The sequence below is a fragment of the Pteronotus mesoamericanus genome, unplaced genomic scaffold, assembly GCF_021234165.1.
Source record: "Pteronotus mesoamericanus isolate MK-2021 breed Mesoamerican mustached bat unplaced genomic scaffold, CSHL_Meso_final contig_164, whole genome shotgun sequence".
Taxonomy (NCBI): domain Eukaryota; kingdom Metazoa; phylum Chordata; class Mammalia; order Chiroptera; family Mormoopidae; genus Pteronotus; species Pteronotus mesoamericanus.
In genome coordinates, this window is record NW_026555065.1 from 15925511 (window position 1) to 16048928 (window position 123418).

At 37.7% G+C, this 123418-nt stretch overlaps 2 protein-coding genes and 2 pseudogenes across 2 annotated transcripts; 3 read left to right on the plus strand and 1 right to left on the minus strand.

The window, feature by feature from the left end:
* Positions 1–849: 849 nt before the first annotated feature.
* USP50 (ubiquitin specific peptidase 50) lies at positions 850–34175 on the plus strand. Its single transcript, XM_054565437.1, has 7 exons — positions 850–902; positions 2625–2819; positions 3090–3285; positions 6197–6406; positions 7626–7768; positions 11674–11806; positions 33984–34175. The coding sequence occupies exons 1-7, from the start codon at positions 850–852 to the stop codon at positions 34173–34175; spliced, it is 1122 nt and encodes a 373-aa protein (XP_054421412.1).
* On the plus strand, positions 16635–16894 carry LOC129064254 (cytochrome c oxidase subunit 7C, mitochondrial-like; annotated as a pseudogene).
* Positions 33265–86550, minus strand: USP8 (ubiquitin specific peptidase 8). The gene is made up of 19 exons (XM_054565436.1): positions 86434–86550; positions 76220–76388; positions 74405–74549; positions 66688–66773; positions 63789–63951; positions 62167–62209; positions 60059–60203; positions 56759–56921; positions 54044–54188; positions 53520–53743; positions 47563–48144; positions 43797–43874; positions 43093–43355; positions 40649–40861; positions 40016–40226; positions 38690–38926; positions 37816–37958; positions 36248–36380; positions 33265–36088 (listed from the first exon to the last, which is right to left on the minus strand). The coding sequence occupies exons 2-19, from the start codon at positions 76321–76323 to the stop codon at positions 35903–35905; spliced, it is 3264 nt and encodes a 1087-aa protein (XP_054421411.1). The 5' UTR covers positions 76324–76388; positions 86434–86550; the 3' UTR covers positions 33265–35902.
* LOC129064419 (non-histone chromosomal protein HMG-14-like) lies at positions 64481–64954 on the plus strand (annotated as a pseudogene).
* Positions 86551–123418: the final 36868 nt, after the last annotated feature.

Here is a 123418-nt window from a genome sequence, read left to right on the forward strand (position 1 = left end):
TCTGGAGCTCCAGAGGCACCCCACGCCAGCAAGACCACTTCCTCGGCCGAGTTGCTTTCATGCTACGTGGTTGCATATATTCTCTGACCCCTTTTCATCTCGACAGAGTATGGCGTGGAGGAACCCTCTCTACTGAAGGGCTTTATTAAGCACAATACTCTATGAAGAACATGGGAGCTCGGGAGGTTATTGTGCGCTCTGCCACTTCTCAGCTTTTAAATTCTTTTATGTCAAACCCTTTCTATTTCCCATTCTTGGCACTAGCGGGGTTAGGTGTGCGCACCATAATTGATGATCCAGTCTATCCCAGTACTTGTTTTGGAAGGAGCAAAATCCAACTTCCTCCGTCCCCAGGATGAGAAACAGGCCTTGCGGGCCCCAAGAGTGGCAGTCACAGGGGAGCGTGAGCGCCCAGTGGGCGGAGCTACCACGGTGCCCACTCCCTCTGTGGCATTCAGTCTTCCGTGTGTGTGTGTGTGTGTGTGTGTGTGTGTGTTCAATAAATATACGCAAGAACAACTGAGTGATGGGGGAAGCCATGTTATATACTTAGTTCATTCTTTGAAAGCAAAACTGCTAAAAGTTTCCAAGCAACCAAGTAACAGTATCTCATGGCAATAATAGAATATTGAAGATGAATGGAAAGAATTATGATGCATAGGAAATCCAAGGTGGAATGTACCTAAAGTCCAGATAAAACTCAGTTTTCAGCTGAGGAGGGGAGAAGGAACATATAAATTGTTTATTGCAAACAAAAAGAGTCAAGGTAACAGGCTCAGAGAAATGAAGTTAAAAGGATAAAATGTTGCTCCTGAGTAGAAGTGCGAAGTCCAGCGTGGTTTCACTAAAATGACTTCGCAGCGGCCTTTCCCCGCAGATGACTTCAGTATCTACTACGTCCTGTGAGCCTCTCTCTACTACAGCCCTCCAGTTTATCCCAGTCTGGGGGAGGGTGGGATGGGGGAGGCCATGCTAAAGCAGTCAGGGGCACATGCCGCATTGGAAGGAGTCCCCCAGACTGGACCCACTGGAGGTTCCCCAAAAGCAAAGGGAGAGATTATTTAATATCTAGGCAATAGATATCCCTAGAGTGACATCGGTAGATGTAAGTGAAAATTACCCTCCATGGGAGAGTGAGTGAGCACTTTTCAAACTGACAGAATTGTGAGCAGAGGTGCTGAGGCGAGGTAGCCGTCTCATGCAGACCCTGTTTTAAATATCGTAGATGGAAAGACGAATCATAAAAGGACAAAGATGCGGGACTCCCTGGCTCAATAGCCAAATTACAAAAGGAACCGGTGGAGGCAGGAGTGCCCTTTGGGAGTCCACAGTGTTCCCTCCTCGGGGCAGGCCTGGCTGATTCAACGAACGTTCTAATTCTGTAGCTTTACCATTAAGGACACCCTAGATCAGTCACTTCTTTAAAGATGTCTTGGGTAACCACTTCTTAACAATGTAATTGGTCACATGCCTGCATCGTTTGACCTAATCCTCACAACAAAACTGCAAGGGGAGTAGCTTTATAGATGAGAAACCAGCATAAGTGTCCCAGATCATGTAACTAGTAAGTGAAAGAGTCAGGATTTAAACTAAGCTCTATTTATGACAAAGTCTAAACTCTTACTCTCTTTCCCCCTCTCTATGTATATATGTGTTTTATGTGTGTGTGTATATCCATATATAATGTGCACATATAGATGTGCTTTTAGTATATATATATAATATGCTCTCAATGTCATAGATATGTATGTGTATACACACACCCACTCTTAATATATGACATATAAGTCCAAATAACCCTTTTTAAAAAAATATTTTATTGATTATGCTCTTACAGTTGTCCTGATTTTTCCCCCTTTGCCCCACTCTGCACCCCCCACTCCCTCAGGCAGTCCCCCCACCATTGTCCGTGTTGATGGGTCACGCCTATATGTCCTTTGGCTGCTCCCTTCACTTTCTCACGGGTCCCCACGTCCCCCCTAAGTCCAAATAATTCTCAACAGATGTTATGTAGGCAGGTAGATAAATATTCCTTCTCTCTACATACCACTACACATACCTTAACGTATTGCCATGGACAAATGACTAAACCACTTAAACATGATATCTCTTCTATAACACAAAAATCATTGTACCTACTCCATAGAATTGTTGAAAGAATTAAATGGAAAATACATGTTAGGTGCTTAACATAGTGCCAGGCTCAATTCATGAGAGCTGTTGCTATTATTAACTATAATCTATTATTATTACTACTAATAATAATTAAATTACTTGCCCTGTGAAAAAGGAAATACTTTGGTATTTAGAGGGAAAGTTTGCATTTTTAGCCAAGCAATTCTAGGATTCTAAAAGCCTGATATTTTCTGTCTTCTTGCTTTGGTTTTAGGAAGAAACTTTATCTTGGCTTGTTTGGCTGCAAGCACTGTTCAAAGAGTTCTGGACTAAGTAGTGCAATTTTAGACTCCAGGTTTGAGTACTTCTGTCCTCGTTAGGGATTTCATTTGGCAGAAACCCTATTAGGGACTCTTCTTTGTGTCATGAGGTTGAGAGAGACTTACTGTCATCTGTACGTACTTTATTCTCTCAACATGGTTTCTTTTCTTTCCCCGTGGCACCAACAGCGCAGAGTGCGCCAATTGCTATGATACCATTCCAGTTAGCAAGGCTGGTGAGGACAAGCCCCATTTCCAGGGTGTGACTGGCCTGCGGAATCTGGGCAACACATGCTACATGAACGCCATCTTGCAGTGTCTTTGCAGCATCTCACCGCTAGTGGAATATTTTCTCTCCGGAAAGTACATCACTGCTCTTCAAAAGTAAGACCATAGCATTCCCCGCAGTCCAGCCCCTTCTTCCTGCTCCCCGAAGGCGAGGTGAGGGAAGGAGCCTTCTGGAATCCCTATTCAGGGCTAAACATGTCAGTAGAGGCTGCGGCACCCCAGGTACCATTTCCAGGGTGAGTAAAGTGGGAAGATCCACCACGAAATGAACGAAGCTCTGATTTCGGTCTCATGGCCGTACGTTCAAGTGGTTAGGTGCCTTCCTTCATTACGTCAGCCAGAAACATTCCCCTTCTGTCTTCCAAGGGACTGCAGTAAGGTTGCCGCTGCCTTTGCCTATATCATGACTGACATGTGGCTCGGAGACTCAGACTGTGTCTCACCAGAAATATTTCGCTCGGCCCTTGGCAACCTCTACCCAGCATTTATGAAAAAGACACAACAAGATGCTCAGGAATTCTTGATTTATGTCCTGAATGAACTTCATGAATCTCTGAAAAAGGTAAGTGGGATTAATGGCCTTGAAATAGGATAGACATTCAGCTCTATTGGCAACTTTTATTTTTCATCTCTTCCTTTGTTCAGTCAATATTGCCTACTCTATGCCAAACGCAGGTGCTGGGGGAACATTCAAGTTAGTATTTGAATAGGTCTGTATTTACCAAACTCAGCTGATCATCGGAATCACCGAGGTAGATTTTAAAGACATATTCTAAGGCCCTCGTTCCAATGCTACTGAGTTTGAATGTCTGGGGCTGTCTTCTGGGAAAGCGCGCTTGGTACAATACTTCCAGTGACCAGAAGGTATGGGAACCACTGATCTAGTGCCCTTTGCAAATTACATCTGAATGGACTATTTTTTAAAAGTGAAAATTGCAGCCCTGGTCGGCATGGCTCAGTTTGTTGGAGCATCGTCTTATAAATCAAAAGGTTGCAGATTCGATTCCTGGTCAGGTCACATGCCTAGGCTGTGGATTCAATCCTCAGTCAAGGTGCGTCCGAGTAGCAACTGATCAAGGCAACTTGATCAAGAATCGATGTTTCTTTCTCACAGGGATGTTTCTCTCTCCCCAACCCCCATCTCTCACTCTCTCTCTTTCTCTCTTCCCTTCCCCTCTCTAAATTGGTGGGCACTCCTTGGGTGAGGATAAAAAAACGTAAAAATCACATTTTTTATAAAAATATATTCCTCATGAGATATAACATACAGAACTTTACAACTTAAAATAAATGTTCTTGGTAACTACAAACCCAAGAAACTATTAAGCTCAGTATTAGATTACAGGGCACATCTATATACTGCAAAGTTTTATCTTCATACCAAACACACCTACCCTGAGTTCTTCATTCAGTTAGGACATACATTTAATAAAACATGAAATCCCAGTTTCTAAGGGGTTTTTTTATTTCTTTCTTTTGCTTTTATTTACTAGATTCTCTGACTTCAGCTTTTATGAGAGACCCACACTCTCCAAAGATATGCCCTTGACTTCAGGCAGTGCCCTTGTGATATCAGCTTACCTCATTGCTAACATCCAGGAAATACTTAGCATAAAAGATCACACTATAGCCATTAATCATTCTCATCTGCAACCCTCAGTTTCATGTTTTCTTTTTACTCCAAATAAGATATTCATGGCAACACTTTCTTAGCCAGAGGTGAGGTGGTGGTCAATACAATCACATAGGTCCTCTCGGCCAGCTAGTCTGAAATAGATAACATTCTGCTTCTCAAGACCAAACTTGGAATTAGGGTCATTAAATTACTGCCAGGGTAGAAGACCTAAGCAGCAGGGTGGGATGAAGAAGGAAGCCACAATGGAGTGGCGTGCACAGCTCTAAAGTAGAGCTGACTGAGGCTAATGCATCTTCCAAATGCATAAAGTCACCGGAAAGTCAGGGTGTGCTCCCAGCCACACTGTTCCTGAGCATGAGCTACCAGAGATTCAAGTCAGCCACGAGGCCAGTTACATCAGGCTGCCTTAAGGATTTAAGATTTGCTCTTTTTAAAAAGTGTTTTCTCTGAATAGACACTTCTCCAAAGAAGACATACAGATCGCCAATGGACAAGTGAAAAGATGCTCAAAGTCACTAATTAATGTAGAAATGCAAATTAAAACCAAAATGAGATATCAGCTCACACCTATCAGATGGCTATTATCAATAAAACAACAAACGAAGTCCTCGCAAGGATGTAGAGAAAGGGAAACTCTAGTGCGCTTTTGTGGGGATGCAGCCGCTATGGAAATTTTTTTTCCTCAAAAATTAAAAATAGAACTGCCTTATGACCCAGTAGTTCCACCTCTGGGTATGTATATATCCAAAGAAATCAGAAATAATAATTCAAAAGAATGCGTGCACCCAGATATTCATTGCAGCATTATTTACAATAGCCAAGCTATGGAAGCAACTCAAGTGCCCATCAGTTGATAAGTGGATAAAAAACTGTGGTACATTTACACAATGGAATATTACTCAGCCATGAAAAAGAATGAAATCTTACCTTTTGTGACAGCATAGATGGACCTAGAGGGTGTTATGCTAAGTGAAATAAGTCAGTCAGAGAAAGACAAAAACTGTATGATTTTACTTATATCTGGGATCTAAGGAACAATATAAACAAACAAAATAGAAACAGATTCAAAGATACAGAGAACTGACTAATGGTTGCCAGAGGGGAGGAGGGTTGGGAGACTGGGTGAAAAAGGTGAAAGGGTTGAGAAATACAAATTGGTAGTTATAAAATAGTCACAGGGACGTAAAGCACAGCCTAGGGAATATAGTCCATAATATTGTAATAACTATGTACGGTGCCAGGTGGGTGCTGGAAATATCAAGGGGGAGCACTTTGCAAATTATGTTATTGTGTAACCACTATGCCAGACACCTGAAACTAATACAAAATAGTATTAAATGTAAACTGTAATTGAAAAATATTCATTCAAAATTTTCAATTTTTAAATAAATATAAGTATTTTCTAACAAAACAAGCGTCTGGGAGACATAACCTGAAGGGACTGGCAGGGAGGTGAAATTCCTTGATTTTACTTCTAGATCAGCTTGCATGACAAAGTGTCCTTTAACAGCTTACCTGGCGACTCTTCCAGGAAAAACCGCCCCAGGACCCTATGTCACATTTTCATAGGCTGTCAGTTTATGGAGCCACGGTCATGTGTTTTACCAGGTTAGGGTAGCATCATTCCTCAGCTTCACCGAAGGAAGGAAGTAACTGAATTGCCAGAAGTCACACATAATATATGCTCGTAAGAAGACCTTACTGTATTTATTGTCTGAATCCACAACATGGTTTCTGGCAGCAATGTACCATTCTGATAGAAAAAATCAAGTCCTTCTATTGAATAATATTTTGATAACCAGTAGTTGATTTGGGGCCAATTTGTTCCCTGACTTAGTGCCAGCGAAGAAGATCATATGAGAAAAGGGCTATTCCAAGATGCTGCAGAAAGGCGGTCACCAGTGAGTCCTCCATCATCACCCGGCTCTTTGAAGGGCAGCTCAATTACAGCATCATGTGTTTAAAGTGTGAGAACTGCACCTACAAGAACGAAGTCTTCACGGCCCTCTCCCTCCCCATTCCATCGGAACACAAGTGCTCTCTTCAGGTAGGGACTCGTACTCCTGGGTGCCTTTCTGTCTGGCTTTATCCTGGCCCTGGATTTGCTTAGGGCTGTTTCCTCTGTTTTCTAGTATGAAAGGAGCTGTTTTATTACTTTAAAAAGAATTGGATGCCATAGTGACATGTTATAGAAAAGTGACATACAGCCAGAAGTTACTGTGAATTCAGTTGTGTATCTATGTACTCAATAAAACAGCCTTATTGTAAAGTTGAGAAGATAAATGGGGTGTATTTGATTTATTGTCATGGCTTGGTGCACCAAGGGAATTTATACTTTCTTGCAAAAATTTTATGACCCTTCCTTACCTAAGAAGTCTGTAGGTCCATTTTGGGAAGTAGATAAAAAAGATTCCGACTCAGTCCTGAGCTCTTATAATTGTGAAATGCGTTGGGAAAATAGAATGGAATCCAGCACCTTAGTTTACCACCTGAATTTTCTTCACCGTAATACCAAAAGGAAATCTGTAAACAGAGTGGGGGCGGTGTAGAAGGCAGGAAACAGTTAGGAGGCAGGGAGTAACACATTTCTTTGTAGAATAATACACATTTACCAGAACTGGACACTAGAACCCTACTACTTACTCAGAACTGGACTTGTTCTCATATCAAACCGCTAACGGTTGCTGGAAACAAATTCCAAAGACTCTAAATGAGGTGCTGGCATGTCTACTGGAAACAGAACCTGAGCGCCTCTTCTTCTTCAGGTTGATGGTCACCCCAGAGCTGGGGGTACGTGGCGGCACTGAGGGTGTCTCCTGTCTCCTGTGGGCACGGGGTCTAATTCTCTGTGCTCTGGTGGCTGGCTTCTTACGGGCCACCTCAGAACACTGAAATGTCATTGTTCAACCACCAGATCACTTCTGTGATGAGATGGATAATGTACAACAGCTGCCTCACTTGTAAGTGGAAAAACCACAGTCAGTACCATTCTGAAGTAAATTGGAAATATGAAATTGTTGACTAAGACAGTAGAAGGGAGATGGGCACTTGGATCCATTTCAGGAACTAAAGTGAGAAGCAAGCACTTCTCCTTTGCCGTCTAGATTTTACACATGTCCGGGCTGCAGCCTGTGACACTGGCGTCTCCCAGACCTGTCAACGCCAAGCAAAGCACCGAGGATTCCATTCACAGAGCTCTTCCGAAGTTCTACTAGAAACAGAGTTTAGGCTGCGGTTTGGTCACCAAAAACTTTTTATCTCAACAGGACTGTCTCCAGTGTTTTTTCCAACAAGACACACTGACCTTGAACAATCAAATTCATTGCTCCTTCTGTGACACTAAGCAAGAAACAGTTTTGAGGGCCAGTATTTCCAAAGCACCAAAAATAGTGATCTTTCACTTAAAAAGGTATGGATTTTGACATTTGTGAGCCAATTTTTTGAACAGCTTTATCAAGATGTAATTCAAATCCATGCAGTGTGCAATTCCCACTTACAGTGTGCAATTCAGTGGTATCCAATACATGACATTAATTTTTTTAAATTTATGATAAAATATATATAACATAAAATTTTCCATTTTAACCATTTTAAGTGTATACTTCATTGGTATTAATTACATTCACAGTGTTGTACAACAATCAATCACCACTATTTCCAAAACTTTTTCATCACTCCAAACAGAAACTCTGTACCCATTAAGCAAGAACTCCCCATTTCTCTTCCCCCATTTCTCTCCCAGGTAACCTCTAATCTACTTTCTGTGTCTATAAATTTGCCTCCTTTCATATAATATTTATCCTTTTTGCTGGCCTTTTTCACTTAGCTAATGTTTTCAAGGCCCATCCATGTGTACCAGAAGTTCATTCCTTTTTATGGTTGGCTAATATTCCACTGTATGGATCTCACGTTGTGTTTAACTATTCATCTGTGAGTGGACATCTGGCACGCACTCTGAGTGCTTTTAAAAAATAAATTCCCACCATTGCGGATTCTGATTCTACAGGTCTGAGACAGAATCTAAGCATTACTATTTAATTTTTATATCCCCACACCACTTTTTATTTTTAAAACCTTCAAATGTACCAAGAAGCTGAAAACTTCTTTGATGAATACCCACCTCCCTAAAATCTTCATGAGCTGATGACGCTTTGCCACGTCTTCTTTCTCCTCTCCTCCCCCTTCTTTCCCTCCATCCCTCCCTTCCATTTTATTAGCTGAACCATCTGAAGTAAGATGTGAACACCATGGTATTTCATGCTTAAATACTTCACCGTGTATCACCTGAACATAAGGACATTTTCCTACATAAGCACAACGCTATTATCACACCTAACAAATTTGACCATAATTTTATATCCCCTAGGATACAGTCCATATGTAAATTCCCCTACCCCCAAAATAGCTTTATAACTTTTCTTCTAATCTAGGATCCAAAGGTCATGCATTGCATGTGGCTGTCTCTTTAAATCTAGAACAGTCTTTCCCTCTTTTTATATACTTAAACATTTGTTCTCATATTGTGCCTTCGAGGAGTCCATTGTTTAGATTTGTCCCTGTTTTGGATTAATTTAATTGTTTCCCCATGATTGGATTCAGGCTACATTTTTAAGAAAGTTTTTAGCAAGAATCTGGCATAAGTAGTGTTGTATACCTGTCATCACATCACATCAGGAGGCATATTGTAAAAGTTTATCCCGCTATTGGTGATGTTAGGTTTGATCCCTTAGGTAACGTAGTGACCGCAAGGCTCACCATTTAAAGGTATAGTTTCCCCTCTGTCACTCTGGACCCATGGATACTTAAACCTAATGTGTTTATTATCCATTACTATAACTGTTCTTCTTGATGTTCAAATTGTTTAAAATTGGCTAGTGAGAGCTGCTTCGAGCCAGCCCATTACTTCATTAGTTCATTAGCTTAGTATAATTAATTACATGTACAAAATTCATCCTTTTTAGATGTACAGATCTATGAATTTTTTTAAATGCACGCTGACATGTAATCATCACAGCCAACATATAGACGATTTCCATCCCGCCAAAATGTTGGCGCATGCTCCTTGGTGATCAATATCTTCTCCCTCATCCAGCCCCTGGAAATTTCTCATCTGATTTCCATCCTTATAGTTTTGCCTTTTCCAGAATGTCCTGTGTTATACCATACGTAGCCTTTTGAATTTGGCTTCTTTTACTTAGCATAATCTTTCTGAGATTAATCCATGCTGTGGCATGTTACAATGGTCCCTTTCTTTTTTGTTGCTGAGGAGTATTTGCTCTTATGAATATACCACATTATTTATCCATTCACCAGTTAATGAACATTTGAGTTGTTTCTAGTTTGAGGCAGATGTGAATACAGCTGTATAAACATTAGCATATAGATTTTTAAAATATATGTTATTGATTATTATATTACAGTTGTCCCAATTTTTCCACTTTGCCCCCTCCACCTGGCACCCCCATTCCCTCCAGCAGTCCCCCTCTTCGCTGATGTCCACGGGTTGTGCATTTAAGTCCATTGGATTCTCCATTACTGATACTGTTCTTAACATCCCCTGTGTCTATTTTCTACCTACAAATTTGTGGTTCTTAATCCCTGCACCTTGCCCCCTATTTTCTCCCTTCCCTCTCCCAGCGGATAACCCTCCAAATGATCTCCATATGTATGATTTTGTTCCTGTTCTACTTGTTTGCTTAGTTTGTTAGTTGGATTCAACGATTGGTAGTTGTGAACATATTGTCATTTTAATGTTCATCTTTTTTTATCTTCTTTTCCTTATATAATTCCTTTTAGTATTTCATATAATAATGGCTTGGTGGTGATGAACTCCCTTAGCTTTACTTTGTCTGGGAAGCACTTTATCTGCCCTTCCATTCTAAGTGATAGTTTTGCTGGATACAGTAATCTAGGTTGTAGGTCCTTGCTTTCCATCATTTTGAATACTTCTTGCCAGTCCATTCTAGCCTGCAAAGTCTGTTTTGAGAAATCAGCTGATAGTCCTATGGGAACTCTTTTGTGGGTAACTCTCTGTTTCTCTCTTGCTGCTTTTAAGATTCTCTCTTTATCTTTAACCTTTGGCATTTTAATTATGTGTCTTGGTGTCTCAGTCTTTGGGTCCATAGCATATATATTTCTTTTTTTTATTATTTTAATTTGTTTATTTTTCATTCTAAAATATAATGATTATTCAAACAAATACAATTTTTTAAATATTTCATTATTTTTTTATTTTTATTTTTTATTTATTTTTTCAAATACATTTGTCTCTGCCTTCCCCCCACCACTTTCCCTTGCCCCCTCCCTCTTTCCCTCCCTCAGCTCTTCCCCTTTGGTTTTGTCCATGAGTCCTTGCTATATGTTCCTTGACTTTCCCCTTCCCTTCCTTTTCCCCGCCCCCACTCCCTCCTTCCCTCTTGTCTCTGTTGGTTTCTTTTCCTTTCAGTGTTGCTGGTCTTATTTTGCTTGCATCTTTGTATTGTTGGTTAGGTTCCACTTACAGGTGAGATCATACGGTATTTGTCTTTCGCTCCCTGGCTTATTTGGCTTAGCATAATGCTCTCCAGTTCCATCCACATTGCATATATATTTCTATGTGGATATAAGTTTTCATTTCTTTTCAGATGATACCTAGGCATAGGATTGCTGGGTCATATGGCAAAAAAGCGAAGTTTCTTGCTTTCTGACACAAGAATATCTCGGGCTCACCCAGGAATTTCCCTGCCCCTGATCTAAATCAGCCATTTTTCCAAAATGAACATAAGTTATTTTAAAAGAAGCTCGAGGGTGATTTTGATATAGGCTCAGCTTTGGGAATTGCTGATCTGTATAGCAGTAAAGAATATGACAAGAGTTTCACAAGACTTATTAAAGATACATTAAAACCTCAGAGCTGGGAAACAGAACACTGCCAAGACAACATGTGCTAAAATCAAGAAAAGGAGAGCTGAGTCAGCTTGGTTAGAGTGAACGGCATCAGCTGGAGTGAAGAACCCAGGAAGTTGTCTGTGATTTCTACCTCCCCGAGGCTGCGCCTGGCTTTACCCCTTCTTTCTCTCCCACTGGACTGACTCCACACTGTCTCACGCCCTGCCTCAAGCCCTTGGGCCTCTCCAGCCTCAGCTTTGGCAAGGCCTATGGATGTGGAGATTCTAAATATGTAGATAAGAAAAAAATTTGTATACAGGTCTGCACCAAATAACCTTTCCAAGAAATTACTTTAAATTGTACTTAGAATTTGTCAAGGTATGTCGACTTCATTCATGAGTTGTTCACAAACTTACTTTATATTTCACACATTTATTTTCTCTCCAGGTTTGACATTCTGGGTACAATGAAAAGGAAACTGAGAACAGATATTCATTACCCACTCACTAACTTGGACCTGACTCCTTACATTTGTCCAATATTTCGGAAACATCCTAAATATAATCTCTGTGCAGTGGTGGTGAGTAAAATACTACAACTATTTAAAATAACACAAATTTAAAGAAAACTGTAGAATTATCTGCTGAAACGCCTACTCCTTCTACCTTTCCCTGACTTCTCCTATATATTCCCTTTTAAAACAAAATATAGAGGCTGGAAACTCCCTGGAAAGAGTAGAACAGTGAAAGAATAGAATGTTCTGGTCACTGCCCCCTCACTTTCTCCCCACTCAGTGGCTATTTCAGATGTAGGAACATTTGTAGATGGTGCTCTGAGGCAGCAGAAGTTGGTTCCAGTAGCTTTATGTTAAAAAATCATGAGCCACTCTATGGCCAAAGCGCCCAAACACTACATATGTAGTAGTCACAGACTCATTGCCTGTGTACATCCAGTCCTATGTGGACAACGCCCAGAGTTCCCTTTGGTTCCATGTCCACTCTCACCCTTGAGGATTCCCAGAAGGAAAGAAAGCATGGGGCGTAATTCACACCAAATCATCTGCTATACAGATAGTAATTAATGATAGCAATAGCCATCACATATTCAGCCTGGCACTATGTTAAGTACTTAACATGTATTTTCCCTTTTAAGTCTTTCAACAGTTCTATGGAGTAGGTACGATTATTTTTAAATCCTGTGTTATAGATGAAATACCATGTAGCAATATATTAAGGGATGTGCGATGGTATGTAGAGGGAAGGAATATTTATCTACCTACCTACCTACCTACCTGCCATCTCTCTGTCAAGAATTATTTGGATTTACATATGATATATTAAGAGTGGGTGTGTGTATATACATACATATATATGGCAAATATACACGTTGACACCATAACATACATACATATTATATACACATATTAAGAGCACATGCATGTACATAGTATATATGTATATATACATATAAAACACACATGTACATAAAGGGAAAGAAAGAGAATAAGAGCACATAGACTTTGTAAAGAAATAGATCTTAGTTTAAATCCTGACTCTGTCCCTTACTAGTTACATGATCTGGGACTCTTAGGCCTGTTTCTTATATATCGCCTTATAGGTCTGTTGTGTGAATTAGATTAAATGACGCAGGCAAGTGGCACAAGTTATCATCCCCAAGATCATGAACACATTCACCCATATTATCATATAAAGCTTGGTTTTACCTTAACACAGTTTTCAAAATTATACTTAAAACTGTCCATATTTTACATTTTCAAATTTATTGGCAAATGTCAGTTTTTCTTTCCAATTATTACATCTCTTATTTCTTTTCCTTGTATTACTTCTCTGGCTAGGACCCCCAATATATGTAGAATATATCGTGTTACTCTCTTCCAGACTGAAAAGTTTCTGCTGAAAAATCTTAGGGGTGGGAGTAGGGTTCCCATAGAGTAATAAGTTGTTTTCCTCTTGCTACTTTTAAAATTCTCTCCTTGCCTTTAATTTTTGACTTTTTATTATAATATGTCTTGGCATGTATCTCTTGGATTCATCTTATCTGGAACTTTCTGGGCTTCCTATATCTGCATGTCTGTTTCCTTTTTCAAGTTAGGGAAGTTTTCAGCCATTATTTCTTCAAATAAGTTTTCTGCCTCTTTTTCTCTCTCCCTTCTGAAACCCCTCATGCAAATGTTAGTCCACTTGATAGTGTTCTGTAAGTCCGTTAAGATACTGTCATTCTTTTTACATTCTTTTTTTCATTTTGCTACTCTGAGGGGGTGAGCTCATTGCCATCCTTGAGTTCACTGACCCTTCTTTTGTCTCATCTGGTCTGCTGAAGGCGTCTAGTGTATTTTTTGGTTCTGTTGTACCCTTCAGCACTGTGACTTCTCTTTGGTACTATCTTATATTTTCTCTCTCCTTGTTGAAGTAGTTCTCACTGTGTTCATCTGTTCTTTTCCTGAGTTCAGTGACCAGCTTGTTCACCATTACTTTAAACTTTTTATCAGGAAAATTACTTATCTTTGTCTTATTAAGGTTTTTTCCCTGAGGTTTTATCTTGTTCTTTCATCTGGAACATATTCCTTTGTTTCTTCTTCTTCTTCTTTTTTTTTTTTTTTAGCTTGACTCTCCGTGATGGTCTCCATGCATTGAATAAAACAGCCACCTCTGGCGAGTGGCCTTGTGTAGGAGATGAACCTTATTGTTCAGCTCTGCCCTAGTCTTGGTTGTCTTTCAAACTTTTGTAGTTGTCTGCGCAGGCTATTGTTTTGAATGGCTCCAAGTAGCTGAGGGTGTGACAAGACATGGCTGCATGCCAAAGGGGAGCATCTCAGCACCTAGATTCAGGCTGATTGGAAGCCAGACCCTCAGGCAGCAGCTTTTAAAGTGTGCGAGTATATACATCCCTGTGAGACTGCAAGTGTAAGCCAGGCGATCTGACGGTGTTCCCTGGGTGTCAGTCACAAAAATTGCGAGTCCAGACTGGACTATAAGCCCCTTTCTGGGGGATACCAGTAAGGTGTATAAAGGAAAGGGAAAATGCAAAGCTGGGGTCCGCCAGCCCACGCTCCCTGACTTCTGCTGGCACTGCTGCTGGCTCCTACTGGTGTGACAAAGCAGAGCCTGCCCCTCAGGCTGAAGCTCCAAGGCAAGTAAATAGGTCTCCTTCACAGAAAAATGAGGTGTATTTCGCTCTGCAGTCTGTGCAGTGCCCTGGGGGTGGTCGCCAGCCAAGGACTCTCTCTGTGCCCTGACTGGTATGGCTGTGTTGGTGGGAGCACCGACCTTTCCACTAAAGAGCTGCACGTTTGATTCCCGATCAGGGCACATGCCTGGGTTGTAGGTTCCGTTCTGTTAGGGCATGTGTGGGAGGCAGCTGACTGATATTTTTCTAACATCGATGTTTCTCTCTGTCCCTCCCACCCTCCCTCCCTCCAAGCATGTCCTCAGATGAGGATAAAAATAATAATTCTCTCTCCAATCGCTACAATCCCTACAATCCCGTGAGACCCAGGAACACAAGCTCCTCTGGCCATCAGAACCCAGCAATCAAGGGGAATCCCCTGGGCAGCAGCCGCAAAATCAGACACATGCAAAAGCTCCCCTCGGGGCGATACTGGCGTTCTAGAGCCTGGTCAGCGGACAGCAGAAAGAGAGTGCCTACCTCTGGGGTCTCTGGAAAGGACACAGTCAGCCCATAGATGTGTCTTTAAGTAGAAGCTTGTCTCTTGGGCAGTTACGATGATAAGCTCATAGGGCACTTTCACAGAAAGAGCTCCTGCGTCTGTTGCCTCTTGCTGTGCCTTGTGGGTGGGAACAGCTTAAGCATTTTTTTCTCTGTTGGTTAAAGTGCTTTGGGACCCATAGGCATAGCCTCTTGGGCCACCAGAGCCAGGTAACGTGGTGATGTTCCCCGGGAGCAGCTGCAAAGACTGGATCACCAGAGGAAGGTGTAAGTTCCTTTCTGGGAGATACTGGTGAGCCGGAGAAAGGCAGAGGGGCGAGCGCGGAGACAGTTTCCGCCACTTCTGTTCCCCGAAGGTCCCTCCAGGGGCCCCTAGTTGTGTGCCAGACAGGAACCTGCCCTCAGGCTGAAGCTCCCCATAGCGAACTGGCCTCTTTCATTGAAAGACATTTACAACAAAGGAGCCAAGACCATCCAGTGCAGAGAGGACAGTCTCTTCAATAAACGCTGCTGCGAAAGCTGGACAGCCCCCTGCAAAAGAATGAGATAGACCTCTGTTTTATATCATACACAAAATTAACTCAAATTAAAGACTTGAACATAAGACCTGAACTCATAAAATGCAGAGAAGAAAACATAGGTAGCAAGCCACCTGACGTCAGTCTTAGTGTTGTTTTTGTGGATGTGACTTTAACAGCAAAGGGGAAAAAAAGCAAAAATAAACAAGTGGTACCACATCAAACTAAAAAGCTTCTGCCCAGCAAAGGAAACTATCAGCAAAGGGAAAAGGCAACCTACTGTGTGGGACAAGATATTGCAAATCATACATCTAATAGGGGTTAAGGCACTCAATATATTCAGAACTCATACAGCTCAACAACAACAAAAACGAAGCAACCTGATTCAAAAATGGGCAGGGGATCTAAATAAACCTTCTTCCAAAGAAGATATATGTATGGCCAATTGGCACATGAAAAAACCCTGAACATCACTAATTACTAGGGAAATGCAATTAAAACCACATTGAGACATAACCTCACATTTACTAAAATGGCTATCATCAAAAACACAAGAAATAACAAGCATGGTGTAGGATGCGGAGAAAAGAAACATTGTGCACTGTTGGTGGGAACCTAAATCAGCACAGCTGCTGTGGAAATCGGTGTGAATATTCCCTTAAAAATTAAGGATAGAGCTACCTGCCATATGATTGAGTAATTCCACTTCTGGCTATTTATCCAAAGAATACAAAGTACAAATTCAAAAAGATACATGCACTGTGTGTTCCCCTAAGCATTAGTTGCAATAGACAATATATGAAAACAACCTAAGTAACCAATGATGGATGAATGGATAAAATAGATGCAAACACACAGGCAGGCACAGGGACACTACTAACCCATAAAAAGATGAAAGCTTGCCGTTTGTGACAGCACGGATGGATCTTCAGGGTACAATCCTACGTGAAATAAGTCAGACAGAGAAAAACAATACTGTATAATCTCCTCTATACAATATAAAACAAAAACCAAAAACCAAATGAAACAAAAACAGAATCACAGAAGAAGACAACAGGCCGGTGGTTACTAGAGGGAAAGAGTTGGTGGAGGGGAGGGAACAGGGAGTAAGGGGGGAACCATGTGGAAACTGGACTTTTCCCTTTCTGTCCTTGCACAATGGGGAGCAGGGTCATGAAAAAAGGACTCCGTGTGATACAGCCATTCCTTCTGCCTTCAGCGTCTGTGCCTTTCGCAGCGCTTCCAATAGCAAAATGCTGGGACAGAGCATTTGGAGGTTCACAATCCTTGTGGTCTGTAGGAGCCACTTTGAGGAGGTCCAGGGAAGAATTTGACGCTTTCAGTGGAAAACAAGTGGCAGCCACTAGCTATGATGACTTTGTATTTTGCATCGGGATTTGCCGCACCTTTCTTTGTATTAAGACACCAACTGCTTAAAAAATAAAGACGCTTTAGTTAAACCATGAAACAGATAGGAGGAGCAGCACTTAAAGAGGTGCAGTCTATGAAAAATGGATCAAGCTGTTGAACTTAACATACTAGATGTGTCTGTAAATAAATGTATGGCATGAAAAAAAAAAAAAGAAAAAGAAAGAAACTAGACTTTTGGTGGTTAAGCATGATGTAGTACAGGGTCCAGCAGACGTAAGGCCTGCTTGAGTGTGGTTGGTAGGGCAATAACATGGGTGTAATAATTTATAGTTTTAATTTGAACATTTCACCTAAAATGTCATATGGTGTGCTTGAGTTTGATATTGTTATGTTACAGAATTACATGCTTATGATTTTGTAATAAAAGATTTTGTAATAAAAAGGGGCGTTATTTGTGCCAGTCCTTCTATACAGATGTCAAATGATAATATTGCACACCTGCAACTTAAATAATGTCATAAACCAGTGTTGCCTAGATAAAAACAAAAACTCTTTTCTTTCCCTCTGAGAGAGAGACACTGGCCCTCTGGTGTTCCTGCCTCTGGGACAACGGCACCCACTGGCTGGAGTGAAGCCCAGGGAGCATGCGCAGAAGGTGGGGCCCATATAGAGCGAGCCAGAGGGAGAGCACAAAGACAGGTGCCTGCCAGCCCGTACACCTGTGCTGAATTAGATGCTTGCCCCTCAGGCCAGTGCTTTAAAATTAGCAAATAAACCTCATTCACATAATGTCAGCTGCCACAGATGTGGAGCCGTGGGGCAGGCTAGTCACTAGAACTTTGCAGTAGTTTCTCAGATCCTTGTGGGTCTCACGAAAGTGAACTCGAGCCCTGTTGGTTTTTCTGTTTCCTGGGAGGAGGTGAGCTCAGGTGCTAAATCACCAGAGTGAGTATCCTTTTTTTTTTTTCTCTTGATTTTATAAGGGAATAATTGAGAGTGGTGCTTGCTGTAAGCTTTTAAGAGATACACTTTATCAGGTTATGAGTACTTCCTTCTATTTTGGTTTTGCTAACAGTTTTTGTGCATCTTGTAAAGGTGTTAAGGTCTATTAAATCTTATTTTCACTGCAATAATATAGATGCTATAGCTCTCTTGGACCCTTTTTAATCTGTTAATATGGTCATTTACATTTATAGAGTTTTCTAATGTTATTACCCTTGCATTGCTGGGATCAATACACTTAGCCATTATTTATTATCTTAGATACATTTTGCTGGATTTGGTTTACAACCTTTTAATATTTTTGCATCTCTCTTCTTGAATGGGAGTGATCTGTGCTTTTCTTCCTCGAATTGTCTTGGTCTGATTAGGGGTTCTACCGACCTCAGGAGTTCAAGGAGCTTTTTTCCCCTTTTCTACAGAACCTTGTGTAGTTTGCTAATGAAAAGTTTCTTGAAGGATCGGTAGAGCTCACCTGTAAGCCCACCTGGGCCTGCTGTTCCCTCTGAGGGAGGACTCTGAGCTGCAGGCCCGCCTCGTTTCCTCGTGCTTTGCTGTGCTCTGCTTCAGAGGGGTTGTGTTTTTACAAACTGAAGGCAAGACCCTCCTCCACCAGTGGAAAGAGTATGACTTGCTTTACTGCAGTGGTCTGGAACCAAACCCACAAGATCTCCGAGGCATCCCTGTGCTGATGTAATTACTTTAATATTTGTAGGCCTATTCAGGCATTTTTGTTTTCCTCTTGCAGCAGTTTGGGTAAATTATAATTTTCTGGATACTTCTCGGTTTCATCAAAATTTTCAATTTGCTGGCAAAACTTTTTCAGGCTACTAAAAGTGCTGTTAAATTTCTGCTGGATCTGTAGGTATAACACCTTATTTCATTTCTATTTTATTTACTTAACATTCATTGTTTGTCTCCTTTTTAAATCAGTCTTCCTATTGCTGTTTATATTCTTTAAGTCTCTTCAAAGGACTAACTTGTCTTTTTAATCCTCCTTATTACCTCTTTGTTTTCTGCTTTACTGGTTCTTATTATTTCTTTCCCTCTACTTTCTTTAGGTGTATCCTTTCTGTCATAAATACGATGCTTCATTCATTACATTTGGTCTGTCTTTTAGATATACGTATTCTCTAGATACCACTTTCACTGCCTACCACCTTTTAAATTACAGAACATTTCAAACATAGATAAAATAGAGAGGATAGTACAATGAACCCTCGTGCATCCCTCAACCCACTTTATAGATGAGCCGTCAGACTTACCTATAGTACTGAGCCTGGTCTCCTCCCTGCACTTCACTATTTTAAGGACAGTCACAGAGGTTACTGCATCCCGTGTGTTGATACAGTATTTGCATTGCTGTGTCTTTCTAAGTTTTTATAATTTACATTATGAGTTCTTATTTGCTATCAAAATTTACTGAGAAGTGCTTTTTTTAAATTTCCAAAAGTATAAGAATATGGAAGAGGGATATCTTTTTGTCTTGACCGCTAATTTTATTGCATTGTGTTCAAAGATTATGATCTGTATGAAAGTAATTCTTTTACATTTGTTGAGAATTGCATATTTCTATTTATTAGGATCCAAGCTGAAGTTAAGCTCCTGTTGTTCAAAGTTATCTCTGTACTGTTGTTTTCATCTGTTTGACTAACTGATAGTTGACAGAAATGTGTTGAAATATTTTCTTCTTGATTTGAAAGGGAATAATCAAGAATAATGCTTGCTGTAAATGTTTAGTAGCTATACCTTTTCAGATTATGGATACTTCCTTCGATTCTAGTTTGCAAACAGCTGTTGTGCATGTTCATAAAAGTGTTGAATTTTATTCAATCCCTTTGGAGTTGCTATGGTTCCCCTGAATCCTTGTTAATATGATAGTATGGTTAATTATATTTATAAATTTTCTAATTTTTCTACTCTTGCATTGCTATAATGAATATAACTTGGTCATTATTTATCATCTTAACATAAATATGTATCTAATAATATATATAATATATATAACAGTATAGAATAAGTGTATACCATTATGATGGTAGCTGTCAAAATTTCCCTAAAGTTCTCAATTTTTTTAAAAACAAAAGTTTAAACAAATGTATTTGTTTAAACTGCACAGCAGTTTAGAATGATAAACTTTTTGGTATATTAAGCTCCTTTTCATTATAAAGTGACCCTATCATTTTTAATGGCTTTTGTCTTTAAGTCCATTTTAATTGATGTTTATATAGCTTCTCCAACTTTCTTTTGCTTGTATCTACCTACTGTATCTTTTCTATCCCTTTCAGTTCAACCTCTCTGAGTTCTGAATGATAAACAGTATAGAATATTGAACTGCATTTTTAAAATTCTATCTGTCAATCTATCTAGTAAGTTTCCATATATTTCAACTCATAAGAAATTTGGGTTAGTTTCTGTTGTCATCTTGTGTGCTTTAAGTTTATCTCTAGTCATTTCCCTCTTTTTTTTCCTGGACTACTACTAAATTGATAGCTTTCTTTCTTTTCTTTTTAAATTTTATTTATTTTTTATTGTAGTTCAAGTACAGTTGGTGCCATTTGGGTATTTATTCATTTATTTCCTCCCTTCCCCCAGCAATCACCACACTGCTGTCCATGTCCATGAGTCCTTTTTCCTTTTTGTTCAATCCCTCCACCCCCTAACATCCCCCCCACTAGCTGTCAGCCTGCTCTCTATGAGTCTCTCCCCATTTTCCTTGTTAATTCAGTTTGTTTGTTAGATTCCACATATGAGTGAGATCATATGGTATTTGTCTTTCTCTGATTGGCTTATTTCACTTAGCATAATGTTTTCCAGATCTATCCATACTGTTGCAAAGGGTAAAATTTTTTTCTTTTTTATGGCTGAGTAGCATTCCATTATGTAAATGTCCCATAGTTGTTTTATTCACTCATCTATTGATGGACACTTAGGCTGCTTCCATATCTTGGTGATTATAAATAATGCTGCAATTAACAGAAGGTTGATTATGTTCTTTCAAATTAGTGTTGTGGGTTCCTTCCGATAATATTCCCAGAAAGTGGGATCAATGGGTGAAAAGGCAGGTTCATTTTTAATTTTTTTGAGGTGTCTCCATATTGCTTTTCACAGAGGCTCTACCAGTGTGTATTCCCACCAACAGGGCAAAAGGGTTTCCTTTTCTCCGCAGCCTCACCAGCACTTGTTGCTTATTGATTTATCGATGATAGCCATTCTGACAGGTGGGAGGTGATATCTCATTGTGGTTTTAATTTGCATTTCTTTGATGATTAGTGACATTGATCATCTTTTCATATGTCTATTGGCCATGTATATGTCCTCTTTGGAGAAGTGTCTATTCAGGTCCTTTGCCCATTTTCCAGTTGATTGTTTGTTTTTTTGGTGTTGAGTTTTGTACGTTCTTTATAAATTTTGGATAGTAAATGCTTACCAGTTGTATCGGCGAATATGTCGTCCCATTCTCTGGGTTGTTTTTTTTTTTAAAGATTTTATTCATTTTATTTTTAGAGAGAGGGGAAGGGAGGGAGAAAGAGAGGGCAAGAAAATCAATGTGTGGTTGCCTCCTGTGTGCCCTCTATTGGGGACCTGGCCCATGATCCAGGCATGTGCCCTGACTGGGAATTGAACCTATGACCCTTTGTTCACAGGAGGCACTCAATCCACTGAGCCACACCAGCTAGGGCTGTCTTTTTATTTTGTTGATGATTTCCTTATGCTGTGCAAAAACTTTTTAGTTTGATGTAATCCCACTTTTTAATTTTTTCTTTTGTTTCCCTTGCCTGGGGAGATATATCCAATAATATATTGCTATGAACAATGTCCGAAATTTTACTGCCTGTGTTTTCTTCTATGATTTTTATGATTTCAGGTCTAACATTTAGGTCTTTGATCCATTTTGAATATATTTTGTGTGTGGTGTAAGGAGTTGGTCTAGTTTCATTTTCTTGCATTTATCAGTCCAATTTTCCCAACACTATTATAGAATAAATTATCTTTAGCCCATTCTATGTGCTTACTTTCTCTGTCAAATATTGACTATAAAGGTGTGGATTTATTTTGGGGCTCTCTATACTGTCCCATTGATCTATGTATCTGTTTTTTGTGCCAGCTATGCTGCTTTGATTACTATGGCCTTATAGTATATCTTCATATTAGATAGCGTGATTCCTCCCACATTATTGTTCTTTCTCAAGGTTGTTGTTGCTATGTGAGGCTTTTTGTGGTTCCATATAAATTCTTGAACTATTGTTCTAGTTTTGTGAAATACATGATTGGAATCTTGCTAGGAATTGCATTGAATCTATAGATTTATTTATGTAGTCTAGACATTTTAATGATGATAATTCTTCCTGTCCATGAAAACGATATGTGCTTCCACTTATTTGCATCTTCTATTTCTTTCTCCAGTGTCTTAAAATTTTACAAGTACAGGTCTTTTACATCCTTGGTTAGGTTTATTCCTAGGTATTTTATTCTTTTTGTAGCAGTTGTGAATGAGATTGTTTTCTTAATTTCCTTTTCTGTTAGTTTGTTATTGGAGTATAAACATGCAACTGATTTCTGGATATTAATTATATATATCCTGCTACTTTGCTGAATTCGTTTATAAGTTCTAGTAGTTTCTTCGTGGAATTTTTTGGGTTTACTATGTACAGTATCATGTCATCTGCAAATAATGACAGTTTACCTCTTCCTTTCCAATTTGGGTGCCTTTTGTTTGTTCTTGTCTAAGTGCCATGGCTAGGATACCTAGTACTATGTCAAATAAGAGAAGTGAAAGCAGACATCCTGTCTTGTTCCTGATGTTAAGAGGAACACTTGCTGTTTTTCCCCATTGAATAAGACACTGGCAGTGGGTTTGTCACATATGGCCTTTATTATATTTAGGTATGTTCCCTCTATTCCCACTTTGCTGAGAGTTTTTATCATAAATGGTGCTGGATTTTATCAAATGATTTTTCTGCATCTATTGATATGATCATGTGGTTTTTATCCTTCATTTTATTTATGTGGTGAATCACATTTATTGATTTGTGAATGTTATACCAACCTTACATTCCTGGAATAAATCCTGCTTGATCATGGTGTATGATCTTTTTGATGCTTTGTTGTGTTCAGTTTACTAATATTTTGTTGAGGATTTTAGCATCTATGTTCATCAGAGATATTAACCTATAATTTTCTTTCTTTGTAGTTTCTTTACTGGTTTTAGAATTAGGATAATGCTGGCCTTGTAAAATCAGTTTGGGAGCCTTATTTCCTCTTGAATTTTATAAAATAGTTTGAGAAGGAGAGGTGTTAGTTCTTGGAATATTTGATAAAATTCACCTGTGAAGCCATCTGGTCCAGGGTTTTTGTTTGTTGGGAGAGTTTTTGTTTGTTGGGAGGGTTTTTGTTGGTTTGTTTGTTTTGCCTCATTTTCACTAGGTTTAATCTGTCTATTCAGATTCTCTGATTCTCCCTGATTTAATTTGGGAAGATTGTATGTTTCTAGGAATTTATCTATTTTGTCCAGGTTGTCCAGTTTGTTGGTATATAATTATTCATAATATTTTCTTACAGTCATTTGTATTTCTTTGGTGTCAGTTGTTATTCCTCCTCTTTCATTTCTGATTTTATTTATTTGGGTCCCCTCTCTTTTTTTCTTGATGAGTCTGGTTAAAAGTTTGTCAATCTTGTTTATCTTTTTAAAGAACCAGCTCTTGGATTCATTGATCTTTTATATCATTTTTAAGACTTTATTTCATTTATTTCTGCTCTGATCTTTATTATTTCCAAACAAAGCCGAATTCACTTTTGGCTTTGTTTGTTCTTTTTCAAGTTCCTTTAATTGTGAAGTAAGATTGTTTATTTGAGTTTTTTCTTGTTTTTTGAGATAGGCCTGTAATGCTGTGAATTTCCCTCTTAGGATTGCGTTCCTTGTATCTCACAGATTTTGGATACTTGTGTCCTCATTTTCTTTTGTTTCAAGGTATCTTTTGATTTCTTCCTTGATCTCGTTGACCCATTTATTGTTTAATAACCTCTTATTGAGCTTCCATGTATTTGTGTGTTTTTCAGTGTTTTTGTGATTGAGTTCTAGTTGTATAGCATTGGGGTCAGAGAAGATGCCTGATGTTTTCAGTCTTAGATTTATTGGGACTTGTTTTGTGTCCTAACATGTGGTCTGTCCTAGAAAGCATTCCATGTGCACATAAAAAGTATGTATATTCTGCTGCTTTGGGATGAAATGCTCTGAAGATATCAATTAAATCCATTTGACCTACTGTGTCGTTTAGGGCCACTGTCTCCATGTTGATTTTCTGTCTGGAAGATCTATCCATTGAAGTCAATGTGGAGTTAAAACCCCCAACTATGACAGTATTGCTGTCGATCTCTCCCTTTATGTCCACCAAGATTTGCTTCACATATTTAGGTGCTCCTATGTTGGGTTATACCCTCATGTTGGATTTTTCCCTTTATCATTATGTAGTGCCTTTCTGTGTCTCTTACTATAGCCTTGATTTTAAAGTATATTTTGCCTGATATAAGTACTGCAACCCCAACATTTTTTTTCTTTCCATTTGCATGAAATATCTTTTTCCATCCTTTACTTTAGTCTGTGTGTATCTTCGATCTGAGTTGGGTCTCTTAGAGGCAGCATATATAGGTCTTGTTTTCTTATCCATTCAGCTATCCTTTGTCTTTTGGTTGGAGCATTTAAGCCATTTACATTTACTGTGATTACTGACAGATATGTATTTAGTGCCATTTTATTGTTATACTATTTTCCTCTGGGTTTTTTTTTTCTTTCTCTTTTTCTACTTCTTCTGAAAGCAAGCCCTTAAACATTTTTTTGCAGTACTAATTTGGTGTTACAAACTCCTTTAGCTTTTTCTTGTTTGGGAAGCTCCTTATTTCTCCTTTGGTTTTAAATGATAGCCTTGCTGGATAAAGTAGCCTTAGTTGTAGGTCCTTGCTTTTGATCACTTTGAATATTTCATGCCATTCCCTTCTGGCCCAAACTGTTTCTGTTGAGAAATCAGAGAACAGCCTAAGGTTCTCCCTTGTAGGTAACTACCTGCTTTTCCCTTGTGGCTTTTAGGATTCCCTCTTTGCCTTTAAGCCTTGTCATTTTAAGTATGATGTGTCTCAGTGTAGGCCTCTTTAGGTCCAACTTATTTTGGATTCTCTGAGCTTCCTGGATTTGTGTGTCTTTTTCCTTCACCAAATTAGGGAAGGTTTTGGTCATTATTTCTTCAAATAGGTTCTTGATCTCTTGCTTGCTCTCTTTTCCTTCTGGTATTGCCATGATGCAGATGTTATGCTTCATGCTACTTGAAATGTTTCTTAAGCTCTCTTCATTTTTAATATTTTTTTTCTTTTTGCTGCTCTGCCTAGGTGTTTTCTTTTCCTATGCTGTCTTCCAAATCTCTGATTTGATCCTTTGCTTCATCTAACCTATTGTTTATTCCTTCCAGTGTATTATTTATTTCAGCTATTGCATTCTTTATTTCTGACTGGTCCTTTTTATGGTTTCTATATCTTTTTTCATGTTGTTGAGTATCCTTATAATCATTATTCTAAGCTCTCTATCTTAGAAATTGCTTGCCTCCATTTTATCTAGTTCTTCTTCTGGAGAATTCTCTTGTTCTCTGACTCATGGTCTGTTTCTTTGTCTTCCCATTTTGGATGCTTGTATTTTCCTTAGTTGTTAAACTGTTCAGTGACATAGACTTAAGCTGTTATCAGCAACGCAGCTTAAGCACCACAGAGTGGGGCAGAGTAATTCCTGTGGGCAGGGATACTGCTCCCCTCAGGCTGATGTGATTTAGAGGGAGGTGCTCTGCCTGAGAAAGATGGTTTCTGCAGTTTGGAGAATGACTTAGCACAGAAATCCTGGCAGCTCTTCCTTCAGTTCTCTCTCCAAAACTACCAACCCCAGACTCTCCTCAAGCATCTCCAGTCCACTCAGCCCCTCTTCTGCTGGAGCCCAGGATAAGTGGCTGCAAACAAAATTTTGTGTGCTGGCCTTTTAAGAGGCTCTCTGTATCTCCAGCCATCTCTCCCTGGCCCAGAGAAACCCTGCTGCTTTTCACAGCTGGATGTTATCTGGGTTCTTTTCTAGCTCTGGTGCTGTAGGCTACGGAGCCCAGCTTGGGGTTTAGTCTCCGTGTTTCTCAGGGGGAACCCCCAAGCCACTGAACTATCCCTCTGGAACTACAGCTGCCTCCCATGGGAGCCCAGCCAGACCCCTTGCACATCCTCCACATTCCTTACCAGTCTTATTGTGAAGTGGTTTCTTCTGTCTGTCCTTGGCTGTAAGGCTTCTGTCCAGCTAGTGTTCAGTTGGTTATTCAGAGTGATTTCTCTAAAATTTTGTTGTAATTCCAGATTGGTCCTGGGAGGAGGTTAGTGTAGCTTCCATTTAATCCTCCACCATCTTGGATCCCTCTCCTACATTTTATTTAGATTCTTTTGCAATTGCAATTAATGTTTCAGCTTCCATACTTGAATTAAAGCCTTAAGTTAATTAAGATCATATACTCTTCTCTCAAACAAATGGAAGGATCTTGGAACGCTACTATTCTGATGACCTAACTACTATTGTTGTCTTTTTTTTCCGTGTAATTTATTTTTTAATTAATTAAATTTATTGGAGTGACATTAATATGATTATAATGGTTTCAGATGTACAATTCCATAATACATCATCTATATCTTGCATTGTATGCCCACTACCCAAAGTCAAATCTCCTTTGTTAACATATATTTGACCCCCTTTATCCTTTATACATCCCCTCCCTCCTTCCCTGTGGTAACCACTTTGTCTGTGTCTGTGAGTTTTTGTTTCTAATTTGTTCATTTGTTGCTTTCAGTTTTATATCCCACATATGAGTGAAATCATATGGTTCTTAACTTTTTCTGCCACACTTATTTCGCTCAGCATACATGGTATTCTCAGGATCCATCCATGTTGTCTCAAATGGCAATGTTTCATCCTTTCTTATGGCTTAGTCCAGTGTATATACACAGTTGGGCAACAGTTTGTTTATGGCTGTGAGTACACAAAACAGAGTTTATTCTTGTTGTCATTTATTAATTATTGTATTATTTATTTGTATTTGTCTTTTTAATTATTTCATACCCTTACTTATTATTTATCTTTTCGGTAATGATGTTAGCAATTGCTCACCTTTGTATTCTCACACCTTTACCCAATCCTCTGTTGAAGGACACATCAGTTTCCATGTCTTGGCTACCATGGATAATGCTGCAATGAACACAGGCGTGCATATATCTTTTAGAATAAATGTTCTAATTTTTTTCAGGTAAATACACAGAAGAGGGGTGGCTGGGTCATATGATAATATATCCTTAATTCTTTGAGGAGCCTCCATATTGTTTTCCATAGTGGCTGTATCAGCTTTCATTCCCACCAGCAGTGAATGAGGGTTCCTTTTTCTCCACAACCTCTCAGCACTTGTTATTACTTGTCTTGTTAGGTACAGCCATCTCACAGTGTGAGGTGGTATCATTGTAGATTTGCATTTCCCTAATAGCTAGTGAATCAGCATCTTTTCATGTATCTCTTGGCCATTTGTGCGTCTTCTTGGGAGAAGTGTTTGTTCAGGTCCTCTGCCCATTTGTTTGTTTGGTGTTGAGTTGTTTGAGCTCTTTATATATTTTAGATATTAACCCCTTGTTGGAGCTGTTGTTTACAAATATCTTCTCCCATTCAGTTGGTTGCCTTTTTGTTTGTTGGTGGTTTCTTTTGCTGGGCAGAAGCTTTTTGGTTTGATATAGTCCCATTCATTTATATTTGCCTTTACTTCTCTTGACATTGGGGTCAAATTTTAAAAATCCTAACAAGGTCCGTAAGTTTAGTACCTATGTTTTCTTCTATGTAACTTTTCATTTCAGGTAGTATATTTAGGTCTTTGATCCCTTTAAATTTTGTATATGGGAACAAACAGTAGTCTAGTTTTATACTTTTGCATGTGGATTTCCAATTTTGCCAGCACCATTTATTGAAGAGGCTTTCTTTTCTCCATTGTATGTTTTTAGCTCCTTTGTCAAAAATTAGTTGCCCATATATATCTGGGTTTTTTTCTGGGCTCTCAATTCTGTTCCATTGATCTGTGTGTCTGTTTTTCTGCCAAAATTATGCAGTTTTGATTAGTGTCACTTTGTAGTATAATTTGAAGTCAGGGAGTGTGATACGTCTAGCTACATTCTTTTTTCTCAGGATTGTTTTCATTATTCAGAGTCTTTTGTGTTCCATACAAATCTGATGATTTTTTGTTCTATATAAAAAATGTCATCGGGATTTTGATGGGGGTTGCATTAAATCTATATATTGCTTCGGGTAATATGGACATTTTAACGGTTGATCCTTTCAGCCTAGGAACACAGAATATCTTTCCATTTCATTGTGTCTTTTTGAACCTCTTTAATAATATTTTGTAGTTTTCAGTATATAGGTCCTTCACATCTTTTGTTAAGTTTATTGCTACATATTTTATTTTTGTTGCAATTGCAAAAGGAATTGTTTTCATTTCTTTTTCTGAAATTTTGTTGTTAGCATATAGTAAAGCTGTGGTATTTCGTATATTGATTTTGTATCCTGCAACTTTACTGTATTTGCTTATTGTTTCTAATAGTTTTCTGCCGAGTCTTTAGGGTTTTCTATATAAAGAATCATGTCATCTGCAAAAAGTGGCAGTTCTAGTGCCTTCCCAATTTGGATACCTTTTATTTCTTTTTCCTGATTGCTCTGGTTGGGATTTCTACCACTATACTGAATTACAGTAGTGAGAGTGGACATCCTTGTCTTGTTCCTCATCTTAGAAGGAAACCTTTTAGTTTTTTCACAATTGAGTGTGATATTAGCTGAGAGTTCGTCATATATGGTCTTTATTATGTTGAGGTACTTTCCTTTTATAACCATTTTATTGAATGTTTTAAACATAAATGGATTTTGTATCTTATCAAATTCTTTCTCTGGCCCTGGCTGGTGTGGCTCAGTGGATTGAGTGCCGGCCTGCAAACCAAAGTGTCGCTGGTTCAATTACCAGTCTAGGGCACATGCCTGGGTTACATTGCCAGGTCCCCAGTCAGGGGCAAGTGAGATGCAACCACACATTGATGTTTCTTTCCCTCTCTTCTTCCTTTCCCCTCTCTAAAAATAAATAAATAAAATCTTTTAAAAAATTATTTTTCTGCATCTATTGATATGATCATGGCCTTTATCCTTTATTATGTTAATGTGGTGTATTACATTGATCAATTTGCATATGTTGGACCATTCTTGTGTCCCTGGCATGAATACTGCTTGATTATGGTGTATTATTTTTTTTTAGTGTATTGTTTTATTCAATTTGTTAGAGTTTTGTTGTTGTTGTTGTTGTTTTTTTTTAGGATTTCCGCATACATATTCATCAGAGATACTGGTCTATAGTTTTATTTTCTAGTGTTATCATGACAGGCTTTGGTATCAGGGCTATGCTGGCCTCATAAAATGTGTTAGGAAGTATTGCCTCTTCAATTTTTTAGAGTTTGTGAAGGATAGGTATCAAATCTTTTTAAAATGTTTCATAGAATTCACTAGTGAAGCCATCTGGTTCTGGACTTTTGTTTTTTCCGTAGGTTTTGATGCTTGTTTCATTTCCTCACTGTTTATTGGTAACCTCATAGTTAGATTTTTCCATTTCTTTTTAATTCAGTCTAGGAAGGTTATATGTTTTTAGGAACTTATCCATTTCTTCTAGGTTATTGGCATAGTCTTTCACAGTATTCTTCTATGACCCTTTGTATATCCGTGATGTTTCTTTAATTTCTGATTTTGTTTATGTTAGTCTTTTCTCTTATTTTCTTAGTGAGTCTAGCTAGGGGTTTGTCAATTTTACTAATCCTTTCAAAGAACCACCTCTTTGTTGTATTAATTTTTATATAGTCATTTTGTTATTTCATTCAATTGTGCTCTAATATTTTTAATTCTCACATAAGGATATGTTTATTGATTTTGCTGCTTTTCTCTGTTAACTTTCAAAACTTCTTTTTGTCTGTTTTTTAAGTGGTTGATTCACTGTGTTCATTATATATTTGCCTTAATGGTGAGATCTTTCTTTCCTTTCTTAAATTATCTCGTTTATGGTTATGACCTTTTTTTGGCAGAAAGAAGATACTTTAACATTTCTTATAAAGCTAGTTGAGTTGTGGTGGGTGGACTCCTTTAGTTTTTGCTTGTTGGGGAAACTCTGGATCTCTCCTTCAATTCTGAACAATAACCTTGCTGGTATAGGTTGTATGTTCCTTTCTTTCAGCACCTTAAGTATTTCTGCCACTTCTTTTTGGCCTGTGAATTTGCTGCTCAAAAGTCAGCCTTAAGGGGTTTCCCTTGTATGTGACTTGATTCCATTTTGTTGCCTTCAAGATGTATCTTTATTTTTAACCTTTGCCATTCTAATGATAGGGTGTCTTGTGGGCCTCTTTGGGTTCATCTTGTTTGGAGCTTTCTGTGCTTCCTGGACCTCAATGTCTGTTTCTTTCCCCAAATTTGTAAAGTTTTCAGCCCTTATTTCTTCAAATACACTTTCTGTCCCCTTTGTCTCTTCTCTTTCTGAAATCCCTAAAATGCAAATATTCTTTGAATTCTTTTTCAGGCACATTATTTATCTCCATTTCATTAAGTTCTTTACTAAGGCTTTTATTCTTGTTTCTTCGTTTCGGGCAAATTCTTCTGTCTCCCTATTTTGTTTGCCTTTCTGTGTTTCTTCTGAGTTAGAAGTAACTGTCTCTCTCAGTCTTGAAAAAGTGGCATGTTGGCTGTGTGCCGGGTGACTCTGGTAGTCCAGTTGGAATGAGGGTGGGTATGCGCGGTGCCTGGCATGCCTCCTAACCAGAAGGAACGGCCTCCAGGCCCTGCAACATGCACTAGCTCCCGTTGTTCTGGCTGTCCATAGCCAGAATGGAGTCAAGGCAGGGCAGCCTTACGTGTGCGTCCCTCCTTGCCCTTCTGACCCCGGAGGGGCTGCCTTCAGTGCACAGTCGGCCCTGTTGTTTTGTCTGTTGCCCAAGCCAGGCCTGAGGGGCTTCCCTGAGTGTGACGTGGCAGTGCCCGACTACTTTCACTTCCTTTGGACAAGCAGCTGTGTGCGCGCACCACACTTTGCTACTTTTGCACTTTCTCTGGGCATGTCAGTCCTGCGTATGCTCGCAGTGGCACCCCACTGGTTCTGCACCTTCTCCAGATGGGGCATCTCTTTGTGGTCGTGTAACAGTACCACCCTGTCTTAGCAGTTTCTCATGAGGAGGCAGCTCTGCATGCAGGTACTGCAGCACTTTGCTAGTTCTGCATTTTCCGGTGGGGGAGCCCTGTGTGTGCACCCTGCCATACCCAGGGGGATCGATCCCCAGGTGGAGGAGTCCTGTACACGCATTACGGCACCTTTTCCTGTTGGAGTGGCTGGGGAAGCACTATAGCAGCCTTGCAGGTCGACCAGAGCACCCGGCCAGAACTCCCACCCTCTGTCCAAGCATAGGGTAAAAGTAAACAATGCAGTCACTGGTTTCTCTGGTTCTGTAGAGTTCTCTCAGCTCTGAAGAGCTCTTGCAGTTCCCCTTCCTTCTTTCTGCATCTTCTCTCTCTTTCTCGTGTCCTGCAGAAGCTCTTCAATTGGCCCTCAGCTGTCTCTCGGGGGAATGGCTCTAAATATTGGTGTACATTGTGTGTTCTTGGGAGGTGGCAAGCTCAGCACCCTTATGCCACTGTCTGGGACTCGCCTCTCTATACTAAATTTTCAATTTGAAAGTACATTTTTCATTTCTGGATGTTCTATTTAGTTTTTTTAAAGTTAGCTTCCTTCTGCCATTTGTCTCTAATAAATTTTAAATGTACTTTGTAGCCTGTATTTGATAATTCCATTCTCTAAAGTCCTTGGGGGTTTAATCCTGGCATTTATTGCCTTCTGACTCTTACTCAAGGTGAATGATTTCCTTGTGTTCTGTAATTTTGAGTAGCGAGCACAACGTCGCTGGGGTTTTTTTCCATGGGTATCCTATGCAGCCTGAATTATTGTGCATCAGTCCAGAAAGTAATTCTCTTTTCTTCTGCTTGGCACCCACAAAATACTTCTCACATTAGAGTCACAGGATTCTCAATCAGAGTCATTTCTACAAATGACTTTTACACTCTGTACCCACAGCCTAAACTAAGACAAGCCCTAAGGATGGGATTTCCTCCCTCCCTAGTTTATCCTTGTATTGAGGGTGAATCTCTTTGAGTCCTGGCTGTGTGTGGACCTCAATCCAGTTCCTCACCTTGCTTAGGTAAAGACCTAAGCCTTTACCTCCTGCTCTTGTGTGCCCTTTAAAACTGAAGCACCTTGGTTACGGCGACTAGGAATTATCTTTACTCTGACGCAGTCACAGCATCAACCATACATCACGCTACTTATTTCCTCGGCTCCTGGTCCCCAGTGTTTACTCTTACTGAAAAATCCTTCAAGTCAGAAATACAGGTCAAAGGGTGTTTACCATGTTTTATCCAGGATTCCTTACAGTGTTATAACTAAGGCTCTCAGGTTAGCTAATTATCTACCATAATTCCTGAAAATGGAAGTCTAGTAAAATACTTGACCATCTTCCGTCATTTTTCTTATATTAAATCATCAAAACTGAATACTGTATTCCAGTTCTCTTCTGTATAATCACTTCAGAACATTACTTCATTGTCGGGGTACTACTTATCCACCAGTTGTTTTTTTTTTTCCTCAGATTAATCACGCTATTATGGGCACCATTTTATAAATAAGGAAACGGACACATATCAACTTAAGGTCACATGGCAAAGACCAGGACCAGGACTTTTAATAGTTTTAGAATATTTCTCTAACAGGGGTGTCCAACCTTTTGGCAACCCTGGGCCACGCTGGAAGAACAGTTGTCTTGGGCCACACATTAAATATATTACAACACATAATTACAAAAAAACCCTCATGTTTTAAGTAGATTTACGATTTTGTGGTGGGCCGCATTCACAGCCAACCTGAGCTGCATTGCGGCCCGCGGGCTGCAGTATGGACACCCTCCCAGGGCTCAGGAGAAGATGAAGGTCTAAGGAACGTTTAGTAAGTCCCTTCTATGCGTTAGCTCTGTAATATGAGATACCTGACAATGGCTATGTAAAACCAATCTTATTACCCCATTTTAGTAGATGGGGGAATTAAAACTCAGGTTAAATAATTTCCTTAAGGTCCTTAGTATTAGACCTGCAGTCAGTCAAAACTGACTACAAAAAACCATTTTCTTTAACACCAGGGATCAGCAACTTACTCTGTAGAAGGTGAAGCAGTAAATGTTTTAGGCTTTGCAGGCCACATGGGGTCTCCTGCAAATATAATACTGTTGTAGTATAGAAGCAGCCAGTGAAAAACATGAAAGAATGAGCATGGCTGTGTTCTCATAAAACTTTATTTGACACTGAAATCTGAATTTCATAGGCTTTTCATGTCACAAAATAGTACTTTTGATTTTTTTTTTCAACCATACAAAAATATAGAATGCATTCCTAATTCACCGGCCATACAAAAACAGGCAGCAGGCTGGATGATGCCTGTGGACAAGTGGCTGGTCAACCCCTGCTGTGCACTATACCACCTTCTGAGGAGTGAGGCTCTCCGACGTCTCTGGGTTAGTGAAGACAAAGGGAAAAGGATGAACAGGCTCTTGAGGGGGCTGTCGCTGCATGCCCCACCCTGGACGGTAGCCGGCTGCAGCTGCAGAAATGCCTTGTTCCAATGCTAAATGTGTTTTTTCATGTCTATTTTAGCCTATCTTTGAAATTATACTATAAGCTCATTTAGGAAAGATGACTATCTTATTTTTAAACTTTACTTGATGTTTAATTGTTTATGTGTAGTTAAGTGCTCAGTATTAACTGATAAATATTAAGTCAAGTACTGTCCTATTTCATTCACAGATTCTGTTTAGTTGTCAATGGGTACAGTATATAAGTACTTCCATAAAATGAGAAACAATATAGTTCAGGCTGTATGCATGACTCAATTTAACACAATTATCATTTCCTTTAAATTTAGTATAAGGGATAATTATGAAAAGTATTTCTTGACTCTACCCCCCTGCCCAAGCATTAGATTATCTGCATGTGAATACTAAGTCTGACATTCCTTCCTTCCTTAGAACCACTTTGGTGATCTGGATGGTGGCCACTACACTGCTTTCTGCAAGAACTCAGTGACCCAAGCCTGGTTTAGCTTTGATGATACACGAGTCAGTGAGATTCCAGATACTTCAGTTCAAACTGCTACAGCCTATCTCCTGTTCTATAGCTGCCAGCCCTTTTCTATACCTATAGAAATATGCATGAGCTAGGAAAACGGTGTTTCCTGAAAGGTGCAAAACAAGCCATCAGAAACTAGTACTTAAGTTTTGCTTTGTTATTAAATTCTTGCAACTTACTTGCATCACTGACATTTTTCTTTCTGGCATATGGTGCAACCTTATATAAGGAAGTCTCTGGCCAAGAAGATGGGCCCTGGCACATTGGAAAAGGCAGCATGAGAGTAATACAGTGCTAATGGCCGAGGGCTGAGAAAAACACTGCAGGCTACGCAGTTAACTTCAGGCTTCAAAATTCAATGCTTATTAGGGTGGATTTTTATCATAAAATGTCTCAATTCTACATATGTACATACATATATCCAACAAATTATTTTCCAAAGATACTTAATGGAACAAAAATAATTTGTCCAAGTGGCTCTGTGAGCTTAAGAATGAGACTGGAAAATATTTAATTGATCGGCTAATTCAGCCAAGAAACTCCGTCTCTTAGACTAACTGCTGAACATGAAAAACTATCAACTTCACTGTTCAAAAATCATCCTTTAATCTTCTATGTGGGAGTCCACCAATGGTGACATCTTTCAGAAGCACCTTTAGAATCTTTTTATACGGAGTGTTTTGTCTTCATGTGTAGCTACTGAGTCCCTGAGGTAAATGATGAATCCTAAGCTCCTCTATTTCTTATAATACATCACTTTGTGAAGTTGTGGTTCATAACGCAGTTCACTTTGTAGTCATGCCTGACTCCTAGTCCTTTTTACCTTAACCCTAAGAATTCTACTACTCTTGATAGAATGAATCTCAGTAGTATATCTTACTATGACTCCCAGCTCTGAGGATCATAAATGCTATATGGAGTCTCAGTCAAGTTGAAGGAAAAGTAGAATTGAGTCCTGATGCTAACAGGGTAAGTGAACTAAATTTTAAGTCACTGTATTGGAATAATGTGTGTGTGTGTGTGTGTGTGTATAAAACCTATAGTTCTATTGTCCTATATTTGATAATATAAATTAAAGACAGAACACATACAGTATTTTAAATTATTTTTCTCATTAAGATTTTAATGTAGGTGTAAATGAAAATTCTCATTTTAAAAAAATTAAAGAAAAGTTTCCATTTATTTCTTTTTAGAATAAAGATTCAGTGCACAAATACAGCCCAAAGCCAAAAGAAAAATAGCTTTGCCCTGTTATTTCCCTAAGAAAGCACTGCAGTTACTCAGAATAGGCCCAAAGAAAAAAATAAAAGGAATCCTTTGAGTTCTAGGTTTCACAAAAGGACCACATATTATACTATGTAAATCGATTTGATGTGCAAGTGTGCAATAAATATATACACATACATTCCTATCTGCTTTATATCATTCTAGAGTATTCATAGATCAAGCTGAGAATTAGAAATGTGAAAAGGCCATAGCAGTGGGAATGAAAATAAAGGATACATGTTTCTTAGACCAGTAGAATAATAATGCTTAGCTAGTTAATTATTTTAACCTTGGAGTAAACTCAAAAAGTTGTTTTGAAATAATTGGTACCTCTAAGGACTGCCTACTGCAATACTTGTTAAATGTTATTAGTCAGTGTTTTGATGATAGCACTGACCTGAAATAATGGTGATAGTAACACAGCTCTCACCTAGTAACACAGTCTAGAGTGCCTCAAAATGGCCAGCTATAGCTATCCAATATCTTTATAAGCATTTCAAGAGTTGTGTACCTCAGCCTTTTAGAAGATAACTAGCTCATAACCTACTTCTTCTTATGTGGCTACATCAGTTGCTCGTGGTCCCAAGGAAGTATAAAAGAGGATATAAGCTGCTGAAGATTTCACAGAAGAAACGGAGATATCAGAAACTTCATGATCGTCAAATTTAAACCACCGCTGTCTTGCTGCATTTTTACAATAGGCAGTGTAGTGGCCTCCATCCAGCCCGCCGTAGTGATTCTGTGCCAAACAAAACAGAAAATCAATTCACACTGAATGTAAAATATGTCAATAGTAATTTCAAAGCATTATGTTGTTCTTTCTTTCCTATAAGGTAAGGACCCACCTGAAACTTATTTTTAGTTTGCTTTGAAAGAAAAAGTTCAATGACATACTTACTGAAACAGAAAACAAGTTGTATTTCTTCAAACTGTTCTTTGGACCAATAACATACTGAGACAAATCAAGATTTTCTAAGGGAAAGTCCACAGATGTCTGCAATTTTTGTTTCCATCTACCATCATAGGAAAAACTGCAAAGCCAAGCATTACAATTACATGACAGATCAAAGACATCAGAATGAACCTCAATTCATTTATTAACGATCTAGATTTTTAGCCAAGACCATAAAATCCATTTCAGTCACATACTTAGCATTTTAATAGTGGAGAGACCTGTTAAAAACACTTGGTTTCATTTCCATTTTACAAGTGAGGAAACTGAGGCGCATAGGTATTGCATGGCTTGCCCAAAGTCAAACAGCTGGGGTGGCAGAGGGAGGACCACACCTTGGTCCTTTAATCCCTAGACTAGCTAGATTTGTTAGATGCAATAAAAAGTTCTGAAAACCAACATTCATAGGCTAATCACTACAAAAGTACAGAGGAAAGACTGAGGAGAAATGCTGAGGTTTAAGCGTGCACTTTGGGGGAACCCGGAGCCTGGACCTGAAAGCACGCAGGCCTGCAACTGAGCCAGTGCCGCTCTGTTGCCCTGGCTGACACTGCTCTTCACATCCCAAAATAATGGTGTTTTGGTTGCTGTGATAGGGTTATTTCATATTTATTTTTAAAAATCTGAATTCTGGACCATTTATATTTTTAGATACTACGCAAGAGTAATATTCAGCATTAAAAATGTTAACACAACAAATGTGTAATTATTTCTGTAGTATTTACCTCCACAGTCCTCAAGAAAAGAACTGATAAAATAAATTTTTTCAGAAAATTTACACAACAGGAATTTGAACTAGTCAATGTTAAAATTAACATAACTGCCTAAGAATCTCCAATAATGCAAGATGAAACAAAAACTATAGCTCTCAATAATTTTCTGAGTCATTTTTTAAAAAACTTTTTAGAAGTTACCACTCCACAGATGGCAAGATTATATAAAGACTAAAGAATCAAAGCAAAAGACCTGACATATTTTATTCCTTCTATAATAGGCCAGGCCTTTTTCACTGGCTGAAAAAATCTGGACAAAATGACGTCTGCACTCAACAATGTCATCCTTAAAATTTTACTTTTAAAATAACACTTAAAAAAATCGTGTATTTCATTTTCATCACAGGTTTAATCTTTCTTATGTTTACTCTCTGAACAAATTTTATCTGCTAATATGTTAGAGGTATACTATATAATGTTTTAATATGTTTTCTTGATGTTTTGTAATGACTTACAATTTTTATATTTGAAATGGAATAATTTTGTTTCATTGATTTTTTTTTTTTTAAAGACAGAATTATATGAAAGACTGGTGCTGTCATTTTGCTCTACCACTGCAAACACTAAGGTGAACTGGAGTCTCATCATTTCTGCCCTATTTCCCTGGAGATACCCTAACCAGTTAATCTTCCTTGATTATGCATCCTTGGTAGGCAGTGCAACAAAATGATATGGAATAGAGGATTTAGAGTCTCTTCATCTAAACTGTACTAAACAAGTAGAAAAAGTTTTGCCCTTTACCGTTTCAGATGCACTAAAAGCACAGGTGGCAACTTCCAGATTTCTATCTTTTTTAGAGAATCCCTTCGGGCTCTGCAATGACTGCAGTAAAACCTGTTATTATCTGTGAGCTTTTCTTCTTTGGAAAATAACCTAAGGCAATCCTGGAGGGCAAAAAGAAGTAGTACATACTCAGTAATTCATTTCTTCAACACAGTGTCATTGAGCATCTATTCAGTAAGTTACTCTGCCTGGTATGAAGGATATGACAGTAACTAGAACAAAACAGTTCTTACCCTCACAAAGTACATGATCTAGTGAGGAATGCAGAGCGGGCCTAAAGCGACCCCAGAGCGGGGTGTGCGTGCCTGTGGGGATAGGAAGAAGTACTGCACCTCCTGAGAGCACACGCCTCACCTGGGGGCTCAGGGAAGTCTTGGTGGAAGAAATGACATCCTCAAAGAAGCCAGCACTAAAGGGACCAATAAGCGATCTAAACCTCACTGCTGTGACGTGGGAAGCAAAATATCTGATACTTGTGTGTAAAGCAAATTCTTATAAAAAGCATACCTAAAGTCAACATATAATTTTCCAAACGAAACTTCTTCAGAATACAAACAGTAAAAAAAAAACAACCCCACAAAAAACTCTATTATTTATCAACTCTGAAAGCATACCTAATAAGAAATTATTATATCTTTAAAAAAATTCTTTTTGGGAGAAATTTTTTTCTAATCTACATAGGTCTAATTAAAACAATTTATGTGTGGTTTTTACCTATAAAATGTTTATAGGGGTAAAGAACAGAAATAAATTGCTGGAAAAAGTATATCTCTATCTGTATATAAACAGCATTTGTATCCAACAAATCATTTTCTCTCAATTACAAACTTACCTGTAATGTACATTTACTTGTGGATGCTAATGGTAGAGACAAGTACATGAAGGCCTCAAATGTCCTGGACTTTTTGTGACAGGTGAGGCACTGTACTGTGGATTTGAATTGACCCTGAAAAAGTGCAACAATGATAGATTCATTGAGCTGCTTGTGTTTCTGCCAAGCGTATTCTGCTGCTTTAAAGTCGTCAAGATGATCATTATTTTCTTCTTTATGTCTCTTCCGATTATCAGCCTGGAAAAGATTATTTAACCTCTATGTTAATATCTCAAAGTCAGCATTTAAATAAAAAATTGAAAAAATATATTAAATACAAACACTTTGCAGATTTAGAAGCACTTCGGATTCTTTTCATAGAGGCATTCTAATCTCATTAAGTACTGTAAAAAAATTCTAGCCAAGCCTCCTGAGAAACCAAAAACCCACTTTATCAAAAGGATGTGACTTGGGGGAACTGCTTAATAAATTTTTATTTAAAAAGAAGACATGCCACACGCAGCTACAACTACACAGATGTTACTTTGTTGTCCTAGTCTCAGGGATGGACACACACACACTAAACATATATTCATATTCTCACACATATACAATATACATATATACACGCTATATATATGTTCACATATATATGCATGTACATGTTTGCATACATATATGTTCAGTGGGAGATCTCAAGATATCTGAAGGAGAGGGACAGCTTGGTGCTAAAAAGACTCCATGGTATTAAAACAGATTGGTTATTTATGTAGAGATACATGCCTCAATGTGGTTACATGGAGAGATTCTTATTTTAGAAAAAAATATAAGAATATAGTAATATATACAGAATATAATACATACATATAATATATATGTAATAGGATGTTCAGGCTGTCTATAGCTAATCTTTTATAAAATACTATGTTTCCTTTCACATACATGTAGATCACAAACACAGTATCTCCAACAACTATTTTAACATTGATAAATTATAGTAACACCTGATAACATTTTAGTGAGTAAACACAAATTGCATATGCTTCTTTTCAAATACTAGACCTAATGGATATATGTGTTTTATAGTTCCCTAACTTAGTACAAAGTCACTAGATAACCACCAACTATAATTTTAAATTGCTATAAAAATGGTTACAGCCCTGGTTGGGTAGCTCAGCTGGTTGCAGCATCGTCCAGATATGTCAACACTGCAGGTCCAATCCGCAGTCAAGGCACATACGATTAACTTTTAAAAATTGATAAATACACCAATATTTTACAAAAAATGATTACAGTGCTGAACAACCCGAAAGAGCCTTTACAATTTAGAAAAATCAAGTTTCTTACTTTATTTAGATCTTCATGGAGACCATCCATTAGGAATAGAAGCAACTCTTGTGAATCTTGCTGGCTGTATCCTGCAAACTGGTCATTGATCTTCCCAATGGTGGTTTTAAAGTCCTTGGGACTGATATACCTGTACTGTCCTGTCCACAGTGCTTTCATGATGATGCCAAATTCTTCTGCCACTTCACCTTTATGCCCCAACAAATTTGATCTTGGCAAATAAAGGTACAAAAAAATCAATAAATTGTAGAAAGCCAAGGTACAGTGGATGCTTGATGTCAACATTAAGCTACTGACAAACTACAACCCTACACTAAAATGCTTATTCATAGATTTATTACCAAATACTCAACTGAATCTTACTTTGATTACACTCCTCCAATTTGCTTCTTGTTGATGCCAGCCCTGCACCCCCTCTCCTCAGTGACAGGCTCCAGTCTGTCACAGCAAGGTTCTTGCCTTCTTGAGCTGCTCCTTTCCTGTCTGTCCTTTACCAATCAGAGGAGGCTTTTCTCTACGTTTCTCCTCAGAGTAAAGGTATTTTTGCCTTTCCTAATTTAACTTCTCTGGAAAGAGCCGGGTGGTTACACCACTCTTTAATATTGTATTACAAAAAGAAAGAAATTTCTTTACCTATTAATATCATCTTGGTAACAGTTTCGGTTGAAATAATCAGCCAAATGTGGAGCATTACATAGGCACTGCAGTATTGAGTTCATGTAACAGGTATTTCCTAAATTACGAAGCCCGGTGAGGGCTGGTCCAGATCCTCCAAACACAGGATTGAGGTTTCGAATCTGAGAAGCAGAAAGCCTTGTGATCTCAGCTTTAGGGTAGCATGTGGGCCTGAGAAAGAAAAAGTGTGCAAGATGTCTTAGAATGCACAGCACATGAAAATAAGGTTCAAATTACAAATGGCAGCCAACTCCAGCATGTATACTGTAGTACACAGTTATCTTGTACAGTGTTAATAAGTTGACTCATAAGGTATTAGGGTCTTACACAACATTTAATATCTAGGTGACATATTCTGTGACCTTCCCATGAAACAAATACCTTTAACTTCTTATGTGGGTCCACAGTTCTTAGGACATCCTAAGATAGATTCTCTACCTTCTCATGAACAGGTCAAGTCTTCCAGTAAAGAAGGCTCTTTCACACTCCTTTAAATGATCCTGAGAAGTTTAGTATTAATAAATGTTGAACTCAACAGAGTGCCAAAAAAGGGATTATTTACACACACACACACACACACACAGGGGTGGACAAAAGTAGGTTTATAGTTGTGCATATGGAAGATAGTATATAAATAAATAGTAATACAAGAATAAACTCTTGTGTTTTGCATACTCACAACTGTAAATCCACTTTTGCCCATCCCTGCATGTTACTGTGGAGCAGATCAAAGGAAGGAGGTTATTTGGATACTATTTCCTAACGTGGAGAGCTGTGCTGACAAATATGGTAGCCACTAGGCAAAGGGGGTTCTTAAATTTAAAATTAAAATTCAGCTCCTCACACTAGTCACAATCCAAAGTAAACACTACCATACTGGATAGCACAAACACAAAACATTTCTATCATTACAGATATAGAACATTTTTTTTTTGGTATTTATTTAATATGCACCTTGACCAGGGACTGAACCTGCAACCCAGGCATGTGCCCTGACTGGGACTATAACGAACGACCTTTTACTTTGAGGAATGATGCCCAACCACCTGAGCCACACCAGTCAGGGCTGAACTACACTCCGATCAGGTTTTTTTTTTTTTTTTAAACGTGTTCAGGTGTTTGCACTCATGTACTCTTACTCTGTTCAATATATGTAAAAATATATAAACTGCCTATGTGATAGGTTTTAAAACTGTCAAATTAACAAATTTATTAAGTATCATGATGCAAAAAGGAATTAAATCTCATCAGTTTTAACAGTGAGCCCTAAAATCTCTTAACTAGATTTACAGATTAAAGAAAAAAAAGATCTCCATGTAGTTCCCTAATTGGCAGGGTAAATTCTCGGGAGAAAAATATATCAACTATGTTTTTGGGAAGTATTCCACAGGGGCCAAAAGATAGCCTAGTTGAAATTCCCTAGCAATCAAAAGGGCATACACATATACAGGAAAACAAAGCCATTTACAAAGCCTCATACTTGTTAGCTTCAGAACTTGTCAAACCCTGTACTTGCCACATTTGGACGAGAAAAAAGTTTCAGCACTCGGCGCCTGCTGGGAACTCATTGCACTTGCTAGAATCTATGAGTCACAATGCCGCCCCGTAAGAGGAAAGGCTTCATCGTTCTGCACTTGTCGGTTACAGCACTCCTTATGAGTTCCGGAATGAATTAATGACAAGTACCAAGGTACCACTGTATTGACACTTCCAACTATTCCCCAAAAAGGTAAAGATTAGAAATTGTAAGTGGACTTAAAAAGTATCGTCTCTTAACCCTATCAGTCATGAGCCAGAGTCATTAGAGTATTCAAAAAGGGATAAAGCCAAGAACACATCTAAATGAGATACTGTTTTGGAAAACTTACATGAACCTACTGATCACTACTTGTAAATAGAATAGCAGAAATGTAACAAAAGAAAAGGGAACAAGAATAAGGATTAGGAGCTGATACACAGTACAATGCTTATTATTTTAATACTATATATAAGTATACTCCCCTATTACTGACTAACTCAAAAAAAAAAAAAAAGTTTAGACCTTGAGAGCTTCACTAAGGCAAACTCAACAGCCTATAAATTATGGCCCTCAAAGGGAGATTTAGGAAATTTGTGAAAACTTCTAGGTAGCCTATGGCATGGTGTCTTAAAATATAATAATGTATATATTGTTATATCTACATTAATAATTAATAGTCTTCTCTGACATATTTAAGTTAGCACTTGAGAAAAAAACCAAGGACATTTTAATACAGTCATTTCTATTTTCCTGAATGGTAAATAACAATGGCTGGTATAGCCATCCACAGAAATTTGATTCCCTGACATAAATAAGCTGGTATGTCTAGAGTAACTTTCAAATATAGCAGATTATTCTAGTTTAGGGATTAGGATAAACTTACTTGTTTTCCCGATTAACTGCTGGAGTTACTGTTGGCTTCCTCTTCTCTTCCTCTTGTATGGCCTGGGTTATATCTGGGGAGGAGTAGGAGCGTTTCAGTTTGGACGGTTCCCTATCCCGCTCAGCTGGAATTTGTGGCTTGGCTTTGTGAGTTGGAGGGGTGGAAGGAGGAGCAGATGAAGGAGCCATTTCCGGTGGATACATATGAACAGTGTTGGAGGGTGAATGATAATAACGAAAAGTTCCAGTGATTGGGTCAAGAAACTTAGTTGGAAAAGAAAAAGAAAAAAACAGGTCAAAAAACAATGACCATTCAATGAACAACAACAACAAAAATCACTCATAAGTATTCCACTGCTAAATTTGCTTTTGGATTAACATGACTTAAGTAAAATGGCGATAATCAATTCTATACTTAAACTCCCAAGGAACTTAAGGTTTTAAAGTAATACATTGTTTCTAAATGACAAATGCCAGGAATGCTTATATATTATAGCCAGCAACCCAGATTAGATATTCAGAAATCTAACTTGCTGTAATTAGGAAAATGAGCTATGTCCTCCTCTATAATGAAAAAACAGAACTGACTGCATTAGAGAAGATGTAGAATACAGAAACAAAAAACAAAACGAAACAAAAAAAACATCCTTCTTTAGAGAACATGATGATCATGTTGTTTATTTCTATGCTAATTTTGGGTTTTACCTTGACCCAGCCTAAAGGCAGTCCTGGTACGATCCTCCCCATTTCTTCACTTCGTGCTCTTGTCAAAGGCTCTCGAGCCTAGTTTATTTAAAAAAAGAGAAAAAAAAATCTGATTTTTCAATTAAATTTTGTCACATACAAACTTAAGCCACTTGTACCAGAGAACCAAAAGTCCGTGTTGGCTATCCTCAATATTTTTAAAACAAGATTGAACATGAAGAATTATATATATTTTCTCAAAGTCCAAATATCATAGGAAGGGGAAGAGGAGTTGTGTGTGCACAGGCCTATAATGACAATGGTCTTTAAAAGCTTCCTTAAAAAGACAAAAACAAAAAGACAGTTCTAGTTCTAGTTATCAACCACAAAGAAATGAAAACATATTTCCACACAAAAACTTGTATGCAAATGTTCACAGCAGCACTATTCCTAATAGACCAAATTAGAAGCAATCCAAATGTCCATCAACTGGTGAATAAAATGTGGTATACACACACAAGGGAATAATACTTAGCAATACAAAGGAATAAACTACTGGTATACATGCTATGACATAGACGCATCTCAAAAAAATTATGCTAGGTGAAGGTCAACATATACAAAAGACTTTATACACACACCCCTCCCACCTAGAGAGATAAATTATACATATAAAATATAAAATGATTCTATTTATAAAAAATGCCCAGGAGACAAACCTATGGAGAGAGTAGATGGTTGCTTGGGGCCTGAGGGTAGGAAGAGGGAATGACTACAATTGGCACAGAGATCTCTTTTGGTGCGATACAAACATTCTATAACTGGATTGAGTGAATAATTGTATCACAACTCTGAACTGAAATCACTGAACTGTACATTGAACTGGGTGAGTTTTATGGTATGCACACTATACTTAAATAAAGCTCTTAAAATCAAAGGCAAAGGTGTCTCATAAAAGGCCTAAATATTCCCAGAATTATGATAAAGTATACATAAAATTTACAATCTTACCCATTTTTAAGTGTAAAGTGGCCTAAGTATATTCACGTTGTTGTACAACTGATCTCCAGAACTCTCTTCATCTTGCAAAACAAACTCTGTACCCATTTAAACGACTGCCCATTCCCTCCACCCCTGGACTCTATCCCTCGCCACTAACTCCAGTCTTCATGAATTTGACGACTCTAGGTACACTATGTAAATGGAATCATACAGCTTTTGTCCTTTAGTGACTGGCTTATTTCACTTAGCATACGTCCTCAAGATATATCCATGTTGTAGCATGTGTCAGAATTTCCTTCCTTTCTAAGGGTGAGCAATACTCCATTGTCTGTACATACCACATTTGTCTATACGTTCACCTGTGGATGGATACATAGGTTGCTGCCATCTTTTAACTACTGTGAATAACACTGCTATGAAAATAAATGTATAAATAGCTCTTTGCGGTCCTGCTTTCGATTCTTTTGGGTATATTTCCAGAAGTACAATTGCTGGATCATTTAATAAGGCCTAAGTATTTTTTAATTTCACAAAATGAATAGAATATACTGTTGTACTTTCAATAGGAAGTATGAAATCATGTAAAAACAAACACAGATCAGCTACCAAAGATTGAGAAGATTCCCTCAGAGACTTTTTTGAAAAAGATTTTATTTATTTATTTTTAGAGAGGGGGAAGGGAGGCAGAAAGAGAGAGAGAGAGAAACATCAATGTGTGGTGCCTCTCACATGCCCCCCTCCCCGGGACCTGGCCCAAAACCCGGGCAAGTGCCCTAGACTGAGAATCAGACCAGCAACACTTGGGTTCACAAGCTGACACTCAGTCCACTGAGCAACACCAGCCATGGCCCAGAGAGTAGATATTAAGATGGAGAATGAATGGTATGGTAAGGACAACCACATGGTTACGGAGGCTGTAAAATTATTAAAATTTCAGAAGGGGGGGGAACCTTTAATTTCCCCCTAATATACACCTACCTATCAGAAGCTAATATAAGCAGATCTATCATATTTGATAGAATACGTAGAAGGAGAAAAAAGTGAGGCCTCTGAAAACTATGCAATTTTATTGTCAAAGTAGATTCTTTTAAATTAAAGATGGTAGAGCCCATGTGGCATTTCCTAATACTAATGCTAAAGAACTAAAAGACTGATAAACCAGTAGGGTAAAAAAATGACACAAGTCATAGTGGGTTGTGAAGCACTGATTTATAATCTGCGGCAAAGTACACGATGCTGGTCACCGTGGCTTCTTTTGAACACTATGCTTTTATTTAAATCTCATATGATTTTGGTTAACTTGAAAGTGATCATGTACCAAAAAAAAATATATTGAAGAGAATAAAGAGATTATAGAATTTTATACAGAGCACTAGTCAAAAGGACAAAATTCCATTTTATATCCTTTTCGAACTTACCATAGTGTCTTTCAAAAATTCACTTTAATTTTGTAGTACATTTAAAAAATAACTACAGTAAAGTGAAAAGTTAAAAAATGGGTATTAATTTTAATAAGGTAGGTTACAGAATAAATTATTTTGCTCAGTTTTAAAAGGAGCATACAATGAATGTAATCGTTAACTTCTTTTTGATGTGTTATAAGAAAAATCAAACATATGTGATAATCTCAGGGTTATTTAGATCTGTAAGAATATCTGGCATCTATACCAAATAACCTCTGAAATATAAATGCTTTAAGTTCTTATGACTGCCCACCTCTAAGTACAGCAAGATGGAAAGGAAGTGACTATGGAATCTCACTGCATTTGTGATCTAAGGCAAATTACTTAACTTCTAAGTTTCAATTTCATTTGTAAATTGAATACTCCATGAGGTTGTTATTAGGAGGAATAAGTAAGATGATGTACAGAAAATACTGGCATATAATAGATACTCAATGAGTAATATTTAAATTATAAGAGCCTGTAAGTTCTGATTCTCCTATGAATAAAGTATTAGTACATGGGCTTCATTTCCCTAACTTTGGGTGTTTAGAAAGGTTTTTGTATGGCAACTACATTTCTGGTAACTAAGGTTACCAGATAAGTATTCCTTGTATATGTGAAGCATTAATAAAAATGGTTCTATTTGGTATATGCCTGAATTGCTGCTTGAGAAGTAGAGAAATTAATAACTTGCAAATATGGCATGCTACCTTCCATCAAAAGTAATTTTCACACTACCAAAAATGTATTTCCATTTACATGGACATAAACAGGGCTACAACTATTCCTGCTATTATAAAGATTTATTTAGGGTTCAAAAGGGAATGACATTGTCAGTTGCTTAGCAGAGGAAAAAAAGTAGTTACAGAAATCAATTTTGGGGAATAGCCCAGTGCAGAGAAAAACAACATTAATTGGGTTATTACCAAAATTCTTGATTATATGAACCAACAAAGAAAATGACTCGTCACTGATTTCAGATATAGTCTAAGCAGATACAAACTCTATCATTCAAATATTCCTCCTTTTCCTCATTTCTCCACAATGAAAGAAAGATAATATTTCACTCTAGTCTTTTGATGATCATATTTGAAAAATAACAAAAATGCAGCTATTCATTTCAATTACAAATGTTGCATTTCACACACTCAAAGGGCAATTCCACTACCAACCAATCAAAGGAGAGTAGGTAAGCAAAATGTAGATGAATCAGTACAAATCTATAACCCTCTAGAAAACTGCTTAAAATGCTTAGCCTTCTTATGGGTACTACTGGTTTCATCCTTTTACGTACATTTATTTCACTTAGTTGGCAAGCCATACTGTTTGGTTCAGCTTACCTTGCCTGAACTTGAATCTCCTGCCACGGAGGCAGGGGGCACATCGCCCATTGACTTTTTTTGTACTTCAGGGGTTGGACACCTTTTCCCCTTATCATCCACAGATTTCTTGGCATCAGTAGTTTCATGTTCACTTTTACATTGTCTTTTTACTCCTGTCATTTCTCTGCCCCTCTTTGCTGAGGTTTCTTTATCTTCTTTCTTGGCTTGTTCAGTTTCTCTCTTTTCCATTTCTTCTTTTGCTTTTTGTTGCTTCTCTGTGATTTCATTTTCTTCAGCTTCCTGTTTCTTTCTGGCTTTTTGTTCCTGTTCTTCTCTCCTCAGTTTCTCTTTCTGTTCCTCTTGCTGTCTTTCTCGAAGTTCTTTTTCTTGTTTGTTTTTCTCCATTAAAAGAGCAGTTTCTGCATGAATACGAGCTTTTTCTTCATCTGTTAACATGGCAGCTGGAGGGGGAAGTACTGGCTTTGTGGAACGATCAGGAACTTTTCCATTCTGAGGAGACTGTTGCTCATGATCTGTACTTTCAGATTTTATTCTATGATCTTCAGGCAATTTGACTGCTGGTTTTTTAGTACGATCAATCTGTAACAACAAAAAAACAGAATAAAGCATACTTTTATCAAAATCCAGGAACTCACTCTTGAAATCAAGTTGTGATAAAAGAACCATCACTTTGTGGAGAAAACATCTGCCAGAATATCTATTTGTAAATTACCCCCAATGTCAAGATTTCTCCTAAGGCACTGGCACTTGTTTCCACTTGATTACACACATTCAATACACTCTGATGAGTTCTGAATATGGAAGAGTTCATTATAAAACATAAAACCTAGACCTGGGCATAGCTAGCCTTTAGTTCCATTTCCACATATTCAATGGCTTACTCAGTGACTCCATGGCGGTGTCTCAAATATACCACAAACCTAGTAAGACCAAAGCTGAAATCCACAATCTCCCCCTGTAAACACGGTTGTCTCATGGATATAACCACTACCCAAACGGCTCAAACTAGAAAACTGAGTCTCATCTTCTCCCCTGCTCTTATGCAGCCTGATGATTTTCCTCCTATATCTGCCCCTCCATCTCCATTAGCACCAACCAAGTCCATACCAACATTCTCTCTACACAGCTTCTCTTGCCTCCCTTCTATTTCTCCACATTGTGGCCAGAATAATTATTTTAAAACACTAATGTGACCATGTTTCTCACCTATTTAAAACCCTACTTTAAATAGCCACTCACTATACTTAGATTACATCTAAAACTCTTACCATGGTGGTCTCACTTCTGCTTATCTCTCCAATCTTATCACACATCATTCTATACACCAGCCATATTTTCCTACTTTTAAAAAATTTTTATTGAATTTATTGGGGTAACATTGGTTAATGAAATTATACAGGTTTTAGGAATACAATTCTATAATACATCATCTGTATATCATATCGTGTGTTCACCACCCCAAACCAAGTCTCCTTCCTTCATCATTTAACCCCACCCCCTCTATCTTTACCCTCTTCTACCTCCCCACCAATCCCCTCTTCCTCTGGTAATCACTATACTGTTGTCTATGAAGTGTTTTTTTCTTTGCTTAATCCCTTCACCTTTTCCACCCAGCCTCCCCAACCCCTCTTCCCCCTGAACTGTTAGTCTGTTCTCTGTATCTATGAGTTTGTTTCTGTTAAGTTTATTTTGTTCATTAGATTCCACATATAAGTGAGAGCATATGATACTTGTCTTTCTCTGGCTGGCTTATTTCATTTAGCATAGTGTTCTCCAAGTCTATCCATACTTCCCTTAAAAAAAAAATTTCCTCAAAGATGCTGTGCTCCTTCCCAACTCAGGCCCCTTTACATCAGCTGTTCATCTAGATAATTCCCACCACCACATTAAATCTTGGTATAAATGTCTCCTCCTTAGAAAAGACCTTCCTGATCCCTAAAACTAGTCGAGTCTCCTAATATGTACCCTCCTAATACCATATTCTTTTCCTTAATAGTACTTAGAGATTCTGATGAAATAACTATAATTATTTGTTTAAAAGCTTCTTCTCTCCTAGAATATAAATTCCAGGAGGGCAGGGACTGTGCTGGACACACAATAAATACATATATTGCTGTGAGAATGAATAAAATATTCCTAAGAGATAAGATCCTAAATACAAGTTGAGAAGTAAACTATCCAAATTCTTCATTTAATGAGTTAAGTGTTTATTACCTCAATTTAACTGCGAACTAACCCTACGAAACTGTTAGAAGCTATGTTAACATAATTTTTTGAGAAGACAGTTTCTAAAAAGAGAAAACTTAAGAGAATACCTACTAGTAACAACCTGCATTGTGTTCTTATAAAATAAATTGCATGTTTTCCCACTAGAAAACAATACCATAGAAAGTAGTGAAGAAAAATATCATCCCTTTGTTCTTCACTTTTTTTCCCTTCACTTAAAAAAAAATCTATTCTCTCCTCTTGTTTTCTATACTTGAGAAGGAAGTGGGAAGAACCACTATGAATATGAGGTTAACTATAAAAGGTTAAATGGAACCAAAATTCTCCCATCTACATTTTGGTAACTCAATCCATTTTTCCTTAATCTTAAAAGCATAGCTATGACCATGTTATTTTCAAGTTTAAAATCCTTTAAAGGGTTTCCTTGAGCCTACAGGATAAAATTCCAATCTGATCTAAGTCTCTCTTGATGACTCTTGTCCATCTTTCCAACCTTATCTACTGTCAGTCACTATTCTCTAACGGATTGCTGTGTCCAAGCACTGCTGGTCTCAGAGCATGCTCTGAGCCTTTAGTCATACAATTTTTTACTGTCTTTTCCATCCTGAAATCTTACTAAACTCTTTTTTTTTTTAAGACCCTGTGCTGTAGAGTTTTTATTGTTGTTGCTAAATTTTACTATCTGGCAGTGTAATACAATTTAATTTACAGCAATATTCCACATGTGCAATGTTTCATGCTATTCAGCTCAGAATAAATTCCCTGTGTGACTCTGTCCATGTGTGAACACACAGAGAGACATTCATTACCATCATCAGCCTCCCGTGGCTGAGGGCAGTGGGCACTGCAAGGGCTGCCCTTTGTGCTTTCAAGACAGAATTCCTGCCCATTGTTCATCTGTGCACCAAGTCCATCAGCATCGAGAGAGTGAGAAGTAGCAATAAACACGTGCAGAGCACTTTAACTGCCCTGGAAACCCTCTGTGCTCAACCTCCCTCCCCCCGCCCATGACTTACCAACAGTCATCTCAAGTGACTGAGGTACACAAAGCACATTAATCATTACTCAGTAAGTGGTTACTGTAATCCAAACACCACATTGCCATTATTGTATACAATTTGGGAAGTTTGAAAAAATGACATGCTTAGTTAAAAACAGAAAACCAAATAATCCCGCAGTCCTACTTGGTCAATGCTACACCCAAGTGCGATTCATGCCCATGCCTTCACACACACATCAGCCATGTCCCTGTGACATGACGATTAGAAGAAACATGCATTTATGGATTTTACCTCCAGTGAAACCTGTATCTGGTTCCATACTGATGTGATAAAAAGTGAAAGGGTACACGGATTATACCCACTCCTAACGCTGCCTTCCCAATACATAAGTTTAGAGCGTTCCACGACTTTTAACCAGGAAATTCTGCCTAGTAGGATCCAGTCATTTCTGAATTGCTGAAGTCAGCCCTGCCTCCAATGGACTCCACAATAAAATGACAAACTTTTCCATACTCCCTCTGTGTGTGTGATTTCATAAGCCTGGACATCTGTACCAATGTCTGGTGGGGATTCTCTACCTCTGCATGATGTCAACTGCTGTTTGTGTCATCGACATGGACTCGTCGATGCTGGTGCAGTCTGGGGCTGAGATGAGAAAGCCTGGGTCCTCAGTGAAGGTCTCCTGCAAGGCTTCTGGATACACCTTCATCAGCAACTGGATAAACTGGGTGTGACAGGCTTCGGGACGAGGGCTTGAGTGGATGGGCCTGGTTAACCCTTATGACGGTGCCACTAACTATGCACAGAAGTTCCAGGGCAGAGTCACCATAACTGCAGAGAAGTCCATAAGCACAGTCTACATGGACCTGAGCAGCCTAAAAGCCAAGGCCACCAATGACCATAACCACCGGGGGCTGTGTCCTCTGGCATTGGGTTCATAAAGATCCGGTGTCCACCTTTCAGCATGCACGTCCTGTGCTGCTGGCCAGCTCAGACTCTAGGCTGTGCCGCACTGTTGAGTCCAGTAGAGTCTCTGGTTGGATCCAGCTGATGTGGGTCAGAATAACTGATGATGTATTGATGAGCTATTAGGACTGGAGTAAGCAAATGTATGCAACTCTCTGCCTTGGTGCTTATGAGAATGTTTTCCTCCTAAAACAACAAGCCTCTGTAATTCAGATATTTAGGAGGTAAGCACAGAACCATGAAGGGATGCTCCCAGAGGGAAACTGCTTTATGGAGCGTGAACCTCGCAACTCCAACTGCGAGGAAACAATCCCTTAATCTGCAACAGGTGCTCCTGGGGTGAACACTGTATTTGATGTACCGAGTGCCCCCTGCAGCCCGGCCTTCCTGTTTCCTGCAGGGAGGTTTGTGTCTGGGCTCACACTGACTTCCCCTCACTGTGTCTTTCACACAGTGATACATGGCTGTGTCCTTGGCTTTCAGGCTCCTCAGCTCCATGTAGACTGTGCTTATGGACTTCTCTGCAGTTATGGTGACTCTGCCCTGGAACGTCTGTGCATAGTTAGTGGCACCGTCATTAGGGTTAACCAGGTCCATCCACTCAAGCCCTCGTCCCGAAGCCTGTCACACCCAGTTTATCCAGTTGCTGATGAAGGTGTATCCAGAAGCCTTGCAGGAGACCTTCACTGAGGACCCAGGCTTTCTCATCTCAGCCACAGACTGCACCAGCTGCACCTGGGAGTGGACACCTGTAGCCACTGCCACCAGGAAGAAGGCTCTCCAGCTCCAGTCCATGGTGAAAGGCTGTGCACTCAGGATTTCCTGGTCTCCGGCAAAGGCCGGGGCAGGGTGGGCTAAAGACGCCCGAGGAGAGACAGGGGAAGGAGGTGCCAGGAAGAGAACTGGGAGAGCAGCCGGTGGGATCCCGGTGCTGACCCAACCCCCATGCGGTAGCAGCCATCGTGCGCAGGCAGAGACCCTTACTAAACTCTTAAAGCCCAGATAAAAACTCCATAAAGCCCTCCTTGATACTCTCAGTCAGAGTTTGTCTCCTAGCTCTGTGTTCCAGTAACTATTAGAGAAATTGTGATATTCCGTCTTATGCTATGGCTGATTTTGTACAAGTCTCTCCTTCTAAACATCAGATGGAATCCATAGCTTAATCCTATGAATGTTAAAAAATCTTACTGAAAAATGCTAGGGGAAAATTAGTTAACCTTTCCTTACATAAAATCTAACGAAGAGAACAATCCTCCAAATTTTTATTGTAACATCTTGGTTAAATTTTTTTAGATAATTATTAAAACGTACCTGTTACTTGTGTATCAAATTCTAAGGAAATGGAACTAAAGTACTGTTTCAAAACACTAACATTACATATTTATCATCTGTAAGCCAAACAATTTGGGAAAATATTATGGATTAAACAATAATAATAAAAACCCCCACAAAACTTAGAAGTGTTCAAGTTCACTGTGGTAATAATATAATCTTTTATTGGCATTGTCTGTAGTAAATGGATTGCCAGCTGGGTTTAAAAATCCTTCATATTATCTATTCTAATACTGCTGTGGCAACAGAACTGAATTACAATGAAAATATTTTATAGCAAAAAAGGTACCAAAACATGTAGATTCTTCTCACTGATATTTTTTTCTAAAATATTATAGGATAGATATAAAACTCCATTTCTATCTTATATATTTAACATAATATTAAAAGAAAAGAGATAATGAAGTTACAAGAAAATCAAGAACATACCTGTGGAAAATTCTTTACAATAGGCACTGGCTGACTTATGGGTGACCAAACATCAACCTTAGAAGTAGCAATTGGTTCAAATGGAGCTGATAGAGTCAATGGTCTCATTCTCTCATCTTGATCGTTTATCAATTCTATATTTTCATCTGCTTCTATAGAAGGAGGTGGCATTTGTGCAGATTTAGAAGGAACTGGTTCTTCCAATGAGGGATAAGTAAAATTCACTAAAATCCCCAAAAGAATAATAATAAATTGAAAGAACAGCAACCCCTATAAACAGTACTTACATATTTCATGCATGTTATAGACGAATAGTTAAATGTAAACAAAATAAGAAGACAACAGTCTTAAAGAATTAAACATTAACTTCCAGGCTATGGATATCTCATACTTCTTACGTCTGAAAACAAAATGCGATCTAATAACACAAATGCACACACAACTAAGAACATTACCCTGAGAACATAAATAATTAAAGTTTATTTTACTGAGGCAACTGTAAACAAAAACTTTCACATACATACATGAGATAGACACCTCTTCAGTCTTGCCTCGTGAGGGTGGAGTGACTTTAGCATTTGTTGTATACTGGGGATAACAAAGGAGCCAGTTTTCATAGCCTCCTTCTAAAACCAAAGGCTCATTGCGCAGGACAGTTTTACTTTCCCACTATAAAAATAAGGAAATAGTGTTCTTAATATGGCAGCTAAAAACAGAATAAACCTGAATTTCAAAATTGCTCTCTTGAAGATTCATCTTCTAAATGATAAAAAAAATGAGAGCTGAATTAAAAATTCAACCTTAAATGAGAAAGGATAGATGAGGTTTTTACAACCAAACAAGTAATCCGTGATATCAGAAGAAAAATACATTTACATGCAATAAAAATCATACAAAACCTCACAGCCTAGGGATACCACTTTAACGTTTCAGAGTTTATTTTTAGTTTTCTATAAAGGGACGTACTTTTTAAACTTCATATTTACAAAACAATGAAACTTTTATGATGCTGCTCTTCTCTTATTAGACTTTTATTAATAAAGAGATATAATTTGTAACGACCAGCTAATATTCTATTTCATACACATATGTACACACATATCAAAACTGAACCCATCACTTGAACATTTAATGTTCTTTTTCCCCGTTAATTATAAACAATGCTGATATAAACACTGAAGATTCTTCCTTATACATGCACACACACAATTAACTCCGTTAGGGAAAATCCCCAGGAGTGGAGTTACTGAGCCAAGGCATAAGAACATTTTAAGGCTCTTAATAAATATGGCAAATATTTCTGTAGGATCATTTCCTAGGAGTTGAACCAATGGTTTACAAGTTTGGTAGATGCTGCCAAACTGCCTTTCAAAAAGACAACACCAATTTATATACTTAACAGTAGTGTATGAGAATGCCCATTATAAATCTTTAACAATTTTCCAAACTGGTGGACATAAAATGTTAACATGTTTTAATTAGCGTTTATTAGTAAAGCTGAACATCTTTTAATATGTTTATTAGCCATTTATAGTCTATGATTTTATCTCACCCTTTGCTCATTTTTCTATACAGTTTCCTACTTCCTTAGTAAACAGTAAATGTATTCTGAGTATTGAGGAAAATAGGTCCTTGGCATATGTTACAAAATCTGTCTTGATTTTTACATTTAATGATGTTTTTAACACAGATATTGACCTTCCTTAATGATGTCTCAATTTAGGATTAAGATAATAAAGATACCTACTAAATGTTTTTTCCAAGTAGTTCTCCATTTCATTCAACACATTTATGTATATCTTTGACCAATTTGAGTCTAATGTGGCCTAAGAAATAAATAAGATAGGGATCCTCTTTTTTTGACTTACTGGCTAGCCTGCTGTCCCTAAACCATTCATTTCAATCCACCTTTTCCTCACTGATTTGTTATGTTACCTTTATCATACACTAAATTTTCAAATATCTTAGAATGAACTTTATGAAATTGCTCTTTCTGTAGTTCAAAACTAGGTAAACATAGGCAGTTTCATATATCAACCTATCTTTGTTTCTAGATTCCCTATTTTAAAGCATGAACTGTTTCAAGGCTTTTAAGACTACCCTCCTGGAAAGCATGTTTCATCAATCCTACCAATAGACTGAGTTTTATCCTTACCACGTTCTTGCCAGCATTCAGTGCCATCATTGTTTAATAATTTAACAAATTAAATGGAGTATTTTTGGCCCTGGCCAGGTAGCTCAGTTAGTTGGGAGAGTCATCATGACAGGCCAAAATTGCAGGTTCAATCCCCAGCCAGGGGATTAATGTTTGGTAATCCCAATCCCCAGTTTAGTCAACAAGAATCAACCAACGAATGCATAGGTAAGTGGATCAACAGATTCATGTCTCTGTCTAAAAATCAATAAATAAAAATAAACAGCATTTTTATCTTGGTTAATTAGAGCAGTAAAAATGGCATTCATTGTTTCAATTTGCATTTCTCTGATTACTAGTAAAGTTGACCATTTTTATGGTTTTATCACTTGTATTTCTCTTCCTGCTTATGTCTATGTCCACTACTTACTTTACCATTTTATCTTAAGTAATATTCTTATTTACTTGTAAATCTCTCTGAATTTTAGGTAGTCTTAAATCACTGCCTTACTTATTGCAAATATTTTTCTGTTTGTCTCCTGTCTTCTAATTTTATGGTATTTTTTCACACCTAAGTTTTTTATTTTATGAGGTCAAATCTATCAATCTTTTCTTCTCAGTGACTTCTTCCTTTGTATGTTTCATAATCTAATTCTTTTTTTTTAAAATCTATTTATTAATTTTCTCAGGGAAAGGGAGGGAGAGAAACATCAATGTATGGTTGCCATTCACATGCCCCCCACCGGGGACCTGGCCTGCAAACCAGGCATGCTCCCTTCAGTGGAAATTGAACCAGCAACACCTTCATTTGCAGGCCAGCACTCAATACACTGAGCCACACCACCCAGAGCTCATAATCTAATTCTTAAAGCAAAAAAAAACACTTTTTCAGACAATTACTATTTCTGAAAATTCTAACATCCTACTTTATATAGAGTTTACTGTTATTTGGTAGCTCAAAATTAGTCTTTTAAGTCTAAAGTTAAAAAAAACTACAACCAAAGCATAATGAATTTCTTGTCCTTAAGATAAACTAGTCAACATACCTTTCTAACAACCAAAGAAGGCTTGCAATTATAGTAAGCTAACAAGGAAACTTGCTAACCTTGAAAAGTGCATCTTTCAGACTCCGTAGAGTTGTTCCAACTTGTAAATCTTTTGCAGAACTAAACCAGTCAAGAAGTACCACATACTCCACATTTCCCCTCTTCTTCCACATGTCTTTAGAGTCATCTGGGAGGCTGGCTTCAATCCGACTAGCAGTGTCTCTGAAATGCATTAACATTTGTATTGGGGCAAAAGTAGATAAGAGGTCCTAATATACTAACATAAGACTGAATTTTGTTCTATAGTCTGTAGCACACCATAGCAAACTTTAAGACAGATAAATTCCTTTCTAAGGTCAGACTGTGTGTAAAGATACTAAATATCTTAAAATATTTAACAACTGCATAATATTGGAATATATTTTAGTATTAGAGACTAAAAGAAGTAGACACAATTTTGACCCTTTGCAAAACCAGGGACCAAATCTGAAAACAGAGGAACTCATCTGGGCATCTCTCTCAGCCAAGTATAAACAACTGGGGCATCACACCTGGGTAACATTGTTTATATTTCAGTTCTCCTTTACCTATACTGATAATTAACAGTTAATCAAATACTTAAATATTTACTTAACACACATATAGCATTTACTATGTGCCAGAACTATTCTAAATGCTTTATTATGCATCTCATTGACTCCTCACAGCAATACTATAAAGTAGGCATTGTTATCCCCATTTTATAGATGGGGAAACTGAGGCACAAAGAGATTAAGTAACCTGCCCAAGGTTATAGCTGCCAAATGAAGCCAGAATTCAAACTCAGGCAATCTGGTTCATGTCCACAGTCTTAGCTGCTTTGGTGTGTTGGCTCTTACATCATCAACTGTGAATATTATCAACTATACATTAAAGCATGCTGTTCACTTCCTCTTTTGCTCCCAGAAATGCTGAAGTTCTTCCTAAAGTCCTTACAGTAGGCCTGCCACATAGCTCCTCCCCCAAATCCTATTATCTCAAAGTCCTCAGCACTATGTACTTTTATTCATAAGTAAAACTAAATGGTTTTTTAAAAAATCCTGTACATAATAATGTTTACTGTAACTGTTAGAATACATAGACAAAAAGAATATAAAATATTGCCTCATAATAATTCTCATCTGATATATTGAGATCAGAAGCATGCTTAGTCAACAAAGAATGAGAAAAATTGAAATGTGACATTCTTAAGGACTATTCCTGACTGCAAGGATATATTTGACTAAATACTCTTTATCTAGAAACCCAAGATTAGTATTCCGTAGAAAACACTTTGGAAAACAATAGTATCAACCAGTATTTCCCAAAGTTCACTCTTTCGTGTATTATCTTCACATACTGCTGCAACTTTGCTCTACTTTGACTATTACTTATTTTAATTAATTTAATTGAAAGTGATCCTTTACTTAAATAAATTTAACAGGAAAATGCTTATTCCCATATACATGAAAAAACAGCATCATATCCAATAAATAAAGGATAATCCTATAAATAAAATAGATCAATAAGTAATGCTATATTCACCTAATAGATTACCATATAGCAGTAAGAATAAACAAACTACAAGTGCACACAATAATACAGATGACTCTCACAAACATTAGGTTGACTACAAAAAGCCAGACACAAAAGACTATAGATTGTATGATTTCATTTATATAAACTACAAAAACAGACAAAGACAAATCTATTCTGTTAAGAAGTTGGTGGTTCCCTGGGTGGGTAGGGATATGGGTGGTAACTGACAGGTGGCATATGAGGGACTTTTGCAATGATGATGATGATGATGTTTCTTGGTGATCAGATACTAACTAAATGGATGCATTCAGTTTTTGAAAATTCAATGGGCTAAATAATTACATAAGCTTTTTATCATTTGAATACTACGCTGTTTTAAAAGGTAAAAATAGACAATGAAAAAATAGGGTAATCACCATTACCTAGCTGCAGACACTGCTGCCTACAAAAAGCTCTGAGGCCTGCTTTTTGGTAAGAAAGAGAGATTAGCAAGTATTAAAAAGGAATACTAGCACCAAACTGAATTTCTTTTAACTAAATCGGAAGGACTGAAAGATAAATTAAAGGGGAATACTTTTCTTGGTATGCAATTCATAGTTCTTAGTCTTCAACCTAAACTCACCTTGAGTTTCACAACAGTCTAAATCTCACATTTTGGGAAACAATTAAACTGGGAATATATTCAGGTCTACTTGATTAGACTAAGCACTTGAATCTCATATTTAAATAGTGTACTATTTCCTAATCTGTTTAGTTGTTCAGGGTTGAGGAATGAGAGAGGGAATGGCAGAGGCCACCACGTTTTGTAAAAAAGTAATCATCAACCTAAAATATCCAATTTAAAAAATCAGATAACTAAATAGCTACACTGATACACAGATAGATAGCATATTTACAATGCATGGTATTTTTCAGGGCAAAATTTAGTCAACACCTGTAAGGTACCCAATATTATACAAATTTTATTACCTAACTTAAATAATGTTATCTTCTTAAGTTAGTCCTAATATGGACCACATATTTTACCTAATCCAATCCCATATACTTAGACCAAGAAAGGTTATATTACACTCAAAATAGTGAAAATAGCCCTGGATATGGAGTTTTCACTGTCGTTTTGTGATAGTTTCTAATATATAATATATCTATATATGTAACTTTTAATTTTATAGGTTAAAAACCTTCTTATCAAAAAAGAAAGAAAAATTTATTTTTTATTAAGTCCTTATAAATGCCAGGAACTGTGCTAAATGTGTGTGTATAAAATTTCTCATTTAAACTTCTCAAAACATCTGAGATAGGAACTATTACCACCCCCATTTTACAAATGGAAACATGGGCTTCTGACTTTACACCCTACACTCTTATTCACTTAGCTATACTGCTTCTTCTTCTTCAAAAAAGTGTTTGTGTATTCTTTTATCACAAATAATAGTATGGGAAATTTCAAATTAAAAAACCATTCAGTTAGTTCACAACTTTAGTCCATTTGGTACGTATGCTTCAAAAGCTCACACATAAAAAATAGCACAAGAAAACAGTTAGCAAATACCTAGGAAGAAGCAGCTTAGTTTTTCTTCTAATTAGACTTCAAATGCCACAGATAGGAGAAAATACCCAGACTGGAATGTCTTTTACACTACTATTCAGAAAGGGTGAAGTATGCCATTAGGAGCAAAAATTGAAAAGTTCAATGGGAAAGAAAACACTATTTTGTCATTTTGATTGGATGCTAATTATTAACATTTATTACTATCCACAGCTTACTATTACATATTTTATCTAAATACATAATGACCCACCCTGGACTGATGGCTTCCTCAGGAACACTGTGAGAATTTGAAATATGGGAATCCTGATAATCTTGCATTCTTCGAGCATCCATTATAATCAAGCTGATGTTTTCATCCATCATCATCGTGTATAGCTCCTTTGCTGTAATTGATCCTTGGAATAGAGAGAGATATAATATTAGTGACAAGCAACATCCAGTTCTGTCATAGCACTAAATACAGAAAAGCATTTTTTTTCTTGAAGAGTGAAGTGTACTTGTCACATACCCACTATTCCATCGTACTATTTATTACCTTTTAAACTAACATTAAATATAATGTGTTTTTGACATTTATCAAGAAACTAAGTCAATGTTCTGTTAATGAAGACTTAAATACCAAAACTTGCTGCTGAGTTTATAATTACTTCTAGTCTTGGCTCTGTTTCTGGTATAAAATAGAGGAAATTAATGTATCACATGAAAATACTCTATTTTTGAAAATTAAGCCATTTCAGCCCTGGTTAGGTGGCTCAGTTGGTTGGAGCATTGTCCCATACGCCAAAAGGCTGTAGTTCCATTCTTCGTCAGGGCACATACCTAGGTTGTAGGTTTGATCCCCGGGCAGGGCACGTATGGGTATGCTTCTCTCTCTCTCCCTGCCCCTCTCTCTAAAATCAATAAACATACCCTTGGGTGAAGATTAAAAAAATTAAACCATTTAAAAAAATGTCAACCAGAAGAAACATCAATGGCTCAAAAATTTTTGAAAGGGTCTAAATTCTCTTTTTAAAGTCTCTAATGGGGTTTTATGGGGACTATTTTAGATTTTCAAGTATGCCTGGAGTCACAAGCCAAAAGCTGTTATTTGTGTTCCACGAGAGGGGCTGGTAAACCATGGCCTCCTGTTTCTACTGGAACACAGCTGTGCCCATTTGTTTACATATTGTCTATGGCTGCTTTCATGCTACAGCAGCAAAGACCACAGGGTCGCCCCAAGCCTGAAATATTTACTATCTAGCCCTTTAATTTTTTGCCAAAATAAACAGTCACTATGTTGCTGTTTTTCTCTTTTAGCTTCCACAACCTAAAGTAAAAGATCAAAAAGCACTCCAAGGGAGCTTAATATGTAAAGAACTATTTCTTCGGCAGTGAGTTATAAGAAGAACATAGTCACAGTATCTCCTAAGTACAAATATCCAGCTACTAATAACCATCCTACTTCCCTTTCTAACTATCAAGATCATTTTGACAATAAAATAATCTAAGAAGGCTGAGAAAAGACCACCAAGATGGGTAATACTGAAGCAGGATGAGATACAAAGGAACATATGGATAAAAACAAATCTGAGAATGAAATGATAACAGCTTTTAGGAAGATACCTTGCCAAGTTTTTTTTATTGTTGTATGCCAATATTTTAAAGAATTTATATTAGTGTTACAAACAATGTTTAAATTAAACCTTTTCTGAGAGGAAAACTTAGGTAACTGCCTAAGTTTTGTTCTTTAGGTCATATATGTGTTACTAGAGCATCCATACCACCTGCGGACAATATAAAAAATTACTGACTTAGATTTTTTAAGGGAGTAAGACAACTTTTAAATAAGTAAGTCTTTAACCTAGAGTCTTAAGAAGTAATAGCTAATACACACATAAAGTTTACTATGTGTTCTATGAGTTTCACATATATAAATTATTCAATCCTCACAATAATCCTATGAACTAGGTACTATGATTATCCCCACTGTAAAAAGGGGAAATTAAAGGGATTAAGTAACATGCTCAAGATCACATGGAAATTCAGAAGAGGAGCCAAAGTTCAAACATAGGCAGTCTCACTTCTGAGAGTCCACGCTCTTAACCACTCTGCTAAACTATCCTGACAATAAAACAATGACAAATATAAACTATGGTTCTGATGTTTTCAATTGCATATTATCATAAATATAGCCCATGATATAGAAATTCCAAATGCAATACATTTTCAGTGAATTTGTACAAGCTGGGAGAAAGGACATAGCTTCCATACAGCTTAGACACCAATGTTAGAATCTCACTGTATAAAATCTGAAGCTATTCTGTTTAAAGAAGATCTGAGTAATAACCTAAAAAACTCCCTCCTTCTTTGCACACTTACCTTTTTCTGTGGTCTCATTTTTTTCATTCTTTTCACCATTTACCTATTTCATAGAAAAAAAGCTTCAACTTTAATAGAAAACAAAAATTTTCATAAAAACAGAAAGTTCAACTTTAATACTTCACTGAAACCAAAAGCCTAGAAAATGAAGGGCTTAGAACACTGGCATTTTATAAGATACAGACAGTAATGGCATCACCAGGTTACTCTGGCAGTAGTTAACAGCTAAAATAAGTAGCAACATATCTGAATCCTATGACATTTCTTAAAAATTTTCTTCAGTTATTGGCTAAATATAATTTAAAAGCACAGACTGTTATAGAAATTTATTATTTAGATTAATGAAAGATTATTTCTTACAATGAAATAAAAATTTGGCTATTCCCTAGCATGAAATATTCAAAGTGACGAAAGGGAAAACCTAAAATCAAATGCTAGGAATACTCTACCTAGCAAGGTTACCATTCAGGATTGAAGAAGAGATAGTTTCCAAGACAAGCAAAAACTAAAGGGTTCAACACCATTAAACCAGTAATAAAAGAAATGTTAAAGGGACTTCTTTAAGCAGCAAAGAAATGGCCAATAGTAAATAGTAAAAATAAAAAATTCTTGAAAAGAAAAAAATTGATAAAAGCAGTGGATCAACCAAGTATAAAGCTAGTATAAAGGTTAAAAGACAGAGTAATGAGATCATGTGTAACCATAATAATTAAGGAATACAGGCACACACTCTCAACTCACGTAAAAGGTGTAAAATATGTCCAAAACATAAATGTAGGGAGTTAGGAAAAATGTAGGGCTTTCCAAATAGTATATGATTCCACTTACATGAGTTATTTAGAGTAGTCAAATGCACAGAACCAGAAAATAGCATGGTGGATGTTAGGAGCTGGGTGTGGTGGGGGTGGAGGGGTGTGATTGGGGAATTATTGTTTAATGGACACAGAGTTTCTGTTATGCAAGATAAAGGCAGTTTTGGAGGTGGACAGTGATGATGATTGCACAACAATGTGACTGTACTCAATACCACTGAACTGTGTACTTAAAAAATGGTTAAGGGGTTAAATTTTATGCTATGTGTATTTTACCTCAATGAAAAAAAAATTTTTTTTTAATGTAGGACCCCTATCTCCAGTCTCTGGGAGGGTAGGAGCCTAATTTCCATAACTGAAAATTAGCACACACAGATGACCTGTCACACTGACCAACCTCCCACACTAACATACTCCAATACTTTTCCACTAAGCTAATTAGCATTTAAAAATCCTCCCTCATTTTGTTTCAGCACTGTTGAGTTCAATCTCTCACTCATATTACAATAATCTTGAATAGCCTTCATTAACATTTTTATAAAAGAGCTTTTAAAAGTAGTTGTAAGCGAGTATCAATTTAAAAGAGACTGCAATAAACATAGCTTGTTCCATATGAATCTCACGGTAACCACAAACCAAAAACTTGTAACAGGACCAACTGAAGCTAGAACTTCATTTAATTCCATTTCTTATAAAAAGACATCAAATTTACCCTTTTTGCGTATAAGAACGTTGTAGTGATATCTCAACTCTTCTTAAGTAAGTAATCTGAGAAGAATCTTTTTATTTCACAGAATATATTTGAAATACCTTTTGGGTTTTGTCTTTGGAATCCAATACATTTTCCAAAGAACTCTTAGCTGACGTGCCACCATCCTCTCTTCCTGCTTCCTGTCTTTTCTGTCTCTGCAGTTGCTCTTCCTCTTGTCTGTCCTTTTCTTCAAGTTTTTTCCGAATTTTGGCTTCTTCATATCTAGTTGAAAAAAGAAGTCAAGATGTCTTTTATTGCAATGATCATGAAAAGTAAAGGAGTTCCAGTTACACTAACACTAGTACGCTGCTTGGGTACATACTTTCTCCCTCCAGTTGAAATTCAGTGCTGCCATTGTTCATTACAAGCCACAACCTGTACACCTACCCTCTATAGATTTATTTCAAATTGCCCAAGTACCTTTAGGGAAAAAAACCCCTCTATGCTCCCAAGTTGAAGTTGTTTAATGCTCTTGTTGCTTTCCCTCCCACTAATCTCCACCTTTTAATGATTCAAATTCTGCTGCAATTTCCTTTTGAAAGGGCTTACAATCCTAAAATCTTAAAATTAACTATAAGCCCCATTCGCTTATAAAGTCATTCAAGATATTAAAAAGTACAGACAACAGGTAAGTGAAAGCACCTAAAGCTCAAAAGACAGAGAACATAAAGAACATGATTATTGATGCAGTATGATTAGGGAAAAACTAGGTAAATCCAAGAGAAAAGTTAATATTGGGTAATCCGAAGACATGGGGAAATTCTGGATTCTCCCACCACCCCCATCGCGGGCCGAGCAGTCTGGGCGGCAGTTTGGGCGGCGGGAGAAACGGTAGCGGCCAGGCGGTCCGGGTTTGCACAGGTTCCCCGGCGCCGGGGCCCTCAGGCACCCGACGCGCGCCCGCCCCGCCGCCACGAGGCGTGAGAGGAAGGTCGGCTCGCAGAGAGGGCGGAGGAGGAGGAGCCCAAGAGGAGATGGAGGGGGTAGTCAGCTAAACCTGCTCCTGCGAAAGTGGAAACCAAGCCAAAAAAGGCGGCAGGAAAGGATAAATCTGCAGACCAACAGAGTGCAAATACAAGGGAAAAGGGGAGCAAACGGTAAACAGGCTGAAGTGGCTAACCAAGAACCTAAGGAAGTTCTTGTACCTGCGGAAAACACAGAAACTGAACACGAGGAGAGTCTAGCCTCGGATGAAGCAGGAAAAAAAGAAGCCAAGTCTGATTAACAGCATATACATGTCTTACCAGTGGTCCCTGTCTCCCTTCTTGTACAATCCAGAGGAATATTTTTATTAACTATTTTGTAAATGCAACTTTTTTAGTAAATCTAAAAACATTTTTAAGAAGGAGGGAATTCCACCTCATCCCATGTTTTTTTAAAGTGTAAACGATTTTTTTTAAGAGGTGAGATCATTTGCTGGTGGTTTATTTTTTGGTACAACCAGAAAATAGTGGAATATTGAATATGGAAGGCTTTGATTGTCTTGGGCGTCAGCTTAACATTAACTATAAGCCCCATTCGCTTACAAAGTCATTCAAGATATTAAAAAGGACAGACAACAGATAAGTGAAAGCACCGAAAGCTCAAAAGACAGAGAACATAAAGAACATGATTATTGATCCAGTATGATTAGGGAAAAACTAAGCAAACACAAATGGGGGTAGTTTTTATATCCTATAATACAAAGCGTATTAAACGGCAATTTGGAATCAGTCTGGAACATTTTAAATTACTTCTATTCTCATGTTTTTGGTAGAATTGTTTCCTAAAGAAAAGCACCCCTTGATCGTGGCTCTCCTGTCAGAATTTTGTGCCCTCTCTGTAACATTTATGTTGTGGTAGTCCAGTTTTCCTAGTAACTTTGTTAATGCGCTGTGAAAGACTGAAAATTTGAATATGTAGTATATATGATATTAAATTGTGAATTGGTCAGACTTTGATGTAACAGTGTATCAACATTTGCAGGTATTGGTACTTGATACTCTATTAGGAAAATTAGTCCCCAAACTTTAAGCTGGAAAGTCACTGGAATAACTTCGGAAAAGAATCACAACTACATGACTTTACATTTTTAGTATGTATGTTAAGAATTGTGTACAAATTGAAACGTCTGTGTACTTATCCTCGAAACAACCAATAAAATCTCACTTATTAAAAAAAACAAAAATAAAACCCCAAAGATTAGGGGAAATTCCACTTTAATTAACTGGCTAAAGGAGAAACAGAATAGTGATTCTTAAGTGATATCATGCACCTTAACATATTCCAGACCCAAGAGTAGTAATTTCTAGAAAGGATGAAGGGAATACAGTAGTGAAAAAGATAATTTCTAAGTAAAGGCGATGATGTATATAACTATAATAGTTAATTGGTCCAAGTATGAAAAGCATTAAAAATATTGACTAAAAATAGTTCCCCTTTTTATTTTATTATTAGGGAATGACTAGAAATTAAAACATATCACTTTTAATTTCTAATTATAAGTCTGACAAACCAGTCATGGCAAATACTAGAATCAGATTTTTTTTGAAACATATATATAACTGCTACAACCAGGGAGATCAAAACTATACCGAATACTTTATACCCATAAGACCAGTGTCCAGTAGCACATTACAACATGGGGCACAGGAGGAAATATATTTTTCTGAAGAATCCTGTTAGAAACAGGAAAAACATGGGAACTGAGTGCTAAACTAATACATCAATGCTTACCTTAATAATCTATCATTCTAAGCATTTTTAAAACTTCAATAAAGAATATTAATGGTAACACATGAACATAATATAACTGATATATAGCAAAAGATTTTAATTCTTGTGTCCCATTAAAACACGACGTATTTTTAGGAATTTGGATTTTTAGGCATGACCAACATAAATAGAAAAATTCTAAATATTATTTTTATTTTCTAAGTTTTCATTCTTTTAAAGATAGGAAAATAATAATGTCTGTACCTGAGTTTAAGGCTTTCAGAAAGTCTTTCAGCTTCTTCAATAGCTTTTTTGATGTTTGCAGGTCCAAGTATTGAATGAATGTAGTCCTAAAATAACCGGAAAACCATCCTATACTGTTATTACTGGCTATTGCACACAGCTCTAATGTTAAAGACATTAAAATCATGATGTTTAAAACGGGAAAGTTTCAGAGATGTCCAACTTTTTGGCATCTCTGAGCCACACTGGAAGAAGAACAGTTGTCTTGGGCCACACATTAAATACACTGCAACACATAATCACAAAAAAATCTCATAATGTTTTAAGTTAATATACAATGTTGTGTTGGGCTGCATTCATAGCCATCCTGGGCTGCATGTGGCCTGAAGGTCACAGGTTGGACACCACTGGAGATGAAAATATTATTGAGTGAATAAAGCATTTTTAAAAACTTTAACCTACATAAATCACAGCTTATTCTCTACATGTTTCAAAACTATTTCATCATACCATTAGTATGGTAAAAAATATTCCAGTCAGTAATAGTTTTACTTATTTGAAAGAAACCTTTTAAGAAGCGTAAATATTATTTTTTGTTTATAATTAAGTGCCAAAAAGCTAAGCTTTCAAGAGAATATACTTTGCTATTGTAAATAGGTTACCTAGTTTTATTTTTCTCCAGACTCAGTAGCACTGAAACAAATTGTGTATCAATCTACAGCATGGGATTTGTTTTCTTTTGTGTTAAAATGAAATGTTTTTGCTTCTACCTGTATTTTACAATAATTACCTACCTTCAAACAATTTAGAAATAAAACAAGTTTTACATTTGAGGAAACCTTGAATAACTAAAAATCAAATGATAGAAAACAACCAACCAATAATATAATTTACCTTTAAAAATTTTGGCACATAACTTAACAATAAGCATAATGAAGTTTTAAAAAAAAATCACTTCTCTAGGAGGTCACTCATATGCTCCGGCAATCAGAGAGAGATTTTTAAATCAAGGTTAGTTCAAAATGACAGTAGTGCAGTGCGATTGGGCTAAGTACTTACTGGATCTGATTTGCCACAACTTGTATGATTTTGCAAACAGAACCTACTAGCACAAATTCATCTCAAATGACATATTAATTAAAATTTAAAAAAGAAAGACCAAAAGGTCAAAAATATCCATCTTTGCCTCATGGAGAGACAGCCACCAAGAGCTATTGGAAAACAGCTATCATGTGTCTGTCTAGCCTAAAAGTAGACCATGTTTTGGTTGAGTTTATTCTTCTAGATTAAAGACTAAATTTAAGAAAAGGGCATTTCGCCATGTAATTTCAATGAAAGTATATACAGTTTGTTCAATATTGTGTCAACTGAAAATTACAGTGGAAACTAATTACTATCGGTCCTGATGACAGATAAAATGCTTTTTAAATGAAAAATAAAATCTAGTCATTACAATAAGGTTTCTCTGATAAAAACAATAAAGAAATTAAAACCAAAAAATACTATAACTTGTTTTATTAATTTTTTGACATAAACTCACTGAAAAGCCAGCCTATAAGCTCAGCTTAACCACGTTTAAATGCTGAAAAAAATTGTGTGTGTGGCTATGCATATTACAAACCCTCAAATGACACTCCCTTAATATTAAGGAGGCCTCTTGTCAATAATCATCTCTCTCTGTACTCCTACGGAAGAACAGTTAAAGTACATATAAATATTTTCAGATTTTCAATCGTAGTCCTGGCTGGTGTGGCTCAGTTGGTTGGAATGTCATCCCATAAACTGAAATGTGATGAGTTTAATTCCAGTCAGGGCACATGCCTAAGTTGCACGTTTAGCGTATGTGAGACCACTGATTGATGTTGTTCCAATATTGATGTTTCTCTCCCGAATCCCATTCTTTCTCTCTCTCTCTGGTATCAATCAATAAACTTTTTTTGTAAAGGTTTTTTTTTTAAATTTTTCAATAGCATTGACAATTGGCATAATTTAAAAACCAACATCCAATTCTTATACACCTAAACTAAAAACATTTGTTTCTCAGGTTTACCAAACAGAACTTTCCTATTCCTGAACATTAAGATTCAAGCAACTCTCATGACCTCCCAAACAAAAATGTTTACCAGTAATATTTAGGATTAATTATCAAGAATGCCACGGAGACCCTGGACCCTTGTGGCTCAGTTGGTCGGACGTCACCCCACAATGCGAAGGGTTGCTGGTTCAATTCCCATCATGGCACATGCCTAGGTTGAGGGTTTGGTTCCCTGCTGGGGTGCATGTGTGAGGAAACAAAACAATGTCTCTCTCTCACATCCATGTTTCTCTCCTTTTCTTTTTCTCCCTCCCTCCCCATTCTCTAAAAATAAGTTTAAAAAAATAAAAAAAAAGAAGAATGCCATGAAGATTTAGCCTTGGGTGGGTGGACATCACCCTGTACACCAAAAGGCTGAGGGTTCCATTCCTGGTCAGGGCATATGCCTAAGTTGCAGGTTCAATTCTCAAAACAGGGTGCATTTTCTCTGCCTCACATCTATTTTTTCCTTTTTTCCTCCCTCCTCCCTCCCCTCCTTTCCTTCCTTCCTCTCCGTCCTCTCTCCCTCTCTTTCTTCCCCTCATTCCCTCCCTTTCTAAAATCAATAAACATAACCTTGGGTGAGTATTAAAAAAAAAAAAAAGAATGTCACCAAAATAAAAAATTATCATTCTAGACCTGACCAGTGTGGCTCAGTTGATTTGGCAAAGGTCAGCAAAGTGTAAGGTCACTGGTTTCATTCCTCGTCAGGGCACATGCCTGGGTTGTGGGCCCAGTTCCCAGTTGGGGCTCAAGCGAGAGTAAACTAACTGATGTTTCATGCACATATTGATGTTTCCCTCCCCATTTCTCCCTCCTTTCCCTTCTAAAAATAAATAAATAAGATCAAAAAAAAAGACTAAAACATATAATTCTTTTTTTTTTTTACCAAACTTTCCTTCACCAAAAAAAGCAGTCTTATCGAACTCATTCTCTTTTTTTTCTTTTTTTAAATTTATTTTTATTTTTTAATTAATTTATTTACTTTTTAAATACATTTGTCTCTGCCTTCCCCCCACCTCTTTCCCTTGCCCCCTCCCACCTTCCCTCCCTCAGCTCTTCCCCTTTGGTTTTGTCCATGAGTCCTTGCTATATTAAAACATATAATTCTAATATTATCTAGACTTGGCTATACTAATACTTTCAATATATCTGCCTTCCTGACTTTCCAGATAACCCTAAAAAAGTTATCCATAAACTGATTTTTTTCAATAAGTAAGAAATGTTCTCTACTAGTGAGCTTGCTAAATTAACAAAAGTTTTGTCTAAATCTTAAATATTCGTTAGTGTAAAATAGAGTAAAAGATAAAGTTTCTGAAGAAGACTGATGATACTACATTCTGTTCCTACTTGCTTTAAATGGTAAAACTCAAAAAATATTTAGTTAGTAAATTTAACACTTTACGCATTTGAAGTACACTGGGAAGGTTGAGCTAAATAAAACAAAACAAAAACAGTTCTAAAAAGCAGATGTGGTACCCTGGAGCAAGTAAAATTAGTCCTTTTACCGAAAACCAGGAACTGAACAACTGCAGCATATGAAGTAATAGGGAGTTTCCTAATATGAACAACTCCTGCCACTTTCAACTAGATAATCCCTTTGGAAATGCAATGGATAGTCTGTGGAAGCGGAAAAAATCTCTTGTTGATTATAATTTACTCCCAACTTTATCAGGTTTAGAAAAAAAAATGGAAGCTACAAAAACACTCCCAACCTTGTCAAAGAAAAAAAAAAACTAACTTAAAAAAATAAAGCAAACAACGAAAAAGTACCAAAAAATTTACAAGAGACAAAACAGCAAACACCAAAACTATCAGTTATCCAAATCTGCGAATTTTTAAAAAATATTTCCTTTAGGAAATGCTTTTATACTTTTTTAAAGCAATTCCACTTTACGAGATACTGTGAAAATCATCAAAGAGCATGCAAAAACTTGTTTAAATTTGGACAGGCCTCTGCCTCTATCTGCAGTTAAGTATGCCGAAGAGGCGTTCCAAGGACAGGATCAATCCAGCCATTTGTGGACAGAAGGATGAACCTCTAGATGCAAGGTGCCACCTTTCCAAAACTAGATCTAACACTCCATGCTATTACTAGCATTACATTACTATAAGAAAGAACATTAGGAATGTTTTATCACCATTAAATGAAATTCAAATCATCCCTTAACCAACAACCAAAAGAAATTTTATCAATCCCACAACTATGGAAAAACAATAAGGCTATTTCAAAGAATCAGATAACTTTTTTTTAACTTCTATATGTCAATTTAAATGAGGCAAGGATAGTCTACCACCAGTGAACAAAATAAAACTCTCAATATTAATTCAAGAGCAGCTTCTCTACCAGATAAGATATCTGCAGGCAGTATTTTGCTACTATTTATTGTCTGGTAGCAGGCAAGATCGTTCCTAAGAAGAGGCGGAACTGCCAACACAAAAATCTTTGCATTTCTTTAACCTAGTCTCCATGTTCTTCTTTTGCCTGTTTCTGGTGCAGTTGAAATGCAACCATTTCCCCCTGCAACACTTATTAGTTAGTCATCAGTTCTCCTTTTTCATTTACACCCCTCCTTCCCTACTCATGGCTTCAGCAAAGTGAAAGAAAGGCACCTAATGAAATGATTAAAAGCAAAATAATTTAAAAAATGGAAGCAATCAGCATTACTTTTGCAAACTGATATTTTTACTATGGCTACAATGTCAGTGATTATTAAAAACTGTCACATAGTTAGTAAATACAGATAAATTCCCAGAAGTGGAATCGCTGCATCATAAGAAGTAGAAGTTCCATTTTTAATTTTTTTAAGTAACTATATTGTTTTCCACAGTGGCTGCACCAATCTGCATTCCGACCAATAGTGCCATGAAGGTTCCCTTTTCTCCACTCTCTTACCAGCACTTGCTTTGTGTTGATTTATTGATGGGCAGCCATTCTGATAGGTGTGAGGTGATATCTCATTTTGGTTTTAAGTTGCATTTCCCTGATAATTAGTGACACTGAGCATCCTTTCATATACTTATGGCCATCTATGTGCCCTCTTTGGAGAAGTGTCTATTCAGATCCACTGTCGATTTTTAAATAGGATTGTTTGTTTTTTTTGGTGTTGAGTTGTTTAAGTTTTTTATATATTTTGAAAATTAACCCCTTATCTGATATATCATTGGCCAACATGTTCTCCCATTCAGTGGGTTGTCTTTCCATTTTGTTGATGGTTTCCTTTGCTGTACAAAAACTTTTAGTTTGATGTAGTCCCATTTGTTTATTTTTTCTTTTGTTTCTCTTGCCTGAGGAGGTATATCAGAAAAAAATATTCCTACAAGAAATGTGCGAGATTTTACTGCTTATATTGTCTTCTAATATTTTTAAGGTTTTGAGTCTACCGTTTGTCTTTAATCCATTTTGAGTTTATTTTTGTGTATGGTGTAAGAAGGTGGTCTAGTTTCTTTTCCTTTTTTTTCTTTTCTTTTCTTTTGGCATTTACCTGTCCAATTTTCCCAACACCATTTAGTGAATAGACTATCTTTACCTTATTGGATGTTTTTGCCTCTTTTGTCAAATATTAATTGACCATAAAGGCGTGGGTTTATTTCTGAGCTCAACTATTCTGTTCCACTGATCTATAAGTCTGTTTCTATGCCAGTACCATGCTGTTTTGATTACTATGGCTTTGCAATATAGTTTGATGTCAGGTAGGGTGATTCCTCTAACTTTGTTCTTTTTTTCTTGACTGCTCTTGCTATTTGGGGTCTCCTGTGGTTCCATATACATTTTTGAAGTATTTGTTCTAGGTCTGTGAAATATGTCATTGGTATCTTGATAGGAGTTGCTTAAATCTATAGGTTGCATTTTAATGATGTTAATTCTTCCCATCCATGAACATGGTATATGCTACCACTTATTTGTATCTTCTTCAATTTCTTTCTTTAGTGTCTTAGAATTTTCCAAGTATAGGTCTTTTATATCCTTGGTTAAATTTATTCCTAGGTATTTTATTCTCTTTAAAGCAACTGGAACTGGGACTATTTTCTTAGTTTCCCTTTCTTCATTATCAATGTATAAAAATGCTGCCCTGGTTGGTGTGGCTCACTGGATTAAGCAGTGGCCTGAGAACTGAAAGGTTGGAGGTTCGGTTCCCTGTCAGGGCACATGCCTGGGTTGCAGGCCAGGTCCCCAGTTGGGGGCACGCAAGAGGCAACTGACTGATGTTTTTCTCCTTCAGTCCTACCTTTCCCTCTCTCTGCAAATAAAATGTTTTTAAAAAATAAAAATGCAACTGAATTCTGGATATTTTGTATCCTGCTACATTACTGAATTCATTTATTAGTTTTAGTAGTTTCTTGGTGGAATCTTTAGGGTTCTCTATGTACAGTATCATGTCACCTGCAAATAATGACAGTTTTACTTCTTCCTTTCCAATTTGGATACCTTTTTATTTTTCTTGTCTGATGGCTATGGTTAGGACTTCCAGCATGTGTTGTGTAAGACTGGTGAAAACGGACATCTTTTCTTATTCCCAATCTTAAGGGAAATGCTTGTAGTGTTTGCCCATTGAGTATGATGATGGCTGTGCATTTGTCATATATGGCCTTTATTAGTTGAGGTATGTTCCCTAAATTGCCATTTTGCTGAGAGTTTTTATCATAAAGGGGTGTTGGATATACACACCCCTATGTCCATTATAGTATTATTTACAATAACTGAGATGTGGAAGCAGCCCAAGTGCCCATCAGTGGATGATGGATAAAAAAAGCTACAGTACGTAACGGACTACTACTTGGCTATAAAAAAAAAAGAAGGAACTCTTACCCTTTGCAACAGCATGGAAGGACCTGGAGAACAATATGCTAAGTGAAATGAGCCAGTAAGAGAAAAACAAGTACCATATGATTTCACTCTTACATAAAATCTAATGAACAAAATGAAACAGCAAGCTAAATAGTGATAGACTCATAGATACAGAGCAGGCAGAGAGCTGTCAGGGCGTAGGGGTAAAGAAATTGAGCAAGAAAGGAAAAAAAAAAAAAAAGAGAGTGAGAACTCATGGACATGGACAACAGTGTGGTAACTGCCAAGGGGATAGAGGGGTGGAGAGAGGTGGAGGAGCTTATGGGGGGGCAAAATAATGAAGATGGAGCCTTGCTGGGCTGGGGAACACACAACACAGTGTACAGATGATCTGTTATAGAACTGTGCACCTGAAACCTATATAATTTTGTTAGCTAGTGTCACTCCAATAAATTCAGTAAAAAATAACCTTAAAGCTTTTCACAACATTAAAAAAAGTGACTAAACCTCGAATCCTGAAAAAGTGCAATTAACAGCCATTTTCTTAATTTAATGCATAAATAAAACAAGTATGTCTATTTGACCTGGCAATGATTTATCATAACAGAAACTGATCATGAGTCTGTATGTTGCTATAAACTTGTACTACTCCAAGGCAAATTAGAATGTGTATATAGTGTGTGTGTATCCACATATGTACACACGTTTGCAAATAATGAAATGAAATCTTCGGTTTGCTTTTTCTATATGCATAGGAGTTTGAACTTGATGCTACAAAATGTTATCTAAATTATAGTAGAGTTAAAACTTCTAGAGGATATAATTCCATTGTGCAAAAATAACTTAGCAAATAAAAATGCATAAATAAAAGGTACCTGCTGTTCCTTGAAATCAGGCCTTTTTTTGATAAGATTATAAACAGTCACATATTTCATATATAGTACATAGGCCCTTTCCTCATCACGATCTGATCTGCTTTCTTCTGCTGTCTTGAAGATCTTCAGGGCACTCTGTACATAACTTAAAATTAGAGAAAAAAATAAAACACAACATCTGGGGGGAAAATCATATCTAAAGTTTATAGAGAATGTTGATAAACTAAATTTTATAATTTAGGCAGTACTATTTCAGAAGTGATACAAAGTTAGCTGAAAGTTGGGATATAACCTGAAAATTTCCCGTATGGTTCAAGTAAATACTTGTGTTTCATAAAAGCAGTTTATATACCACAAACTGTTCCGAATGCATTCTGAGTCAAGTTTTAAAAGACTTGCTACAACAGATAATTCTGAGGCAAGTGGTCCTCAGGCAGCCACATAATAGTCACACTCTATAATTAAAGAATATATATCATTTGTATTGACGTGGGGGAGCTAAAATCTTTACTACTTTGATGTTAAAACAAATATTTTCCATTCTCCTCATTTCTTTCTAACCATAATGTAAAGTTCTCCCCACCTAAAAATCCAAGAAATTAGGGAAAGGAAAGGGGACAGGAGTTCAATCATTTTATCTGGTTAAGGTTTTCTACAACATGGCTAAACTGCACTTTGATTCACTGGTCCTAGAAGAAAGAGACTTAAGGTCCAAAAATATATGATCTTAAAATTTCAGTTCAGTATAAGAATCTGAGGATTCTGTGCCATTCCCTCTAAGGACATTTTCCTGGTTAGACAAAGCAAATTAATAAAAATAAAATAGGTATTTCTGCCAAGAGCAATTCATTCATTTAGGACTAACATTTTGGCAACCAAGTTATTGTGCCAATGTCTACATACAATATGCTATATCAATAATTTATTTATACAAAGCAGTGCATTTTGTTTTCTGTATCTTTCAAACTGTGCTCCAAGATTGAGACATTAATTAATGATGAAGTTGGTCAGTTCAGGGATCTAGAACACCACTCAAAAAACAGGGAAAAAGTGGTATTTAGGACCAAATATGTCCTACACAAGGATCATTTCATCAGTGTGTATGCCCTGCCTCACACTGCATCAAAGCCCCAGGACTGAGGTATACCAAACTAAAGATACTAAGGAGATTGGCTAGAAAAGCTCAGGAGTCGATTCATTTGGGATCATACATATTAGTTTTTAAAGTGTCCCATTCATCTCCAGCCAGGGAACATGTATTTTCCTTTATTTCTAAAATTTGCTTGCCCCAAGCCTGGGGTGTATGGCTGGCTAGACCCACCTTTCTTTCTGAAATTCTTTTTGCAACTCTATACTACATAGATCAACAGGTTAAAAGTTCATTTCAAATTAATATTTTGCTCAATTCTGGATTAAAAAAGACATCTCTTCCTCTTTTTGTCAAAGAAAGACTCTGCTAAGACCATCTCTTTTATGTGAAATATATAAGGATAAAAATCTTTAAGAAGTATTTGTATACTGTTTTATGAAAAGATATTAACTGTGGCTGAGTGAGTTTTGCAGGAAAACTTAGTCTTTACCTATTAAAAAGTTATGATCTGGTATATTGTCCAGAAAACAGATAATATGAATATTAGAAAAATATGTATGTACTCTGCCAAGATAAAGTTAAGAACTTCTCTAAGGAGGTCTTACTTTATTTATGAGATGCCATTGTTCAAACAAACTTTAAATTTACTGTTCACCTCATTTAAGAACATGGAAATGAACTAAAAATTAACATACAGCACAGTTAAACTAGCAATGGACACATACTTCTTAGTGCTTGTTTTTTCTGGTTTAACTTCTGTCTTCTTATTGAGGTCTTTTAGTGAAGTACTGAGGTAGAGTTCTTTAGGAACTGAAGCCACGGCAGGCATGATGAATAATCTTTACTCTTCCACTTTCACAATGGATGGTGTACTTCATTAAAAGTAGTTTTTTCCTGAAACAAAATGAACACAAATAATTCCACTAGCTTTCCTCATTAACAAGAAAATAAGTGAGCAGTTAAAAAAAATGAAACCACTAATCTGTTTCCTTTGTTAACAGAGTTAATTATATTATCCTGAATATATCTATTCTGGGAGTTCAAGATATACAGGGTGTCAATAAACAATTTTATTTTTTTTGAAATTTTAATTAACTATATGGATTACTTTTTGTATCATTTTATTTTAAGTATCAGGGATCGTTCCTGTAAAAGGAACTAATAAAAATAAGAGCTTTTATATCTGCATTAATGTATATAGATCACAAATAGAAGGAAGTTTCATTTACAAATATTTCTCTTTCTCATGCACATCAATTTATAAAAGGAAACAAGCAATGTGGGGGGTGACAGGTAGGCAGGGCCACTTTGTATGTAGCTAAGGACATAGAAACATGTTTCTGGCAGAATACACCTAAGTACTTTGGTTTACTCCGTAAAGGTCTTTGACATTTCATGACGTTCTTCATTTCCTCATCTGCTTTGGTAAATTCCGACTGGGGGATGGAGGAGACAGTACACAAAGGGAGAAGAGGAGGCTAGGTATGTACCCATTATGCTGTGTGCATGCGTGTGCGTGTGTGTACGTGTGCAGGGATGCTTGCAGATGGGGCAGATCAGGGGAGCACGTCAAATGGGGAGTCCTGGTAAGATCATAAGTGTCACCAAATGAAAACTTCAGGAATCCAATTAAATTTATACGAGGTCTTTAGCTGTGAACAACTAACTACAATTTGAATAAATATCCACTTTAATATGTTTAAAGATTATGACTTTTTTCTATCACCTATTTCCACTGTCTCAATGCCTTTGATGCTATCGGTTCACTATTATTAGATGAATGGACATCAATGAACATTTAATTCTAAAGAGCTGAGTAAGGTACAATTTTAGGGGGAAAAGGCTTCTGTTCACCTATGTAAAACTCCAAAAGCACCTCAATCTGCTTTTAGATTCTAGTCATGTTTTATATTAAACAGTAAAACTTTCTGATTTCTTGAGACTCACCTCTTCTAACCCTGTGCCTTTAATCCATTGACTTTCAGTCAGCAAACCTAGCAATTTTTCTCTGGAAGTCATGTTTTTATAATTTTCAATTTTTTCCATTTATTTTTGCTCCATTTATCTATAGACACGTTTAACCAAACATTTTAATTAGTAGCATCAGATCTATACAATGAGCTCATATATAAACATTTCCTACACTTTCCCTCCATACTGTGTTCTGTGTCTAAAGCTATAATGACAGGAGAGAAAGCCTCTGGACCATACCATCACTGCCAAAGGGATTAATTAACATTAAAAATGTCCTTTTGGCTAGGTATCTAGTTTATCAACAATTCATCACCAAAACAGCTAAGAGCATCTATTAAGGAAAGGGTATGATAGGGATCCCTCAGATTTCCTCACACTCCTGTACTTTTAGAGACAGCAGGATCATCTGAGTATCGACCTTGCAAAAATATCCACTATGTTATGTGTTATGGACAGGAAGATAACACATGCTCCCTAACCTTCTAGAACAAAGAGGTTGGTCAGAGAACATAACCGACCCTCCCGCAACCACCACCTTCTCACCTCCCGCCCATCCTCCCAGTGCTGAATGAAAAAGGAATGCATGTTACACCATGTATGTAAAGTTTAAAATGTAATGACACCATGTATGTAAAGTTTAAAAACGAACTACATTGAACAATATATTGCTTAAGGATACAAATGAGGTAAACCTACAAAGAAAAGCAGAAAATAATAAACATAAAACTCTATGTCTGGGGAGGCAGAGGATGTAATCAGAGGTCTACGCAAGGAGCGTCAGCAGTATAAGGTTTTATTTCTCAAGGTGGGCGGTACACTGACAGGTGATCATTTTATTATTGTGCTTTATAGTATATAAATAAGTATATAATTTACTTAAGCTATATTTCATAAAAATATTTCAAAGACAGCCATTATAACAATGCAAGTTTAAATAAAAATATGCAATTGTATATAAATATGAAAATATCCACAGAAATGTAAAAGTTATTGGTGAAACAAGCAAACACAAAATATATGTCTTTTAAATAATGACTTAAAATGATTTACTGGAAGAGCCTGATACACACAGAGAAACTTGTGGAATACAGCTTCCATACAACAGTGGTGTGAGTGGAAGTAAGAACACAAGCATTAAGGAATAAAGAAATGCAAGTAGACTGTAGATAACTTTAAAAAATGACAATAAAGGAGAGAATGATGGGATTGAACAGTAAAGTATTCCAGAAACACGATTTCTAATGAAACATAAGCAGCAGCAGTTGACTAAGAAAAGGAAAGGTCAAGAAAGTAACTTTTTGGGAAGGTGCTTAAGGAAACCTGAGCCCTTAGTGATGATACCACTACAGACAATACTGTGGCAGAGGGGATGTTGGAGCTTGGACTATTAATGGGGGCCAGAAGACAGTAAGAAATAGTAACAAGAGTTATCCTTGACTTTTCTGCTCCCAACTAGCTCGGCTAGGATCTTAAGCTCACTCAACCACAGAAAGCCAGCATTTCCTCCCCTGACATGGGCCAGCTTTTGAAATGTAATTCCCAAAAAGGCCAATCATTTTTTTTTATTGGTGACACTACTAAGTGTACTAAGATAAGGACTAAAGCCATAGTTAACCAGAGTATCCAAGTACCAGTCTGATAGTATCTTTTTTCCAATTCTATTCTACATCTGGGTCATAAATACTCTAACCACAGAATATATGTTCACAAAGTCAGGAAGAGTCTTATTTTGTTGATTCATGACAATTAGGTTTCTTGGCTGCGAAAAGAAAGCTATTGATCTGAACCTTCTAAAATGAAGGTCTAGAATATGTTCTCAGTTGAATCTGTTTCTCTTAATTATCTTTAAAGCTTAGATCTTTAAAAGGCAAAGAAACTCCATATGCTACCTAGGCAACTTAATATCATAAATCATTGCTATTTCAAAGTTAAATTCAATCATTCATGGATATTTTGCTGTATGGAAGACACTGTGTTTCTAGGAACTCAAAGATCAGGTGTGATCTGCTTCCTCAAAAGGTTTGTTTGTTTAGGAGTGCTTTATTATTTTATTTTATTAAAAGATTTTAAGTATTTATTTTTAGAGAGAGGGGAAGGAAGGGGGAGAGAGAGGGAGGGAAACATCAATGTGAGAGAGAAGCATCAATCAGTTTCCTCTCGCATGCACCTCAACCAGGAACCAAACCTGCAAGCCAGGCACATGCCCTGACTGGGGATCAAACCAACGACGTTTTGCGTTATGGGACCATGCCCAGCCAACTGAGCTAAACACTCAGCTTTCCTCACAAAAGTTTAAAAAGCTAATGTGAAAAAGAAAATTGTAAGCAGTAGTATTACAAAATAGTATGATATCAAATTATAAAGAGTTACAACTAATGTACAATAGGAGACATTAAGAGGGAAAATTAAGTATCAGTAGAGGGATCTTGGGAGGCATCATGGGCGGAGAAAGCATTTATATGTCTTGCTGGGGAAAAAGTCAAGAATGTAGTCAGTACAGAAAATGAACAAGGATCTACTAGACACTAAAGCCCAAAAATATAGTCTAGGAACAGATAATGGAGGGCCTTGAATGTCACAATAAAAATTACTTTATTTTCTAAAAGTAACAGAGAGCCAAAGCAGGGTTCTAAGAAGGGAGTTATGTGATCCAGACTGACAACAGTACACAGGCTTTTAAAAGACTGAAGAAAAAGAAGATACTAGTCACCTATCAGAATGATCCTAAGGAAAGATGATGAGGGTCAGAACTAGGGCAAAAGAGATGGAATAAAGGAGGCAGATACAACAGACACTGCAAAGGTAGAATGACAAAACTTGGCAAATGATTAGACACATGGAGGGAAAGTACAGGGATAAGATTATGATGATATCAAAGTTGATAGTGAGGGTTTCTAGGAGAAAGATTGTGTTTTTAAAGTTACCTTTTCTGTCTTTATTTAATTCTTGAGAACAGCTGAAGTAATAAGTAATAAGTTTCCCTGATAATGTCATCAAAGGACCACATTTGTTTACATTTTCATTCACAAAATTAAGTTATGCTGTCAAATAAGATGCCAGATGTTAAAAAAAAAATACTTAAAGCACTGTCTTTTTTTTTTTTTTAAGATTTTATTAATTTATTTTCAGAGAGAAGGGAAAGAGGGGAGAAAGAGAGGGAGAGCAACATCGATAGGTTGCCTCTTACATGCCCCAACTGGGGTCCTGGCCTGCGACCTAGGCATGTGCCCTGACCGGGAATTGAACCAGCAACCTCTCAGTTCACAGGCTGGTGCTCAATCCACTGAACTACATCAGCCAAGGCAAAAAAACAAACAAACAAAAAACAAACAACCCACAAAAAACAAAACACCTTACATCATTGTCTTAATTGTTATTTCAGCCTCTACAATCACACACATTTCTGCAGAAGTCAAAGAATAAGCCAAAGGGTTTTGCGACAGCATGGATGGACCTGGAGAGTATTATGCTAAGTAAAATAAGCCAGTCAGAGAAAGACAAATACCATATGATCTCACTCATATGCGGAATGTAATGAACAAAATAAACTAACAAACAGAACAGTAACAAATTCAAAGATACAGAAAACAGACTGTCAGAGGAAAGGGTTTGGGGGGCTGGGTGGAAAAGGTGAGGGGTTTAAGCAAAAACTAAAAATAGAAAACAAAACAAAACTCACAGAGACAGACAAGAGTATGATGATTACCGGAGGGAAAGCGGGGTAGGGAGAGGCAGAAGAGGGTAAAAGGAGGGTAAATGGTGACGGAAGGAGACTTGACTTTGGGTGGTGAACACATAATATAATATACAGATTATGTATTAAGAATTATACACTTCAAACCTATGTAATTTTATTAACCAATGTCGCAGCAATAAATTCAATGGAAATTTTAAAAACAGAACAAGATCAAGGGTATTTTTCCCTAAACAAATGACAAAGCAAAGAAGGATATGTAGTCAACTTAAACATTTGTGAAATTTAATGTATTAAATTCTGTATGTTATTCTGCTGCATTATGCCATTAAAGAAATTTCAAAATAGACTGACAGAAAATAAATCAAAACCAGAATAACTGAGTGAATTCACAAATACCTTATTTTGGTTGCAATAGTATAAACAGGAAAAAGAACAGCAGCAGTATGTTGTTGTTGAAACAAACTAGAACAAACTAAATATAACATATAACATTAAAACTATGTTATTTTTCAGAAAGGATAGTAAGTAACAAAAGTATATAAAAGAAAAAATAAAGTTCTTTTAAAACAAAAAATAAATTTTCATAAGATACGTAAACCTGATAAAGACTAAGAACTCCAGCTTTGGTCAAAGAGCAATGCCCCAACGGCGAAACCCAGGCAGTACTGAAGATGAGTTAACAGATGGGGAGAAAATAGAGGCATATATATCCATCTCTTTTTGCGATTGTTCTGATCCTTCCAAAGAGAAAGAGTAGAGATTGGACAACTTGAACCACAGAGTGAAGACTAAAAGGCGAAGTAAAAAAGTGGAGAGTGAGGTTTGTGGTCTTTCAAGCTGGTCCTGATACCTCCCCTAGGGTTTAATGCCAGCCATCGTGGAGGCCTTGACAACGCTGGAAGGAAGCCAAGCTGTCTTTCTCTCCTCTCATCGTCTCTCCTCACCTCTGCCCTTCAGGCAGCCAAGGGATTCATTATATCTTCTGACTGTCTTAAATTTCATATAATCCATTCTATACTCATTCCAGTTAAAATGCCACAGACAAGTAAATATTGATGAAATAATCTGTTTTAAAGCAATTCTTAAGTATTAGGAAGACTCAACCCTTTGAAATATAATCACTGCTAAAACTTCTGGTATTTTCTGAGCATCTATTATGTGTCTAAGCACTATGCTAAATGCCTGAGAACAGTGTTTTTGAAAAATCAGTTTAGAGCTCTGGCTGGGGGGCTCAGATGGTTGGTGCATCAACCTGCAGACCAAAAGGTTGAGGTTCGATCCCCAGTCACAGCACATACCTAGGTTGCAGGTTTGATCCCCAGTTGGGGTGCATATGGGATACAGCTGATCATGATAACACTGACATGTCTTTACATGTCATCACTCTGGCATGATCCATCTGTAGCATCTATCTAGCAGTCCTTACAGTCAACACTTAACTGTTGGCTAACAATAAATTACATTAGGTAAGGAGATGGAATCACATTGTTGAGGACTTCTGAAGCCATCCAGAATTGTTTATATTTAATTCAGCAGGCAGTAAGAACCCAGTTCTTGAAGGGAAAAAATGGTATCTCAGGGTGGATCAAAGTGAGGATATGCAAGATGGAATGGAAGGAAACTGGAACAAGGGAATGATACTTTGGTGAAGAATAACTATCAGGCCACTGTAAAAAAGAAGACAAAAGGGCAGGAACATGCTGATAAGAGATTGACTAAAACAGGACACTTTTCTTGTGTGTACACACACACACTTTCTACCCTGAGAAATGTGAAGAATGATAGTGCTGTTAACAAAAGGGAGGTGAAAAAAACTAAGTTTACAGCAGCATTTCGACTGGATAAAATTTTGCTGTTGGGAGGCTGCGCTGTGTGCATTGTTGAATGTTTAGCAGTATCTCTGGCCGCTACTCAGTAGATGCCAGCAGTATCAACCAAAAAAATGTCTTGAGACATTACCAAATATCCCCGGGGGGAAAAAAATTATACCCAAATAAAACCCACCAATTTATAGGAAATTTTGAATAAGTTGAGTGTATGCAAAAGGTAGAAAAATCTAAAGAAAGATGCCTTGGTGTAAATGTAAATATATAATGCCAGATAAACTTTACAGAGAGACAAGACAGATATGTAAAAGCAACTACTAAGACATCAATGTTAATTTTGATAATCCCTATTGTTTTGGAAGATAAAGTATTGACATTGATGTGATAATGTTATCTAGGATATGATTTAAAAGAATCCCATTTTCTTCACTTTCATGTATTTTTTTAAACTTCTGATAAGTTTTTAAAACACAGACATCATTTATACCAGTAACTAAAATCTGGAACTAGAATCATCAAGGAAATTGAGATTTTGTTTCTTTGCAGCTGACAAGATACTTAAAGGGCTCAGAACTTGGGAGGAGAAGAGGGTTCCAGAAGGAGGAAAGAAAACAGACAGAAAACCAGACAAGTGCAATATGGTTAAAACCAAATAAAGTGAGAATTTCAAAGAACTTTTATGAAGTACCTACACTGCTTAAATTTTTAAAAAAGTAAAAGAACGAGCACTCGTTCTGAAGAGGGACAATAGAAACTGGCTTCAATGTGGTAAGTTTAGAATACCTACATCTGTCCTGGCTGGTGTGGCTCAGTGGACTGAGTGCTGGCCTGCAAACCAAAGGGTTGTTGGTTTGATTCCTGGTCAGGACACATGCCAGGGTTGTGGGCCAGGTCCCTGGGGTGGGGGTGAGGGGAGCAGGAGCACATGAGAGGCAACCATGCATTGATGTTTCTCTCCCTTCTTTCTCCCCTGTCTAAAAATAAAGAAAATCTTTAAAAAAAAAAAAAAAAAGAATACCTACATCTATTCAAGGTACAGTGATGGGAGCTACAGGGGATACAAAGAATATACCTCCTAACAAAGTTTCTACCTCTTAAGATGAAAGGTAAGTACACAATGGTAATACGAAGCTAAATCACATAATATAGGCACTAACAAACCATGACAAAATCTACTGATTTTGAGAACCATTCCTAGAAAAAACCGAAAGGTAACTCTTTTCTAGAACAGTTGTCTATCCACATTTATAACCTTAACCCCTTTCCTATATCCTCTCTGTCTTTTACCTCCTTAATTTTTTTAAACAGATGCAAAATAGATGAATAGGGCTTAAATCACAATTTCTGAGCATGGGACTTGCACAGACATATTTTTATAAAGCTCCTCAGGTGAATTCTAATGTGCAGAAAAGACAGAACCACAGACATAAAGAATAGATGTAAACATGTTACTAGAAGCTATGAAATAATATGAAGATGGCCCATATGGAATGTTGGAAGTAATGCTGTGCCAAACTTTGGAAGTAATGGTTAAGAGACAGCTTTCACTTTCTGTCTCTCCAGACACTTGCTCTTGGAACTCAGCTCCCATACAGTGAGAAGTCCAAGCCACATGAAGGGTCTACATGGAGGCACTCCAGCTGACATCTCCAGGTGAACTCACAGCCAACATCAACTGCCTTCCAAGCAAATGAGCCATGGTGGATGTCCAGCCTCGCTGAGCTTTCAGATGACTCTAACCCTAGCTGCTTATCTGACTACAAGTGCATGAAACCCCAAGTGAGAACCAAAAAGCTGAGTCCAGTTAGCCCAGAGAAACAAGACAAAAAAAAACAACAAAACACCCATAGTTTTAAGCCATTTTGTATTGAAATATAATGTTATACAGCAATAGGTAATTAGAATAACCAAGATTTTTTAAATTCTTATTTCTAGTATCAGCAACTCATATTTAATGGGCATTTTTTCCTTTCATCTCCACAAAAGTGTATTTTCATGTATACAAGTTCATAATAAAATATAATACTAGGGGAAAAATCTGATGTGCCAGATTTATTTTCCAATTGCGTTACTTTAGAAAAGACTTTTTCATTGTTTCCCATTACATTCATATTAATAAACAAATGACCATAATCACTAATAAAGTTCAAGTAAATATATATAAAATTAAGGTTAGAAAGATAGCTTTAAAATATTTTTGTCAGTTTTTCTCAGGCATTGTTTTTTGAAAGAAGAGAACACATACCTAAGTGCAATCAATGCATATTTGTCATTAATGACATGTTGTTGTTTACTATTATAAGGTCCTTACTATCTAATTTGAAAGATGCACCTTATGTGTCATAAGGAAAGGAATACACATTTCAAGGCAGTCATATCAATATGATAAAGACACAACAGAACAAGCTACATCACCTTTCACATAAACGGGTCCAGTACTGTGGAGTCATAAGAAAACTACCTAAATCCACCATGAAAGACGTTCAACAATGAATCTAAAACCGAATCTGTTGAAATGCAAAATCTGCTTACATAGCAAAACCATAGAGCAAGCCTAGAACAGGAACACATCCTTAACAAATACCACTTGACATTTTTAACGGCTGTAGCAGAAAACATATAAAACTAGGAATGCTTGAAGATTCAGAAAGAGCAGCATCCTGTAGTGCGGCATTCTTTTCATCTGAAACTCTCAGAACTCTTAACAAATATTAAATTCCTCTGGCTCTGCCAACACCTCCGTCTCCAGGTAAATCTTTTGTTAGTGATTAACTCACTTGCTTCAAGGTCACAGAATGAACTGGCAGCACGAAATAAACCCAGAAATGTAGTCTGCAGTTTTATGCATAAATGAACATCATTGCGATTCAGAGTTCTGATAATTGCCAAGGTGGAGTGGAGGTGAAATTCATTTGTCCCACAACTCGGTAAGAGAGGCCAAATTTTAGGAAAGAAAGGCTTTTTGTTTCGGGGTAAGTCACAGTTTTAACTCTGATGAGCATATAGGTTCTGTAAACTCATACTTGGACTTCACGAAAAGCAAGTTTGGGGCAGGGGAGGGATTAGGAAACACTCTGAGGGTGTGTAGCAAGGCCCAGGATTGTAACTTGATAGAAAAAATAAACCAACAAAACAGTAGTAGGTCAAATTCGGGTCTGAGTATACAAGAAGGGGAAGGAATGGTCAAGGCCACCTTGTGAGACAGAAAAACCTGACTCCACACGAAACTCGCTGAACAACCCTAGGTGGGCAGCGGGAAAGACTAGAGGTTTGGCTCTTCCTCCACTGACAGGTTCTGTGTTCGGGGTGCTCTCACCAGGAGACATGCCCCTCTCCATTGTCAGGGTTAGTCTCCGAGGTGACCAGCAGCTGGTGGGAGAAAAGGGAGTTCACTGCGATGTTGTTCCAGGAAACAAAGGCCAAGACCCAGACCCACACTCACCTTGGTGCCCGGCGCGCTTCACTAATGCCAGCCTCCTCGCCAAAGGCCCATCTTCCACCAACCCCGGGAAGAAACAGCCTTCGCTCCCCCGACGGAAGCCAGCCCAGTCCATCCCCCTTTTCCCAATTTGCACTGCGTTGCACTGCGTCGCGGCTCTGACGTCACGGTGGGTGGGGCTGCGCGAGCGCCCTTGACTGCTTGTTTCTCCCTATCCGGATCCTTGCCAATGAAGCTGGCGAGGAGGGTGGGGGAGGTTGAGAAGGAAGTTTTGGGTGGGCGGAGTGGGCAGGGCCCAGGCTACGCTAAATTGGGGCGACTTCCCAGCTGGTCCCTTCCCTTAGCCGCTGAACCCGGCTTTACTCCTGCAATGCTTGGTCACCCTGGCCTTTCTAGTATCCTTGGCCTTGTCACGGAGGAAGAGCTGCTTTTGTGTCTCCTGGTTACGTGCCTTCCTCCTCAGCTCTGAGAATCAGGGGAAAAGACTTTGAATCCTCTCAAATACTGGCGAAAAGTTATCATTTTTTGAAGGCAAAGTTCTGGTCAAAGAAGAAAGAACATGATCCTAAAACACATTATATATAGACGCTTAATGCCAGTTAAAGGCCCAAACTTAACAAAAACAAATCGAGAGGTCTGAACTTTTCTCACGAGGTGATCTTTGTATTCTTGTAAGGAAAGATGACAGGCTGCTCCAGTTACGTGACAACCCGAAGCTGCTTGGACTGGACGGGGTTGCTGTCCATGGTTTCTAAGTCACCAGGGACAGTCTAGGTGTCTCATGGATGGGAAAGCTCGGAGGTGAGGTCTAATACATGCCCTAAATGAAAGTGTGTGTCAGGGGTTCAATAAAATTATACAATGAAAGCACCTAGTCCAGTAGTACTTCATGTACAGTAATCACAGTAAATGTTAATTTCCTTTCCATCACAATGAAATAGTTGCAAAAATACTTTTTATACCTCAGCTATATAGTTTCCCAAAAGAGTTAAGTCTGATAGTAATATCAAATATATCGTACTGCCTGGAACTACAAACTAGGAAGCCTTAGCAAATTTTTCATAACCAAGGGGGAAAATGCATCCATCTAGTTGGTGGGGGATTTTTTTTCTGCTAAGCACCTTGATGAATTTGAATATACAAAGATAACCCCAGAGCTGAGTTTGAAGTGGGAACCAAACAAAAAAAGGGAGAATTTGGAGTTATTTGAGGACAATCTTAGGGACAGGATGCAAGGAATGTGAGGTGATAGAAGCCACAACAATGAATTAACCAATGAGAAGGATCGCCTATGGTGGGATGGCAGAAAGGTTTTAGTAAATAGTACTCTTTAACATTTACCTAAAGTTACTTTTGTTGCTCTGAGGTAATTTTCACAATCCCTCCTCCTCAATAAGTGAAATTCCTCCACTTCCCTAAAGTATCAGTCAGGTTGGCTAAAACCCAAGTCATTCGCTGGAGGGTTTTCTTTTTTTATTTTTTTAGATGAAGGAGTTCCACATTGGGACAACAGGTGCATAAGAGACACCAGGCACAAGATGAAAAGATGATTTCCCAAATCGAACTAAAGTGCTGAAAGCAGAAAAAACAAAGTCATTTTTAGAAAATTCAAAGAAATCTGGGGACTGGCTTTAGATCTTTCAAAATTAGTGGAATAAGTTTTTAAGAAGCAGGGTTACCTGGATGAAATTAACTTACTGAATTGCACCATAAACCCTAGCTCTTTTTCAAATGTGTGTTGTAACAAACCAGGCAGCAGCATCTATGGTACCTGCAATCTGATAGTCACTACCTGCGTAGAAGATGTGGGCTGTATTTGATCATAGTTTTAATTCCTGTGCCATCCAAAACTTAATGAACATGGTTCATCCTCCATCCATTCAACAAATATTTACTGAATGTGTGTTCTAATCCAGGCATTGTTTTAGAATTGGAACATAAAATCTCAACACAGAGCTGACTTACACTCTAGTGATGGGGAGACATATAAGAGCTGACTTACACTCTAGTGATGGGGAGACATATAATAAATAATATGCTATGTTAGGTGCTGTTGAATGCTAAGAAGAAAAGTAAAACAGAACAAAGGGCCAACAAAGGCCATGGTATTTTTGATGGGATGGTCAAGGATGAGCTCTATGACAGAGACATTTCCACAGAGCTTTTGGTAAAGGAAGGGAGGAAGCTGCAGATACATGTGGGAGAGGAACCTCCAGGAAATGGGAACAGCACAGGTGAAGGCAGTGGGGCAGGAAAAGGGGGTGTGCTGGAGGAACAGCAAAAAGGACTCTATGACTAGCGTAAAGTGAGTGAGTAGGATCATAATAGGAGATGATCTCAGAGAAGTGGGGAAGGAATGGAGCTCAGAATATATAGGCCTTGTAAGTCAGTAAAACATGTTTATCCTAGAATAATGCAAGAAGTGAGTTACATGATAATATCTTATGAAAAAAATTACTTTCACATTTATGACAAAATTTGTTATGTACAAATGCCCATCCCAATATTTTTAAAGCCAAAATACACCTCCTGTGGTTCTTTTAATAATCACATATTCTTTTATATTCATCTGGTTTTTATTTCTTAAAATTATAACAATTACCAGATCGGGCCAGTTGCATGGCCCATCAAACATTTTATCTCTAAGGGATACATCGCCAGACAAGGGATGGCAAGTCTTGGCTCTTCTGATATCAACTTCAAAGTTTAGGCATTCACCACTCTTTGCAATTCACTGAGACTCTATTAGCTATTGGTTTATCTTAAGCTGGAAAAAATCTACTATATCACCACTTAGGTTGATTCAAGTTCTATATTTTTTACATGAACTTATACTTCTACATAATTGGCCTAAACTTACCTCAGTAAAGTTTTAGAAATGCACCCTCATTGTATGATTTCAAAATTTAGTGAATAACTATGCTCACCTTTTTCATCCCTTTATGATTTTACAGATTTAGGTCTTCTTTCTGCCTTTGTTTTTCTATGTAAACTAAGAGTTTTAACATGGTTATTATGTGATTCAATGGTTCCCCATTCAGGATATTACTTTGTGTTCTGGATTTTCCCTGCTTCTATTAGATGATCCTCACAAATGCTAGTCAAATACAGTATTATAATATTACAAATGGTGATGCACAATATTACAAGGGGTGATGAACATTTATTTTAACAAGAGAAAGTTTTCAGTGTTTGATCCTATTACAAAATTTTCGTCTACTTGATTTGAGGTCACTGAAGGATTACTTAAACTTTGTAAGAACTATCTCTGATGCCCTGACCAGCATGGCTCAGTTGGTTGGGCATCATCTCACAAAGTGAAAGGTCTCTGGATTGATTCCTAGTCGGGGCACATGCCTGGGTTGGGGGGGTGGCCCCTAGTCAGGGTATGTGTGAGAGGCAGCCAATTGATGTTTCTCTCTCATATCAGTATTTCTCTCCCTTTTTTCCTCCCTCCCTTCCCCTCTCTCTACAAATAAAATGTTTTTTAAAAATTGTCTCTGCAATTTTGTCATACTAACATTAACTGGCAGAGAGAGAGAGAGAGAGAGAGAGAGAGAGAGAGACAGAGAGAGAGAATACCATTCAATAGCCATAAGAACTGTTGAGGACTTCTGGCCAAGATGGAGATGTAGGTAGATACACTTTGTCTCCTCACACAACGAAAAGAAAGACAACAATAAATTTAAAAACAAAAAATTAACAGAACTGCCAGAAAATTGAACTGTATGGAAATATGACAACCAAGGAGTTAAAGAAGAAACATTCATCCAGACTGGTAGGAGGGGCAGAGATGGGCAGCCGGGGCAGAGAGGCTATGTAGCAAGGTGATGGCTGAAGGGCCGGGCGCTCCCACATTTGTGTGTGGATAAAACAGAGGAACAGCTGGGGAGTGAGACAGACCACCCAATCCAGGGTTCCAGTGTAGGAAAAGAAAGCCTCAAAACCTCTAGAGGTAAAAACCTGTGGTGGTGCAGTGGCAGGAGAAACTCCCAGCCTCACAGGAGAGTCTGTTGGAAAGACCATGGGGTCCTAGAATGTACACAAACCCACCCAGCTGAGAATCAGCACTAGAAGGGCCCAATTTGCTTGTGGGTAGCAGCGGAAGTGACTGAAAGCTGGTGGAGAGCCAAGCAAGCAGCATTGTTTCCTCTCAGACCCCTCCCCGCCACACACAGTATCACAACTCAGCAACTGGATAGCCCCACACTGGTGAATACCTAAGGCTCCGCCCCTTCCAATGTAACAGGCATGCTGAGACATAGAAATAGGGCCCAAATGAAAGAACAGATCAAAGCTCCAAAAATAGAACTGAGCAATAAACAGATAGCCAACCTATCAGATACATAGTTCAAAACACTAGTAATCAGGATGCTCACTGAATTGGTTGAGTATGGTTGCAAAATGGAGGAAAAAGTGAAGGCTATGCAAAGTGAAACAAGGAAAAATATACAAGGAACTAACAGTAAACGGAAGGAAACCAGGACTCAAATCAATGATTTGGAGCAAAAGGAAGAGATAAACATTCAACCAAAACAGAACGAAGAAATAAGAATTCAAAAGAATGAGGAGAGGCTTAAGAGCCTCTGGGACAACTTTAGAAGTTCCAACATCTGAACTATATTGATGCCAGAAGGAGAAGAGGAAGAGAAAGAAATTGAAAATTTACTTGAAAAAATAATAAAAGAGAACTTCCCTAATCTGGCCAAGGAAATAGACTTCCAGGAGAATCAGGAAGCTCTGAGTCCCAAAACAGTTGGTCCCAAGGAAGCACACACCAAAGCACATCATAATTAAGTCACCCAAGATTAAAGATAAGGAAAGAATCTTAAAAGCAGCAAGAGAAAAGGAGACAGTTACCTATAAAATAGTTCCTATAAACTGTCAGCTGATTTCTCAAAAGAAACCTTGCAGGCAAGATGGGGCTGGCAAGAAGTATTCAGTCACAAAAAGCAAGGACCTACATCTAAGATTACCCTATCTAGCAAGGCTATCATTTAGAATGAAAGGGCAGATAAAGTGCTTCCCGATAAGGTAAAGTTAAAGGAGTTCATCATCTCCAAACCCTTATTATATGAAATGTTAAAGGGAGTTATCTAAGAAAAAAAAGATAAAAAACTATGAACAGTAAAACAGAGGGGTGGGGGGGGTGAAGAATGGGAGAAAAGGTACAAGGAAATAGTAGGTACAAAATAGACAGGGGGAGGTTAAGAATAGTATAGGAAATGGAGAAGCCACAGAACTTTTATGTACAACCACGGACATGAACTAAAGGGGGCAGAGAATGCTGGGGGTGGGGCGGCGCAGGTGAATAAAGGGGAGAAAAAAATGAGACAACTGTAATAGCATAATCAATAAAATATATTTGTAAAAAAGAACTGTTGAGCTATGAGAGTAGTAAATTGAGATCATGGAATCAACAGACATGTTTAAGCTCTTTTTACATAGTTACACACACACACAAAAGAAACTGTTAAATTTTACCTATAATGACATTTTAAGGAAGCATCTAATTTTGAAAAGATACTACTTTAAGTAAAAAATCCAAGATATCTTTCTGCAATTTGTTCCCATTTACATGACTCCTACGTATCTAAAGCAACATAATGTCATCCATGGGAGCAGGAGTGCAATTTTTGATGGGGTGTTTATTCTTCGAAATTATAAATAAATGTATTAAGTAATACATGCCGAATGGTTTTCAGAGTTAAATATTATCAAGTAATATGTGGCTTGAATGAACACAACAACACACAGTGCAGACTCAAAATAAAACTTCACAGACTCAGAGCTAGCCAAATGCATGGAATCCCTGAGCTGTTTGCCCACTCATGGATACTTGTGCCTGGGCCTGGATGCGCCTTGGGAAATGTTTCAGAAAAGGAATTCTGACTCCCTGTCACCTTACATATTTATGCAGGAGTACAGAGAGAGCAGGGGTCACCCTGAAGATGCGAAAATCTTTGAGCTTTTCTATTGGGGTTATAATCTTACTGATTTAAAAACAAGCTTTTTGATGCCAATTGCCTGGGAAGTTTTCCTTATCAACCCTGGTTTCTGCCTGAAACCTTACAGCCTCCTTGTGGAGCCAGCTTGTTGTTAGGCTGCAGGAAGAGAACAAGAATACCAGGTTATACAGCAGACGGATGAGTGTGTCTTTCCCCAAGTATGCATAAGAACCAGCTTCAAGTTTACGTTCGGTAGGTGAGAAGAGGGAGCCATGAATTTGCATTTTAATATGTCCATAGTGACTCTGATGTTGGTGGTCATGGACTCTAACTGAAGAAACGTGAACTGTTCCTTCACCCAGTGATGAGAAAACACTTTCTTCCATCTGAATTTATTTTAAAAATAACAATCTGTGAGAAATCTTGTGGAAGGTTTTTGAAATTTTAACTGGATGATCAGATTCTTTATGCAGTTACTGGGGAGTTTATAATCTTATCTCTGAAATATTTTAAAATTCTAAACGAACAGCATGTCACTTTGTAATCTGCTAAATGCAGAGGTACAATGCCCAAACTATTTTCAATGGTCCACTTTGTGGTAGATATGTGTAAAGGTGGCTGCTGTTCTGGTTGATATTTCTTTGATGGCCAGCTATTCTATTATAGTTTTATTCCAGAGGTGTGAATATATTACACAAATAGATATGTCAAAAGAGTATGAATGTGCATCCTCTCAGTGCGTCATATCAGTCTGTGAGGTGGGTTAAGTGCCTCCGGGATTATGCAGAACCTATACAGAGAAATTAGTATATTTCAGATGTAATAGAGTGATTCTGTGACTCTCTTTGTTTAGTATATTCATGGATAAAAGTGGAATGACTAGATGAGCCCTTTTATATGTCTGTGTCTAGGAGTGTGATGATTTGAGATAAAAAAATGCCTAAGTAGATTTTTTTTCACCACTTCATGATTGGACTATATGGAGAAAAATGAAGTGATCAAGTGACACATTTTTTTCTTCTATTTAGGATAAATGAGCATAATATTGTTAGCCAATTATATAGATGATTTCCATTATTCCAATTTGCATTTCAATATGGATAAATACAAGACTTTCATATGATCTTGTATGGAAAAGAAATCCCACATTTATGATATAAAGGATTTAATTAAGGCCTGGCACATATATATTAGGTGCTCAATAATTGTTACTGACTGCAAAGGTGGCTGGCATCTAGAACGGCAAGTTGAAGAGGGTTTACCGCCCTTCAATACATTCCATCAGCACCCTCCATTCTTTAATGGGGTCAATTAACATTTTTGTCAATGCTTTTGTAAAGTGCTATGTGGAAGCAGTTTCAGGCCTACCCTTCCAACATGATTGGGCTCCAGCTCTCCCCCTCTACACAAACTGTGGAACTGCCAGTGTCTCTCTGACTCACTGACACATGTTGTCCTTGAAACAATCTTACAGTATTTCAAGAATTTGCTTTCTATAATTATTTTTTTTCACCTATATAGTAGCAAGATCAGGCAGGCAAACCGATAAGGCCATTTTTAATTCCTATGTCTCCAAGTCTCTTCCTCTGATTTATCATGGTATCTGAATGCCACCATTAAAAGATCCATACCTTTGTCGTGGCTGGTGTGGCTCAGTGTGTTGAGCGCCAGCCTGCAAACTGAACCAAAAAGTCACCAGTTTGATTCCCTGTCCGGGCATATGCCTGGGTTGTGGGCTAGGTCCCCAGCTGAGGTTGTGCAAGAGGTAACCAACTGATGTTTCTCTCGCAGATTGATGTTTCAAAAAAAAAAAAAAAAGATTCAAGTGAAAATATTAGCATCTCAGAGAAAACCTTCTGTCCTAACATTACACTATTCTCCAAAATCAGTTGGCCTTCTACTAATGAGAGAGAATTAAACACAGGATAGGTAAATTTTTATAGGTTTTGGAAAGTGAAGATTAGGATGATGGGAATGTTGTGGGAACCAAGGTTTCATAAGTGAGCTTTGGACAGCTGAGAGCCAGCACAAAGGGATTTGAATACATAAACTCCTCCACACCAAAGGAAAATACAGGGAGAATACAAAGGAGAATACAAGGGAAGCTACATGTGCTAAAGCTCCCCCCCTTTTTTTTTGTTCTTTATTAACACTTTATTCAGTTCATTATAATGGGCAAGTTCCAGCTAAATGTACAAACCCAAGTTATGTATTCTTGGTTAATGCAGGAGCCAATGGGTCACATGGGACTGAATATTGAAGCCAAGGAGAGAGCACTGAGGTTTCAGGGTCAGGCCCAGCCAGAAACCCTGAGCCGAAGGTGGGCTAATGTCTCAACGATGATAGCTGTTTTCTTCTCATAGCTGGGCATACTGCAAGGCATGCTTTCAACATTATGCCATCTCAGTGGTGTCAGGGGAACACATATTAAAGAAATGGAACACACATCCTAGAATACCTCAGCTGTTTTGCTTTGTAAGCCACATACCAGCACGTGAATAAGAATTTTATAATGTTCTAGTAAAAATGGGCCACAAAACAGTAAAACCTCAATGTTTCTCCCTCAGTGTTTCCTTGCCCGTTTTCATTCCTACCTGATCTCCCACCCATAAGCCACATATCCTGCTGTTGAAAGTCTCATATACACCACAGAAGTCTCTTAAAAAACAACAGCTATCTCCAAAGCAGCATCTTGGGCAGAAAAGTCTATGACATCAAAGGTAATGTCTCTGGTTAGCTATTCCCTGTGAAGTCATCCCCCCCGATCAATGCCTAATTGAAAGCATAATTTAGAAGACTGATTTAGAAAGTAGAATATGGATAAAAATAGGAAACAAACTCCAAAAAGCTATAGGCAATGAGGACTGAGCTAGATAATAAGGTGTTTACTGATGGTCTCATTGGAAGACTACAAAATTGTTGCTCACACAATTTTAGAAACACATTAGAGTCCATAGCCGATAATCTTCAAACTTCTGGGTAAAACTCTTGGTCTGTAGGTATGAGACTGTTAGAATCTACCTCAAATCTTTTAACCCCCACAAAAATGCTGAACTGGAAGGGGAGTTGTACCATCTACAGGAAGAAAGGCCTGTGAGGATGTAGAAGGTGCACATACAATATTACAATTTTAATTTTGAACGACATCTTGAATTCCATTTGTCATTTTTATAAATTTATTTTTCAGGAACAGGCTTCAGGACACTTTACTAGGATTTAACTTTTTGGCAAAATAGAAATTTTGGCCATAGCTCTTGTTCTATAAAGTGTTTCAAAGGGGTTATTGTTTCTGATAAAAAATATTTTAATCAAATAATACATTAAGAAAGGAAACATGCTCATATCTATTGTAAGACCAAAACCTCTTCACTAGCATCTTAAATACAGTGACAGTCAGTAGTGCTTACAAATAGTACCAGGTTCTCTTATAGGAAAATAGTAAAACTAAGGCATAACCTGTCATTACCACATATTTGTGTCAGGCAGTAGTGTTCTTTCTGGAAGGCACAAGTTGGAAATCTTACTCACCTAAAGGTATAGAATGTGGTTCTGAAGATGTCATATGGATAGATAAAATGTGCACTTCTCTGGGCCACTAACTTATAGAGATATTGTTGTAATACTTGACTGAAGCTAAAGACATTTCGGAGCTCATTCCAACTCTAGAATTTTTGATTCTACTATACTTATAGGACTCTGTCTTCCGAGAATTGGTATCTAACATCACCCATCTCTCTTCTTGTCCTAGGTTAGCTGTGTTTTAGATTCAACCCCTCATTCCTCCTCAGGGACCCTGCATTGTCAGCCCATTTTGGGGAGTGTAACTTCTATTCTCTCTCTCTCTCTCTCTCTCTCTCTCTCTCTCTCATTGCCCTTTTCTCTCTGAGCAGGAACATGTTCTTTTATCTTAACCACCCCCCGCCCCGCCACACACACACTTTCCTCACATCTCCATTTTACTATCTTCTCTCACCCTCCTTCCATTCATAGCCAAGTTTCTTAAAAGAATGTCTAAATTTAGGGTCTCTCCTCAGTTGGTTAAAGCATCATCCCAATAAGTCAAGGTTGCAGGTTCCATTTGCAGTCAGGACACATATAAGAATCCTATGGCTATTGAGTGAGATACAAATAGGACAACTAATTGATGTCTCTCTCTCTCTCTCTCTCTAAAAATCAATAAATAAATTTTTAAAAAGAAAAATATGCTAAATTAAAAAAAAAGTTAGCATCTCTCTTTCCTCACTCCTTTCAGGAGTAACTCTTATTGCTGAGGTCACCAAGGACCTTCTAAATGCAAAATCCAATGACGACATTTTAGTTCTTATCTCCCTTAGCCCTTCTTTAGCATCAGCTGTGACTCTCTTTTGCTTTCTGTGAATTCATACTCTCTCGGTATCTCTCCTGCTTCATGGACAGTTCTTGTTCAGTCTCCTACAAAGACATCACTTTCTTCACCCAATTCATCCCTAAGATGCACCCCACTCCCAGCTCTTGCTCACTGCTGCTTAATTCTAGATGACTAGTGGGAATTAGTTAGGAGCGCAGTGTAGTATGAGGAGAAAGAGTTTTCTAGGCTGAAGAAATATCATATTTGAAGTCCCTGAGGAAGGAAGGAGGTGTAAGGTGTTTGGAGAGAACTGATAGGAGCTAAGAGTAGCTAGAGAGGAGGGCTGGAGCCAGGTCATTTGGGATCTTACAGGTCACATATACGATTTAGGATTTTGCTTTTATGCTAAAAGCCATGAAAAGTCTCTTGAGGATTTTAAGCAAAGGGACAACAGGATTTGATTCACTTTTATAACTCCTGCTGATGGAGAGAATAATTTAAAGGCAGGTAAGAGAAAATGTGGACACATAAAGGGGGAGGGAAAAACATGATGATGCTGAAGACTCTAACTTGAGCCATTGTGAATGATGGAGTCACTACCAACTAAGAACTACTCATCTTTTGAGAACTGAAAACTCCTACAGGCTTAAATTTTAAATGGGTGCTTGGGGTAAATAGAGTGATTTCTGTGTTTGGAAAGGTCTCTATTAATCTTGCTTAACAGTCCACACTAAAGTAGCAGACACTTGTATTTGCTACACAGCTTTAATTAAAGTCAGTCTTTTAGACCCTTCAAGCACTGAATTAAGTCTTTTATAGATTTTGAGACCAAAGCTCCAGTTATGATGAAAGATATGGATTCACGTTTTAACAAAGAACAGGCTATATATAATATTGTGTCCATAAGAGTGTCACAAAAAGTACTTTCTCAAACACCCCAAAAAGTTGAGAGAATAGAACAATGGAAACCCATGTACTCATCCTCCAGCTTATACTACTATGAATTGTCTGCTTGAAAAAAAGAGGTATTTTTAAAATAGTTGTTTTTTTCATTTAGTGTATAATATTCTTTTACAATCCCCTAACTTATTTAACTGTATATAGAACATTTAGGTTTCTGGTTTAACAATATTATAAAAAACAATATTATTAAAAAATCTTTTTATGTGTTACATACATATATTTGTAACAAATATTACTGCATATCCATTGTAAACGTCGTAGGCTAAATTTTCAGAAGTTACATCTCTAGAACAAATGGCACGGTAAATCCCAAGCATTTTTTATACCTGTTACTGAACTTTTAATGAGGTTGAACTAGTTTATACTCCCACCAGCTGTGTGAGTTTACTTTCTCCAAATCCTTGCCAATACATTTTCTGTTTTTTTCATTTAAGCCATTTTGATAGCCAAAATGATGCCTTATTGTGGTTTTAATGTACATTTCTTTGATGACCAAAGAAGCTGAATACCCTTTAAAATGTTTATTGCATAATGTCCTCTGGATACTCTCCTTCATGAAATGCCTGTTCAAATTATTTGCCATGTTGTGATTGGGTTGTCATTTTTTAAAAATTGATTTGTAGAAATTCATTATATATTCTGGGCATGCATTTTTTTAATTGGCATATTGAGAATATTTTCTTTCACTCTGTGTCTTGTCTTTTAATTGTCTTACTGTTGCCTTTTGGTGAACAAAAATTTATAATTGTTTAATAGCCACAATATATCACATTCTTCCCCATTCATGGTTAGTGGTTTTTGTCTCCTATTTAAGAATTTTTTGCCTATTCTAAGGTCATAAAGGTACTCTCTGTTTTCTTCTAGAGGCTTTATTTAATTGAAAAAATTTTCCCCATCTGCTTATGTCACTGAACTAAGGGGGGTTTGTTTGCCTGCATGAATCAAAGCTCCATCAAACACGAAGTCACAGGTGAGGCTGTATTTAAAGACCTGGCTTTTCTTCTCTACAGGCTTTCTTGTTTTACTCCTGACTCTTAAAATGTCTGAGTTGGGAAATATTGAAAATCAATATCTATCTTAATTGAAAAGCTATTTTAAAGAGCCAGTCACACAGTACTGTGATATAAAATCTGAAGTACTTGAACAAGCAGTTCTCTGCAGCAGAACACTAAGCAATTACACAACTCCCACTTTACTTCAGCGAAGTGTCTCTTTTACTAAGTAGGCCATGTCACAATTCAGTCAGAATATGGTTTATGTAATTGCCAAGGGACTGAAAAAAAAATTGAGATCATTTGAAGTAGAATCTGAGATTCATTAGCTCTTATGCCTGGAAGTCTTGTATTATATCTGGGAGTATTTTATATCTTATTATATCACTAATACTCAGATACCATGACCTTGCTCTCTCTATCATTTATCCCCTCTTCTTTCACCTTCAGTAGTTGGTCTTCTTTTCATTTTCCCTTTCAACTCACAAACAAGCTCAGTGTTTCTAGTTCATCATACAACAAAAACTCTCAACCTCTTTCCTCATACACTCTTTTCCTTCAATGCTAAAGTTCACAAAAAAAGTAGTCATGCTTGCTGCCTCTACTCACACTTCCCATCGCCCCTTAACTGTTTGTCCCATCTTATCTATTGTTTCTACCAGTCTATGGAAATTACTCTCTCGAATTTCAGATTGTACCCAAAGAGAATTTTTTCACTTCTCCCAAGCCTTACCCTTTATGTTTACTTCTGTTAAGAGTACACCATTCTCAAGAGACTTTGGTAGCCAATAACTATAACCCATGCTTATAAAGCTTCTTCTACTTGGCCTTTCCCTTCAATTCCTTCTGCCATTTTGTGTCTGATCTTATTACCTCTTACCTAGCTGTTTTAATGGTCTCTTAATTGCCCTCCTTGCTCCTAATGTGCCCTTATCCAAACTATCAGGTACAGACTAGGTTATTCCTCTTAAGTCAGAGTTCTAACCTTATCATGTTCTAGTTTGAAGAGCTTTAATAATTTTTCCCATTGTCTTTAATCCCATCACAAACTTATTTTTACTCATCCACACTACAGTAAGAACTGTTTCACCTCATGCTTTCTTCTTGTTTCTCTACCTCTGTTGATGTAATTCTATATTCCTCCCTCTTCTGAATGTATAAGTTCTTCTCATTTTTCAAAATAAAATGCCAACTCCTAATGAATACCCTTTACCATCATGCCTATCTGGTAAACTCATCTTCATCCTTCAAGAACCAGCTCAGGGGACTTCAAGATGGTGGGGAAGTGAATGGAAGTCACACTAACCTCCCCCCAGGACCAATCTGGATTATAACTAAATCATGAAGAAATCACCTGGAACAAACACCTGAACAATAGCAAGAGAGGAGCCTTAAAACCTCAGACAGAGATATCAGTTTGAGCACAACCTAACTGGTAAGGAGTGTGTTAGAGACCTGCGAAGGTAGGATGGGCACCCATGGGCGGAAGCACCAGGGGGATACTGAAACAGCCAACTGGATCCCCCTGAGAAGGTTGGGGTCTGAACCATAGGCAGGGATCTCCAGCCTACAGCATCAGAGCCCAAAAAGTACACAGATAACAGCCAGCTGCGAAAAGCGGCAGGGTTGCTGCCTGCCAGAGACAGGCAGCTGTAGACACAAAGAGCCATTTAAAGGGCCAATGCATAAATTTTTAGTTGCAGCCACTTACCCTGGGCTCCAGCAAAGGTGGGGGCAGAGTGGGCTGGAGCTGCCTGAGGAGAGACAGGGGAAGGAAACTTTGGGGAGAGAACTGAGAGAGACTGAAAGGGTCCTGGTGCTGACTCATCTCCTGTATGGCAGCAGCCATCTTGCTCAGGCAGACCACTCCTCTGAGTGGCAGCAGCCTGAGGGGAAACAATAGCCCCGCCCCCAGGAGGGACTCTGCCCTGGCTTGGTGGTGCTAAAGCCTGACTGCTGAGTACACAGTGGCAGTCAGAGATAGTAGATCCCTGGCTAAAGGGAGCACAGAGTGGTCTAGAGATACTTGAGGAGAGTCTAGAGACAGAGGCTTTGGGGAGAGAACTGAGGGAGTAGCTGGTGGGATCGCAGTGCTGATCCCTCCCCTGTACAGCAGCAGCCATCTTGCTCAGGCAGACCACTCCCCTGAGCGGCAGCAGCATGAAAGGATATAATAACCCTGCCCCCAGGTTGGACTCTGCCCCACTCTGTGGTGTCTAAGCCTGGCTGCTGAGTGCAGAGGGACTAGATTAACAACTGAAGGAGGGAGCCACGGACAGTAGATTCCTGGAATCTCGAAAAGACCACCTGAGGTCAAACAGGGTCAACAGCTGACATCATCAGAGCCAGATCCAGAAAGAAAAAACAGCAGTCTCCTACCACAAAAGTTCACACCACAAAGTTAGGAAATCAGGACAGATCAATTTAAGAAGCAGAAGCAAAAAAAAAAAGAAAAGAAAAGAAAAAGAGTCTCACAAATAATGGGAAGACAAAGAAACATCCCCAAGTCAAAGGGAAAGGAGGAATCCCTACAAAGAGAACTAAATGAAATAGAGGCAAGTAAACTAACAGATATTGAGTTCCAAACAACGGTTCTAAGGAAGCTCAATGAGCTCAGTGAACTTAGAGAGAATTACAAAAAACTACAGAGAAACTATGAGGAACTTACTGCAAACTATATTAGCATGAAAAACACATAGAAACTATCAGTAAGAGACAAGAGGAAATGAAGAATACAATTTCTGAATGGAAGAACACAGTAGAAGGAATCAAAAGCAGGCTAGATGAAACAGAGGGTCAAATCAGCGAGCTGGAGGACAAGGTAGAAAAAAGCTCCCAGAACAGCAAGAAAATGAAAAAAGACTCCAAAAGAGTGAAGAGGTGTTTAGGGAAATGCAGGACAACCTGAAATGTAATAATATCCTTATAACAAGGATACCAGAAGGAGAAGAAGAGGAGGAAGGGATAGAGAACCTGTTTGAAAAAGTAATGATGGAAAAGTTCCCTCATTAGAGGAGAGAAAAAGTCACAAGTCCAGGAAGCACAGAGGGCCCCATTCAAGAGGAGTCCAATAGGCCTACTCCAAGACACATCATCATTAAAATGGCAAATATCAAAGACAAAGAGAGAATCCTAAAGGCAGCAAGAGAGAAACAGGTAGTAACATACAAGGGGGCCCCGATACAGCTAGCAGCTGACTTCTCAACAGAAACACTACAAGCCAAAAGGGAATGGCAAGAAATATTCCAAGTCATGAAAAGCAAAGGCCTGCAACCAAGACTGCTCTACCCAGCAAGGTTCTCAATTCAAATGGAAGACGAAATAGTTTCCCAGACAAAAGAAGGCTAATCGAATATACCTCTACCAAACCAGCACTGCAAGATATGCTAAAAAGGATTGCTTTAAGAAGATGAAGAAAAAGAGTGAGAAAGAGAGGAACACAAGTACAAAGGGAAAAAAATGAATAAGTACTTATCAACAATAACTTTAAATGTAAATGGATTAAATGCTCCAATTAAAAGACATAGGGTAGCTAAATGGATTAGAAAACATGATCCACACATATGCTGCCTAGAAGAGACCCACCTCAGAACAAAGGACCTACACACGCTGACAGTAAAGGGATGGAAAAAAATATTCCAAGCAAATGGACAGGGAAAAAAAAAAGCAGGGGTAGCAATAGTTATATCAGACAAAATTGATTTCAAAACAAAGGCCATAAAAAGAGATCTACAAGGACACTTCATAATACTCAAAGGAAGAATCCATCAAGAAGACATAAACAGTGTAAACTTATATGCACCCAACATAGGACCATCCAAATATATAAGGAAAGTCTTGGAGGCTTCAAGGAAGATATAGAGAACACCACAATGATAGTAGGGGATTTTAACACCCCACTGTCAAAAATGGGTAGATCTTCCAAACAAAACATCAACAAGGATATTGTGGAACTGAAGGACACATTAGATCATATGGACTTAACTAACATATATAAAGCCTTCCATCCCAAAGAAGCAAAATACACATTCTTTTCAAATGCACATGGAGCATTTTCAAAGATAGACCACATGATAGGACACAAAACAAGCCTCAACAAATTCCAGAAAATTGAAATCATAACAAGCATTTTCTTGGACCACAAGGGCTTGAAACTAGAAACCAACCTCAAGGAAAAAAACTCAAAAACATTCAAACCCATGGACACTGAATAGCATGCTATTAAACAATGAATGGGTCAATAATGAGATCAAAGAAGAAATCAAAGTTTCTGGAAACAAATGAAAATGAACACACAACAGTTCAAAACCTATGGCACACAGCAAAGGCAGTCCTGAGAGAAGTTCATAGCAATACAGGCTTACCTAAAAAAGATAGAAACATTTCAAATAAACGACCTAACCCTACAGCTTCAAGAACAGGAGAGACGAAAACAAACAAAGCCCAAAGCAAGTAGAAGGAAGAAAATAATCAAGATCAGAGCAGAAATGAATGACATAGAGACTAAAAGAACAATTCCAATAGTCAACAAATCCAGAGACTGGTTATTTGAAAAGATAAACAAAATCGACAAGCCTTTAAGCAGACTCATCAAGAAAAAAAAAAAGGGAGAAGACCCAAATAAATAATATCAGAAGTGAAAGAAGAGAAGTAACAACTGATACCACAGAAATACAAAGTATTATAAGAAACTACTATGAACAATTATATGCCAAGAAATTTGAAAACCTCAATGAAATGGACAAATTTCTAGAAAATATAACCTTCCAACACTGAATGAAGAAGAAGCAGGAAGCCTGTACAGACTGATAACAGCTGGTGAAATTGAAGCAGTAATCAAAAAACTCCCAATGCACAAAAGCCCTGGAACAGAGAGTTTCACAGGAATATTTTACAAAGCATTTAAAGAAGAGTTAACCCCTACCCTTCTCAGACTATTCCAAAAAATCCAAGAAGAGGGAATACTCCCAAACTCTTTTTATGAGGCCAGCATCATCCTAATCCATAAACCAGATAAAGACCCTACAAAGAAAGAAAACTACAGGCCAATATCGTTGATGAACATAGACACTAAAATCCTCAACAAAATATTGGCAAACTGCATCCAGCAATATATTAAAAAGATTATCCACCATGATCAAGTGGGATTCATCCCAGGGATGCAAGGATGGTTCAATATTCGCAAATCAGTAAATGTAATACATCACTTAAACAAAAGGAAATACAAAAACCACATGATCATATCAATAGATGCAGAAAAAGCATTTGATAAGGTACAGCATCTGTTTATGATAAAAACACTCAGTAAAGTGGGAATAAAGGGGGCATACCTCAACATAATAAAGGCCACATATGAAAAACCTACAGCCAACATCATACTCAATGGGCAAAAACTAAAAGCTTTTCTACTAAGATCAGAAACAAGACAAGGATGTCTGCTTTCACCACTTCTCTTCAACATAGTACTGGAAGTCCTAGCCACAGCGATCAGACAAGAAAAAGAAATAAAAGGCACCCAAATTGGAAGGAGGAAATAAAACTGTCATTGTTTACAGATGACATGATAGTGTACATAGAGAACCCTGTAGACATTATCAGAAAACTACTCAACCTAATAAGTGAATTTAGCAAAACAGCAGGATACAAGTCAATATTCAGAAATTGAAGGCATTTTTGTACATCAACAATGAAATAGCAGCAGCAGAAATCAGGAAGAAAAATCCTATTTGCTATAGCAACAAGAAAAATAAAGTACCTAGGAATAAACTTCACCAAGGAGGTAAGAGACCTGTATGCAGAAAACTATACAACACTGAAGAAAGCTGAATTAAGGAAGACACAAATAAATGGATGCATATATCATGTTCATGGATTGGAAGAATTAACATCATCAAAATGTCCATACTACCTAAAGCAATTTATACCTTCAATGCAATCCCTATTAAAATACCAATGATGTATTTCACAGATATAGAACAAACATTTCAAAAATTTATATGGAACCATACATGACCTGGAATAGCCACAGCAATTTTGAGAAAGAAGAACAAAGTAGGAGGGATCACAATACCTGACATCAAACTATATTACAAGTCCACTGTAATCAAAACAGTTTGGTACTGGCATGAGAACAGACACATAGATCAGTGGAACAGAATAGAAGGCCCAGAAATAAACCCATGTCTCTATGGTCAATTAATATTTGACAAAGAGGGTAGAAGCATAAAATGAAGAAAAAATAGCCTCTTCAACAAATGGTGTTGGGAGAGCTGGACAGCTACATGCAAAAAATTGAAATTTGACAACCAACTGACACCATACACAAAAATAAACTCAAGGTGGATAAAAGACTTAAATATAAGTTGCGACACCATAAAAATCCTAGAGGAGAACATAGGCAGGATACTCTAAGATATCCTGTGCAGCAATATTTTCACTGATATGTCCCCTAGAGCAAGGGACATAAAGGGAAGAATAAACAAATGGGACTTCATCAAAATAAGAAGCTTCTGCAGGGCTAAAGGAAACATTGGCAAAATGAAAAGGGAACCAACCATATGGGAAAATATATTTGCCAATGATACCTCGGACACGGGTTTGATCTCCAAAATATATGGAGAATTCGCACAACTTCACTCCAGGAAGACAAACAATCCAAATAAAAAATGGGCAAAGGGTCTGAACAGACACTTCTCCAAGGAGGACATAAACAGGGCCTAGAGATATATGCAAGAATGCTCATCATCACTATCCATCAGAGAAATGCATATTAAAACCACAGTAAGGTATCACTTCACACTGGTCAGAATGGCCATCATAAACAAATCAACAAACAACAAGGGCTGGCAAGGTTATGGAGAAAAGGGAACCCTAGTACACTGTTGGTGGAAATGCAGACTGGTGCAGCCACTGTGGAAAACGGTTTGGAATTTCCTCAAAAAGCTAAAAATGGAACTGCCTTTTGACCCAGCTATTCCACTGCTGGAATTATACCCTAAGAATCCCAAAACACCAATTCAAAAGAACCTATGCACCCCAATGTTCACAGCAGCACAATTTATAATAGCCAAGTGCTGGAAGCAACCTAAGTGGCCATCAGTAAATGAGTGGATCAAAAAACTTTGGTACATTTACACAATGGAATACTATGCAGCAGAAAGAAAGAAAGAGCTACTACCCTTTACGACAGCATGGATGGAACCAGAGAGCATTATGCTAAGTGAAATAATCCAGGCAGGGAAAGACAAATACCATATGATCTCACCTATAAGTGGAACCTAATAACAAAACAAACAAGCAAGGGAGATATAACCAGCAACATTGAAAGAAAAAAGAAACCAACAGTAATGAGAAGGATGAAGGAGTGGGTAATGGGGAAAAGAAGAACGATCAAATTAAGGAACATGTATAAAGGACCCATTGACAAAACCACAGTGGGGAAGGATCAAGGGTGGAAGGTGGGTGGGGAAGGAGAATGTGGTGGCAGGAAAATTGAGACAAATATATTTGAACAATAATATTAAATTTTTAAAGAAGTGGTTTGCAAAGTTTCTTGGTACTACTGACATTTTGTCCAAATAATTCTTTGCTGTGGGGCTGTCTTACACATTGTAAGATGTTTAGCAGTACCCCTGGCCTCTACCCACTAGAAGGTAATGGTAGAAGATAGCCAACATACTCAAAATATCCAAATCAATAAAGTTATTGGTGAAAATGAAAAATGTCTTTTATTTCATGGAAAAAACTAACCGGACTTTTTGGCCAACCCAATAATTAATAGCACAGTAGCCATTTCCTATCTGTCAAAGTCTACATTCATCCCTTTAATGAACTGTTTTAGCAATGTTGGTATGATTAGAGAGAAAAAGAGCTACTCAGTTCAAATTGTAGTACTTTGTACCTTCACAATATTCTCATCAAGAACAGATATATAATTGACCCTTGAGCAACAGGTTTGAACAGCATCAGTCCATTTTTATGTGGATTTTTAAAATAAATATTGCAAATGTATTTTTTCTCATCATTTTCTTAATAACATTTTCTTTTCTCTAGCTTACTTTTTGTAAGAATACAACATATAATACATATAGTGTATAAAATATGTCAATCTACTGCTATCTATCGGTAAGGCTTCCTAGCTCAAACATCATTTTTTCTTTACGTTGTCTGTAAACTGAATTAATTACTCTTGATCTCTGCTTCTAAAGTGCATTGAAAATAACCACCATGAAACAGTCCCTGCCACATAGTATTGCAAAAGGCAAGCATAATGTAATTTTAATCTTTGTATCCCTGTGTCTGGCCTAATACCCTACACAGACACATATGTGATAAATTCATATTGACTGAATGAGTAAATCCATTTTTAATTTTCTCCAACTGGAAGTAGTTTTTCCTTTTTAAATTGCTACAGCATTTTCTCTCTGTATCTCTTATGCCTCATCACTTTCTACCATGTGTAACTATTACTTATGTATCTTATATTCTCTGATAGATGTGTATTACCTAAAGAACACAGACTCTGCCTTGTCATACGGGAGGACCTCACATAGTCTAGTGAGAGAGACCTTTACATACCAACATCATTGGCAAAACTTGACTTGGCCCTTGATCAGGACATCCTATGGCACACCTCTAGAGCACAATGTTCTTAGGCTAAAATGCTAAAGACAGGCCAAGGCAAGCTACCAAGAGACCTGGTTTGTCCTTGTCTTCAGAAAGTGGTAGTTCAGGTTTCCATAAATACGTATTGCTGCTTGGGAAAGCTGCTTGTTTATTCATTAATTTCTAAACCACTTTGTGGAAAATAAGAGGGCTGTGTTTAGAGCAGTTACTACATGCCAGAGATTGTCATATGTCTTATTTCTAAATCACCATAACATGATGAGATGTGCATTATTATACTAAATTTACAAATAGGAGAACAAGGCTCAGAATGCTTTAGTGACTCATTCAATATCATGGATCTGGTGAGTGACAGACCAGGATTTGAAATCAGGTATGCAAGACTCCTAAACATAACCTGTTTTCCACCTCACCATGCAACGTAAGTATACTTGAAAGACTTCTTGAGAAATGACTGGAGAAACCCTTGAAACTAGGGGAAGCATAACCAGCCAGGATCAGGGGTCAGGCTTATGTCAAACTTTGTATTGAAGTCCTTGAGGAAAATAAATAAACTTGCCAAGTTTTTCTTGAGTAAGGGAAACCCTTACTTCCCAGTAGGCTTAGTGGTTACGGAATGTTTCCAGAAAGGACAGAGGAAAGATGATAGTTATGGTTGTGGGAAAAGTGAATGGAAGCTACCAGATTTATAGCTGGGAATCACAAACGTTAAAACAGATTGGAAATCAAGTGAAACTCACTCTAGTGGGAAACACATTGGAGGAGATCCATTTGGATTGTATGTATTGTGTGTGCATGGACCTAGATGTTTGGTTTAGTTCAACTGACATTCAAAGTGTGCTGGGCACTATAAGAGGTACTAATACAAAGAAACAACAAGTTCTGGTCTTTGAGACATTGACAGTCTGGCATGGGGCAGACTGTTGATAGAACTAGGAGAAAGGGTGCCTGGGAAAAGAGACTTTTCTGGAAGGTTACTAAGGATGAAGAGTGTTCCCATTCCCAGAAGTAGAATAGAAAGGAATCGGTGGGTTATCAAAAGCAGGCAGGCCAAGAGTTCTCTATTTACTCAACAGTGGGCTTGTTAATCAGTAGCCTTGACCACCTATAAACTACATTTGACCAGTAGGATGCATGTCACCCATTGCTGAGGCCCTACCCCAAGAAGAATAATTAAGAAAGTAAACTTAAATATGGGTTCACATAGGTAGGTGAATGAATGAGAGGCTTTTCTGCCTTTATTTCAATGCTTAGAATAAGGATTAAAACGTCTACTTTCAATTCCAGTGTTCCAAGTGACAGCTTAGAGGTGTGCCTGGCATTTAATGAACATTCCATAAATTGTTGAATAAATGAACAAAGCAGTTATGGGCCAAACACTGTGTGAGGTGCTATAGAATATACAAAGGAATACCTTTAAAGATGTAAATATTTATGAGGAGAAATTAAGACATGTAAACTAATCAGCAGAGTGAGACATCAGTTAGTCAAAAGTGCGATCAGCACGGACAAGAGGAGACAACACCTATCAAGAGATCTGTATTCTAGGCCTGTAACAAACAAGCTCATGCAGAACACTGCTCCCTTATATTCCTTCTTTTCTCACTTTTAAAATGAGGAAACTCAGGTGATCTTGGAAGGCCTTCCCAAGTCTTAATTTTAATATTTCTATTTGTAGATGGGGGAGAGCCTTTATATATTAAAATATATTTTATGTATTTTAATTATATTTCATATAAAATATTTGAAATATACTTATATTTCAAATATTTAAATATATTTGAAATGTACTTAATAGTTTAAATAACAAAGTAGTATCAAAAGGTATACACTGAAAAGTCCTGCTCCTGTCATTATTCTGAAAGGTAATCACTTTTATTAGGATCTTTCAAGGGTTTCTTTATACAAATATAAGCAAATACATACATATATCTCTTCTCCCCTTGTTAAAACATAGCACACTATATACACTTTCTACACCTTTCTAAAAATCATGTGTATATTAAGCTGTTTCCCTGTCAGTAATTACAGATCCCTTTTATCCCCTATGGTGTGCTACATAGGTGGGTATTTGGTGCAATAGACAATGTTTGTGTCCTCCCAAAATTCATGTTGAAACCTAATTCTGAAAGTGCTGGTATTTGGAGGTGTCTAGGTCATGAAGGTAGATTAGTGCCCTTACTGAGGCTTTACAATCTGCTAGATGTTAGTCTCCCCTTATTGCTCTCCTTTGGCAGGGTTTTCAGGCCATTTCTGCTTATTTTTTCCATATGAGTATTAGAATCAGATTAGCTAGTTCCCCTCTCTCTTTCCTTTGCTCTCCAAAAAGCCTTGTTAGTATTTCTTTACATATTTTAAATAAACAATATTTTATGATGTTGAATTTCTTAGCCAAGAACCAGGTATGGTTTTTCATTTGTTTCTACTTCTGTGACTTTCAGGATTGTTTAAAATTTTTTTTTTAATCCTAACTGAGGATATATTGATTTTAGAGAAAGAGGAAGGGAGGGGGAGAGGGAGGAGAGGTAGAGAAAGAGAAGAAGGGGTGAAGATGGTGGGGGGAGAGAAATATCAATGTGAGAGAGAAACATCGATCCATTGATCAATTGCCTCCCTTACGTGCCACAATCAGGGACTGACCCCACAACCTAGGTATATGCCCCCTGACCAGGAATTGAACCCACAACCTCTTGGTGTACAGGATGATGTTCCAGCCAATTGAGCTACCCAGCTAGGGCATGATTGTTTTAAAAATTGAAGGTGGAGGAGGGGAGTGGGTATAAAGGGACTAAATGGTAAAATGGAAAAAAATATAAAAAGACAATAAAAATTGTCAAAAAATAAAATTTGAAGGTAGAATTTGTATTTGTTCATGTTTAATAGATTTGGAGACAATATTGGAGTGAATACAATTTTTGGAGGGAGAATAATCTTTGAAGCATATATAACCATTGTTACTCCTTGGCAGTAAAGAAACTAACTTGGTAAGAAGAAAAAAAAGAAACTACAGTACCTTTTATGTTAGGACCCATGTTAAGTATTTTTCAAATACTGTGCTATCACCCTTAACTGCAGGTCTACCCAAATCCAGAGATGGCTAGTGTCAGACCAAGAATGAGCCTAGACCATAAAGAAGGACATCTTACCTTTTGTGACAGCATGGATGGACCTAGAGATTATGATGCTAAGTGAAATAAGCCAGTCTGAGAAAGATAAATACCATTTGATCTCACTTTTATGTGGAATCAGTGAAAAAAAAAATAAACCAATGAACAAAATAGAAACAGAGGCATGGGCACAAGGAACAGACTGACAGCTGTCGCAGGGGAGGGGGCAGGGAGGACTGGATGAAAGAAGGTGAAGGGATTAGCCAAAAAACAAATATGAATGACCCATAGCCACAGACAAGAGTGTGCAGTGTGGTGGTGGCCAGAAGGAAGGGGAGGTGAGGGCTGGGTGGAGGCAGATGGAGGAGGGGATATGGGGATATCTGTAAAAATGTCAACAAAAAAAATAAAAGAAAAAAGTAAAAAATGATACCCATTAAAAAAAAAAGGATGAGCCTAGATGTCTGCCCAAATACGCTGTAGAGAATGCTCAAAAGACTCTCAAGATGAAAGCAGCCCTGGCTGGTGTGGCTGTGGATTGGGCCTGTGAACTGAAAACGGGCAGGTTCAACAACCAGTCAGGACACATGCCTGGGTTGTGGGTCAGGTCCCCACAGCTGGGGGCATGCAAGAGGCAACCGGTTCTCTCCCTTTCTTCCTCTCTTCCTCCCTTTCTAAAATTAATTAATTAAAAAGGAAAAGAGAAATAACAGGTATCTCTAAAACAGAAGAAAAGATGAAAGGAAAATCACAGTGGAAGTTAGGCAGGATAGTCTGGGGGCAGGGAGGAAAGGTAAAATTCAAAGAGGGCAACAAGACTCAGTAATCTGAAAGAAACGTGATCAAAGCTTATTTAGGGTGGAGTCCTTCTTTGTGGAGATAAAGGTATAAACACAATTTCTTTCCAGGGAAGACAAGCAATTGGGACTAAAAAATGAAGAAAATTTGGTTCTGCAAAATCTGCGCTGCCACTACCCAGCTAAGGTCAACCTCACCCTGTTCTTGAACACATTGTCCTCTACAGCAAGCCCATGGGCCATGCCTGCTTCTAGCTGTGAAGAGACCATTCCAAAGACAGCCAGAAAACTCTCATGCTCTGAACACAGGAAAACAAGACTTGGTTACAAACATCCCTGCTTTCAGTTATTTGGGGGTTTATGTGCCAGGATGGTGACTTCACACACTGTAATAGCACTGGCACAAATCCATCTGTGGAGAGAAATTTGATGGTTTTATCCTCATGCATATGGTAGGTCCAGGCATCTTTTCCATGGCCAAAGCTGTACCTGACACAAATGGTGCCATCACTTCACATAGTACGCATACCACATTGCAGAGACCGAGTGGCTGGATGGCAAAGATGTGGTCTTTGGCAAGGTGGAAGAGTACATGAATATTGTGGAAGCCACTGCGCATGTAGGTCCAGGAATGGTAGGACCACCAAGCTCACCATTGTTGACTGTGTGCAATGCCTGTAAACTTGACTTTTACCTCCAGACCATTTGTTACGCTGCTTGAGTGCGCACACCACCACCCTCATTTGCTCACTGTATTCTATAATCTTTATGTTCTCAATTCAGTCCTCCAGGTCTAGCTGGATTGCGGTTTATGACTATGAAACAAAAACTAAACAAGTAGAATGAAGAAAGTTTTGAGCCTGGCATATGAGAGAAGGGTGGTACCTTGAAAAGGAAAAGCAAAACTAGTTTCACTTGAAGAATTAATTTATTTTTGATTTAAGGATTTATTGTTACCATTTTTAAAATTTTTATTCAATTACAGTTGTCCCCATTTCCCCCACATTATCCTCCCCTGCCCGGCCCCACACCCTGTTTCTTTGTGCATGGGTTCTTTATACACGTTTCTTGACCTTCCCCTTCTTTCCATTATCCCCCCTACCTGGTCACTATCAGTTTGTTCTTTATTTCCATGTCTCTGGTTCTATTTTGCTCGCTTGTTTGTTTTGTGGATTACGTTCCACTTATACGTGGGAAGACATGGCACTTGAAGAATTTTAAGGGGAGAGGGATAACTCTATTCATGTGTATGCAGATGGCAGAAAAATCAGGTCATCGTACATGTGAAAACTAAAAATCTAAATTTAAACCAAGACTCGGCTTAATATTTTGCTAAAAAAAAAAAAAAATTACAGTAACTCCCTATTGTCTGCCTGCTGCCAGGGATGGGTGGGTTAGCCAGGGGGATTTATGCCCTTAAATAATCTGCAGGTATTCTCTTACTCTAACTTCAAACTCTCAACTTTTCTTTTCCTAGTTTTCCAATCAAACATGGCATAGCTTTTTCAATGATTCAGTGGTTTTGCCTGGTCAAAGGACATCTCTGGATAAAATTTGAGTTTGTGCTCTATCAACTTGGTTCACTTTCTGTGGGCCGGATCTGCAATAATCCAGCGGTAGACAAAGTGCACAATGGAGCTGCAAGTCTATCCCACATGACTCACTCTGTGGGGCTAATCAGCAAGGGATTGTTTTAAGCATACTTGAGTATAGATTTGCCTGAGTATCATGTTTTATTTGTGGGGGACTGTGTGGGAGAGGGATACAAAGGAATGTAAATATTTAAATCCTACTTACGGCCTCAATGAGGACTCTTTCTTGAATTCAAGTCTTGCTTTAACCGTAAGTGTTTATAAAACCTGGCCTCTTCCCTTCACACACTTCCGGGTGGGACTTTTGTTAAGCTCTGCCACACCATACATAAGTATTCTTAAAGTTCGGTTGTTACGGAGTAGGGAGTTGTCCAAGCTCCCTTAAAGCGCAAACTAGACATGTCCTTGGGAAGAAAAAGGAGAAAGTGATAATGGGCAGGGACAGCTGGTCAGTATTAGTTAGGGGATGTTTCTACCCTTGCACTTCCTCCGTTTGGTGAGTTGCTTAGGCATGGCTTCAATTGAGGAGTGTAAATTGACAAGGTAGAATGGAGATGCAGGAGGAAAAGGACAGAGGTGTTTGAACATTTTCTCCCACAGCTTTGAGATATAACTGACATATAAAATTGTGTAAGATGTACAACGTGATGATTCGATATACATGTATTTTACAAAATGATTACTACAATAAGGTTAACACATACATCACTGCACAGTTATCCACCACCCTGCCATTTTTTTGTGTTGAGTACTTTTAAGATCTACTCTCTTAGCAAGTTTTGACTATAAAATACAGTATTGTTAACTAGGTATCATGCTGTACCTTAGATGACCAGAACTTACTAATTTTAATACTGAAAGTTTATACCCTTTCTCACCTTTACTCATTCTCCTCAACACTACCACACCCCTGGCAACTAATCTTTGTTTCTATGAGTTTGGTTTTTTTTTAGATTTCATATGAAAATGAGAGTATGCAGTATTTTATTTCTCTGTCTGACATATTTCACTTATCATAATGACCTCAAAGTTGAGCTCTTAATTTGTGTTCTGAAAGTAAGATTAGGGTATTGGTTCAGTATCTTTAACAGTACCCCATACAAATACATATAGTAACAATCAAATGAATTCTTAGAGAACAAAAGCTTTGCAAGTTAGGTCTAGAATTTTATCAGTTCACTGTTCCATGGTTTCCTAAACAGACAGTAAACCTTTAACTCCTGCATTGGGACACTAGCTGCCTTAATAGGATAGGACAAAGACCCCAGAAACCTTTCACATTTTCACGCGAGTCTGTCCAACCTGTTGTGCCAGGCTCACTCCAAAAAGGAAAACAGTAGAGAAGAAAGGGTAGTAAGTCATATCTGAGAAGCAGCATGGTATAATAGAAATAAAAATATAAAACTTGGGAGGCAGGCCTAATGGGAAAAAATCTCAATTTTGCTATTTTCTACCTGTGTATTACATAGCTAATTTACATTTTCTCATTTTTAAAGTGGAGATAACACCTCCTTTGGCAGAGATTAAGTGAGAAAATCTATATGAAAGCATTTAGTAGCTGCTAAATAAGTGCATGGCAAGTGAAGTCCAATGTGTACTAATGGCCAGCATTTTAATTTTCATGGTTGCTAAGACATTTAAATTGAAGATTCTTTATATGTTAATCTTATCAGGTACTAGAATAATTCAAGGTAAGACAAAGAAAGCATATTGTAGTCATTAGTCATACACAATCATAAATTACTTAAAGATACTTTTTAGTATAGAAAATTTCACATATACGGAAGTAGAGAATATAAAGAACCCCATGTATCCATCATCCAGCTTCTACAATGCATCCCGACTACTCTTGTTTCCTTGATACTGCCAATACACACCTTTGTGACTCCCAATTACTTTGAAATTAATCCCAGATATCATATCTCTTTTTAAATATTTCAATGTCTCTCTAAAAGATTGTTTAAAAAAATTAGTTATAACACTATTATAACAAAACATCATAGTGCAACAAATGAGATTCCTTAGTATCATTAAAATCCAATCAATCACCAATGCGTAACTCTACCTTACAGTCCATTAAGTAAATGAGTTTTCACCTGCATTTATATACCACTTATTTCAACTCAGGAGACACAATTCCAAGGCACTCCTGAGATGCAAATTAAAATACTAAACCAATTGAAGGATTTCCCATTATCTGTCATGCTTAAAAAGGCCACTGTTTCCAAACTGTGCAGGAACTACAAAGACAGTATGTTGGCTGCAGTTAATCTGAAGAAAGAAAGGACATTATTAATAGTTGTGACAATTTTTTTGATAAAACTTTATGAATCTGCGGAAAATTAGGGATACATTGTCTTAGTCACTCAGGTTGCCATAACAAGCCACCATTCAGTGGGTGGTTCAAAGAACAGAAATGTATTCCTCAGAGTTCTAGAAGCCGGGAAGTACAAGATCAAGGTGCTGGCTGATTTGGTTCCTGGTGAGTTTTCTTCCTGGCTTGGAGATAGCTTCCTCGCTGTGTCCTTACCTAGCTTTTTCCTTGTGGTCTAGCTGAGATCTTTCTCTCTTCTTCATCTTATAAGGCCTCTTCTAATCCCATCATGAGGCTCCCCACACTCATGACCTAATTAATCCTGATTACCTCCCAAAGGACTATCTCTATATACCATTATATTTAGGGGGACACACTCAGTCCATAGCAAACCTAGTTATAAAATGATAAAAAAAGTTTTAAAAGCCAGTAAGCTAGTATGCCACAACTAATTCTTAACCTTTCCCTAAGTTACTATGGCTTCAACTATCTGAGATCATCATTCCTGGAAATCTTTCTTCATGACTCAATACAACCCTAGTACAGGAGGGGCTCAGCCTAATATTCCTACTTCCTCTTTCCTTGTGCTATCTCAGCACCAAAGCAAAATTACATAAAAAAGTGTAGGTGGAGCTGTTTGTAGTCATTCTTGGTCACTTTCCAGGTTTGCCAGCTGCTTCTACTGCATAAGCAACCATGTTTTACTAGTTGTGGGTATGTATGTAGCCGCAGGAGCTGCAGCAAAGAATTTCTGTATCCTGAACAGAATCCCGTATCTTCCTACTTACCAAATGATTTTGCTATTGGTCCTGAAATAGTAGTAGGACTTAATCTGCCCTTCAAAAGCTGGCAGGGGAAAATCCAAAAACTTGGTAACACTCTATCAACAGTACTATGGAGAAACATTTGGTACATGGAGGGCAACATGGCAGTACTTATCAAAATTAAAAATACATATATACCCTTTTGCAGAGCAAATCCACTCTGGGAACTGAGATAAGACATACTTAAAAGAAGATGTGTGTACAAAGATACTCATCTAAGCACGAATTAGAATACAAAAGATTAGAAACTCAGTGTCTCTTAATTGGATGATTGGTTAAATCACATGCAGGAGTAAGAAAAAATGATGGCTTTTATGCATTTAACATAGAAAAGCCCAAGATGTCTTCAGTGCAAAGTGCAGAAGAGTATACATGGTATCCTCCTTGTTGTATAAAAATGTGGGCAAATAAGAGTATTTATTCTAACATGTATAGGCAAGAAAAAAACCTCTGAAAGAATACACAAAGAGTAAGTGTGGAGGTTACCTTGGGGGTTAGAATTGTATGGATGGACAACAGTTGATGATGTTTAAAAAGTTTTTTTGGCCCTGACTGGTATGGCTCAGTGGGCTGGGTGTCGTTATGCAAAGCAAAGGTCACTGGTTTGATTCCCGGTCGGGGCACATGCCTGGGTTGCAGGTTTGGTCCCTAGTCAGGGCATGTACGAGAGGCAACCAATGTTTCTCTCTCACATTGATGTTTCTTTCCCTCTCTTCCTCTCTCTCTAAAAATAAATAAATAAAATCTTTAATAAAAATAGAATAAAGTTTTTTGCACCAGTGGATAGATTATCTACTCAAATAATTTAAAAAAACCTGACTGGGAGCCATAACCAACCAACAATTATTAAATGCTCGGTGCCTTAAAAGAGACTAAGAAAATACGGTGGCCCAGATGCAAACCTCAATTGTGGGGTATAAAATATAATTCTGAGTAAAATGGCTGTGCCTAACCAATTCCCAAAAATCAAACTTCTCAGTGCATCTGGGGAATTCTGAAATCGGTAACTTTGCCAAAGAATTTCTATTGCTTACTGGAGGTCTTCTCTAGAACTCAGAAAGAGGGGGGTAGACAAAGATAGAAGACATCATGCTGCTGCAATCAATTTAAAATTCTTCAGTGATATGTCTGCCAAAAAATGCACACGTTATTTATGTATAAATCTAAAAACATGCAGGAAGAAACCAGTAATTGTATTATGGTGGAATATTTTTACTTTACTTTTCTTTAATGCTAAAATGTTATTCTAATAGTAAATAAAGTTTAATAAACCTAGTAGAAAAAAACCTTCCTCACTGATTACAGTGGATTATTCTAAATTTTGAGGCTGTTTTCTAAAAGGCACATGTGTTTATCACCAGCAAAAAAAATTACCTTTCATTCTACGTTTTAATGACCTTGGCTGGCAAAGCCATCTTGATCTTTTTACTCAAAATTTCAGGTGACTGAAACTGCACTTTAAACAGTGAATGCTATTATGTAACATTCCAGTGTTTCCCAAGGTAAAGAACCCACAGCACTGGTGATACTCAAAAGGGTTGTGGACAGTACATGAACAAAGCAGCAAACATTAGTTATTTCTATCTCTCTTTCAAGCATCGAGATTCAAAACACTTGGCTGGCAAGAGCATCTAGCTAGGTTTTAACAACAGACTTTGTTTTCATTATACTCATTTTTACAGTTGCCATATTCACTGTCTTTATTATTGTCAGAGGTCTATAACACGTTTGTCTGGTTTATCCATACATACAGAAGCACAACAAACAGGTGCAGGCACTGCTACACATGTTCCAGAAACCCCCTGGTCACAAATAACGAAAATCCATTTCCCCCGCCCCCCTCTCAGCACTTATCTTTCCTTGGCTCAAATTCTTCCTATGGGCTTTTGCAAGAGATACCTGGTTCTCCAGGAATGGTGTAGTGCACTGTATAAACTGAAGTCAAGCTGATTTTCAATGCTGGCTCTTTTTCTTGCTGTGAGCTTACAAAGTTAGTCAACCAAATGAGATTAAATTAACTACCTTGGAATTTGAGGGGAATAAATGAGATGACAAATGTACAGCAGCTGGCACACAATTTAATAGGTGTTCAATTAAGGCTGATTTCCTCCCCTCCTTCCTTAACTTCTGCCACTGTCCTCAGTACTCACTCTATTTTTCTATTTTCTCTCCCCATCATCTTATTTCCTCCATGGCTTTAATTTTCACCCTTATTGTGGATAGCTTCTACCACTGGTTCTGACCTTTTTCTCAGAATACTAAACCAGAAGTTCTGTGTTTGTTTAACAATTCCCCTTTGACATTCTGGCATGATCTTAAATACAAGTATAAAATAGAATGTCATCTTTCTCTGTATCTGCTTCTCCTTCTCTGGTTTTTCCCATTTTGTTCAGGCTATCACTACTACTTCCATTGTTGAGACTCAAATCTCATCCATCCATAACTCCTTCTCCCTGCCCTTTCCCATCTCACTGAATCAAGACATCAATAACATTTATTATGACCTTTTAATAGCTTACAAATGAAAAAAATGTTTTATTAAATAACTTTGCCACAGGTGAAAAAACTGAAATTAAGGCAGGTTGAGATATGCTCAAGTCACATAAATATAGAGTGGTTATACACTAAATGATCAGTTAAGCCTTGAATTTGAGGCTCCTTACTCCAACTGCCTTGCTTGTTCACCGTCCCATACTGCCTTAAGTTCTGCAGTATTTCTTTTGCATCTGTGTCACCTCTCATTCAGTACTGCCAACCCCAGAATTCAGGCCAACCTTATCTTTCACATTTGTAATATATTGAAAGATCGGTTCAGTCATCAAGGTAACAGCTGGTAGTGTATTCAGTATTATCCAGGAAAATTTCTTCTAACTTGTTAACTTTAAGAAAAATTTTTTTACAAGATTTTATTTTTATTTTTCAAGAGGGAAAGGGAAGGAGAAAAGAGAGGGAGAAAAACATCGACTGGCTGCCCCTCACATGCTTCCAACAGCAAGCAACCCAGACATGTGCCCTGTGCTGGAATCAAACTGCAGCCCTTTGTTCTGCAGGACAATGCCCAACCCACTGAGCCATACCTTCAAATCTTTTTTAAACCATCGAATATGTAATATACATACTGAAAAGCACATCCACCCCCAAACCTACAGCTTAATGAATGACAAAGTGAACACTCACGGAACCCCCTCAGGTCACAAAACACTGGCACACCCCAAAAGCCCCCTTGTATCCTCCCAAGCATTACTCCCCCACCCCAAAGCTAACCATTTCCTTTCTTTTCTTTATAGTTTTTACTACCTATATATTCTTAAATCTAGTTTGGTTTTGCTTGTTTCTTGAACTTTGAATTTCCCAAAGTGGGGACACCAATACGCATTCCCACCAGCAACATACTTTCAATTATTCCAACTCTTGATCAGCACTTGGCATTTTCTGTTTTCCATTTCAGCCATTTTTGTGAGTGTGCAGCAGTATCTTATTGTGGTTTTAATTTGTATTTCCCTAATGTTTAAAAAAGTTTAGCACCTTTACATGTTTATTGGCCACTTAAGACACCCTCTTTTGTGAGGTCTCTTCAAGTCTCTTGCCCATTTCATATTGATTTTTTCTTCTTTTTATTAATTTGTGTGTCTACAAATTCTAGATAGGACCAAAGCAGATCTATTTCTACTGTAGAAATGAATGCATTTGCTTGATGCTGTTAGAATACTACCAACTTCCCTTACTCTGGTGCCAAATTCACCAAGGAATCCTTTGGGAGAAATGTAAAGGCATACCTTGGAGATTGTGGGGTTGGGTCTAGATCATTGCAAAAAAGCCCATTGTAATCTTTTTGCTGGTGGAGGGTCGTGCCTTCAATTTGTGAAACACGCAATGTCCATGAAGTGCAATAAAACAAAGGACGCTTGTAGCCAACTTCATGTATTCTCATTAAAACAATGTAGAATTGTGCCAGGAGGTTTTCTAGATATTGGGAATGGCAAAAAAGTGAATAGGTACAATAGCTTTGAAATGAGACCTATATAGAAATCTTCTACTGTTTACCAGCTTGGTAACTTTAGGCAGTTCAATGACCTACTTTAGTCTCAGTTTCCTCATTGGAAAAAGGGAGCTCTTAATACCTATTTTACAGAGTTGTTTTGAGGATTAAATGACAATATATGTAACAGGTTTTACACAGTGGATATCACATAGAAAGTTTTTAATAGATGGTAGCTATTATATATTTGGTTATTTCCATGTAGCTTTCCATTTCTATATAGGAGAAACTAGACAGATGTCCATTCCCCTCCTAGCCATTATAGCCTCATTATAAAGTAAAAGATGGCATTTGGATTTAGGTAATTGTTCTGGGAACTTGGTCCTTCTGATTCCCTTTATCTTGTGTACCTCTAGAGCAGTGCTTCAAAAATCATTTAGGGTGGCCGTCCCCAGTGTAGTTCAGTTGGTTGGAGCATGGGGTCTCAGCTGAAAGGGTGCAGGTTTGATTGCCGGCCAGGACACATACCTAGGTTGTGGGTTCAGTCCCCATTCAGGGTGCATAAGATCCCCAGTCTGGGTGTGTAGGGGGAGGCAACTGACTGACGTTTCTTCTCTCTCAGATTGATGTTTCTTATTCTCCCTTTCTTTCTCTGAAAGCAATGAAAAAAAAAAGTCCTCAGGTAAGGATAAAAAAAAATATCTGGGGTGAAAGTTCATTATATTCCCCAAACCTTGAAATATAAAAATAAATTGCTGGAAAAGGGAAATAAAAAAGAAAACAAAGATATACACAAGACCAAAATTTTTATTAAATCCGCACACAAAAGAATGTGTGAACTTCCTATAAAAGTTTCTAAATTCTTACTCTCAACTTCTGTAAATGCCTTGTCAGGGATGAATAACAGGAGGTTTGCAGACTGGCATAAACCTGTTGACCATACTTTGGTGGGACTGTTATAGAGCACTGACTAAAATCAGACTTCTGAATCTAAAGGGCTAAGGTCAGAGCCTGAAATGTGGCGACTCAACTGAAGCGCTGCTCTTGGTCCTGAGTCACCAGCTAGCTATCTAGTGGCTTTTTCTAGCCTTGAGCACAACACTGTCACTCCCTAGTTATAAAACTCTCCACTGTTCTCTTTGTCTTTAGGGTAAGATCCCAATCCTTTAACATAGCATCCAAGGATTTCAGGCAGGTTCCACAGAACTCTTAGTCTGATTTACCACAACTCTCTATTCCACTAGACTCCGCAGTCCAATGTAGGAGCCAACTAGCCACATGTGACTACTGAGCACTTGAAATGTGCCTAATTTAGGAAATTTTAATCCTATCATTATTTTAAAATTATATTAAAAATCTGATACATAATTCAGTTACTGCAAAACTTTTAAGCATGTTCGGAATGATCTAGGTATGTGAATCTACTTTTTAACTGTACATCTTAGGAAATCAAGTATTGAGACATGTTGTCAGGTAAAATACATAACATTTCAAATACTTAGTACTAAGAAAAAGAATGTAAAATATTTAGAAATATTTAATAATTTTTAATACTGATCACATATGAAATGATACTATTTTGGATAAATTGAGATAAATAAGTCATTAAAAGTAATTTCAACTGTTCCTTTTTACTTTTCTAGTATGGCTACTATAAAATTATATAAGTGGTTTGTGTTATATTTGTATTAGACAACCATGTCCCAACCATTGGAATCATTCTTCATCCCACCCTTTCCCTCACTCATGTTTGATTAACAATAAACTGTATCTCCAACCCATCCACTTTATATTTACTGTTACTCTCTATTCCTTAAAACCCTTCGAGGGCTTCTAGAGCACTTCAACTTACCAAGAATGCAGACTTCATCTTCTGCCATTCCTTTCTTTGCTCTCTAGACTTCAGCTGCATTGGTTTCCTTGCTAAACACAACAAACTCTCACTTCAAGATTTTGTCCTACTATTCCCTTTGGTCTCGAATACTGTCCTTAACTTACTCCCTTTCAGATCTTAGCAGAGAGCACCTTCTCAGCGAGGCCACCTCTGACCAACCAAAATTTTGCCCGCTCTCTCCCCAAGCAAAGCTTTATCCAAGTACTCTCTTTCAATTTTCTTCTTGGGACATATTATGGGATATTATCTTTCCTCCTTTTTTGTAAAACTTATTTATAGTCTGCTTCCCCCACTAGAAGTAGTAGGAACCTTTGTTCGTCTTGGTGCTGTTTAATCTATCCCAGTGTGTAGCATAGTGCCACTTACAGATGAGTGCTCTTAAAACAACTTAAACGAGTAAATGTCTAATTATCTACTAGACATATCTACTTGGTTGGTTCACAATCACTTCAATTTCTACAAGTTCATAATGGAACTTCTTTCCCTAACATCTATTTCTTGTCCTTTGTCTCTAATCTCAATGAAGACATTACCATGCTCCCAGATGCCCCACCAACAAATTTGAGTCTCTTTGACATCTCCCTCTCAGCCATTCCCTTATCCAGTCAACCAAATCACCAAGCCCTCAACCTCTTTGGTTTTATTCTTCTGGCCTACTTGCCACTATTCTCAGTCCAAGTCATTAACTCTCTCACCGGCTGTTTTCTTCATACTGTTTTCCATGCCTCTGATTTTTGTGCAATAGTCATCTGTGTAAAACGCAAGTCTAATCTTATGCTTCCATTTAAAATCTTCCAACTGCTGCTTGAATTCCTCTCAAAAGCCAATTCCTACACATGGCATTCCTAGCCTTCACTAGACCTCTTCAGGAATATCTCAGGCACTCCTGAAAAAGCATTATTTTCATCACCCAACGGCCTCTCCTGAGTTTGCCTCTTAACCTTTGCACTTACTGCTTCCTCTGCCTGTAAGGCCCTTCCCAAATTCCTTTATTAAAGTTAATTGCTTCTCCAGTCCCCTTCCATCCCTTCCTCCCAATGTAAAAGATTGTTTTTGCATGAGACTTCACAGTATGCGACAGTTTCCCTCATTATACTGATGATGTCTACTTACTTGTCTACATTTTACAGCATAAGATTGAGGGCCAGGATTCTAAACAAATCATTAGTTGAATAAATTAAAATAAACTCAATGTTGAAGAAGAGCATCTGACCAAAAATTAAACAATTTTTTATCAACTGAAACAATGCAAATATTAGATTAAAAAAAAAAAAGAGACTATGGCTCTATGTCATTCACTCTACTTTTATTTTAAGCACAATACTTTAAGAAGTTTTATCAGTATTACAAAACGTAAGTGGAGAAAAAGATTATTTATTCGAGGCCACAAAACTCGGTGGGCAATACGGATTTAATTAAACCAGTCAGCCCTCCCGGATTTGTCTCAGATGTTCTCAATTCCTAGATATCGGATGCCAAAAGTTGAAAGCTGGGTGGGAAAGTCATTCCCAGGCTCCTCTATAAAAAACGTATCAGTGTGCTGTTTTTTTTTTTTTTTAAACAAATCAGCCCATGTAAACAAAATTCATAATGCTTAACTTTGCAAATCACCATATCCAAGTAAAC

Excerpts from the sequence above, each read along its gene's own strand:
- USP8 (XM_054565436.1), bottom strand. The coding sequence starts at position 76,323 with ATGCCTGCCGTGGCTTCAGTTCCTAAAGAACTCTACCTCAGTACTTCA. Across the intron at positions 62,210-63,788 it reads CCAAAGACAAAACCCAAAAG|GTAAATGGTGAAAAGAATGA; the intron begins GTATTTCAAATA and ends TCTATGAAATAG. Across the intron at positions 43,875-47,562 it reads GAGATTCAAGTTCAGGCAAG|GCTCGAGAGCCTTTGACAAG; the intron begins GTAAGCTGAACC and ends TAAATAAACTAG.
- USP50 (XM_054565437.1), top strand. The coding sequence starts at position 850 with ATGACTTCGCAGCGGCCTTTCCCCGCAGATGACTTCAGTATCTACTAC. Across the intron at positions 3,286-6,196 it reads TTCATGAATCTCTGAAAAAG|TGCCAGCGAAGAAGATCATA; the intron begins GTAAGTGGGATT and ends TCCCTGACTTAG. Across the intron at positions 6,407-7,625 it reads AACACAAGTGCTCTCTTCAG|GACTGTCTCCAGTGTTTTTT; the intron begins GTAGGGACTCGT and ends TTATCTCAACAG.